Source organism: Phyllostomus hastatus, unplaced genomic scaffold (genome assembly GCF_019186645.2).
Source record: "Phyllostomus hastatus isolate PE091 unplaced genomic scaffold, TTU_PhHast_1.1 phas_contig_36, whole genome shotgun sequence".
Lineage (NCBI taxonomy): Eukaryota > Metazoa > Chordata > Mammalia > Chiroptera > Phyllostomidae > Phyllostomus > Phyllostomus hastatus.
Window position 1 is genome coordinate 3,664,314 of NW_025333862.1, and position 134,800 is coordinate 3,799,113.

The 134,800-nt window shown below is 43.9% G+C and overlaps 2 protein-coding genes and 1 non-coding gene across 9 annotated transcripts; all 3 read left to right on the top strand.

The window, feature by feature from the left end:
- Positions 1-322: 322 nt before the first annotated feature.
- ATP2B4 (ATPase plasma membrane Ca2+ transporting 4) lies at positions 323-100,565 on the top strand. Of its 5 annotated transcripts, none has more exons than XM_045841324.1 (22): positions 323-903; positions 45,861-46,505; positions 62,413-62,610; positions 63,200-63,457; positions 63,922-64,047; positions 64,509-64,634; positions 65,778-65,813; positions 67,357-67,518; positions 70,582-70,796; positions 71,143-71,385; positions 71,980-72,221; positions 73,068-73,299; positions 74,212-74,391; positions 75,119-75,206; positions 75,944-76,050; positions 82,834-83,025; positions 83,477-83,690; positions 84,225-84,436; positions 85,356-85,463; positions 87,310-87,486; positions 90,797-90,904; positions 96,038-100,565. In XM_045841324.1, the coding sequence occupies exons 2-22, from the start codon at positions 46,313-46,315 to the stop codon at positions 96,350-96,352; spliced, it is 3,732 nt and encodes a 1,243-aa protein (XP_045697280.1). In that variant the 5' UTR covers positions 323-903; positions 45,861-46,312; the 3' UTR covers positions 96,353-100,565. The 5 variants fall into 5 exon arrangements, with proteins under 5 accessions (XP_045697280.1, XP_045697278.1, XP_045697277.1 ...); XM_045841321.1 differs by having other exon boundaries at positions 324-903; positions 90,797-90,977; positions 96,038-96,210; XM_045841322.1 differs by lacking the exon at positions 65,778-65,813 and having other exon boundaries at positions 90,797-90,977; positions 96,038-96,210.
- Positions 100,566-102,712: 2,147 nt separating this feature from the next.
- Positions 102,713-102,836, top strand: LOC123820694. The gene has a single exon (XR_006786008.1). It is a non-coding gene; the product is annotated as a small nucleolar RNA SNORA31 (small nucleolar RNA).
- Positions 102,837-108,785: 5,949 nt separating this feature from the next.
- On the top strand, positions 108,786-120,122 carry LAX1 (lymphocyte transmembrane adaptor 1). 3 transcript variants are annotated; one of them, XM_045841342.1, is made up of 6 exons: positions 108,786-109,023; positions 110,549-110,737; positions 113,211-113,320; positions 113,706-113,816; positions 114,382-114,467; positions 116,423-120,122. In XM_045841342.1, exons 2-6 carry the CDS (start codon positions 110,649-110,651, stop codon positions 117,227-117,229), a joined length of 1,203 nt encoding a protein of 400 aa, XP_045697298.1. In that variant the 5' UTR covers positions 108,786-109,023; positions 110,549-110,648; the 3' UTR covers positions 117,230-120,122. The 3 variants fall into 3 exon arrangements, with proteins under 3 accessions (XP_045697298.1, XP_045697299.1, XP_045697300.1); XM_045841343.1 differs by having other exon boundaries at positions 116,450-120,122; XM_045841344.1 differs by lacking the exons at positions 108,786-109,023; positions 113,211-113,320 and having other exon boundaries at positions 110,664-110,737.
- The last annotated feature ends 14,678 nt before the right edge of the window (positions 120,123-134,800 follow it).

Consider the following 134,800-nt stretch of genomic DNA (forward strand, 5'->3'; position numbering starts at 1 on the left):
GTACTAAGACGTGTGTACAAGCGAAGCGTGTTCACGTGTGTGCATCCCAAGCGATTCCTTCTCCACTGAGTCCTCTATTCAGAGGGTGAAAAGAATTGGTACAAGTTTCCACAGACACCTCGGTTTCTGGTTCCTGTGTCTAAGTGAGTAAGAGGTTGAGAGGCCCTTAAGAGCTGCAGGAAGCCAACCGCCTGCAGAAGCTTCCTTTTTTCCCTCCACCCATCAACGGTTGAAGACTGCTACCCACATCCACTCCCCACCTCCACCCCCCACCTTACTTTCCTTTCAACAAGTGAGAGAGCGAAGGCGAAGAGGAAACCCGAGAGGAGAAAGGATTCCTCCCCTTTCTTTCCCCCATTCCCCCTTAAGAGGATCAGGACGCAGCCGCAGCTCACATTGGGCCACCTTAAAGGAGGAGTGCCGCTCTGGCCTCCCGCCAAGTCCCACCCGCTTCCAGCTCTTGCTCCACCCCGCACTGCTGGGGAGAGCTGGCGAGCTGGTGTCTGTCCGAGTTGGCTGTAGCTGTTGCCATGACAAGCATTTTCTTAAGAGAGCTCTGCTGTTGAGACCATCCAAAACTGGGGATTGAGGGGGGAGGCACGAACTTCCTGGGGAACCATCCTTCCGAGGAAAGCGAGACCAGAGACACCCGCCCAGACCCCCTGCATTATTTTCTTCCCGGAACCTGAGAGGTCCTTCCCATTGGGAGGGCCGGGGGAGGAGACCCGGCCCACTCCCCGGTTGTAGCAGGGGAAAAAAAAAGGCAAGAAAGCAAAGCCAGCATCTCTCGCGTGCTGCTACTTTGGGGAGACCAGTGGGTGGTCACCCCCACCCTACCCTGTCCATGGAAACCCGGAGGGAGATTCCTGCTTGGAGAAGCCTGGATCTTTGCTAGAAAGAGAGGTAGGCTTGCAAAGAGAATGAATTGATGCGCGATTTGCAAACTTTGTTTTTCCTTTCCTCTCAATGGGTTCTGAAAGTCCATGAATTTTCTCTTCCTGGCATATTTCTTGCTGTTGGATCCGGCGAGGGGTTTGCACAGATTTGTCAAATACTGTGTTTCTTTCTTAGACTCAGTTCTGAGAAATCATATAATCAAACAAGTGACTTGTTTTTCTTTTCCTAGTTTCTGTCATTCCTGGGCTGTGGGGGTAGGGAAATGGGGGGACTGTCTTTGGACACTCAAATTGAGCTTTTGGAACAAGCATTTCATTGCCCCCATCCGCTCCTGCCCTCCCTCTTGGCTTGGGAATGAGACGATGAATGGAAAACTTGCAAAAATATTTTCCGCGTCTGTTCCCTTTCTCGAAAGCCCCAAAGAGAGATGGGGGGAAAAAAAAAGAAAGAAAGAAAGAAAAAGAAAGAACCGAATAAGAAACCTTAAAGAAGGAGGGTCTGTTGTGGGGCTGGGAAATGGGCTCACTGTGGGGTGGGAGGGTGGAAGTAGGAGTTGAGAGTGAAGAAGGGGAGTGCACAGCTTACATTTCTTTGGCTTTGTAGAGAAACCTCAGCAGTTTCTCTCTGCCACTTGCAAAACATCCTCAGATTTTCACGTCTATAATTAGCCGTGGAAAAAGCTGAGAGTTCCTTGTGCCGCTGTTGTTTGAGCGTGTGCGAAGTGTCCAGAACCAACTGTGTGAGTGTCTGTGGTAGCACCACCCCATGTAGCTCTGGTCCCAAAGGAAAGAAGGGGTGAAGGTGGAAAGTTTGCAATTTGAAGGCTGGTGACAGTGGGGCTTGTGAGTGCTTTAGCCCTTGGGGTTGGTCGCAGGCAACCGTGGGAAGAGTGTCTCTGAGTGTCTCGGGGCTGAAGAGGGAGAAATTAAGGCTGGATTGTTCCTCCCGCACCCGCCGCCCCCCTCCACACACGATCACTCCCATTCTTGGCTCGCTTTTGAGGTAGAGGAGGCCGGCTGGCATCCTCCCCAAGCGAGTCCGGGCGCACTCCTCCATCTCAGTGACCGACTCGCCGCTCTTAGCTGGGTGTGGAGGACGCCAGAGGGGCCAGCCGCATCCTGGGAGCTAGTGGGCACTCTGGTGGCCTGAGGCAACTCTCCAGGGCATTCCTGCCGGACTTACAATAACTTGCAGACCCGTGGTCGGCGCCGGCTGGCTTAGGGAGGAGGGATGTCAGAAGAAGAAATTCGCGGGCCCTCCTCTAAAGCCGCAGGGGGGGAGGGGAAGTGAAATCCCATTCTACAGCGCCACCTCCTCCTCTGGGTGGAGATCCTCGGCTCTTAAGGTCCTTCCCTCCCTCGTTGAGCCCCTCCCAGAGCTGCCCCTTATGCTCTTCCTGGGTGGAGGTGCCCCTCCAGCCCCCTCAGCCCCAGACCCTCTTTACGTGGAAGAAGGGAAGAGAGCAGAGTCTTCTTTGGCTAGGCCAGGCCGTGCAGAGGGACCCAGCGGTCAGGAGGGACTGACTGGATGCGGGGAGGTATATGTGTAGGCGGAGGTCTGGAAGAGGTGGTGGCTCTGATGGCTAGTGAGCTATAGGATCCCACGTTCGCTCAGGGTGGTGGCATGGGGAGCTAGCTCTGGGAGGGGGTCCTGGACCTTGAAGCCGACACATTTGTAGGGGTCAGGCCAGGGGGAGAGGAAGCACCTGCCCCCTGCCCCAGCTGGTTTGGTTGGAGGAGTGGTAAAGCGAGGGCTTAGAAACTGGAAAGAAGGAAGCAAATGACTTGGAAGAGAGCTTAATTGGGGGCCTCGGTCTTCATTTTGAGGTGTTGGATGGTTGACCTGATTGCACCCCTAAGCTCTTCCCTCCTTCCCTCCCTCCCTCTCTCCCTGTATTCTGATCTAGAAGGGAATGAGGACCTTTCTAGGTGGGCGGGGGACCCAAGATAAGATCGAGTCCTTGTTCTCCAGGAGGGGGGTGGGGATCCATTTCTTTACTCCTGCTCTGGAGCCCCATCCTCCCTGCCACCATCTTGCCGAGGTACACCGCTTCTCGTCCGCAACGCCCCCCCGCCCCAAACACACGCGCGCCCTTCCTTCTAGGCGCATTATCCCACCCTTCCTGCAGCCCACCTTCCTATTTTCAGTGCTCTGACTAGAAATAGAGTCCGGTAGGTTTGGGGAGGGTTCTCTATTTATCGTGCACTGAGGCGCCAGCTCCGCGGCCTCCAGCCTTCCCTCGGTCTGGGGGCTGCGAAGCTGGACCCCGTGGCTGCGACCCCGTGGCCCCTCCCGCGTGCGCTCTGCGCCAGCTTGCGCCGCCGACGCTCCCCGCGCGCCTCTGCTGCTCTGAGCCGACTAAGGAGCCTCCGTTTCTCCCCTTCCAGTGTCCACCTCCCAGGCTAAATTCAAGGTCAAGTCGAAGGAGCACAGCTCGTTTAGCCTCCAGGATTCCCCGCACCTATCACAGTGCCCAAGACGTAAAAAACGCTTGGTCAGTGTTTGCTGGAAGAAGGAAGTGGCATTCGGGGGGAGCCTGGGATTCACGTCATCCAGGCTAATGCTTCCACAGTAATAGTGGGAGGGAGTGGCTGAGTCAGACTTGTCAGATCTCTATGGTACCAAAAGAAAGTCAAAACGGGAGGGTCCAGTGAGGGGCAGAAAAGTAAAACAGTTAAGAGTTTGCCCTAGTTGTGAGTGCTGGAAGGAGATGGGAGTGTGAAGTCCCTGAGCAAGGGTATTGGGGAGCCTTCGTTTTCCGCACCCTCACAGCCTGAAGGGTCTTCAGAGGAAGAGAGGACTGGCCAACCCAGCACTGACCCAGCTGCCACCTGTCAGCAATTGAAACATTCCATAGGGAACTGCCTTGTATTCAAGAATTTAGCTTCTCTCAGTCACCCCCATGGGCCTTTTTCTCTTTTATTCTATGCTCCTGGTCTTGGGCCCAGCACCCAAAGACATGGATGGATAAGCTGTGTTCATCTAGGGTATTCTAGTCCACCAAGCTTTGGAGGAAGGAAAGGAAGGTGTTCATTCTTGGTCTCCAGAACATTAATTAAAAAGGATGTTTGGCTAAGGATGACCCAGGTGTTTGATTTGACCTTGAAGAGGAATGAATGCCTTACCTTGCACCTCACTGCCTTCCCTGGAGGAACTCTTCAGTTCCCTGCTCCTCGGACATGCATTGATCCCTGTCGTTCCCACTTGGTATTTGGTGGGCAGGGGTGAGGAGAAGAGAGGGTTGAGAAAGGCAGGGCCTCTGGGTCATGAGGAAGCAGAACACCTGGGCCTCCTCAAACTGGGACAGCATCCTTTCCCCACTCGTTTCCCCTTTCTGTAGAACCGGTCATAGCAATAAAGCAGGCACTGGGACTGGAGTCCAAGAGACTTGTGTGGAATGTTTTGTACTCTGCTTCCTCTCCCAGCATCTCTCTTTGTCTCCTTTTTCCTCTTTTCCTTGTATGAGCCATTTTTGTTCCACTGACTTAATTTCCTCTGCACATGTTAAAACAGAAATCACAGGGACTTTGGACTTCTGCCTCCACTCTACACCCGTCCTGTGTGTTCAGCCCACATGAAGGTGGGTTGAGAAGGGAAGCCAGGCAGGATCTAGTTAGATAGAACCAGAGCCCTGGTCAGGAGAGGAGCTGTTGGGGGGATAGTGAAGAGGCCAAAGGAGAGAAAAGAGGTGAGAAGATAGGTGCCATGTGGCAAGAGTCCCCTGCCCTCTTTTGCCTTTCCTCATTCTAGTTCCTGTCTGCCTAAAGTCTTCAGCCTCATCACTTCTCTGTGCTCTGGTTTTGCAAGTGAAGTAAAGAAATTCAGGGAGATGAACTGGAATGGAATCGAGAGACCTTCACTCTTGCCTTCTTGTCAGATCTCTAGGGCAGAGGGCTTGGGATAATGTCTTATTGGTGAGGAGGCAAAGACTCTCAGGCTGGCCCAGACAAACTCTCAGAGCACCTCACAGCAAGATCCACCTAGATTGTGAAATCAATGCCAGGAGTGCAAACCAGTACAGTCCCTAAGGAGAGGAGATTCTAGCAAAACAGCATATGCATTCACCCAGCAGTGGTGTGGCTCAACTTCTAGGAAATTATCCAGAAAAATGCACAATTGCAAACACAAAAAGACATATGCAGGAGGTGATTGATTCCCTGAGGTATATTTATAACAGGAAAGGGGATCATTGGACACTACCCAATGCCCATTCTTAATCGACTGGTTGAGTGAACATCCATACATCCATACATCCATATAATTGAGTGCTATGAGGCCAAAAATAATGAATAGGAGCCCTATGAACTTATGACATCATTTCTGGGATATGTTATTAAATGGAAAATGCAAGATTCAAAAGATTGCATGTAACATACTACCTTTGGGTGGAGAAAGCAGGAGAAATAATACTGTTTACAGACGTGTGCATGTGTGTGTGCACTGCACACACAGGTGGGATAAACCAAAAATTAATTAAAATGGTTACCTATAGAGGGTGGGTAGGAACAGGGTAGAGGAGGTAGGAATGGGAGTAAAACTTTACTGATTATATCTTTTCAGGCAGTTTTGATTTTTGAAGCAGGTAAATATTTTACATAATCACTAGTGAAATTAGATGCAAAAGAAAGAGAAAAGAAAAGCAAACCCTTAAGTGAACCATAGCAGAGACAATGAACCTAACTGTATCAACTTGATTCTTCTACAAGAAAAGAATTAAGTCAAGTAATTTTTTAGTTTAATGTCCTGACTCTGTATTCTTAGTGGAATATATTGGGTTGGCTAAAATGTCCATTTAGTTTTCTCTGTAAAATACACATTTTTCATTTTTACCAATAACTTTATTGATTTGTGTATTTTGAGTATGTCAGCTCTCTGCCACTATTGGCTTCCAATGAGTAGAGGCCGGGGGTGCTGCTAAATATCTTCCAGTGCATAAGACAGCTTCACAGCAAAGAATTATTTGGCCAAAATGTCGATAGGATCAAGAAACTTCACAAACCACTTTTAACACGTTTGACCTGTCACAGTACCTTCTCCATACACTGCACAAATCTGTTTTTGTGTTTCAGTCACATTTTTACCTTCCTAGAAATAATTGTAATATGCCAAAAACACATATATTCTTTCATCTTCAATATTAAAATGGCTGCACAAAAATTCACTAATTTTGATAAGACTTTTTTAATGCACGTTGATATGACCACTGTCACAATACAATTAACAAAATTATTTCAAAAGAAGTTAAGGACAACTAAGCACTACTAGAGCCATTGTAAGGAAAAAACTAAATGAACTTTTTGGCCAACCCAATATATTCAAAGAATTAAAAGAACTGAAAAAAATCTTGAACTTTCCTTGTAGGTCTGTTACTGGTCATGGTATTGGTGTCATAAATTGTAAACTTTTATTTGTTATAGGGATAGATCAAATGAGTAACTATGTTGATATTACTGGAAATCTGGGTTTCACTATGGAAGAAGAGAGACAAAAATATGAAATGGGGAAAGGTAAAGAAGAACCCTGCATTTCTTTATGTTTCTCCAAAAACACTGTTCACTGGAAGGGTCTGGAGGCAGTGCTACATAGTAGCATTGAACACACCTCATGCCCAAGTTTTCATTTCCAAGCACCATTTCCCACTACAAGAAAGGAGTGCTCTTTGGATAAATGGCTGATTCCTTGTCTAGGACTGGGAAACTACAAGTGAGTCATGTTATGCCAGAAAGCTAGAGCATGCTTGTGACAAAAGGACATAGGCATTGGCTTAAAGGGGCTGTCTCTTACTGCGTAAATTTGCAACACATTCAGCATCTAAAAGAACAGTAACAGATTGTAAGACACTGAATAAAAGATTTCATGAGCCCATTCTGACAGTTAAAATAGATCAGAGAGGAAAAACTCTTAAAAACAAATGTGAGCTAATGAAATGTAGAAGCAATGACAGAATTTTAAATTTACCTGTTTGCAACCCCCAATATAATAGCTGATTCAGGTTACGCTTACTAATGGTTGCTAAGACCACTGGGTGAAAGGTTGGTCTCAGTGTATCACTTCGTGGATTACTTACTCCTTACAAAAGGAAAAACCTGTCCTTATACCATGAAAAGTCAGCACTGTCCACCTTCACCAAATAACCAGACAGCACTGTAACAGGGTGCATCCAAGAGGGGGGTGCCAAATAAAGATTTGGAATGGGGTCCAGAACTCAAGGTGTCCAGGAAATATTAGAAAAAATATATAGGATGTCTTCCCCCCTCCCCCGCTACAGGTATGAGTTGGGGGAAGGGACACACGAAGCAGGAACACGCAGAGCTATTATGTTACAGCAACAGCTTTGCAGCTAACCTCTGGCATGGTCATTTAGCATATCTATAACCTTTAACTGGTTTCATAGATATGTTAAATAGCTGTGGCCATGCTTAGAGCCAGGGGGATGGAAGTGACTTCCACCCAAGTTGTAACTGGGGGGACAGCTCCCCCTGGTTACAGCACCTGCACCTGCTCAAGAGCTTGGAGAAGATTGGCTCCATGACATGAGGCCACACCTGCCCAGACTTACGATGGCAGCCCAGTAAACCTGGAATAATACAGGAATGCTGGCAGTTGTAACTGATTGTAGGAGGAGTTGAAAATGGGGGTGTAGAGGAAGGCTGGCATGGGGATTTAAATCCAGACTCAGCAGTCATGTGAGGGGAGAACCACGAGGCTTTGGCAGAGTGGGGACCACCCCCCCACCCCCCACAGCTTTGGCGAGAGTGAGGACCACGTGGCTTTTAGGATGCTCCCTTTTGCCACATGGCTTAGGAAGCAGGAGAAACTTTGCCTGGAAGAAAAGGGGTGAAAGGACTCTTGCTGGTGGGCCATGAGAAGGTGCCACATGGCTTTGGATTAACTGGAGATCCTGGCAGCGACACAGCTGATGGTGCTGGGAGCCCAAATCACAGACTTCTACTTCTTTTCCTGAGATACGGTACCCCAGATTAGGGCAGAGGGAGAAGGAAGGACTGTGTGCATCTGCGGGTATTCTAAAAGACTTTAATATTTTAATGAAGACATTGGGTCACTACTTTAAGTCTGTATAGCTCTAAATAAACATTTCCTTTTCTTTTCACAAATCTCTGGTATTGAGAGACATCTTTCCTCTGGCGGCGGTCATAGCCAATCTAGTGGGGGGTCCTTTTGGTAATAATATATAGTACCCCTCCTTGACCCTTTTCTGTAACAACATTAGTGGGACCACCTGGTGTTAGTTCCTCTTGATTTGCTCTAAGAATTTCAGCCACATCACCCATGTTCTTGTCAAAAAAAATTTATCCTGAATTTCATTATAAGGAGACAAAAGACAAATCTAGAATGTGAGCCATTCTACGTGACACCTGACTGAGACTTCAGAAAAGTGGACGTTATAAAAACATATTAACATTGTGTTCTGAGGAGAAGGGTGAGGAGGCAAAAACCAGTCTAGATTTATGAAACTTCCCCTGCCTGGTGTTGCTCAGTGGATTGAGCACTGGCCTACAAACCAAAGGGTCACTGGTTCTGTTCCCAGTCAGGCACATGCCTGGGTTGCAGGCCAGGTGCCCAGTAAGTAGTGCATGAGAGCCAACCACACATTGATGTATCTCTCCCTCCCTTCCCCTCTGTCTACAAATAAATAAATAAAATCTTTAAAATAAAAAAATAATAAACTAAAGAGACAAATACATTGTCTCTTTGTATAATACATTGTATTATAGTCAAATACAATGCATAAATCTTAATTGAATCCTGGGTCACACACACATAAAGACATCCTGGGGGACAACTGGGAAATTTTTCACATAGATAATAGGTGATATGTAATTATTGTTATTTTTTTAAGGTATGATAGTGGTAACGATGATGGTTTTGTAGGAGAATGTCTTTATTCTTGGAGATTATGCAGAAGTATTAGGGACAAAGTGTCTGCAAGTGATTTTCAAATGGTTCAGCAAAAGAAGTATGTGTTCATGTGTGTGTGTGTGTGTGTGTGTGTGTGTATACACATCAAGAGAGGGCATACAAAAGGTTAACAATTGGTGAATCTGTGTGAAGGATCCGAGTTGCTTATTGTACTGTTTTTTCAGTGTTTCAGGTTTGAAACTTTTCCTAATACTAAGTTGGAAGAGAAGTCAATACAGGGAGGATTCCCAGTTTCCTCCCACTCACCTTCCAAACTCCTGGCCAACTAAGCTCCCTAGTCACCACCGAGCACACACAAGGGATCTGACAGTGTACTTCCCTCAGAGAGTCTTCCTTCTCACCCTCAGATAGGAAGCAGTGGGGCACACTGGGTGGGCCAGCTGTGACCCTGGGCGGGCCAGCTGTGACCCTGGGCAGCCGGTGGGAGCAGCCATTCCCCTTAGTGAGGAAGCCTAGGGACAGAGGGCTTCCAGGATCACTCACCTACCTTTTGAGTAGGTATCTCACAAGGAATCCACCAGTATCCTGGAGACATCTTTTCTGAATCCTATAATTGGGTGATGCTGAGAGAACCTGGCTGTGCTTGCCCTGAGCTTTCAAGCCTGGGCTAAGCCAGGCCTAAAGCTGCCTAGAAAAGGCAACCCCTCACCCCAACTTCACCCACCTCCCAGCAGGGACAGCATACCAGCTATACTGTCAATGACCCAGATCACTGGGAATCGCCAACTGCCACCCCCAGCCTAGCTCTGGAGAGAGATCAGGTTTCCAGTACTAATCATCTCTCTCTCTCTCTCTCTCTCTCTCTCTCTCTCTCTCTCTCTCTCTCTCTCTCTCTCTCCCTCCTCCCCCCACCACCCCTCCCCCTAAACCCTGGAGCCAGGCCTAGCGTGACTCAGGCTCTTTTCTTGTAGGAGAGGGCTATTGATCCTTCAGTCAATTCTCCTTCTGTCTTGCTAGGGAGCCTGAAAGCGTGGGAGTCAGGAAGTTGGGAGGGGGCAGACAGGGAGGAGTTTGTTCTCCTGTTGCTGCCAGGCCTGCCAGAAGAGCATGGGACTGGGAGTCAGAAAACTGGTGATCTGGGCTGTTACGTGACCTTGACAAGCCAGTGATGTCTGTGGGCCTTCATCTCCCCCCGTAAAATGAAGAGGAGATTAGACAAACAGGCATTTCTGATTTGAGACTCTCCTTTTCTACAAAGAGGCTAAACTCTCAATGCTCAAACCAAACCCTTTTTATCACAGACTCTACCACAATCTAACAGCCTGTAGCGAAGTTCCATCTTTCTAGCCAGGATGATGAAGGAGACCTGAAAGTTTCTGCCTTATGGGTAGCTGCCTTTGAGTTTTGAGGGTAGGACATGTTATAAGATTCCCCATCTCACCTTCCTGGAATTTCAGTTAAGAATTACCTACTTGCCCTGGCCAATGTGGCTCAGTTGGTTGGTGCATCCTCCCATACACCAAAAGGTTGTGGGTTTGACTCCTAGTCAGGGCACATAACTAGGCTGCAGGTTCGATTCCCAGTTGGGGCACATATGGGAAGGTAACCAATAGATGTTTTCTCTCTCTCTCTCCTTGCCCCTTTCTTTCTCTAAAAGCAATAAACATTTTTTTAAAGTGCCTACTCAACACCTTCCAAGACCACAGCTCTGTAATGTTCTAAGCCAGAAACTAAGAAAGATTGGCTAGAAATACAGAGATCCAAGCCTTCAGGGTGTTTACTATCTTCTATGGAACATGATCCCCAGATAGTTACTAGGTCCAACCATACGAAATTGCCAATATGCAACTACTTTTGACCTACAATATGATTAGACACTAGAAATCACGGACCACAGTCAATACTATGGGATGGAGAGATGAGGTTTTCATCTGAAATGTGGGTTGGGTTTGGAGACGTTTGGGTAAGCTGCCAGCTGCTAGGCCAGGCTGCCTTCCCTCTCAATCCAGACTTTTGGCTCTGGAGGTAGACATTGGCTGAGCCTTTGTCCAGACTCTGGTTGGGATTCTAGCATTAGCCTTTCTGGTGACTGGCCAAGGCTGCTGCCCCTGGGTAGAGAGGAGAGTGCTGTCCATTTGTAGTCCACTGTCCCTATGCCCTGAATGCCCTGCTTCATATCTTGGGAACTGAGGATGGAGGAATGTAAGAAAGGAGGAAATAGAAAATATTCATCGTCTTCCCCCTGTCTAGTGGCAGACAAGAACAGGGATACATCCTTGAAGCCTCATCTGGCACAGGGACACATGATGCTGGGAGCTGAAGGAGTGTTAGTGGGAATGTGGAGACCAGAATTTGGCAGGGCTTACCTGGAAATTATCCTTGGAGGAGATGCTTGCCAAACAGGATATGAATGAGGAGAGAGGACAGATTTGATGGAGGATGGAAGAGAGGACGGGGGAGAGGAGGTGGGTTGGGAGGAAGGGCTGTGCTACTGCATCTGGTTGAGGACACTGAGCATCATGGAGAGTCAGATACTCTGGCAGGTGAGGGAGGCTGTCATCCCCCAACTCCCACCTTCACCCTCACCCCAACCCCCCACTGGACCACTTCCAGTCTTTATCTGAGCAGGATGGCATCTGGCCTCAGCAGCAGCCTACTTCCTGCCTGCTCTCCTGGTGGTCATCAACTGTTAGGATGATTTCTCAATGTTTCTTCCCTGCTGTCTGTACTATACCTTTCTTTGTGGGAAGTACTCGCAGGACATTGTTAGGATGCTAGAATAGGTACAGCTGGCATCCAAACTTCCAGGGGATTTCTGACCTTGGTACCGAGAAGGTCAGTCCCCAGACTTTGGGGTGGGTAAGGGGAGGGGGCAGCTCATTTTATTGAGCCAGAGCATTTGAGATGGATAGAGTTGGAGAAATGGCCCAATTTTCCTCTTTTGCAAGTGAGAGAACTGAAACCTAGAAAGTTGCACAAGGATACCAGACTAGTTTATTAAGCCCAAGACAGAGCGCTAGAGCCCCAGTCTCCCCACTCCAGGTCTGTGAGTGGGTCCCTGACCCCATCAGTGTATCACTATGACCCAGATCAAGGACAGAGCTCCTCAGCCCCCAGTTTCTCAACCTGTATAATGGGGAAAACCATTCCAGCCCCTGCAAGGATGTGTGGCATGCTGAGGTCATGTGCTAGAAGCACTTCAGAAGAAAGATGCTAGAAACCATAAAAGCTCTGCACCAGGATTGTTGCTGCTATTATTAACAGTTAAGGTAATTAGCACTAGAGAAAATGCAAAGGAGAAACACTCTTGGCACCACCCTCATTACTGTGAAGCTCCTAATGGAACTGCATTTCTTCTCTTGGTCTTCTGCAGCCCCTCCCAGACAGGGGCCCTGAGCTGGGACAACCAGAGTAATTGAGAGAGAGCAGAAGTCCTGGAAAGGGATGGCAGAGCATTCCTCCTGCCTGGGCATCCCTGCCCCTGCCCTTTTCTCCAGGTGTGGCCATTCTGAAAGGTCAGAGAAAGTGTGGAAGGGAAGCATTCTAACCAACTTCTTCCTCAGCAGCTGACTGAACCTGAGTGACTATGGAGCTCTGATTTGGGGGCTAAGAGTCAGGGGAGTGGGGTCACTGTAATGCAACAACACAGGCTCATTTTATTGCCGAGCCAATCTGTCATTCATTCACTCTTTCATTTGCTCATTCAACAAACAGTGAAGTGGGCACAAACTGTATGCCAGGTATTATGTTAGGATTTGGGGAGAAGCAGGGTCCAGGAGGTAGGGAGTGGCTAAGAACCACCTACTTAACAGCTCAAGGAGGTGTATCCTGAGCCTAGGGGTGCACAGCAAACCCTGATTTCGTCAGTGTTCTAGAGAGCTTGCATTTGTGTCCCTGGAGGCCACTTTAACCCCTGACTTCAGGAATATAAAGCCTTGACTCCAGGGATAATTGGGCTGGGAGGGACCTTGCAGACTATTACAGGGTGCCAGTGGGTTACCGAAGAACTGCGGCCTGATGGTGAGGGACTTGCCCTTGTCCTTTGCCAGAGCAAGCCTTCTCTTGGGCCAGAGCTTGGTGCTGAAGCTGAATGTTCATCCAGCCTGCTATATCCTGTCCTTGGGGTGGCATCCCAGTGTTAACCTGACTTTGCCACCCCCCTGCTTGTGTTCTAGGGCCCCTGAGTCTGTTGAATGCCCAGAAGGCATCTGAATAGAAACCTTGGGATGAACAGATAAACTTATGGAGACACCGTCCAGTTTCTCTTTTAATCCTTACTTCTCATTTTAGCCCCTTCACCCTACTTTCCAGAGGCCATGTAGTATAACAGGATAAAAGGGTGGATTTAGTTTTGGTTGGTACATATTACACATACTTTTATTGAGCCTCAATTTTCCCATCTATAAAATCTATGTAATAACACCTATCATTATCTACCCTGTAGAGTGTCATGATGGACAAATTAGACCTGGGAGGTGACAGCATTGAATGAACGCTAAAGTGTTAGATCTATGTGCTAGCCTTCTCATTTCAGTCTCTTCTCTTCACTGCCCAGCCTCAGGACCTCACTCTCTACTCCAGATCCTACTCTTACTATGTCTTCCCTCCTCACCTAGATCAAGACCTAAAATAATGCTTGTTGTATCTTAAATAATAATAACTATAAGCAATAGTCTAAGCTAACTAACATTCATTAATTATGTTCTAGGTAGTAAACTTGGATTTCTCATTTAATATTCTCAGCAAGTAATAAAGCCTATATTAGTATTGTCTTCATTTTACAAATCCATAAAGGTATTCATAAAACGTAGGGCTGAGGCCCTACCCTCCTCCAGCCTATATGTGGATTTCCTCTTTGCATTGCTAAGTGACTGACTGGTTAACAAGAACAGGGAGAGATTCAACAGCATTTATTGAATGTCGACTAAATGCCAGCTGCTTTCAAATTATGTCACAACAACCACCTTCTGAAATAGGTACAGGATTTGCCTTAGAGATTATCTGGTTGTAAGAACAGAAACCCACTCAAAGAAGCAAAAGTAAAAGGGGCTTTACTGGAAGGCTACAGAGAAATATCATAGAACCTAGTGGTGGGAAGCACAGCCCCTGTGTGGACTGTACCTTCTCTCTGGAGCCACAGCACTGTCTTCATTGCTTCCTTGTCCACATGTGCACCGCCCGTGGTGGGTAACCAAGCAGCAGGTTCAGTCTCCAAGTCTATATGACCTTCCCATTTACCTCTCCAGAGTAAATTAACTCAGTCTCTCAGCCCAAATGCCAGGAAATGCTGATTCCAGCTAGGTCCAGTGTGCACCCCTGCTAATTGTCTATGGCCTGCTGGAGGGGGTGGGGACTAATCAAACACGACCGCCTCAGCCTATCCCTTCCTTGACCTTAGATGGATTCCAATCCAAGTATGCTCCTTATCCCACCTGACTATCGCTAGGACAGCATGGAGATGATGCTCTGGTGGCAGCCCAGAAATAAGAGGCCATGTGAATAGTCCCAGAATATGTGGGTTTGGGTGGACCTGGAAAAATAGATTACCATTTGGAACCCTGCTGCATGCCAGGCATTTTATATACATTATCTTTAATGCTTACAATATCCTGCAATTATTGTCTCTGTTTTGTAGATAAGAAAGCTAACACTCAGGGAGTTAAGTAGCTTGCCCAGAGGTCATCTGGCTGCTTAAAGTTGGTTATTTGACCCAGGCCTTCTCTGATACTAAGATCAATGCCCTTTCTTTAAATAAAAATAAAAAGTATTTTTGCTTTGATTCTGCTGGAATGTATGTTCCATGAAGGCAAGGATCTTAGTCTTTTTGTTCACCGATATCGTCCAGGCACCTGTAACAGTACCTGACACCTGACACATAGTAAGTATTCAATGAAACATTTCTGAGTGGGTTTTGCTTTGGTATCTTCTGCATTCCTGTGCTTCCCATGGTAAAAGGAAAAAAAGTAATAGTCCAGGTCTTGGGAAAAGAGCCATTGAAATATGCTAGGATAACCCTCTGGGTGTGTCTCCTATCCTACTCAGCTCGCACAGTCAACATTGATGGGGGACATGAGTAACAGTCCCTCAATATAGATGAGTCTAAAGGAAGTATGGCTCTAGATCCCTGTCTGCATATCAGACATTCAGCCCTGTGAGGGGAGCCAGTGAAAGGAGAGATCCCTAACACTGAATCATCCACTTACTAAGATGGAAATAGGATGCCAAGGTCCTCTGTTGCTGGAAAAAAGAACGCTAATTGCCACTGGATTTTCAGCCCCAGGGTCAGAGTTTATCAAGTCCTGAATTTGTTCTGGTGCCATTTCCTATAGCAATTCCCTGTGTCCTCAGTCACCCAGGCAGCCTTCCCAATCCCAGCAGCATGGTATTGTATAGGAGCATACACTTGGGAGAATCAGTGGAATTGGGTTCAAATATGTCTGGCCAGCTCTGTGACCCTTGACAAATCATTTACCTTGTAGACTCAATTTTCTCTGGAAAAAGAGGATAATACATGAATATCGAGGGTGATACATGTTCCAAGGGCATGGCCCATAGTAGGTGTTCGTTGAATTTTAATTTTTCCTCTTCCATACCTTCACTTCTCTTTTCCTTCTCTATGGACCTTGGCACGATCCTGCCCACTTACTCTCTGCTAACCTTTGGCTCACTGCATTTATAAAAGGGTTATATTCCATTATTCTCCTGTAACAGAAAGGCCCAGAAGCCCCAGCCTGCAGCAACTTTCCACCAAAGGGCCTGCAGAGGCCAGCTGGGGGCTTCATCATTTCCACATGTTAGGTTATCCTCCCAGTTCCAGTTCTGGGATTACGCTTGATATTTGTGCAACAGGAGTTCTGGCAAAATAAGGCAGAGTGGCAGGTGCAGAGCTACAGTCACCTCACCTTGTCTGCTCTTGCCCTGCATTCCTTCCACAGGCGTAGATGTTGTAAGAGCTACTGCTAGGGAGTTTCTTGTTGATGGAGGAAACCAGAGTGGGTGACTGTGCTCTACTTGCTTATAGAAGCTGTGGCCCGAGGATGTGATCGTGATTTGGTCCCCCAGAGAAGCCACCAACTGCAAGTGTAATTGAACAGGCCACTTGATAAACAGGACAGTCCTAGCTTGGAACCTCCTCTCTCCCCAGCACACACCCACACAGAAATTTTAGGGACAGCTTGGCTGATGGAATGCATGCACCGGAACTTGCCTTTCCTGAGCGAGAAGGTGCTTGGCATTGAGTGGCTGGGTTGGGTCCCTGTTCTTGCTCCTACTTCCGACCCAGCACCTAAGTGCTCAAGGCTCTCTTGGCATGGGGGAAATTCTCCAGCCCCCTCTGAGTTTCTCAGGGATGGCATCCAGTGATGAAAGGTGCTTTCAGAGGAAGTGAGGATACGACCATTAGCTGAGAGCTCATGTGAGCAGCATGATTGCCTAAGGCAGCATGGTTGATAAGGATGCATCAGCTAGTGAATTCTGACTCTAGCCTTAGCTGAGCCTATTCACAGCATGTGAGCTACTGGAAAGAAGTGGTCATTCTTTGTCATCTCTGCATACCCAGTGTTTAGCATAGTCTTTGGTTCTTAGAGTGGTCATCCATAAATGTTGGATGGATAGATGAATAACTGAATAAACAGAGAGCAATTTTTCTTTAGAGTCAAGAGCACAGCAAAGTTTACCTTCTTTCCCAAGGTCACCATCCCTGCTTGTCACTCCATCACCTCATGCCTGAATACTTTCAAAGGCACCCTAATGACAAGCAGAGAGGAATGAGCTTTAGATTAGAAGGCAGTGGACCTGGAATTTGAACCATTTATCACTTTTGGGAAATCACTGAACCTTCCTGAGCTTGTTCGTGTTCAAAGTGAATACTTTGGCCAAAATGTAATTCAAGGACATTTCAACTCTCAACTTCTCTGCTTCCTCCTACCCAAACAACCCTGCAGATTAATTATTGTTGGTTACCAAAATTTAAAAGTAAGATTTCACATAGAAATCCGAATTTCTTGCTTCTTCTCCAAAACCAGAAGCCCTGACAATAGTGGCCTGCCCTGTTTTCCATGGCAGTGGTTAGCAGGAACTGAGTAACTGCTGCTCCATGCAAACAAGTGTGTACTTTTAGTTTGCCACAGTTTCCTCTTCTCCCTGTCACATAATGCTCAGCCTGCTTTGCTTGTTTTTGTGCCTGCTTGGTCTCAGTAGGCATTTGAATTTGCAAACCAAGAATGGAAGAAATAAAACAAGGATGAAGGCAAGGGCACTTCAGACAAGGTGACAGCCCTGGGAAATAGCTCTCTTCTCTACTCAGCTTAGGTGGCAGAGGCTTGGGGATCTTCCTGGGAAGCTGGTAACTGGGTTGTGAAAAGACACAGTAGCCAGTGCCCCAAGAGACTTTGCTTAAGGACTTGGCCTCCCGAAACTCTTGAGCCCCTTGACTGAGGCAGCTGTGTCCCCTTCACCTATCTCCTCCTCCTTGGACCATTCTGGTAGCTTGGGAGACGCCCTGGGCCCTCCTCTGTATAACTTTATGGCCACCGCTGGGAGGTGGGGAGGAGGGCTAGGGCTCCATTGTAGAACTTTGGCAATGGTGGCTATTCTCCTTTCACTTCTTTCTTTTGTCCAACCTCCACTAGTGTCCTTGGCACAAAACAGGTCAGGCTGTTCGAAGGGCAAATTGCTTAAGTACAGGGTGAGTTGACCCAAGGTCCCAGCTCTATTCAGATGGGTGAGGTGCACATTCTCCTGCTAACTTACTTGGCTCATCTCATGGCACCTGTTGATATAAACAGCTGTACTTTGAAGCTCCCCAGGGCTAGCCATCCCAAAATCTCTTGTCTCACTGGGAGCTAACTGTGCCCAGTTTGAGTCAGGGCTGTTTCCCACTCAGCTCCTCAGTCATCCTCTCTGAGCCCTGGTGCAACTCTGCCTCTCTATTGCCCTCACTAGGTGAAACATCCCTGCTTACCCCTTCACAGAACATTTTCTTGTACTTTCTGGTTTGTATACTTTCTTAAGCTTGTTTTTTATAGTTTTATCAATTACTCTGAGGTCTGATATAGTCCTGTGTTTTTTTCTTTTAAAAGCTTCTATATTTTCTTTCATCAGCCTTTCATTACTCACAGATGTCTCTCCTCACCTGACACCCTTCCCTTGTAATAGTTCCCTTTTCATATAGACATTGACATCTGAACTCCAGTTTACATTGTGTTGATTCAGTTTTTTAATCTTTTTTAATTTTTAAAAAATTTGTTCAATTACAGTTTACATTCAATATTATTTTGTATTAGTTTCAGGTGTACAACATAGTGGTTTGACATCATGTACTTTACAAAGCATTCCCCCTGATATTTTCATGACCTACCTGGAACCATACATAGTTATTACACTATTATTGACGATATTTACTATGCTCTACTTTACATCCCCATGACTATTTTGTAACTGCCCATCTCAAGCCCTTCACCTTTTTCACCCAGTCCTCTAATTCCCTTCCCCTCTGCCAGTCATCAGTCTGTTCCCTGTATCAATGAGTCTGTTTCTGTTTTATTTGTTCATTTATTTTGTTCTTTAGATTCCACATATAAGTGAAATCATATGGTATTTGTCTTTCTCTGACTGACTTATTTCACTTAGCATAATATCCTCTAGGTCCATCTATGTTGTCACAATTCATTATGATGATTCTTGTCCTGGTCACTTTCAGAGACATGACATGACTTTTGGTGTTTTCCTAGTGTTCCGTAATCCAAATGGTGGATTTTGAGCAAAACAGGTCTTCAGCTATTTTAAGGATATTTACTTTCTTTTTTTCCAGAATATAAAGCAATAATAAAGATACTTAACATTTATTGAGCACTTATTATATATCAGGCACCATGCCAAATGCTAAAATTCCATGACCTCATTTCCTCCTCAGGACAACTCTATAAAGAAAGTGCCATTCCTCATCTTTTCCAGAGAAGAAACTGAGGTTCAGAAAGATAACATATTTTATCCAAGGTTCCACAGCTACTAAGTGGGGGCTGTGGAATTCAAACCAAGTCTTTCAAATTCCAGAGTCTGAACTCTGTATTGCTGCCATACAAGATCATTCTAGAAAGTTTGGAAAATTCAGAAAAGCATAAAAGAAAAAATAAGATTTCCACAAGTCCAGGATAACTGTCAACATTTTGGTGTATTCTGTTATTCTTTTATATGTGTAGGTGAGTATATACATTTTTTTAACAAAATTGGGAACACATTGAATGTTGAATTTTTTATTCAAATTTTTTCCTACCCAATACTATATCATGAGTATTTTCTTACAAGTCAGCCCAAACATGGTCATGGAATCTAATCATGGCAGGCACCCAGGGGTGAAAGGTCTCTGTGATTTTAGAAGGGAAATAATGATACTGATGCCTGCAGCCTTTGCCTTGAAAGGAGACAGTCTGGAGCTAGCCTGGGTGGAGCACCAGCATCTGCATGTGGAGTAAGGAGATCAGAGAAGGGAAAGTGCTTGGAGCTCTTGAATTGCCTTTGAGAAGTTCCTTCCCTTCCTTTGGATCCCACATGTAGGTGCAGGCCAACTTGTGTTTGAAGTGAGAGTTAAAAATGCAAAGCAGCTTTTACACAGGCTCATTTAAGGACCAGGCTTTCTGCAAGAAGTGAACACTCCAAATTCATCCTCCTATAAACCTGTGAGTAGAATTACTCATGAAAGTCAGAGAGACTGGCTCCTCTTGCTCGGTCTGTACTCTTACACTGGCCTCTGGTTGGAGAGAAACAGGAAGCTTTCCTGCCTTTGTTCTCTGAAATGTATATGTGTGAAAGAGGCTCAGTATATGTTATCTGTGTATATTTTGTAAGAAAAGATACTTTTTAAAAAATCATCTAAGAATAAAGCAGGGAGGGGAAGAGAGAAGGAATTAGAAAGACCAGCAAGCAGGCTGTCACCACTCATTAGATAATCAGCAAATGTAGGACTCAGGGCAAAGACAGAGTCTAGTGTATATGACAGGGACAGAGAGTCCCTGTGCTTGTGGTAGATGACTGAACACCCTTAGGATGTTTTGGAATGATATCCTGAGGTGCCAGCCTCTTAGAGGTTGTACCAATCAGTTCTTATCAATTTGAGAGTGAGTCCTGGTGGCCTCCATGGCAGATACAGGTTTGTCCAAAGAATGTTGGTACATCTTCAATGCAGGCTCAATGGCTGGGACACGAAGTCTTGGGTTTATTCATGAGCTGGACCACCTCTCTGTGTGACATAGGGAAGCCTGCCACCACTCTGTGCCCGTAGCCTGTCCCCTGACCCACAGAAAGGTTTCACCCCTGCACTTTCATCCTTCGTAGGGAGGTTTCACCCCTGTACCTTCCTCTTTCCTAAGCTATCTTAGGGAGATAGTTGAGAAAAATGCTTTGGGTTCTTTTATGAATATAGAGTATTCTTCATTATTACACTGGTTACTGTAGAAGCTCCTGAGACAACACAAGAAGAGAACAGTGTTGTTGCACGTGTCATTGAATGTTCAACTTCAGCATTGTCAGTCTTTAAAATGCCAGATAATATAATCTTGACTACCTTTGTGGGTGTTTACAAGAATCACATGGGGTAATGGATATGAAAGTGCTTTGTATACCCTAGGGTACCTACAAATCTATAGATTGTGATATGTGAAGATTATTGAATGGGGAAAGCCCCTGTTGACTCTGCTTACTCCTCTGAGGTTTGGAAAGCCATTTCTCGAGCTCATGTAAAATTTTAGCCCTCTTTGTTTTGTGGGATGGGTTCTTTCCATACTGTAAATGGGAGGGTAAGTTCCACGAAGTACGAATGACTTTCTCAAAGTGGGTAAAAGATTTGGGAGTCTCAAGGCATTGGAAGGAGCCCATTAATTGAATTCTTAACCATGCTACTAGCTAACACTGTGACCTTGTGCACGCCCCTTAGCCTCTGAGCCTCATATTCCTCATTTGTTTCGAGCCACAAAGGATTGATTATTCTAGGGGGAGCATATGGAATCTAAATGGAAGTATTTTGAGAAATTAAAACATATATGAAAAGACATTGTTAGAACTCAGAGGTGTTCCTAAGGATGTTGAGGTTTGGGTTCTCCACAAGTTTTTGATGACAACTGGAAGCCCTAGAATCTCATTTTTTCAGAATTGGGAGGAGCCATATTCAACACCTTCAATATTACAGACCAAAAGGAAAAATGAGGCCAAGGAAACTGTATCATTTCTCACACGCTACCCTGACCAGGTCACATCTTCTACTCTAGGGGTCAAGTTCCCCAAGGTGCAAGTGGGGTGCCCTCCAGTTGACCTTGCTCATCCCAGTGCTGCTGAGTGAGGACTAATGAGATCATTCAGTCTGTGCATGTTGTAACATCTTGTAATAAATCATCTCAGATCCCCCAGGTGTAAACAGTGTCTTTCATGCTAACATCCCAGAATCACCCCAGTTTTTGTCCGTCTCCAATCATCCACATTTATGAAGTATGCTTGCCCAGCAAAGTGTGAGGCAACTCCCAGTGGCAGCTTAGGGACTGAGCGCTCTGAAGGAAACTGTGGAAATGTGGCGTAGCCTCTGAAACCCCAGGATTTTTTTGCTCTTGAAGTGTTTAGGGAGGCCAGGTGTAGGACGGGTGTGAGAATTGGGCGGGTTCCCTGCTCCCCCCCACCCCCGAAGCTAAAAAGTGATGGTTTCTCCCCGGGGTGTGGCGCGGTGTGGCGCAGAGAAGGACTAGGGTCCTGGGGGAGGGAGAGGCTGCTGGGCTGGCTGAGTCACTGACTCCCAGTGAGCCAACACCGAGTGGCCGGTTGGAGCCACCACCTTTTTTGGCTTCAGTGCAGAGCCAGCCTTCGGAAGGACTGAAGATTTGTTGCCCCAGCTGCTCCGGGGCTGTGGGCTAAGGGTTGGGTGGGGTGTAGGGACTTCTTGAGGGCAAGAGGCTACCTCTCCTGGCCCCCCTCCTTGTGAGGCCGGAGCTCCCAGTGTCAGTGGGCTGGTGTGGGCTTTAGAACTCAGGAAGTATCGTTGGAAAGAGGTTTGGGTTCTCCACAAGGTGTTGTACTCGGTCTGGATCCTAGAGGAGAAGGGCACTCACGCCTGTGCCCCCGGTTGCTAATGCTTAGAGTCTCCCTTAATAGTGAAATGTGATGCCACTCTTCTGCCTCCTTCCACCCCCAAAGCTGGAGACCAAGCCACCCCTTCTCTTCCCACCTTCTTTGTGTGCCCCTCCCGGCTTATGGCTCTGGCTCACAGGTTCCTAGAGGAATTATGCACACTGGCCCGCCCACCCCGCTTCCTTTTACTCCCACTACTTCCACCTCACCCTCGAAAATGAGAATTTCTAAATAGCCCTGGCTGGTAGTTGAGTTGGTTATAGAGTGTCTGTTGTCTCCGTATATGCCAAGGTTGCCATGTTCGATCCTGGATCAGGACACGTACAAGAATCAACAGATGAATGAATAAATAGAACAACAAATTGATGTGGAACAACAAATTGATGTTTCTCTTCCTTCCTCTTTAAAAATTTAAAATATGAATTCTAGCCCTGGCTGCCCATGTGGTTCAGTTAGTTGGAGCATGGTCCCTTAGAAGGGAAGGTCGCTGGTTCCATTCCCAGACACAGCACATACCCAGGTTGCTGTTCCATTCCCGTGGGTGTGGGCAGAAGGCAACCAGTCGGTGTTTCTCTCTCTCTCTCTCTCTCTCTCTCTCTCTCTCTCTCTAAAAAGCAATGAAAAAAAAAGGCCTCAGGTGAGGATAATAATAATTTCTAAATAGAAGACATATTCTTATTAAACTGATGTGGTCAATACAGTTTATTGACTATGTTGTTAAGTGACAATTTTGGACCCTGAAGTTGCTAACTTGGCAGATCCATGGCTCTCTTTGATCATGTAAGTTAAAAAGTGTTGCAGCAGAAATAGTGGAAACCTTTCTTTCTGCTCCCGCCTCTCTCATCTCTAGCTTTATCTCTTTCTTCCCTTTTCTTTATTTCTCAAGTGCATAATTTATATATTTAATAACCCAGTGAAGACAGCTGAACCCACTACCCAAGCCAAAAACGAGATCGCTACTATAACTTACATCCACCTATGTGCCCTGTCTATCCTGTCTTCCACCCCATCACCTATCCCAACCATTATCCTGAATTTTGTGATTATCATTCTTTTGATAAACATATGTATCTAAACAAATATTTTATTTAGTTTTGCTTTATATTCTGCATTAAAAATATATATTAAAGTTTTCTGAGACTTGCTTATTTTCACGCAATATTATAATACTAGGATTTATTCCTCTTGAGTGTAGCTGTAGTTCATTTCATTTTCACTGCTATATAATATTTCATTGGTGAAGCTAGCACCATTTTTCACCATTTTGAAGAGCATTCCTGTTCATGTCTCCTGATGCACATGTGCAAATGTTTCCTGGGTATAGAGCTCAGAAGGGAATTGGTAGGTCTTAGTATATGAATATTCAAATTTATACAATAACGACCAGTTCTTTCCCAACACATTTGTAGTAGCTTTCCCCTACCAGTGAAGTATAAGAGATACTGCTGATCCATGCCCTCTCAAGTACTAGGTATTGACAGACTTCTTCATTTTTACCAGTTAAATGATGTAGTATCTCTTAGTGATCTTGATTTGCATTTCTCTGGTTACCAATGAAGTCGAGCCGCAAAAATAACATTCCACAGATCAGACACACAAAAATAGCACATATTAGAGTGGTTGTGCCATGGCTGGTGTGGCTCAGTGGATTGAGTGCCTGCCAGTTGCAAACCAAGGGGTTGACGATTCCATTCCCAGTCAGGGCACATGCCTGGGTTGCATACCAGGTCCCCAGTAGGGGGTGTGTGAAAGGCAACCACACATTGATGTTTCTCTCCCTTTCACCTCTCTCTAAAAATAAATAAATTTTTTTAAAAAATAAGATGGTTGTGTATGGAAAAAATAAGGTGGTTGTGTATGGAAAAATCTTAAATATATTCAATATGTTAAAAGAAATAAGGGTATTAAAAGAATTACGAAGGGAAACAAACCTCAATTGATGAGATTACTAGAAATGAAAAAAAAATACAGAGAATGTTTAGAAATGAAAAAAAAAAAACCACAGGAGGAAATTGAAATTTCAATAAAAAGGTTAAAATTGTATAATTACAGATGAAAAATTAGCAAATTGGAAGATATTTCTAGAGAAATTATATAGAACATGAAAGAGATGAAGACAGAAAATATAGAAGAGGAATAGAAAATAGAGGAGTTGGCAAATTTGTTGCCAGAAAAGGCCAGATAGTAAATATTTTAAGTTTCTGGCCCATATAGTCTCTGTCATTACCACTCAACTCTCCTGTTGTAGTGGGAAAGCAGCCATAGCAACATGTAAATAAATGGGTGTGGCTGGGTGCTAATAAAACTGTATTTACAAAACCAGACAGCATGCTGTCTAGACTTGGCCCGTGTGTTATACAGTTTGCCCACTTTTGGAATAGAGTAAAAAGATCCTAATATATTTAGGATCTTTTTTAATTAATGTTATAGAAGAAGATAATACAGGGAATAGGGGTATGACAATATTGAAGAAGCAATGGTCAAGAATTGATTAAATACAATTATTATATTTATGAGACCTAATGAATCCCACTCGGGAGAAATATACTTCACCCCTAGACATATCATAATGAAACTACAGAACACCAAGGACAAATAATTTCAAAGTAAACCCAACAAGTAAATAGCATTCAAGAGAATTACAATTAGTTTGACAACTGATTTCTCAACCTCAACGATAAAAGCCAGAAGATTGTGGACTGAGACAATCGTCAAAGGGCCGAGACAATAACTGCTAACACAGAATTCTACTATCAGTGAAAATCTTTCAAGAATGAGGGAAAAATTAAGGCCCTTTGCAAACCAACAAAGAGGTTTCCACTAAAACAGCTTCTAAAAAAAGTAGTTCAAGAAGAAACATTACCTAAAGGAAAGGCCTAAGATTCAAGTAGGAATGATAAGCAAAGGAAATTTGTAAACACGATGCTAAATCTAATAATAGCAAAGAAAATGATAACAATGTCTAACATAGAGGTAAAATAAACCTATAATTAAAACCCATAGTAACAATAGCATATAAATGAGAAAGTGAATAATTGGAGTTTAAGTGTTCTATGGTCCTAGTATTGTTTGGGAAGAAGTTAAAGATATTGATTATCAGAAATTTTGACATTAAATATACATGTTAAGTTTCTAGGCTAATACTAAAAAACTAGGAAGAAAATGGAAAGAGAAGCAAAGGAATATGAATGAAGACAATAGGAAATGTAGCAGTTAAAAAAATTAAGGCTGTGATATAGAAGAAAATAAATATTACCATTTATTGAGTAGCTACTATGTTATTTTGAATCATTAATGTTCATAATTTCATGTAACGAAGGTAAGAGTGTCAGGATGCAGTAGGCATAAAATTAAAGTTTCATTATTCCTGGACTGTTGCGCATAGAAGAAGGTCTGGAACTGGAGTTCTTAGAAACAGCATGGTGAAAAGAAAAGCATCAGACAGCAAAAGTATGAAACTCACCTCTCTACTTAGAAACTTTGTGTGGTATTGAGTACAATTTGCCCCTCAGTTTTCTCATCTGTGAAAGTAAGTCGGAGTGCTCAATACTTAATAATGTTCATTAAATGCCAGATGCTTGCTAAATGGTAGATGTTATTGGTAGAGAACTTTTTCAAAGTCATAGAGCTTAGATTCCAATTCAGGTAATTGAAATTGAACCAAAGTTACTTGCTCTTCTACGTCATGGTATATTTGTCCTCTGTTCTCTAAGGCAGAAGTGTCACGTAATAGCTGAAAATGTAAGTTCTAGAATCAGGCAGACCTGCGTTCATGGCTCAGCTTGACTACCAGCTAACCCTACGACTTTGGGCCTCAGTTTCTTCAATTGTTGAAAGGGGACAAAAGTAGCTATCACAAAAGGTAGTTGTAAGATTGCAAGAATGCATGCCAATCACTTTGGTGGTGGAAATCACAAATTAAGTCCCAGCTTAATACAGCCATGCCTCAGGGATATTGTGGGTTCAGTTCCAGACCACCATGAAAAAAAGTGAGTCAATCTTTTTGCTGGTGGAGGGTCTTGCCTTCAACTTGTAAAAAATGTAGCATCAGTGAGGCACAATAAAATGAGGTATGCCTGTATAAGAAAGAATAAGAGCTAATGAGTAGGCTCTTAGGCAACCGTTAGAAGAAATGGTTTCTATCATTGGAAAGAGATTAGTCTAGATGACCTTCATTCTCTTCTAACCTTGAGATGATCTTTTCTTCCTTAAATAAGAGCAAGGGAAATTTAGCTATAATTCCTCACTCACATTCTGGCTGATGAGCAGGTCACCAGTGGCTCCAGACCCTACAGGTGAAATGGGCTGGTTGATAGCATTAAATAATAAGCACAATAATAATATTTGAATGTTTTACAATGTGGCAGTACTGTGTGCATTTACATGGATTAATTATTTCAGAATCTCCTGAAATATTTTAAATGGGGATGCTATGGTTATTCCCTGTTATCATTGCCAAAACTAAAGAGCAGAGACATTGGCTAACTTTCCCAAGGTCAAACAGGTAGTGATAGTGGATCTGGGACTTGGGTCCACCTACCCACAGGGCCTGTGCTCTGCACTTTAAGAGGTAAGCTGGTCCCTGAGAAAAAGTTTCTTGTTTCTGGAAAGCACCTTCAAGCCAATCTTATGGTACAAGTGTGACCTTTGTCAAACTCAGGTTTGGATTCTGGTTCTACTTTTTACTGTGTGGCTCAAGAAGAGGTATTTAGTCAGTTTTCTTTTCTACAAAATGGGGACAGTATTATCCATTTCACATTATATGGATATACTGCATTTTTTGGACTATAAGACACATTTCCCCCGCCCCCAATTTGGGCAGAAAAGGGTGTGTGTCTTGTATTCTGAATGTAGCTTACCTGGCTGGGGGTGGGCAGTGGTTTATATGCTATTTATGTTATTAAATATTTTACCACATTTTTTGCTTCAAAAATTTTTTCTCTATTTTCCTCTTCTAAAACCTGGGTGCATCTTATGGTCCATTGCGTCTTACGGTTCGAAAAATTCGGTACCACATTTTGTTTATCAATTTCCCAAGTTTGTTGGGAGAACCAAATGAAATAATATGAAGTATTCAAAGAGACTGGAGACACTGTATTTCCATTGTGAATCAGGAAGACCTCAGCTGCACCAGCTCTAAGCAGATGCCTCTGTGCTCTGAGCTGCTGATGGGTGACTTTCAGAGAGTGAGTAACAGAAAGCTGACTTTTCCCCTGCTCCTTAAAAAGAGGACTGGTCCATTGCCCCCCATGCACTTCCAACTCCTGTCATAGAGCATGGTCTTTAGGAGCCCCACCTGTTTCCCCTTCCCTTGGCTTTTCCAAGTCCTGGGCATGTCAGAGATCACTGTGCCTCCACCTCCAATACCAACATGGTCCTGAGCTCCTGGTGACAGTGGTGGCTATGCCCACAGTTCTGAATTTAGTCTGCTGTTCCCTTCACCTTTTTATCTGTACCAGCACTATTCTATTCACTTTCCTGTTTTCTTCTGTTTAAAAATATTTTTATGGTGGTAAATGGCATTAATTACATTCACATCATTGTGCTACCATCACTACTGTCCATTTACAAAATTTTTTCATCTTCCCAAATAGAAACTCTGTACCCATTAAACAATAACCCCACCCAAGCCCCTTTCCCCCCAGTCCCTGACAACCTCCACTCTATTTCCAGTCCTTATGAATGGGTGCCTAGAATAGGCACTTCATATAAATAGAATCATACAATATTGATCCTTTTGTTTCTGACTTGTTTTATTTAGTATAATGTTTTATTTTTTATTAAGTTTTTCTTTTTTAATTTTTATTGAATTTATTGGGATGACATTGGTTAATAATTGCATAATGTTTTTAAGTTTCACCCATGTTGTAGCATGTATCAGAATCTCATTCCTTTTTGAGACTGAATATTATTTTATTGTATGGATATGCCACATTTTGTCTATCAACTCATCTGTTGATGGATGCTCTCTTTTCTTTAATGAAACTTTGAGCTATCAATATTTACAGTAATATGGAGAGAACAGCCTACTTTTTAAAAAGATTTTATTTATTTATCTTTAGAGAGGGGAGAAAGTGGGAGAGAAGCATCTTTATGAGAGAAACATTGATCAGGTGCCTCTCACATGCCCCCCACCAGGGATCTAGCCAGCCACCCAGGCATGTGCCCTGACAGAAAATCAAACCTGAGACCTTTTGGTTTTCCAGACAACGCCCAACCAACTGAGCCACACCTGTCAGGGACAGCCTACTCTTTCCTTGAAGCAGGAAATAGGAGAGTCACCTTTCTAGGTGGTGGGGACTTGCTCTCATTGTGTGGTTTACAAAGTCTGCTCTGAAGCCTCTTCTAGGATGTCACCATTCCAAAGGTCTCTCTTTCAGCAGGTGACACCACCTGGACCTGGAAGTGCTAGTTGGAAAGGAGAGAAGGGATTGTTTGGGGCTCCAATCTCTCCTTTGCCTGCCTTCCTGAGGACAGAGCCTAATATTGACTGCCAGGAGTGCTCTGTTTTCAGTACTGTAGGCAAAAGGTCTAGAGACTAGAGCAGCTTTTGTTTTACCTATTTATAGTTCTGAGTTTTTTCTTGTTTTGTTTTATGTATTCCTTCTTGTCAACTCTGTCATTTCTGGTCTGCTTGGCTTCGACACCCTTCAGTATTTCTGTATCTACTCCACTATAATCATAGGGCTTCCTAATTCAGGCATGTCCTGTGTACTTTATTTAGACTCTGTGTCTGGGAGTTCCCGGAGGGGAAGGGCCCCCTTCCTTCCTTCCTTTCTCTGAATCTTCCTACATCCTTTTTTGTTCTCCTTTCTCTGTTTGTTTTGTACCCCTCAAAGCCAGGAATTGCATAGCCTCTATCTCGGCTACAGTCTGTACCCTCAAGGAGTCCAGGGCCTGTAAGGATGACACACACTGCATTATACACACCCTCAGAGTGTGTCACCGTTGCCTCTGAGAGGAAGTAGGAAAACCCATGTCAATAGTCTGAGCTCATCAGGACAGGAATCCTTCGGCTCCAAAGTCCTGGGTTGGGCCTAAAATTCTCTGACTATTTTATGCAGGCTGCTCTCTTGCTCTCTTATTCCTGTTTCTCTTGACTTTCTTGGTAGGACCTTGGAGCATGTAGTATATCTTAGCTTTTTTTAGGCTCTTTATGCAGTTGCATGGCCTTAACTGAGTCATATCACCTTAAGACCATGTGTTATAAAATCTGCGGGTGGAATAATGTCATCAGTTCTGTCTGTCTTAAAATTCTGTCCCAAAGATAACACATCAGAGTGCTTTGAAACTGTGACACATTGCCCGGATGTGAGTTCTTACCACAACCTTCTTCTTCTTTTTTTTTTTTTTTAATTTAATTAATTTATTTATTTAGAGAGAGGAGAAGACAGGAAGAAAGAATGGGAGAGAAAGAGAGAAACATCAATCAGTTGTCTCTTGCTCATGACCCAACTGGGGGCCAGGCCCACAACCCAGGCATGTGCCTTGGCTGGGAATCAGACCAGTAAACTTTTGCTTTGCAGAATGACACCCAACCATCTGAGCCACGCCGGCCAGGGCCACGACTTTCTTTGATGCTCATGAACTTTTCTGCTTTTCTTTCTTACCAATTCCACTTAAGAGGGAACCTCAGGACAGGTTCCCCAGATATGGATGCAAAAGGTAGAGATGCTGGAGAAGTCCGTGAATGGTAGTACCAACGTCTACCTGGTACATAGAGCCCAGGATGCAGACCAGGCCCAGAAAGCATAGGAACAAAGGGGCCAGAGGCACTGGGAGCCCTGACAAAGGGTAGCCTCCCTTTGTTTCCATTGTTCAATTGCTTTTTAATGCAGTTAATCTTCATCTAAGGTCCCTGGGCCTTTATACCCAAAAGACATAATAATCCTTTCAACTTCTGTGTGAGGTAGGTACTCTCCTTATCTCTATTTTTCTTTTTTCTTTTTTTTTTTAAGATTTTATTTATTTATTTTAGAGAGATGGGGAAGGGAGAGAGAAAGAGAGGGAGTGAAACATCAATGTATGGTTGCCTCTAGCACACCCCATACCGGGGATATGGCCTGTAACCCAGGCATGTGCCCTGACTGGGAATCAAACCAGCAATGCTTTGGTTCGCAGGCCTGTGCTCAATCCACTAAGCTACACCAGCCAGGCTTGTCTCTGTTTTTCAGATAATGGAATTAAGGCCCAGGAAGAATAGATTTAGAGGGCCTTGTGCTGAGGGGAAGGCATGTGTAGTGCTACTTGGGAAAAGCTGTGGTAGAAGAGCCTGTAAGCTGTGAGGAGCAAGAGCTTGGCCAACACTGGGCAATCTGACCCCCAGACAGAGCTCCAAGCTGCCTGGGCCCACAAGTCTGGCATCTTCAGCCTTTCTGGTGCATCCCCTAGTCAAACTGGATTCACTTTTGGTTTTCTTCTTAGAGATTTCTCAGGGTCTGTGACCCAAGGCAGTGTGCCACATTGACAGTTAATTGCACCTGCTAACCCATAAGGCAGCATATAAAGACAGTAGAAAGATGTCCCCTTCAGATGAATACAGCCTAATGGTTCACAGCCTATCCAGCAACACTTAGGGTGTTTCATCTTCCAACAACCTCCTCACTTAGTGCCCATGTTCAGGACACACTCTACACATGTGTAGAGCAGCTCTGGGAAGCCCTAAGAAAGTTCTCCTTGACTCAGGGTACAATGGCCTGAGCCCATTCTGGGGAGGCCCAGGCTATGAGTGAGTTCTCTCGCAGCAGCTTGATGGCTACAACTGGCCCTGGTGGTGTCGTGTCATATGCACACAGGTGATCGTGTTCTTCATTTGATACCTAATACAGATTACTTTGCATCATCGGCATCTGCCTATATCCTGCTTTCCAGTCTATATTCTACATCTTTTTGTCCCAGTGCCCAGCACAGTGTTTGACTCATAGATGCTTCACTGTAGAATATAATACAATGTAAAATTTTATTAGACTTTCCCCAAAGTTCCCTGAATGGCTATGATTCTGGGATGCAGTTGGCAGGAGAAGTGGGGTATCTGATTCCTGAAAAAGCCAGGAACTTACTAGCTAGTGTGATTACTAGTGATGAACTGGTGATTAGGTCTGGCCTGCCTTTTAGCTTGTGGTCATTTGACCCCTGGTCCCCTCTGCTTTGAAAAAGATAGCAGGGTATACATGATACTGACCCTACAATGGGTCAGCAACAGTCGCTGCTTCTGGGAGCCAAGTTGGCACCAGCTCTGGAGGAGGAGGAGGCATTGTACAATGCAGAAGGCTGCCCAGGAGTATGAAAGGGGACTCCTTAGCCAGGTGGCTCTGCTCAGCTAACAGCTCCTGCTGGGAGAACATGGTAGCATTTTGGCTCCTGACACTGTTCCGCCCATCTGGCTCCTTTAGAACTAGAATTGAAGACTCCTGACCAGAGGACCTGGGAAGGTGGTACACTGCTGCTAGTTTAGGGAGTGGACAGTGGTGTGGGTCTCAGTTCTGGGCAACAGCACCTATACACATCACTTCTGGGGATAGTTATCTCCCCAGTTTTCTTGCAGGCAGAATTCAAAGACTTTGGAGTACCTTGCCTTTCTCAAAGCAGCTCATTTAGCCTCCGGTTTCTCTGCCTCCTACGTTAGCTCGGTTGAGCTATCTGATAGAGGGAAGTGCTCATTTTCCTATTTACTTCCTAGGTTTATCTCACCCCCTACTAGTGCCGTTTCATTCTATAAATGGGATATTCCACCCTGGCCTCTCCAGGAAGAATTGGAACTGTCAGGAGTGCCCATTTTCTTTCCTCTGTAACCTTCTGTGACCCTCTCATTTTACCATATTCCCCTCCTGTCTTGGCTCTTGAAACTATTCCCATAGGAAGAAGAAGGTAGTTCATCCTCCCACCCCTTTTCAGGGCCAAACCTCTGTTTGTTATCTTGGAAACCATGGCAACACAGTCTAAGAGGCCACTTCTACCATCTTGGAAGTTAATGTTGCAAAGCCTTGTGCTTCTCGCTACGAGCTCTCTAGAACTTTTTTCCAAAGGGGCACAGGAGCCTCTGATTTTTCAGATCTGCTATAAGCAGGACGTTTTAAACTAACCAACCCCTAGATAATTCTTTTACGAGTGGGTTAGGAATGGGAGCAATGTTCTCTGTAGGACCTGAAGTATGACTATAGTAACATTAGCTAGAAGTCTGGAAGAGTATTCTGGAATGTGGTCTACACTTATGTGTGTGTGTGTGTTCTTTTTGTCTTTCCCCTTCTCACACTCAATTACTCAGAAGACTGGTGTTGGAGGTGGTTATCTTTCAGCTTACACTAACTTTTTTCTGCTTTTTCTTCCCCTTGACATGTTTGTCCTTCTTGCTTGGGTGCTACCTTTTAAAGCTCCAAGCTGGGAATCCAGGCAGATGGGATGATTAACTGCAGGAGCCCAGTAGACAAATTCCACAGCCTTAGACGGCAAAGTTTCCATAGCCTCACTGCTGTGGGACTTCCCCCACAAAGGAGTTCTCTTTCTTGAGCTGGCTATTGGAGGAGGGAGAGGGGAGAGCAGGCTGGTGTGTCCTTGGCTACTCTGGATTTGACTGCTTGCAGATGGGAGAGTTCAGTGTCTGAAACCCTGAAGGGAGGGCACTGCCCCCGTCCCCCCTCTCAGAAAAGGTATATTCTCTGGGTGATGGAGATCTTACTGATTTCCACCAGCTGGCCAGTGTGTGTGAGACTGGAGAAGCTGGGAAGAGTGCTCCTGCAGACTTTTGTGTATAAAAGCAAATGTGAGACAAATAGTGTGAGATGCCTACTAAGGTCTTGCTCTGCTGGGTTAGGGTGCCTTTTGCTGCTATTCCTCCTCTTGTCCCTTCTTTGAGTCCTTAAATTTATGCATAGCAGTGGGGAGACCTGAAAGAAGGCAGCTGTGTCACCAGGGTGTTCAAGCTAGCCTCCCTATGCCTTCTTCCTACCCAAGCTTTACCAGCTCAGAGTAGAATTGAGGTGTGACAGTAGTACCATCTTGTAGCTTGTAGTTAGGAAGAGCTAGCTTATCGTGCTCAATTCTTGAATTTCCAATTTGTATGGGAGCATTTAAAGGAGCCAGAGTCAGACTGTAGTCCTAAGTGCCTTTTGTATTTATCAAATATCCCAGCCCCTTCCTATTCATCAGACCACTTCCCTATTTATGATGGATTGGAAACTTTGCTGAGCATACTAAATCCTGACTTTAGTTTTTAATTCATAGGAATACTGTCATATCCTTCCTTTTCCTCCATCTCTGTTAGGGCTCCTCATTTCTGAGTCCATTAGCAATTTGCCTCTGCTTCCAGCATAGTTAGATGCTACATATTTGACTTAGCCAGGCAAGCTTCAGGTAGATTTGAGAAAGTTCAGATTGCCTCATAGAGTTTGTCTTGTGTGCCTTTGGCCCATCATCCAAGACCCCTAGCCATGGCAGCCCCACAAGTGCCTGACTTGCTTCTTAACATATTTATATTCCTTCCACTATTTGAGCCAGTGTGGACTAAACAGGGCTGACTGGTTTCAGAAATTACCCAGGTAAGGAGAATGGAATTCCATTCAAGTATACTATCTCTGGAGAGGTGTAAAAGAGAAAATAAGAGAGATTTGGAGATTGAGGTAGGTAGTGGGGGAGAGATAGAGAAATAGATGTTTAGATAGAGAATAGAAGTAGAGAGGAAGACAGGGAGAGATAGGGAAAAGGATATGTATAGGTCTGAAAAACAAAGTGAGAAGTTTGGGAATGAGGTATACAGAGAAAAATGAGGAGGTGGAAAGAGTTTGGTACTAGATATTTTTCCCATGATTTCTGGCAGCTCAGTACTTCAGAAATAATCTAGAAAACATCCTTTCTTGCCACTTCCTACAGAACTCCCCACCACCACCATCACCACAGTCCTCCTCCCCTGTCTTTTCTCAGAGGCTCTGCAGTGGTGTTTAAAATGCTGTATGTGGGAGTTTAGAATCAAATAGGTGTTGAGAGAACTTAAAATCTTTATGTTTCCTTTTGCATCTCCATAGAGAGTGGACGATTTGCACAGTGATAGCTGGTCTCCCTTCTGCCTATACCAGAAAAGCCCTGCACTATGTCCTGGAGAATAAGTGAAATATGCCTTCAGTCCATTCAGTCTACCAACTCCAGGGCCCAAAGAGAGAGGGGGTGGAGAGGGGGCAAGTGCTGAAAGAGTGTTTCCGGGGACTTACAGATAACTGATTCTCTCTGGAGATGGCCAGAGAAAGATGGCTCATTCATTAACGCCGCATGTTAGGTCAGGCACTGGGGCAGAGATTGGGATAGAGAGGTAATACAACCTTTCTGTTCACTTAGAAGAATACACAATACCTTCCACTTTCTCTTCCCTGTGACTTCCATCAATGATGGCCAGCTGAGGTTGAGCCACCTTTATCTTCTGCCCTTTGTCTCTTTTAACAATGGGCCCTGTGCCCATCACCATGGATCCTGAACCCTTGAGTAAATAGATATTCTTTCTAGCCCATGGTTTTTGGAAATTTACTCTACTTTGGTGGCTCTGAAGCATGTCTTTGTCTTTTTATATATTCCCAAGTAATGGCCACACAGCTTGAGTTAATACCCTAAGGCTCACTGACACACCAACAAACAGACACACTGGTGTCTGGGGCACTAGCTCACCTGTGGTGCTTTCCTACTGGCTTCCTTCCAGCTGTCCAGGATGGTGTCCATACTGAACCCTTTCCTCATCCTCTCCCATCTCCTTTCTGCAGAACAGGGGGATGCTGGCGACAGTTGGTTTGACAGGTTTAGAAACCATGCCTGCTTTGCTCTTTTGACCTCCAGGTGCTGCCAAGACTGATTTCTTTCCCAAGTTCTGATTTTCCCAGCAAGACTTTGTCAGCTAACCATTGCTGTCAGCTAGGACTTTCACTGCTCCAAGGGCAGTAGAGGGTGCTTCCCTGATGGAAGCGGCAGCAGCCACCCCATACCCCTGCCTTCTTTCCTCCCCGTGGGGTTTATTCTCAGTGATACCCTATCAGAGCTGTGGTGGCATCTAACAGGCATTTGGTTATTATCTCAGATGGAAGGAGTCAGAACAGTCTGTGGGATTTTCTCTTCTTACCACTGCCCTAACTTTACTTTTATCTGATTAATGTGCCCATCTACAGTTGGGATGGGGGGTGGAGTTCTCCTCCTAAAGGCATACCAATTCAAAGGAACTGGAATAAAGTGGAGAAAGAGAGATGATAAAATCCTGCATCATCTTTTGTATTCCAACTGACTGTTTCTGGAAGGTGATTCTTTTTCTCTTACTTAGATGTCCGTTAGTGATTGACAGCCTATAGCATATTTATCAAAGTCAGTATACACTTTCAGCTTAGTTGTGTGTGTGACTCCAATGGCAATTTCTGATCACTCTCTACCTCCTCTGCCAAAAACTTTTCCCCAGTGCCTGGGGCCCTGGAGACATATGTGTCCCAGGAGGAATCAGCCTCACTTTAGATCATTCTTCAGAATCTGAATCTTGAATGCTGACTCCTTGGTGCTGGTTAAAATTGTAAATCTTGTTGTGCAGAACCTCACTAAGGAGTGACAACAGGATGAGAGTTCTCTGTACAAGTGGAAGGAAAACATGGTCCTGTCACAGGCACCACTGGAGGTCATTCCCTTCAGCCCTCCAGCAGGGAGTGGCCAGGCTCCACGCTGGGCAGCACTGCATGCACGGGACTGGGGAACTCTGCTTTGAGGCTCTCTTCCCATGACCCCTGGTGGAATCCTCAGTATCTTCATCCTGATGACATTGGCAGCCAGTGGGGGATGGTGGAGAGGGGTAGGGGTGTGAAGAATGCTGCTGGCTGGAGCCTGGCTTTGATAGGAAGAATACCCAGTGGTTTTGTCTTCTGTCAATAATGTAAGTGGTGTAGAAATAAGAAGACCCTGAGTTTTGACTTTTCTGCATGATGAGCTGAGACAGAGGTACGTATGCACCAGAAGCTCTACCTTCCCTTCTTTAAAGGAACTCACCCTCTCAGCCGTGCTCCTCACTTCAGGCTTCTCCTTGCTGGCTCAAGTCCTGAGCTGTATTTTCTGGCTCTATTCTTTTTGTTCCTGAGAAAATTGTGATGGCTCTTTTTTATTTTTATTTTTTAAGCTCTTTTAGGGGGCTGGGAAAGGAAAACTTTAAAATAATAAAAAACAGACCACTCTGCCATTACAGGCACATAAATAGCTGCACCGTGGCCAGGCTGCACACTCACTTTGCCATAGCAACCTAAACCGAGTGTTTACAGCAGCTTGTCACCAACTGCAAAACAGCAGCTGCTGCTGCCCGCCAGCTGCGTCCTTGCACTGCCTTGCGCCCCCTCAGAGCAGTGGGCAGATGCCCCCCACATAGAGGTTTTATAGGAGGTCATGAGCCAGCCCTTCTAGAGGGCCTTGGGGGTGGCAGGGAAAAGGCAGCCTGGGTCTGGATGTGCCATGGAGCAGTAATGCCTGGGGAGCCTGAAGTGAGTGGTGGGTGTCCTTTGTTCTCTCATTTTCCTCCTCCAGCTCTCATCTCCTGCAGGCCGGGGAAACAGGAGTGCAGGGGGTGCTTAATGCCACCTGAGTCAGAAGGGGGTCTGGGTGTTTCCCTGACCCTGATGAGGGAACTCATTTTAACTTTCTGAATAAACCTTGGCTTCTGCTACAGCCTGCCCAGGGAACACTGTTTTCTCACAGGAGAGGGGCTTCCCTTGGGATGGTCAGGGGTCTCTCTGGGGGAGGGAACTGCCCTGAGATAAAGGGAAGCAGAGCATCCTGGGAGGGCCAGAAGAGGGAGAGGGGAAAGCAGGAGATAGAAGACAAGACCCTCAATGTACCTCGCCTGTCGGCCTAGCTGTGGGGCAGTCTTTGGACTGGACCCTATTCAAAGCCTTAAAGTGAGTTAGCCTTATCTTGTTGGAAGTTGTCATGACATTGTTTGCAGAGATGCTTCATAACTTCTGCAGTGTTAGACAGTGTCATCCTCAGACCAGCAGTGTCAGCATCTTCTTGTTTGGGAACTTGTTAGAAATTGTCAGGCCCCACCCTAGGACTCCTAGTGCAGAAACTCTGGGAGTTGGCCCAGCAATAGGCTTTAACCAGCCCTCCTGGGATCATAGTGCACACTCAAGTTTGAAAGCCACTGCTCTGAAGCACCATACAAGTGCAAGGGAGTGTGATCTGTCTACTTTCTCAAGCCCCAGGCTGACTTGTGGCTCCTGTCTGTGCAGTGAGTGAACCAGCAAGAGTGGAACTAGGGTAGCAAGGTGACCGGTTACTAGGGAGTGCTCCCAGCTCTCTTTCCTGGTAAACACCCTCTTCTCAGCATGGAGTTCTTGCCCATTTGCCTGAAACTTCCTGAAAACAGCTGGGTTGAGAAAAGACTGGGATAGGCAAAGTGTGTGGTTCTCTGTACTCCCTACAGGTGAACTATCACAGAGGGGAGGAAGGTAATGGTGCTGGCCAGATGTGATGTCTAGTGTGTGGCACTCCGACTAGCGTCTGGGCCACACAGGAATGTTATTTTGCTTCCTCTCTTTCTGAGCCCCTAGAGAAAGAGCAGCTGCCCACAGTAATTCCTTTTGGTGGATGAGATGTGGCCTCCTCAGTCTGTGGCCAGGCAGCTTTCTCCTTACTCCTGAGAGCTCCAACAGAACCTAAGCCCTGGGAGCAAAAAGATCCTGACCCAGTAGCCAAGGGAGACTGACCTCCCTCTTCCTCTCCCTCTCCATGAGCATGGCATGATTTTGCTGAAATTTGTTTCCAAAAATAACTCAGGATCCAATCCAGCTCCTAAAAAGCCCTTTGTTCCCTTGGAACCAAAATGTGGAACAACCACAGCAGCCCCAAGAAAGGCAATCTGTGTTGCCCAAGAGTGAACATACTAGATATTTGAATGTTACTGCTCAAGGCCTGCCTCCTGTCTGCTAGCCTAGTAGCTTCCTGTCCCAGGTCCAAGGAGCTGCACCTTACTTAGCGTGAAAGACAGAACTTGGCTAACTCATATCCTGAGCATTTCCCACAATAAGAGGGGAGGGATCAAGAGAAGCTGCCAGCACCACTTTAATCAAACAACAGACCTTCTTGATGGCACTGTCACTGCCACCTGAAATCAGCTCTGTCCTCCTTAACTGAAGGAAATGGTCGGTATTTCTGTTTCATCCTCTACAGGTTTTTTTTTTAAACTCTAGCTTGCTGTGAACACCCCCACACTCCTGAGTCACAGGAGGCCATAGAGGTGACCTGGGACAGTATGACTCAGATTAGTATTTGGAAAAGGGTACATTCCCCATGGCTTTGGGGCTGAGAGACTGCCCTTTCTCATCTTGATATATTGATGCTATTTTGGGAATGGAGGTGGGAGGGGGAGGGAAGGAGGCATTGCCCTCTGAGGCATATTCCTGGTTTGGTTTCCTGATCCATGCCATGCAGCTTCTTGCCTTCATCTTGATCAACAGGCTAGGCGATCAGGAACAGACTGGCAACCTTGGTTCAATTCTTGGTATCACTCTTTTGAGAATTTTTATGCTATCTATGGGCCCTACCTTCTCCCTGCCCCCTGAAGCCATCTGGACAGAACTGATAAGTTTTGTCTTCATTGTCATAACATACCTTAGACCATACAACTCCTCCAGGTCTAAAAAGTTTCAGCCTCATGGTGTGTTTTATTTTATTCTTTTAGACCTCAGGTGTAGAGTGAGTACTGAGTTGAGCAGTAATGGACTTATGACCCACTATTATTAGCTTATGCCCATTCCTGTATGCTCAGTGTTTCCCCATACTCCATGTCCATTCCCTTTCTTGCTTTTGAGCAGCATTCTAATATATCTTTTTGTTTAAATATGTCCCTTAAAATGTATAGAATTACTTTATCCCTGGCTGGTGTACCTCAGTGGATTGAACATGGGCCTGTGAACCAAAGGGTCACTGGTTCTATTCCCAGTCATGGCACATGCTTGGGTTTCAGGCCAGGTCCCCAGTTTGGGGTACTCGAGAAGCAACCACATGTTGATGTTTCTCTCCCTCCCTTTCTTCTCCCCTCCCCCTCTCTCTAAAAATAAATTAATTAAATCTTTTGAAAAATGTATAGAATTACTTTAGATGCCTGTGTTTTTAATTTGTGTAAAAGCTGTTACAGCACCTTTCCCCTGCCCCCCACTAAGCACTGTTTTTAAGATCACCAATATTGTCTTGCATATCTCTAATCTGTGTTTCTAACTATTGTGTAATATCCCCTGTTATCTAGCTTATTCATCTCTGGGAGAGGAGATCCCAGCTTGCCTTCAGTTCCCTGTCATCACAAACAATGTTCCACGGAACATCCTTGCACATGTCCCCTTCTGGACCTGCGTCAGAATTTCTCTGGGAGATGCACCCTGGAGTAGATGACTGGTTCCAGGGTATGCATTGGCTTAGCTTGCCCAGGAAGTACCAGGTGGCTCTGGGGAGAAGGGATAAATTCTGGGTCCCTGAGACCCAGAGGTTGAAAGTGACACATTTTTTCCAGACAGATGCTTCAGTTTTGGTACTACATTTCTGACGCTGAATTAAAAACACTGTCAGGGTAGCAGACTTAGGGAGGGGCAGGGTAAGTGCCACATGTGCACGTGTGTTTGCTGTGCTCGAGCCCCACCTCCTAATCAGGAAGTGGTGTTCTCTCTTTAGGAAGGGCTGAGAATTAGCGTAAGGTTCCAGGCCCACAGGCCCCAGTGTGATGTCCTGTGGTCAGTGCAGAGGCCTGGTTTTGGTGCCTCACCCCTCACTGGGCTTCCTGGCATGGGCCTGGTAGCTGCTGATGGTAACAGGTGATGCTGCTCAGCACCTGAACTTTAGCCAATGTGTTCTGTCTCTGACCTTCTTCCCACATGCCTCTGTAGAACCTCAGTAGATTGAAGGGGAGGGTACATGCTCAGGTCTGCTTCTGCAAGCCAGCAGGCATTAGAGGAACAACGAGGGCAGGCAGGCATGGGGAAGCAAGGAAGACCTGGGACCACAGTGAGGATGGCTACCAATCCTGAGTGGTGGGAATTAGCAAGGGTGGGCTAGAATCTGGGTCATGGAAGTAAGGGCTGTAATGAGGAGGGAGCAGAGCAGCCTCTGTGTGGAGTTTGGACCTTCTGAGAGAAGGGCCAGCTAGGGCGGGGTGGAGATGGGGTTGTTTCAGACTCTGCAGCCTGCTCATTGAGAAACTTGCAGCTTTCTTGACAGGGTGTGGCCCTGAGAAGCACAGGAGTATCTGAGAGAAGGAGTAAAGCTTAAGACCCTGGAGGTGCTGGCACAGGAAATGCCCCTCCTGGAGAAAGGAGAGAATCTAGAGCAGGATCCCTCTGAGCTTCTTCCAAGTCACTACGAGTTGCAAGGCCCAGGGTATGAGATGATAGAGTGGAAGAACCCCTGAACCCCACTCCTGGGATCTCCAAGTGCGAATTGGATATGCTTGGAATCATGCCAGTCAGAGCCAACTATATTCTGGCTGGGGAGATACTATATGTGTTGGATTGGGAATGAGCCAGGGAGTTTACCCCTGATAAGCACTGGATCTATCCCTACACCTTCCCAGCAAGTACAAAGAAGTTAAGGAAGTGCTTCCCTGACCTGTTACAGGGGCAAGGGGCAGATAGGTTTATGTGGATCTTCTCATCAAGCTCTAGGAAGTGAATCCATAGCTTTGTTCCCATTTCCCTAGTGTCCTTGTACTTGAGGCAGGGAGGCTTTGAGTCCAGACAAGGGCACACATCCTGGCTTTCTGGATCTGTATTTCCCTATTTCCCTGCTATGAAACTGGGTGCCCTCCTTAAAGGGTTGTTGGTGAGGATCCAGTGAAACAATGGATGTCATAATGATAATATGTACTGTGTATGGACCAGCCACTACATAGCCACTATGCTAAGCACTATATAATAGTACGTGTGTGTATTTGTGTGTGTATGTGCATATATATACATATATGATTTTTCTCTAATTTTCACATAAAGTACCTAATGCATGGTACCTGGCTCATTGCAGGTGCTCAATGGATATTATTTCCTTCCCTTCCCAACCCCACCTGGGATGAGGAAGGGAGCATCTGGATCAAAGAAAAGAGAACAGGTTTTGCTTTGGAGGGCTGGGGGTGTGGCCTTGAAGCAGATTTCATATTTCAGTCTGGTGCATTCTAACGGGGGCGGGGGACAGCAGGAGGACAGCCTGCCTTCCCATCCCTCTCCACTGCACCCCTGGTCATCCCATCTTCATCCTCAGGACCCGCACAGTAGTGATGCTGGCACTCCAAGCATCTCAAGTGCCACCACTGCCTTGCTCCTGAGCATAAGCCCTCAGCCCAGTGAGCAGAGCAGGGGAGGGCAGGGAACAACAGTCTGCTCTATTGAGCAGCGCTGCCTGCAGCCCAGAGGCCAGAGTTGAGTGTAGGTGCTTATTATTATTCCAAACAGGTCTGGCTGCAGTGCTGCCCTAGCCCCTGGCCCCTCCTGTTTCCTTTTTCCCACCTCCACTCATACTGCATTTCTCAGGCACTCATACTGCATTTGATAGGCGCCTTTGGCACGGGAGACTCCGGGGTGGGTTCCTTTCAGAACCTGGTAATGCCCTACTCTATGCCCTACAGAGGATTTACCTTTCTTCCTCGCATTCTGGAGATCTCTCTCTTCTTTAGCACCCTGGGAAATTTTCCTATAGTAAGGGAGGACAAAATTGGACAAAATTGGAGGAAACAGAGCATCTGACTATTGCTTATGATTTGGTGGCTTAAGCCATGGCGTTCTTGTCCCAAGCAGGTCCTCTTTTCTGGAACTTGCTAATGAGCCTAGCTGTGGACTGACTTATCAGGAAGTATGGGGTGTTTACTTCTCAGGAATGTATGGGAACAGGAGGTAGGTTCTATTTTATCCTCACCGCCTGGGATATCATGGAGGTGATTCTGAAAGAGAAAGAGCAAGGATAAGAGTGAGCATTACCTTTAAATGAAAATGGGTATTTTCTGTGCCCAAGAATTTCTAAGTATATTTGTTACTCTATTCCCCACACCCTTTTTGCCACACAACTAATTGGCAATAAAGCAAATTTGCCATAAAAGATAAAATAATGAAAAATAAAAGGACATTAAAAAGGATATAATGAAACATGAAAAATTAAGAACAAAATTTAAAAGACTTTATTGAGAAAAATGGAAATACGTGTCTTTCATTCATAAGAATATACTTTGTTGTTGTCGTTGTTGTTATTGTTGATTTGTCTCCTTGTTAGGCCTGGCACTTTTTCTGCTAAAATTGCTTCTTCCTTTATTAAGAGTGGTATCCATTTGCACAACCTGGTAAACTTTTGGTTTTGATGAGTGGAAGGGCTGACTGTTCATTGAAGGCTTTGCAAACTGATCTGTGATCATTTCCTGGTAGAGTGTACAATCTGGTGGTACATGGAGCTTCATAATGTGCTTTACAGGTAGTCACTATCATCTATTATTTTAAGACTGCCATGTCTACTCATCACTGTACATTGTGAGGGCTGAGGTTTATGTAATATAAGAATTGGCATAACTACAAGAACTTCATCCATGAAGAAATGAAACCAAACTGACAACTCACTTAAATGCATGAAGTCTGCCAAACGTAAACCAAACTGTCTTCTAGTGATTTGATCTTTTATGGCAAAATTGCCTTATGGCTAATTTTTTTAGTTGTGTGTCAAAAATTCTTGCACCAAAGATGTACACAGGGAAGCTACCAGCACAACCCCAGAAATGCCTGCATTTTAAAGGACCTCTTATGTGCTTGTCAGAAAATGAGGAGGTTCAGACTCAGGGAAGGAGTAAAGTATAACAAACAAAAACACCAGGCAGTCAGGGTCACTGACTTGCCAAAGACCAAATCCTTTTTTATCTCCTTGGACCTCAGTGTCTTCATCTATAAGGGGGAGAGGAGGACACACAGCTGCCCTACCTAGAATTGATGTGACAGTGCTTTCATGTGTCATTACAAATTATAGAACACGTTACAGGACTTTAGGAGGAAAACAAATTAAAATGATTTTATGATCATGTATGATTTCTTGGCCCTGCAGGAAGGGATGAGAGACTTCACTCATCCACCCTGTCATCCCTTAAGCTGGCAAAATGCTAGAAACAGGGAATGAGAACATATCTTACCCAGAATGCTCGGAGCCAAATGATTAATTCTGACGTGACAAGAGGTGTTACCTCCCAGGCGTCTGAGCGCACTGTGTCTTGAGGTGGAGGTAGCATGAACACTTACAGATTATTCTTTGCCAGTTGCCTAATAAGGTTAGGGGCTAGACAAGCTCAGCAATTGCAGTGAGCTCATATTCTAAGAGCTCAGAAAGAAATATGGGCACCTGCTACACCTCTGAATCCTGGAAGAACTTCCATGGAGAAATAAACTGGGCTCCCAGCTAAGCACTGCCCCTTTGACTCTATGCCAGCAACGTAAGTGTTTGACCTCTTGAGTATGTGTCTCTAGAGCAAATTGAAGCAGACAACAAACCTCATTTTTCCCCACATGCCCCATGTGTTCTAATCTTAAGTGACTTTTTCTCATTGGTTGCCTATGTTAAGGCACAAAAAGGAAGAAGCTCTCCTCTTTGATATCTTGAGGAGAGATTCAAAGTAAGGAATTTCTGACTTAGACTGTTCCTTCTTCTCTAGACATCCAAGGATATATACCCTAATGGTTATACCTACCTAATGGTTATTGCTAGTGAAGCATTGTTGGAATTTTCCAGTCTCCCTCTGGACAGGAAGGATGGAGAGACACATGGAATTTATTGCCCTTCTGCTTAAATGACTAGATAACAAAGTTCATTAAGATCAATTCAGCTTTCTTCTATTACTTGAGTATCCTATACTAGATACTAGGCATCTTTCATTTAAGATTTCCAAGCACAGTTTCTATCTATAATCCCATTCCTTCATCACTTTTTTAGGATGGTGTGAAAAGGTATGGATGATTCTTCCCCCAGGTTAAGGTGGAAGAAGGAACAGAGCCATAAGAAGGCTAAGTGAGTTGCCCCAAAGGGTGCCTGGGAAGATGGTAAATCTGGTTCTAAGGCTGCTACTGATTATTCAATTAAAAAATTTAGCTGAATGCCCACCCTGTGCAGGCTCTCCTGTAGGCACTGGGGTAAAGTAGTGAACAAGATAAGTAAAATCCTTGCCTTCATGGAACAAACATTGTAGTGGGTGGAGACAACGAAAATAAAATGGGATTTTCAGTTTAGCACTCTATCGGCGCTATTCTCAATATCCTCTTGAAAGCTTGAGTTCCTCATAATAATCAACATGGGCTTCTTGCTACTATAGGCCTTCCCACTGCTTCAGAACAAGTTCCAAGGAGAGGCTGAACTGGAGGGAAAATTCTGTGGTACTGTTACCTCTACACCAGTCTGAATGAAAGGAACTGGACACAGGGCCTCAGGTTCTTTCCAGACCTCCTTGTTCCCCAGGATTCTCTGATGACATCTAAAGAGAAAAGGGGTGTGATATTTAAAAAATAATAACAACAAAAAACCCTGCTTGCTTAACTCTTTGTAGGTCAAAGTAACTCTAAAAATCTGACAGAAGGAGGCAGCAAAAGGCCCACTGGGAGAGGGGGGTCTGTTATCACCTCTATCCCAAGGGATCCTGCTGAGAACAGAATTGATTGGAATCAGCAGAATTTTTGGCCACCTGGGATTTTTGAAAAAATAATTGATGAAAGAGTCAAGTCCCTGATAGTTCTTATGCTTCTTTCTTCACCTTCTAGAAGTGATGGTGTCCTCTATTTATTAGAGAGAGGCTGACTAGAGCTCCTTCTTGCTACTCTCTGGTAACTGAACTGAAATCAACAGGGACTGTTTAGCCAAGGCTGGGGCTCCGGGGTTCTGGTTCAGGAAGAGCCCTTTCACATTTCAGCAGGTCCTTCATGACACGCTGAAGCTGAGAGCAGGGCTCATGATAAGCCCTCTTTCCGCCTTCAGCCTCCATATCCTCACCTACACATAGCTCTGCTCCTCCTCCCAGGCATCATGTGTGAGAGCTAACACATGCCTTTCTGAGGGGCATGCTGATTGGAGAACCTCTGGGGCCCACTCATGCAGAGGCAAACTTTGCTTTCCTGCTAACCAACTATGTTCCACTAGGGCTTTTTTGGCCCTAGGCTCTATCTGAATCAAAAGCTGCCCTATCCCTGCCACCCCAGAGAAACTTTAACTCTCTTGGGCTTCAAACTCACTCTTTCCTCCTCAGACGTCCTTCTGCCTCCCTATGTAAAAAGGTTCCACCCTGTTTCACCAACTGCCAGAATATTTTCCTCTCCTTTTCTCAAATGCGTTTTGGAGGAGGGTGGAGCTTAGCTCCAACACCTGAACTCCCATGCCTAATCTGTTGACAACTGCAGCGAGCTGCAGAATTTCCATACAGCTGGAGGCTGAGTTGTCTGTGGAGCCTCAGAGGATTTGGGCATCTTGCATCAGTTTGTCCTCCCGCTTTGTAAATGTATGTGTTGGGAGTAGGGAAGGGTATGGAGCATGGGGGAGAGTGGCAGACTAGCAGGCCATCCTCTGGAGCACTCGTGTCTGGACTCCTTTTCTGACCTCTTCTCACCTATTAGAAGTGAGATCAAAATGAAAGGATTCTGTAGTGGGACCCCCAAATAGACAGGGAGAATATCAGAGTCATGAATGGTCATAACCTTGTATTTCCAAGTTTCTGAAGTTGTGGGCTTTGTGTTGCTTGGTCTGGGAGAGATAAGATATGAAGACCAGGGTGTATCTGAAATTACATCCTTGCATTGGACTCCTGGGGCCTCTGAGAGAAGAAAGGGACTCTCTGGAATTAGTTTACTCAGCTCAGGATTCTGCTATCAGTTCAGGTCAGGCACCAACTGTCACCTCTACCCTTGTGCTGGAAGGAGTATCTCTTGCCTTTGCAGGTTCTGGTTCACCATGGCTACTCTAATTGTTTCTTTTTGTCTGTCTTTGAATCTTTATTTCAGAGATCCAGTTGTCATTGGTATCCAGAGAGCCCTCCTCATCCTCCTGCTGCTTCTCTACCACTGCAGTTGCTGTTTGTTGCTAAGGTTGCCTCCATGGTAACGTGCACATCCTGTTTACACCTCCATCTGGGCAAGTTGGTCTAAGCTAGGAACCTACCTACCCGGGACAACCACTGCCATCACCACCTGGGGACACCAATCATCGTGACACGTGGTCCGGCTTCCACTCAGTTCCCCCATCCTCTTCCTTTTCTTGCTGCCAACCTTCATAAAGAAACAGGATCTGGGCTAAGGCTCTGAAGCTTATTGCACAAGATATAGTCAATCTGTTTTCTAACTGGGTTCCCACAGAAGCAAGAAGTAGGAAGAAGGCAGAGAAGCAACACATCCTGATCAGTTGAAGGGAAACTTCACATTTTCTCTAACTGAGGGGCTTGGGAACAGCAGGCAAAATGACAAGCCAAACAGAACATGCCTCGCCGGCCAACTCGATGGTTGAGAGCCATGAAGGGGACTTTGGCTGCTCAGTAATGGACCTAAGGAAGCTCATGGAGCTGCGTTCAACTGATGCAATCAACCAGATCAACGTCCACTATGGAGGTGTACTGAATCTCTGCCGAAGGCTGAAAACCAACCCTGTGGAAGGTAAAGGCCATATCAGGAGTGGGGAATTGGAGGAAGGTGGCTAGTGTTAAAAAATACTGTTTTTCCAGCTTCTAAAGGATACTGGTATATCTACGCCTAGTGGGGAAAGTATAGTATATGAAGCACTAAAAGGAGGTGAGGCCATAGGGAGCCATTTTCCCCCCCAGACATGATGTCTGGGGAGTGTGGTATTCTCTGGAAATCATTCTTTCCTCCTTTTCCTGTATCCATGCACAGAAACGAGGGTATTTATCTCTATTTTGGAAATAGTTATGTTAGAGATGCTTTCATCATTAAATAATTACCAAGTCTCTTATTCTGTGTCTGTCTTTGATAGCAGCAGTTTAACATAATTCTTCCCGTGCTGATCTTACAGTGTGATTGGGGAGGATAGGCACAACAAAAAAATGAGTAAGTCTTTCTACCTGATGTAGCATTTCTCTAACATGTACACTTTGTACCCACCAAATTTTTTAATTACTCCTGATTCCTATCATGGAATTATTGATGATTTTTTCAAGCATGCCTGATGTACTTTTAATATAGGTCTTCTTAATCTATACTTTAAAAAAATTGAAAAAATACAGCTTTATGCTTACGTGGCTCAGCCCAGTTGCCCAGTGAGCCATGATAATATGAAATTTTGCCCCATCAACATGGAGAGAGGACAAAAATGAACCATGCTTTCTTCATTTTTGCCTGGTTTCAGCATCTGTGTTACAGGTTCTTGTTAATCCTAATGGTCAGTCAGGCCATGGTTATATAGAATGAGATGGAGCAAAGATCTTATCTTTAGAAGCCTTCAGCCTCTCGAGGTACACTATTTATGACCCATCCATGGAAGCTGCATCGTATTTCTTAACAGTTCTAAGGGTTCTTTGGGGTTTCTATTTTATTTTTTATTTATTTATTTTTAGAGAGAGGGGAAAGGAGGTAGAAAGAGAGAGAGAGAAATATCGATGTGTGAGAGAAACATCAATCTATTGTGCCCCAACTGGGGTGACTGAACCCACAACCCACGCATATACCCCAACTGAGAATCGAATCATGACCTTTCGCTTTGCAGAATGATGTCCAACCAACTGAGCCACACTAATGAGAGCCTTTAAGGTTTTTTTAAAAGTGAGGGGGAGAGATTTTTATCTAGATAACTGTTCATTGCCCGAGCCTTGCTTTCTTTGCAGTCTGAGAGAGCTGCTGTACATGTTTTCTTCTAGAATTCAGTTTCCTGTCTTACAGGCTTTGATTCAAATATTAGCTCTACTATATACTAGTTGAGTATCATTAAACAGTTTACTCGGCCTCTCTGAGTCTTGTTTCTTTGAGAGTTATTGGGATTAAATACTATAATGTATGTACTGTAATCAAGTATAAATGGGGATTCAATACATTAGTTGCCTTGGATTAAAATGGAGCCCACAAGTCTGAAGATATTTGCAACCACTGTCTACTTCCCCCATTCACCTCTCAAGGTCAAAAAGAGATCTGGTCAAGATGGCAGAGCTTAGTTACTTTCATGTGGCTCAGTCTTTGCCTTCTGGCTGGTCCCTAATAACAGCTCTTTGGCACTGCCTACTTCTTGTCAGCTAAATTTCTTTATTTGGCCACTCTTGTGGTAATATTGACCTTAAAGAGAGACTATTCCTATTAGGTTTTTACTGAGATAATGCACCCATTAGAATTGAGACAGGATTTTTCTTTTTCCCTTTCTATCCTGTTCTTGATCCCTTTGGTCAGCTGTTTCTCTCAGAAAGTGAAACTCAGGAGTTCAAATAAGCTCCTAATAAGAGGATTCAAGCCCTGGCTGGCGTATTCAGTGGATTGAGCATGGGCTGCGAACCAAAGTGTCGCAGGTTCGATTCCCAGTCAGGGTACGTGCTTGGGTTGCAGGCCATGACCCCCAGCAACCGCACATTGATGTTTCTCTCTCTCTATCTCCCTTCCTTCCTTCTCTAAAAAAAATAAATAAATAAAATCTTAAAAAAAAAAAAAGAATCCTGAATTCCTAGTCCCTGGCTGGGAATTCCTAGTCTTTGGCTGGCGTAGCTCAGTGGATGGAGTGCAGGCTGCGAACGAAAGTGTCGCAGGTTCAATTCCCAACCAGGGTACATGCCTGGGTTGCAGGCCATAACCCCCAGCAACCACACATTGATGTTTCTCTCTCTCTATCTCCCTCCCTTCCGTCTCTAAAAATAAATAAATAAAATCTTTAAAAAAAAAAAAAGAGGATTCAGATTTCTTCCCAAATTTCCCAATTCTTTGTCATAACTGCTGCTGTTTACTTTCTGGTTCCTAGAGAGTTTCTGTTCCCGAAGGCCAACATGTGTTCTACTTTAATCTGAACTTCAGGTATCACATGTTACAGATGTGGTTAATGCTCTGAGATTCTCCCCCAGTCCAATTTCAGACTGAGAGTTGAAAGCCTCCCTTTCAGATAGCAGGTGCCTCTGTTGCCACAGACCCTGGTCATGCCTAGATCACCGCACCTCCACCATTGGCACAGTTGTCCACTGCCATTCTCCCGCTTCTTAGATCACAAATATGTATCTTGATTTGTTTCAGTGTAAGACTTATCATGGTGCTGGTCCTTCAGCTGGGGAGTTAGGGTGTCAGAAAACAACTCTTCCATGAGTAATTTTTAGCTCCCCAACGCCAACAATGACCTCCTCATGTGCGAGGGGTGGGACAAGACACCAGCTATGACACAGGAGTCTCTCCTTAGACAAGGATGAGATGCTGAGCTGTTTAGTTGGGCAGGCCAAGAAAAGAGCATCAGCATCAGGTGCCCCACTGAGCTGATGCTAGAAAAAGCCAGTCTATTCACAGAAGACCACACTGAGGTGCCTGATAGCCTAGCATAGTTTTGTCACCTGTGGGAGGTTCCTGTGGGCTAATAATAAGAATAAAGAAATTTACTTGAAATTTGCTTGAATTCTGTTGGTTGGAAACCAAGATGAGATAAGATTGGAAAGATTAATTGCTAGAGTATGACCCTTCTCCTTTATTTTTTGTTGGTTGACAGCACTTAAGTATAGATGGACAGTATTTTTAAAACCATGTCTACTACTAACATGGGACCTTACAGAACTTGGAGTTTATAACATTTCTGTCAAAAACATGTTTTTATTTTTTTAATCTTCTTTCTAGTTTACATTCCATATTATTTTGTGTTAGTTTCAGGTGTACAGCATAGTGGTTAGATAGTCCAATACTTTACAAACTGTTCCTCCTGATATTTTCAGTACCCATCTGGCACCATATATATCATTGCAATATTATTGACTATATTCCCTATGCTGTACTTTACATCCTCAGGACTATTTTGTAACTATCCATTAGTACTTTTTAAGCCCTTCACCCAGTCCCCCAGCCTATCCCCTACTCTGGCAACCAACTGGTTCTCTATATCTATGAATCTGTTTCAGTTTTATTCATTTATTTCACGCTTTGGATTCCACCTATGAGTGAAATCATGATATTTGTGTTTCTCTGACTGATTTATTTCACTTAGCATAATACCCTCCACATCACTGCAAATAGTAACATTTCATCCTTTTTTCTGGCTGAGTAATATTCTATTGTATATATGTACCACAGCTTTTTTGTTCACTCATTTGTTGATGGACACTTGGATTGCTTCTCTATCTTGACTAAGGTAAATAACACTGCAATGAACATAGGGGTCATGTGTTCTTTCACATTACTGTTTTGGGTTTCTTGGGATATATGCCCAGAAGAGGAATCTCTAAGTCATAAGGCAATTCCCTTATGGGGAATCCCTTATAAGGCAATCCCTAGGTCATAAGGCATTTTTAATTTTTTGAGGAACCTCCATACTGTTTTCCACAGTGGCTGCACCAGTCTGCATTCCCACCAACATTGCACTAGGGTTCCCTTTTGTTTTCTCCTCATCTTCACCAACACTTGTTTTTTGTTGATTTAGTAATGATAGCCACTCTGACACGTGCAAGAGGACATAGCATTGTGGTTTTCATTTGTGTTTCTCTGATGATTAGTGACACTGAGTATCTTTTCTTCTGTCTGTTGGCAATCTCTATGCCCTCTTTGGAGAAGTGTCTATTCAGGTCCTCTGCTCATTTTTTAATTGGATTGTTTGGTTTTTTGGTGTTGAGTTGTATGACTTCTTTACAAACTTTGGATATTAACCCCTTATTGGATGTATCACTGGGGGAATGTCTTCTGTCATTCCGTAGGTTGTCTTTTCATCTTGCTGATGGTTTCCTTTGCTGTAAAAAAACTTTAGTTTGATATATTCCCATTTGTTTATTTTTTTTATTTTGTTTCCCTTGCTTGAGGTGACATATCAGAAAAATATCACTAAGAGAAATGTCAGAGAGTCTACCACCTATGTTTTCTTCTAATATGTATGCTTTCTTCTTTTATGGTTTCAGGTCTTACATTTAAGTCTTTAATTCATTTTGAATTTATTGTATATGATGTGAAAAGAAGGTCTAGTTTCACTTTTTGCATTTATCTGTCCAGTTTTCCCAACACCATTTATTGAATAGACTGTCTTTTCCCCACTGTATGTTCTTGCCTCCTCTGTCAAATATAAATTGACCATTATAAGAGTGAGTTTATGTCTGGGCTCTCTATTCTGTTTCATTGATCTGTATGTCTGTTTTTATGCTAGTACCATGATGTTTTTTCATTACTGTAGCCTTGTAGTATAGTTTGATATCAGGTAATATAATACCTCCATATTGGTTCTTCTTTCTCAAGATTTCTGTGGCTATTTGGAGTCTTTTGTTGTTTCATATAAATTTTTGGATTATTTGTTCTAGTTCTGTGTAAACGCCATTGGTATTTTGATAGGAATTGTGTTGAATCTGTAGGTTTCTTTGAGTAATATGGACATTTTAATGTTAATTCTTCCTATCCATGAGCATGGTATATGCTTCCATTTATTGTATCTTCTTCAATTCCTTTTTTCAGTGTCTTATCATTTTCAGAGTATAGATCTTTACCTCGTTGGTTAAATTTATTCATAAGGTTGTTGTTTTTTTTTTTTTTGAGACAGTTGTAACTGAGATCATTTTCTTAGTTTCTGTTTGTAATAGTTTATTATTGATGTATAAAGATGCAATTGATATCTGAATATTTACTTTGTATCCTTCTACTTTACTGAATTCATTTACCAGTCTGTTAGTTTTTTGGTGGAATATTTAGGGTTCTCCATATAAAGTATCATGTCATCTGCAAATAATGACAGTTTTACTTCTTTCCCAATTTGGATTCCTTTTATTTCTTCTTCTTGTCTGATTGCTGTGGCTAGGACTTTCAGTACTGTGTTGAATAAGAGTGGTGAAAGTAAACATCCTTCAGGGGAGAGTAGAGGGAATTTCAGGGGACATTGGGAAGGGTTCACGGGAACAAACTTAAAGGACACATGGTCAAAAACTAGGGGGAGGGTGGTAATGGGAGGGAAGTAGGGAGGGGTGGGAGGGGGGGCTGGACTGGGAGTAAAAAGGAGAAAACTGTATTTGAACAATGATTAAAATAAAATAAAATAAAATAAAATAAAATAAAAAGAAAGCAAACATCCTTGCCTTTTTCCTGATCTTAAGGGAAATCCATTTGTTTTTCCCCATTGAATATGACACTCACTGTATATTTTTCATATGTGGCCTTTATGATGTTGAGGTTTGTTCCTTCTTTCCCCCATTTGGTGAGAGTTTTTTTTATCATAAATGGGTACTGGATTTTGTCAGATGCTTTTTCTGCATCTGTTGATATGATACATGATTTTTTATTCTTCATTTTGTTTATGTGGTATATCATGTTAATTGACTTTCAGATATTATACCAGCCTTGTATCTCAGGAATAAATACCATTTGATCATGATGTGTGATCTTTCTAATGTATTGCTGAATTTAGTTTGCTAATATTTTATTGAGGTTTTTGCATATATGTTCAGCAATATTGGCCTATAATTTTTTTCTTTGTAGTGTCTTTATCTGGTTTTGAAGTTAAGATAATGCTGACCGTATAAAATGAACTTGGGAGTCTTCCTTACTCTTGAATTTTTTGGAATAATTTCAGAAGGGTTGATGTTAGTTCATCTTTGAATGTTTGGCAAAATTCACCTGTAAAGCCATCCAGGCCAGGACTTTTGTGCTTTGGGAGTTTTTTGATTACTACTTCGATTTCTACTTCGATTTCATAATCAGTCTGTTCAGATTTTGTGTTTCTTCTTGATTTGGTTTTAAAAGATTGTATATTTCTAGGAATTTATCCTTTCTTCCAGATTGTCCAAGCTGTTGGCATGTAATTGTTCATAATATTTTCTTATAATCTTTTGTATTTCTGTGGTATCAGTTGTTACTTCTTTTTCCTAACATGGCTTTATTATTGCAGACTTACACCATTCCAGAGGCAGATGAGACTTAATTTTAATTCTTTTTCTCCCTTTGTCTCTCTCTCTTTGTGTTTTAACAGGCCAAAAGGTTTAAATTATTTGCCTAAACCCTTACCACAGTGTAGAACACAATGGACTATTTCATGTTTTCTGACTCATAGTCCTTTAATGCTCTGCTGCTCCATGCTAGACCAGCAACAGGGAATCTCAAAGCATGGATAATTTAAGCTTGTTTGTATTTGTCAACATAAGAACATCCAAACCTGTAGAGAATTTTTAGTAGAGTTTACTCGAGCCAAACTGATGATGTGCCTAGAAGCAAGACCTCAGATGCTCTCGACAGAGAATGGCAGCTTTGCAGCTTCTTTTATACATTTGGAATTAAGGAGGGAACATAGGAAGATTGCATGAAGGTGAAAGAAAGCAAGGCAGGGAAATTTCTGGGAATGGATTACAGAATGTATCAATTCTTCTTTCCCCATAGAATTTTTGCATATTGGTCCTCAGCTGTGCTGCCCTTTTTAGGAGAAAAAAAGATGTTTTATAAGGAGCAGCCAACAATAAGGAGAAGGTCTATGCCCTGACCTGAAAAGGGCAGAGAAGGGAAGCCTTAAGTAAGGAATAAATCATTTATCTGTGGGCTTTGTTCAGAAATGTAAACGCTATTCCTGTTAAATTTGGATCTAGGAGAATGTTGGTGGGAATTCTATTTCATATTGCCTCTGTACCCTGCTCCTTCTTATCTCCTCTGCAGAGCTGTGAGTGTGACAGTCAGATACAGAGGGCTTTCAATGCCCTTACAACCACATTCAACAACAATTTAATATCTAGCAGGTGCTCGACACAATGGTGAGCACAACAGGCACAGTTCTTCCTTCCATAGAGCTTAGGCTACAAGAAAATACACAGAAATTAATGCAATTTCTGAAATGTTGTCATAGTGCTATGGTGGATGTTGTGGGAGCACCAAGTATGGGGACCTAGGCCGAAGGGATTGCAGTGGATGGGAGGACGCTTGGAAGTTTGAGATAAGAATCCTGTACCATCTGCTTGCCTAGGGTATCTCTTGCCTGGCTATACTCTATAATTGTGGGGGGAGAATGAACTTTCCTCTACCCTCATAGTTCTGTCTGGTCTGATAATCAAATAGAGATGAGAAAGATTAGCAAGAGAAAACAGCCAAATCTAATATATACACATGTATGGAAACCCCACATGCATACTGTGTCTGGGTACCCCGCATACACGAGAGAGTCAGAGACCCCACATGCAGGAGAGGTTCAGAGATAGAAAGGAGGATTGAGGTATGTGAGAGCTGGGGATCAGGAAGGGTGCCTTGGGGGTTTCAAAGGGTGTTACAGGATAATAATAAGAACAAATATTTAGTAAATAAAAGTTTGTTCTGCATATGAGTAGGTCAAAATGTTATCTCCCGTAAGCTCTTATTTATAAGGGAGGCTCCTAATTCAAGTTATTCTAGCAGTTAAAGGGAGGGGCAGAAGTTTCTCTTGAGCCTGAAGCTAAAACTGCCTTTAGCTCAGAACAATCCATATACTACAGAAGCACATCTTTGGGTGGCTTGTTCTGAACCGCATATAATTGCTACCACTTACTGAATGTTCCTGGCAGAAGGTGTGAGCATCTTTGCCTTGCATAGTCACTGAGCATCTACTAGGTTTAGGGAGCTGAGATTCTCTGGGGAATAAATGCCAGGGGGGAAAGAATCTGCTTTAAGACAGTCAGCCCAACCCTGGCTGGTATAGCTCAGTGGGTTGAGTGCGGGCTACAAACCAAAGCATCGCAGGTTCGATTCCTAGTCAGGGCACACGCCTGGGTCGCAGGCCATGGCCCCCAGCAACCACACATTGATGTTTCTCTCTCTCTCTCTTTTTCTCCCTCCCTTCCCTCTCTAAAAATAAATAAGTAAAATCTTTTTTTAAAAAAGTAAGCAAAATGAGCAAATTTGTTTAAAAAAAAAAGTCAGCCCAAGTTATAATTTTGGTTCATTAACTGCAGGATTTAAGTTAATATCGCCTCCATCTTAAGATTTTTGAGGTTTAACTGTTACCATGTTTTCTGAGGTCAGCAGCCTATTCTACCAAGAATTGTTCATTTTTCCACAAACTGGGACATACCGAGATTGGGCTGTTTATCACTGTGGCAGACTGAAATTTCTAATAGAATTGTCTAGTAGATTGAACACATAGCCACAATAAATGTTCACCTACAACACTACTGTATTAGTACTTCTAACACTAATATTACTTACCTAATAAGATATGCAAGAAATAAAAATGTATGAAGTAATAGGAAAAGTCCTAGTATTTTTCCATGCATCAACAGATGGATGCACACCCCCTACTTAGAGATCACTGCTTTAGAGAATGTTAGTGTTAATGGGGAATGTACAGGAACTGGACGAGTGAATATGGGATGGAATGGGTATGAGAAGATGGGCAGCTGGCTTCTTTGAGATGTTCCTCCCTATCTCTGGTTTAGAATATACATTTTATGAGTGCATCAGATTTAGGATAGAAGCACAGCAGAACTTCCTCTCTTTCCTCATACCTACTGCCCCATAGCCATCACCTTGAACCCTTGTCCCAGTTATACTAAGATGCCAAATAAATTATCCTAAAAACAATTTATGTGGGCATGACTGCAGAGATTGACAATCTTCAGAGGTCACACTTTGGGCAGATATGTTAGCCCTGGTTCAAGATGTCAGAGAGAGTCCTGACCCGTGTGGCTCACAGCTGGGCAGTGGGTTTGATCCCAATCGATGTTTCTCTCTCATATCAATTTCTCTCTTCCTCTTTTCCTCCCTCCCTTTCCCTCTCTCTAAAAAATAAATAAATAAATTTTTTTAAAAAAAGATGTGAGAGAGACTCAAAAGAATATCTCGGAAAGAGGGGTCAGGGTGGAGGTGGACAGACCAGCTCAAACAGCCAGAAAGCAGCTATGCCATGATATGAGTAGTTCAGGCAAGTCCAGTAGCTTCATAAAAGAAATATTTAGTACTTGGTAGAGGAGTAGGAAAGGTTTTCACAAAACCTAGGGGAAGCAGCATGCACAGCCATATGGTAGATGATTGAGAAAAACAGGAGAGTAAAAATGCCCTCCCCTTTGTCCCTCCTCCCCCAGCTGGGAGTGCTCTGCCTGGTTTGAGTTACTACTGCCTAGGGAGGAATTAGGCCAACAGTGCATGACAGCTGTGGGCCTTCTCTTGCTAGCCCAACCCCACGCTCTGTGAATTCTTTTCTACCCAGCCCCTCCTTGCCCACAGCTGGACTTCTGGGTTAGCTGGCATAATGCTACCAGGCAGGGGACAGAGAAATCTTGTTGGGGACAGTGGTTAAATCATTCTGAACCTGAACACCCACCCTCATCTCTCCTCTTCCACCAGGCCTGGAAGTCTCTGTGCTGCATTCCTTTGGCAGCTCTGCAGAAACTGTTGCAACCTTTGTTTTGATTTGAACCTTCTTGTTGCTGTCTTACATTGAACCATCAGCTGCGGGTGGGAAGAAAGATGGCATTCATTCCCTCTTTTACCCAGGCACTGCCGTAGGCCCTGGAAGTGGGGCTTTCACTCGTTTTATTGAGCTTTGAGGTGTGAGCACTGGGGAGTGTGACCCGATGGAAGCAAGAGCACACAGAATGGGAGAAGAGGGCTGAGGAGGGCCCTTGGGGAGCTCACTCTTCTCTGTCACAGAGTTGGAGTGCTCAAAACAGGCATAGAGCAGGCGACCAGGTAAGCGGAGTATTTCCTAAGGAAGTGCCCACCTCAGTGGATGTTTTGGAAGAGAATGAGGGCACTCTTCTCTAAGCCTGCCATCCTTTTGCTATGACCTGGAGGGGATTACTCTGTCTCTAGGGGCTGGAAGCCCAGAGGATAGAGAACACATCCCCACCCTGTGGGTGTGTTAATTGGAGAAGCTGAAAGTATGGAAACTTCTGGTTGGCCACAGGAGAGGCTGGCTAAAGCCTCTAGGGTTCTATACAGATTTGAAGCTATCTCCCGTAGTCCCCTAATCCAGAGCTTTTAAGGAAGGGCTTGAAAGGTATTCTGAAGTCTATTCTTTTCATGTATCAGAGAGGACTGCTTTCAGATTGACCCAGAGGAACCTGCCCCTTGTACTTTCTGTGTGGGAGAAGATTCGGCTGTCTCTTTGGCAAGGTGTCATAACTCAGACAGCTGGGAAGTCCCTCAGGAGGCCCAGCCTAGCCCCACCCTTTCTGAGGCTGAGCTGGTTCTGATAAGGGTGCCTCTGCGAACAGTCCTGGGCCTCCGGGGGAGACTGGCCCTGGCCCTTCCCTCCTGGAGCCCGGCCACTGAGGGCTGGGCTGCAGCTTCCCCTCCCTAGCCCCAGGTCCCAGCACAGACTCACAGCAGACACAGATTTTCCACTGCTGCTCATTCCATCTCCCGCCAGCCTGGGCAGGGACAATGTCACTCCCCAGCGTGGGGTGGGGGCGATGACTTCACAGACTGACATTCTTGTCTCCTCTCCCAACTCATGTGTTCAGTCTGACTCTTAGGGCCAGAAGCACTCCTGTTTGGGTGGAGCTTTCTCATGTTCTTGGGAACAAGGTTTCTTTTTCTTGATGTTATTTGTAGGAGAAACCCTTTTCCTATGTTTGTAGGGTTCCCTTCCCCTCTCCAAGAAGCTGTGTATTTGAGAAACAACTGCTGAGATCAGGGACTAAAACCCTTTCTGGGCTGGACGAGTATGAATATGCAATTACAGCTGCTGAAATCAGGCTCTGGGAGCTTCTCAGGGGCAGGAAGAATTGGAATGGAAAGCCCAGAATCAGGGATTGGCCCAGCTCCCAGTCCCACATGGCTTTCTATGCCATGCCACATGCCCGAGAGAGGATTCCCAAGGCTACTGTGCTAACAGCGCAACCTGCCCCTCCCTGCCATGGGGCATGCTGGGAACTGGGACAGCCACATGGCTTCTTAAGGTAGCTATTGAAGAACTTAAAATGACTTAAGGTGGAACAGACAGATGAGAGAAAATGGCAAAAAGGAAATGTGTGACTTTGAGGGCATCTAGGTAAGAGCAAGGCCTGACATTTTGTTTTGTTTTGTTTTTTTCCATAATGTGTCTTGTTTCATTTGCTTGGGTTCAAAAAAGGCCAGAATGAACCTTTTATTGAATACAAAATGTATAGGTTGGACTCTGACAAACCTGGTGTCACCATCCCTGAGTACAGAACTATTTCACCCCAATTGTAACCGTGGGAACAGGGCTGATTTGCTTAGAGGTGCAGAGGAAAGCACCACATTGCCCTGCGGTAAAGAAAGTGAGGTGCCAACCCTTCCTGTTTGCCTGGGACTGAGGAGGCATTCTTGGGGGCATGCTCAGGAGGCAGGAGTTTCATTGCTAAAACCTGGAAAGTCCCAGGCAAACCGAGACAGGTTAGTCACACTAGAAGGAAGCCTCAGCTGTGTGCAGTTGCCTCTGTCCTCCAGCCCCACCACGCACAGGTTGGCATCCAGTCTCTTCCCGTGGAGTGATATAGCCTCTGTCACATACTAGGCTTGAGTCGTTACATAACCTCTCCAGGACTTAGTTTGCTTATACCTAAAATGAGGTTAATCATAGCTACCACATGGGGTTTATAATGTTTGCATGAGAAGACACAAACGTGCCTAGCGAAGCGTCTGGCACAAAATAATCAATTAAATGTTAGCAAACTTATTTACTACTCATTGATTCAGCTCATTTAACAAATTTGTATGCGTACCATGTGCCAGGCACTGCTGTAGACCTAAAAAACAAAGACAAAAATTCTGCCCTGGTGAAGGGGGCTAGACAAGCAATAAATGAATACATTCTATTATATATAAGGAGATAAGACCCTTGGAGGGAACAATTAAGCATGGTGAGGGGGGTGGGGAGTCCTGGGGCAGAGAAGGCATAATGGTAAATGCAATGGGCAGGGTAGGCTTCACTAAGAAGGTGACTTTTGTACAATGAAGATTAAGGAAAAAATAAATTTTAGAGATTAGAACATTCATAAATCAAACACACACACACAAAGGAAGGTGACTTTTGTACAGAGACCTGAAGGAGATGAGAGAATGAACGCTACCTAGTGAAAACAAATCTGAGCGAAGAGAACAGGCACCCCAAAATAGACGCATGTCTAGTGCATTCAGAGACTGGTAGGAAGGCTAGCTTGGTTGGGGCTTTGGTGACCAAGGGAAAAATTGTAGGAGTTAAGGATTGAGGGGACTGGGAACTCCTGAGGGGCCTTTGTAGTGATCGTAAAGGCTTCAGTGTCCAGTTTCACTCCAAGTAAAAGCCACCAGAGGATTCTTGGTGGATAAGAGTCATGACTTGGGTTTGAAGGATATCATTCCGGCTACTCTGTTGAAGACAGTGAAAACAGAAAAGCAAGGAGACCAGTTAGAAGACAGTTGTTAACAATCCAGGCAAGAGATGATAGACCAGGCTGGTAGCAGAGGAAAAGGAGAAATGAGTCCTCACTAAATGGATATAGTGGATGAGAGAGAGAGAGAAAGGAGTCATAAAGATGATTACAAGGGGTTAATATGAGAACTGAGAAGGGCAGGGCTACCTCAGATGGGGTGCTTTCAGCTACACTTTGCTGTGGTGATAGTTGCTGTTGTGGTTGTTGACCTTTATTAAGCTATTGTGATGTTCCTTGTGATGATCTCTGATACCAGATGTCAGGGTTTGCCTTCATAGTCATGTACTCTCCCTCTTGATAAGAAGGAAATCGCCTCTTCTCCCCTTTGGACTGTGAATCCTGCTTCTTTGAGGAGCATCCCAAGTACATTGGCAAGTTCTCAGAACTGCTGTTCCCTCCAGCAAACCTGGCCCTCCAGCACAGAAGTCCCCACTTGGCACAGCCTTGCTGTCTAGGGTCCCTGGGGAGAAAGAACCAGCAAGGCCCTGCCCCCTGGCAACTCTGCCTCTGCCTGCCCGGGGATCAAGATGCCCTGCCCAGGAGCCAGGAACACTCCTTTCCCAGGCCCTTGCTCTCCTTTCCTGCAGGGAAGCTGACTTCTTCTCAGAGCGATAGAGGCAGAAGCTTCCAGGAAGCTGCCCGACTTGCTTCTTTTCTTTCCTTTTTTGTTTTATTTTTCAAAGATTTCATTTATTTAATTTTAGAGGGGAGGGGAGGGAGAAAGAGAGGAAGAGAAACATCAATGTGAAACATCAGTGTGTGGTTGTCTCTTGCACATACCCCCTACTGGGGACCTGGCCCGCAGCCCAGGCATATTCCCTGACTAGGAATTGAACCAGCAACCCTTTGGGTCACAGGCCAGCACTCAATCCACTTAGCCACACCAGCCAGGGAATTTCTTTTTAATAAAGAGAGACCATTATTTTTATTTTTAAGATTATATTAGTTTTTACAGAGACAGGAAGGGAGGGACAGAGAGAGGGAAAGAAACATTGATGTATGAAAGACACTGATCATTGATCAGTTGCCTCTCACATGCCGCCAACTGGGGACCTGGCCCACAACTCAGGCATGTGCCCTGACTGGTAGTCAAACTGGCAACCTTTCAGTTTGCAGGCACACTCAGTTCACCGAGCCAGTCAGTCCACTGAGCCACACCAGCCAGGTCTCAACTTGCTTCTAATGCTTTGGCCAAACCCTGCCCCCCTGAGAAGCTCAGCTGTGCCACTCATCTGGGGGCCAGGGTAGTGCAGATGGGCACTAGGGGGTAGGAGGCTGGGGATGTGAACATCAGGCACCACTTCCCCCACCAGCTCTGTTTTACTCTCCTGTACACTACCAAGTGGAGTGTTCACCAATCCCAGACACTCCTCACTTTACCTCACTTTATGTCCACACAGGATCCCAGACACATGAGTATCTTATGTACCTCTCCTGGTGGGGTTTTTTTTTAGGGTAGGGAAGTGGAGGCTTCCCAGACCCTGTAAACACTCCCTTGCGTACTTATTTTCCCATTTTCAAAATCTTTTTTTTTTTTTTTGGTCTGAATGCCTTCCTTAAATCTAACCCACATCTTGCCTGTTGCTATTTAAGATAACACTTTTGGGTCCTATTCAGTGGAGATGGAGAATAGGTATCTGTCCTCATGCTGCACCCCCAGCCTCCTGCAGTGGAATACCCTGCATGTTGACTGAAGTCTAAAGGAGTCAGTCCTCTGGCATAAGTGTCTCCATTTTCTCCTTGCAGCATCCTGTCATCTCCTTTTCTTTGCACTCTTTGAAGCTCCAGTGTCTGATTCTAACCCTCCTCATCTGCTGACCTTTTTTCATGAAGAAAAGGTTGCCCTATCCTGCCTGTGGGGAAACTATCAAACAGTGCAGCCAATAACTTCAAGTGCCGAGAAGGGGCTAATTTGCTGTTGTGTGTAAACAACTTGAAAAAAAGCATGCCCTGGCTGGTGTGGCTCAGTGGATTGAGTGCCGGCCTGTGAACCAAAGGATCATTGGTTCGATTCCCAGTCAGGACACATACCTGGGGCCACCCATTAGCGTCTCTCTCCCTCTCTTTCTCCCACCCTTCCCCTCTCTCTAAAAATAAACAAATAAAATCTTTTTTAAAAAATGTCTTTTTTAAAAAATGACAGCAATTAAAATTTAGAATTTCCCTACTTCCCTTAAAGTGTAAACCCCTGGAACCCAGAACTGGTCCGGAAAGGTACTGGGAATATTTCTGTTTTGCCTCTGGGAACATGGCTAGGACATGTGTGCACGTTTACAGGTATGTAAGCATATGTGTGTTAGTGGAAGCATGCTAGTAATCAAGGACAGTGTACCATCCAACTTTGTGGCTCCACCCTTATTTTGTTCTCTTTTTATTCAACCTGAATAGTAGCACTTCTCTTAATACCTAGCATTTCTCTAAGTACATAGTACTTAATAGAATAGTAGCATCTCTTAGTAGTGTGTGTTTGTTCCTGTGTGTGTGTGACAGAAAGTGAGGGCTATGTATACTCAAAGCGGGTGCCCAGAGTTGGAGCCTCAGAGTCCCTTTTCTGTTGATCTCCTAAAGCTGCTGGAACTTGGAATCAGGACAACTGGTGGGGCTGTGTCTCCTCGCCTTCTAGTGCATGACCTTGAGCAGAGAGCTTGTTCTTTCTGGCTGTTGAGCGTGAGTCAGTGGGCAGACTCTCATTTTAAATCATCACCAGCATTTCCATGTTAATGTGAGAGAAAAGGACTGTGAGTCCCAGGAAACATCTCAATATTTGTGTTCTTATAACTGGAGCCTGGTGCATACCCAATGATCAAGAGATGAAGTTTTAGGTCTAGGTTAGCTTTCCCTGGACACTAAGAAGAGTGAGTGGCCTCTGTGCCCAACTTGTCTCAGTTTGCCCATTTTTAGACTAAAAGTTTCATACCCTCTGAGTCCTGGGCCAATTGAGGTAGTAGGTCACCCTACTGGATCTCATACTTGGGCAGAGCAGAAAGCAAGGGGTCTTTTTTTTAAGGGGTCTTTTCACTGTCTTCCTCTATCATTCTCTTCCCCATTTTTCTCACTCGTTCTTCCCACTCCTCTCTCCTTTTCAGGTCTCTCTGGGAACCCAGCAGATCTGGAAAGACGTAAACAAGTGTTTGGAATGAACTTAATCCCCCCTAAAAAGCCCAAGACCTTCTTAGAATTAGTGTGGGAAGCCCTTCAAGATGTCACGCTCATCATCCTGGAGATCGCAGCCATCATCTCCCTGGTTCTGTCCTTCTATCGGCCTCCTGGTGAAGAAAATGAACGTGAGTGTCTTGAATAGCCCAGCAGGACTCTGATCTGGTTCTTTCCACCAGCACCAAAAAGCACATTGTGGTGGAGGTTGACTTTATAGCAGGAAAGTTTTCCCCCATTACTCAGGGTGGGTCTCTAAAGGAAACCAACAAGTAGCTAAGAACGGATTCTTTTAATCCATTCTGATTCCAGGACGTTTTTCCCTTTCTCCCATCAAATCCTTACTCAGAATGTCACAAACCTTTACCCTCCCCCAACCAACAAAACCCAGCTTCTCAAGGTGCCCAACACTAATATTAATGGCATTTGTGGATGTTGAGAATCATAAATTCTGTACATGTGGCTTGCCTACAGTTTGCATTGACATGTTTTGTGCTGTTTGGTCATTTGCTTCTTTGGGGTTAACATAAATAATTACATGGTGATGAGATGATGCCCAATCCTGCTGTCCTCCAGTATCCTCAGAGGGTAGCTCTTTTACCCAAAAGTTTTATTTTTTACTATTCTTTTTCTCTGACTTGCCATTTTGGGGGATTGCAGAAGCACTACCCCCAATTTCATTGTCAGCAAAAGTCCCTTTCTTCCCTTTCCCTGGGCTAGAGTGTGGTCTGCCTGTAAGTAGCCCAGAAGATGAAGGGGAGTCAGAAGCCGGCTGGATTGAGGGGGCAGCCATTCTGTTCTCGGTGATCATCGTGGTGCTGGTGACGGCCTTCAATGATTGGAGCAAAGAAAAGCAGTTCCGAGGGCTGCAGAACCGGATTGAAAAGGAACAGAAATTCTCCATTATTCGAAATGGTCACATCATCCAGCTCCCTGTGGCTGAAATCGTGGTTGGTGATATCGCCCAAATAAAATATGGTGAGAGCTCTGGGTTTCTCTTACACTTGTCACCCTCCCTACTTAAGGGCCAGGTCCTTTGGCTCAAGGGGGCTAAGAATTGCTAAGGATCCAAAAAGAGATGATCGCTAATTGTGTTAGCCTCTAAGTTAGTGTTTAAAGAGGTTGTGTGAAGAAATTCAAAGAAAGAAAGAACTGAAACTCTCCCAAAAGATTTTCAGACTTGTGTGTCTTCAGGTTAAAAGTATATACTATTCGGGCTACGGGATGCTGTTTGGGGGATCAATAATTGCCTGAAATCATAAAACCTAGAAAGTAGTCTTGTTCCAGGTAGTCAGAGCTGAAGTTGTCTTTCAAAGGCTCTCTAACTATTGCCTCTAGCTGTGTGTGCAGATGGGGTTCTGAGATGGGATTGGATGGTTCCCCCCTCCTCCAGGATCTTATCCCCCCTCTTTCCCTCTTGCCCCTTCCCCTCTGTGCACTAGGTGACCTGCTGCCTGCAGATGGGATCCTGATCCAGGGGAATGATCTCAAGATTGACGAGAGCTCTCTGACTGGGGAATCGGACCATGTCAAGAAGTCCCTGGAGAGAGACCCCATGTTGCTCTCAGGTATGGCTTTCAGCCACCTCCGTTTCCATTCTGCCTCCTCCCACAAGCCAGGTCACAGAGACCTGATCCAGACCTGCTGTCTCTCCCGGCCCTGCTGCATCTCCTTCCCCTGGGTTCAGCTGGAGCAATGGCATATTAGTAGGTTAAGTACAAGGATGTAAGATAACCTAAAAGAAGTTCTTTATGAAGCAAGTGCTGTAGGGGACTTGGAAGGGCTGTGCTGGAAGGGGGTGGGTGGTGGGAGTAGGAGCCGTGCCCTAAAGTAGACACATTTATCTCCTTTTCCTCCAATTTACTTGTTCTATTTTAAATGGTCCTGTTGACCTTTTTCTTCTATCTGCTGAGTGTATCATTATCCACAGGGGTGGAAGGAAGCCTCTGTTTTACATCAGAGCATGGCGAGGTGTGATGTTCACATCCCTGTGAACAACACTCCTCTCATCCCCTCCTTTCTCATACAGGGACCCATGTCATGGAAGGCTCTGGCCGGATGCTGGTGACTGCTGTGGGTGTCAACTCCCAGACTGGGATCATCTTTACTCTTTTGGGGGCCAGTGAGGGAGAAGAGGAGGAGAAGAAGAAGAAAGGTAAGGGGTATTTGGAGTGAGATTCTCTTCCCACCTGTCCCCATGGACACACTGGGAAACCAGGGAGCGGATCTGGATGAAAGACTGCTGGATGAAGTGTGCACATATCCACGCCCCTTGCCGAGATAACGATGTCACCCTGGGTCTCCAGCATTCTCTGATGAAAACCAGATTCTGGCTCTAGACTCCCAAATCAGGTTGCATTTGAGCCTCCATCCCTGTGCCTGCCGGTGGGTTGTAAAGAGGTGAGTTATAAAGTGAGCTGGCTAGACCCTCGGGCCACAGATGCCCTCTGTGCAGTCCTCCGATCCCATCCCTTTCTTCCTCAAACATGTTGGGGGGGGTGGGGCTGGGCCAAATGAACCATGAAGGTCAAGGGAAAACTGGCCAGGAGATGAAACTGGATTCCTGCTGGAACCACGGGCTGTCAGTGGAAGAGAGACCAGCAAGGAGAATGAGCAAAACAGGTGAAGTCTACTGTGGAGTTAGTCCTGTCTTGGCCATTCACTTGTTCCTAAAGGAAGAAAAAAACAGAAGGTAAATAAGAAAAAGACAGTACAGCCAAATGTACAACTTTTGGTAAGCATTCCTTCTTTCTTTGAAGGAAAGAAGGACTTACCACTTGGATGGAGGACTATCTTGGGCTGTTTAGTGCAGGGCAGTTTTTGAAAAGGAAACAGAACACACTCCCTCAGGAACTAGACTGTTTGTCTCTGCAGCTACCTGCAGCTGAATGAGGAAGAGGCTGGCCTGGTGCTGGCAAACTGACATGGAGACACCCTGCAGGACCTTTGCCGTTAGGCAGAAATGGTTCAAACCTCTTGCTTCCTAACCCCTACCCCATTCCTCCAGGTGAGGTAACTCACATCAGTAGCAGCCATGTTCTAGGAGAAGGCAGCTCAGGTGCGGATGTGCACTTACCTGCATGAGCGCCTGCTCCAGTCCCATGGCTTCCTAAGACCCCCTAGTGAGTGAGGAGGGATATAAGCAGAGATGTGAGCTTGCTTCACATTCCCTTCCCTGCAGCTCAGCCCCTTTGCTGTTGCCCTTTTGGGCTCTGAGCAGGACCAACAAACTGGATATCGGATCTCTTAATAGTCACTTTGGGTCTCCACCCCACTTTTTTCTTTCTTGTTCAAACAGGTAAAAAACAAGGAGTCCCTGAAAATCGCAACAAAGGTAACCTGTCCACCCACTCATTTACCATCTCTACCTGACTACACTCTAACCAGACTTTTCCAGGCCATCTGCCTTCTCCCTTTTCCTCACCATAAATCTGTTACCTGCTGTTGTGGCCCTGATGCCTCATCCTGAGGAAGGTGCAGAGATTTGGGGGTGGTCTCAAGGTTCCAGTCCAAATCTAAGACAGGACAACAGCACCCTCTGCTGTTGGCTCGAGGTTCCTCATGTCAGGGTTTTTCAGGCAAGTGTGGGATTGGTCTCTTCTTCCCAGGGTGCTGACCTCTTTCGCCTCATTGCCCTAGGCCAGATTTAAACACCAATGGTCATCAGCTTCTGGGTTGGAAGACTTCAGGATCCCCTGGTGGAGGTCATTGGGGTAGGCAGTCCCTGCACCCTCCTCTTGCTAGCTTCCTCATCGGTGTTCTCTTCTGGTCTGGAATCCTTCTCTGCTAGTCTTGGGTGCTTGGAGAGAGCCTTTTATCTGTGCCTCTCTTCCCACCTCTTCCTTTGTTCTTGCCACAGTCTGTTCTTTTCCCCCTGATCTGATGTGTGTTTCTTTTTCGGTGGCTGTGCTGACATCCCGTCCCTGTCTTGTTTGTGAGTCTGATAGCAGACACAGTACCTCAGGAAGGGCATCCTAAGCAAAGGGGCCAAGCCCAAGCTCTGCAGCAATGAGGCTGGCGAGGGGAGGGAACCAGAGAGAACCGCTGTCCTCAGACAGCTCCTGGAAATTTGTTTCCTCTGTCACCCACATCATAGTAGTCTTGAAAAATAAAGTCATCACATCAGAGAACCAGGGCTGCACAGAAATAATTCTTTAATTTTAGGTCTCTTTAACTTCTTTTAAAAAGAGAAATGGATTTATATGTCTGTCTTTGTCCATTTTTCTCTTATTCCCGGGATCCCTCACAGCAGCTTCTTCCCTCTCCCCCAGAAGACTAACTCCAGGTCCCACTCTGTACCGCCCTACCTTTGTCACGGATTTCCATCCCCTGTTGTTCAACTGATATAAGAAGGAACTGGAAAACACCCTGTGTTTGGGGTCTGTGTTTCTTCCCTGGCAGTCTATACATAGAGAGAGATGAACCTTTGAACAGAGTAGACTAGGACCATTTTGCTCTAGAAACATCTGCCAGCCTTCTCCTTCAGCCCTTTTCTGTAATAAAGGTTCACTATTGTAAGCACTAAATTCCAGGAAGGATGGTTGTTGGTAATAGTGATTATGGCATGACTAATCCTCTTTAGAATAAACCTGTCTTGGGGCTCTGAGCTGGCACCAGGAAGCTGCACCATCTGAGGAAATCCATACCTAGAAGCACCCTCATTTTATCTCCAGTTGATAGAATATCATCCCATGGGCCCTAATAGAGGGTCGAAGGCAAGCACCCTATCTGGCATGGGGTGAGAGTGGTCAGGACTGATGTCAGGGGTCCAAGGTGAATCCAGGAAGAAGATAGAATGGTGTTTTGGTTTCCTCCTGTCCACTGCTCAGTGCTACTACCTGGCCTGTTCACCCATCCTATTTGTGTGTACACCCTAGCAAAGACTCAGGATGGAGTGGCGCTGGAAATCCAGCCACTCAACAGCCAGGAGGGGATCGACAATGAGGAAAAGGAGAAAAAAGTGGCCAAGCTACCCAAGAAGGAGAAGTCGGTGCTACAGGGGAAGCTGACACGCTTGGCTGTTCAGATTGGGAAAGCTGGTGAGTAAGGTGGAACCTTCTGGTTGTCGTGGTTATCAAGGCTGTCCCAGATTCCTTTCTCCACACCACCCAGGTCTGACGGAGGAAGCTCAGACTTCTTAGTGGCTAGTTCAGTCTAGGAAGCCAGTTCTGCCTCTGCCACCTGTTGGCCACTCCCTAGACTTTCAGAAAGAAGTGTTTTCCTGTATGTAAGAGTTAAAGGCCTTGAGGTCTCTTTCATCCAAACAAATGGGAAGTTAAGAACTTATATCACATGGGAAATTTACATTACCAAAAAAGGAGACCTTACCTATCACATGTATGGGCTTGTAAATTCCTTAAGGGCAGAGAAGGCTGCTATTTTTCGGAGGTAGTTCCCTAGCAGAGTAGTAGCATCAGTCCAGGCACAGAGCTGTAAATTCAAAATAAGGACTAGAGAGAAAAGGGAGACAGTGACTACAAATGCTGTTTTCAAAAGAGAGGTTATTAAAAGCACTGGTGTATCATGGGAGGAAGTGGCTTCTCCATCACTTGCTGCCACATCCTCTGTTGTCTACATTCTTTCAGTGGTGGTGTGGGGTGAGGGTTAGGAGGAGGGAACAAAAGGAAGATTGCTGAAGGCAGCAGACATATCCATCTAGATACATTCTTGTGCCACTATTTAATTATTGGGTTGGCAAAAAAGTTCTTTTGTTTTTTTCTAAAAGTGGCTCTAGTAACGTTTACGACAAGTAAGCACTTTAACTTCATTCGAAACAATTTTGTTAGATTGTATTGTGACAGCTGTCATATCAGAGTGCATTTAAACACTTATCAAAATTGCTGAATTTTTATGTAGCCATTTTAATATTAAAGATGGAAGGAAATATGCAATATTTTTGGCATATTATGCTTTATTAATTCAAGAAAGGTAAAAAAGCACAACTGGAACACAAAGATTTCTGCAGCGTATGGAGAAGGTGCTGTGACTGATCGAATGTGCCAAAAGCGGTTTGGGAAGTTCTGTGCCAGAGATTCATCTGTGGACAGTGCTCCACGCTCCGGTAGTCAGTTGAAGTTGATAGCGATCAAATCAAGACATTAATTGAGGACAGGCAATGTTATACCATACAGGAGATAGCCGACACACTCAAAATATCCAAATCAATAAAGTTGGTAAAATGAAAAATATGTTTTTTATTTTACGGAAAAAATTATACAGGCTTCTTGGCTAACCCAATACTTCCTGGCTCCGCCCTTCTGTTCACTACAATCCTAGTCTAGCCCAGTACATCTCTGTATAGAGCTCACCAACTATAGAACTCTTGTTAAAGCACAGTGTCTGATTCAGGAGTTCTGGGGCAGGGCCTGAAAGCCTGCGCTTCTAACAAGCCCCAGGTGAGGCCAGAACCGCTGACCCACTAAGCACCCACTGAGTGGCTAGAATTTGTGCTATCCACTACCATAGCCCCTAACTATGTTTAGCTGTTTCTATTTAAAGTAAAATTAAATACAATTAAACATTCAGTTCTTCAGTTCACATTAGCCTTATTTTGAGTAGTCAATGATGACATGTGGCTAGTGGCTACCATACTAGACAGTGTAAATAGAGACCATGTTAAGCATCATAGGGAGTTGTTAAGACAATGTTTGTCTAGCCTATTCATTTGGTTTCTTTACCCAGCTAATTTTGATGACTGTGAAATCTTTTGAATATAAACTATACATGGATAAGATGAACTGCAGGTGTGGGATCAAGTTATTGAGCCTGGCACACAGGTTTGAAACATTAAATAGATCCCACCTAGTCCCTCCTATTGTCCTCCTAATCCTGTGTTGTTCTGTAAGAAGCACTAGCCTCCTGATGGTTTGTCTCCTCTGTTGTTTTATTTTACATTTTAAGCTAGCCCAGGACTAAGGTGAGGCAAATAAGGTGCCTTGTGCCACCCTCAGAGTGATGCTTCTTTCAGTTATGTACCCCAGGGACCTTGTTTGCCTCACCTTAGCCCTGAGCCTGGTGAAGCAAAGTGCAAACAAATCCTCTCTTATGATTCTCATTGGTCACCGCTCACCTTGCTCCTGAGAAAAGAGAAGACCCAAACCAGACTGTGGTTTAACCAGAGCTCTTCCCTGATATTGTGCCACAGATATAGGTACCTCTGCCCAGGTACTGATCCCAGGGCAATTGGAGCCCCTAGACCAGTTGTTTACAGACCTTGAGAAGATTCTTCCATTTACCTTAGTGTATAGGTTGACCAGCTGGCCCAGTTTGCTAGGGACTTTATTAATTTTACAACTGAAAGTTTTAAGGGGGGTTCTTTTCCTCCTGAGTTCTCCCACATGCCAGGAAACTGCTCAGTCTGCAAACCAGGATGGTTGATCCCCCTACCAGTGTGCCATACGAAAAACTTCTCTGTGCCTTCAGTTCCTCAGAAAAGGGGCTAATAATAACTACTCTTACAGGGTTCTTGCGAGGATTATTAACTAATTAGTTTTTGTAAAGTGCTTGCCTGGCCCAGGAAGCACTATATAAATATGTGCTATTATTGTTACCTTTTGTCTATGGAATGTCAGGAGAAAGGTTAAGAGGCACTATCCTGGGCATTTGTCTTGTAGGTGCTATGCTAACACCATAAGGCCATTGCTATGCATAAGCTGCAAGTTGCCTGGCATTCATTCACAGGCTTCTATAGGAGAAGTCCACATTGATAAACTACTAGGAAACAGGCAAATATGGTCATTGCATTGTGAACTATGGAAAGAGGATAGGTCTGAAATACAATCGTAGAATGCTATTGCAGAACACTAGACCAGCCAGCCCCCTTATTTTTGCATGAGGAAACAGGTCTGGAGAGGGTCAAAAATTAGTAAGTAGTCCAAAGCCACAAGTCAACTTAGTGCAGTGCTAAAACTAGAACCTGTGTCTTTTCCCCAACACTATCATGTGCAAGCAACAAAGAATGGGTAGGGGATATTAGCATGACTTCCTGGAGGTAGCGGTTTTAAAAATTGGTGGCAAAGGTGGCAACTTACACTGATCTGTCTCTGGCTGGGGACATAGGAGTGCCCTAGAACCAGGGTTCATGTGATTTGTTTCCTGTTCAGGCCTGATCATGTCTGCTATCACCGTTCTCATCCTGATTCTGTACTTTGTGATTGACAACTTCGTGATAAAGCGTAAACCATGGCTAGCTGAGTGCACCCCCATCTACATCCAGTACTTTGTCAAGTTCTTCATCATCGGTATCACTGTACTGGTGGTGGCTGTGCCAGAGGGGCTGCCACTGGCTGTCACCATTTCACTGGCCTACTCTGTGAAGGTAAGACTAGAACAATACTTTCTCCTCCTTTAGGACAGAGGTGGGATGGGGGAGTGCCATGAAGCTTTTAATGAAAGGACAGGCTGTCTATCCTCTGTGGACTCTGGATGGCACCTCATAAGAGCACAGATCCCTGGCCCTGTGGAAGGACCATTGTGATAGTTGCATCAGGGTTTAAATGACCCAGTAGAAGAATGTAAAGAGGATTCACAAGAATAGTATCCTGCATTTTTGTGTGGGACAAGAGATTGAAATGTGGAGAGAGGTTGGCTAGGAAATGGTCTTTGACCTATATTGGGGGAACTCAGTTGGTCCCCTCTCAAGTCTTTTGTTTTGTCCTCTATAGAAAATGATGAAAGACAATAACCTGGTACGGCACCTGGACGCTTGTGAGACAATGGGCAATGCCACAGCCATTTGCTCTGACAAGACAGGCACATTGACCATGAACCGCATGACTGTGGTACAAGCTTATATTGGAGATACCCATTACCATCAGCTCCCAAGTCCCGATGCCCTTGTGCCCACAGTCCTGGACCTTATTGTCAATGGCATTTCTATCAACAGTGCCTATACCTCCAAGATCCTGGTAAGCTCTTCCTTTACCTGGACACTTAGAATGGGCAGTTAGAGGGAACATTAATGCTCTCTGAGACAGTGCATCTTTTTTTGTTCATTCTGCTTGAACTGCCATCCCACATTACATTTCCCACTCTTAAGTGGACATGTTTAGGCTGAAACTAGGTAATAATCTAAGGGAGGGGTCTGGGGGGTGACAGTAGGAACCTATGGCTGTGAAACTACCCTCCAACTACCACATAAAGGCAGCTATCTCCAGGGAGAGAACTCATGCTGATAGCACCATTGGGCTTATTAGGAGTAAAAAAGAACTCACTTTCCAGAAACTGGAGAGGTTATTAGAATAAGATCTGCTTAGGGTGAGACACCAGCACCAATCCCAGGGCAAACTAAAAACCCTGAAAGCCCTGGATGGCTCAGGGACCACCATTGACCACTGTCTGCCTACCCTGAAAAAAAACAAATGCCATCCTCCCTGTGCATCCCCACCCCAGGCTCTGTGTATGTATGTGAGAGTTTTAAGGGGAATTCTTTCCTTCCGGAGTTCGCTCCCTACCTAGGAAAAGCATCTTATTCAATATTGTCTTGTCTGTTTTTCTCTCAGCCTCCAGAGAAGGAGGGAGGCCTGCCACGGCAGGTGGGCAACAAGACAGAGTGTGCCCTGTTGGGCTTTGTCACAGACCTGAAGCAGGACTACCATGCAGTGCGCAGTGAGGTGCCGGAGGAGAAGCTCTATAAGGTGTACACCTTCAACTCGGTGCGCAAGTCCATGAGCACAGTCATCCAGAAGCCCAGTGGTGGCTACCGCATGTACAGCAAGGGCGCCTCTGAGATCATTTTGCGCAAGTGAGCACTCCTTCCACCCTCCTTCCCTTCAAGATCCTCCCTCTGGAAAGTCTAGATCATACGCTCTATGCTGGACTCACTGATGCACGAGCCTCCTGGTATCTGAGTGTTTACTTAGGCCAAGCATTGCTTTTAAGTGCATTAGGTGGCTCATTTTATTTAACTCTCAGAGTTCAGTGAGATAGATGCTATTACCACCTCTTTTTTTACAAATGATTTAAAAAGAATACAGTGAGTTAAGTAACTTGCTCAAGGTGATACAGCTAATAGTGGCACAGCCAGAATTCAGACCTATGCCATGCAAACTCCCACTTCCTAATCTGAAAACAGATAGTAACACCCACCCATCCCACAGGGTTACCATAATTAAATGAGTCAATGTATGCAAACACCTTGTACATAGCAAGTACTAGAAATATGAGTTCTCTGTTCCCTTTTCCTTCTTATTCTCAATTCTAATCACAGGGAAGTTGCATAACGTAATCAAAGTGGCTAGACTACCCATGGGTCATTAACAGTTCTACATGGGTAGAACTGTAACAGATCTGTATGTGTATAGGACCAGTAACTGAATTAACCAGTACCTCAGCTTGGCTCTAGCCATCTTCTATCAATAAATACATTCTTGTTGAGCACACCCTATCCACTAAGCACTATGCCAGATACTGGGGACACAATCTACCTACCTGCCACTTGACCTTGGAAAATTGGACCCAGCAGGGTGATGGCTAGAGATTTCTGGCCATGGAACAGTATCTTTAGAAGTAGTGCAGAGCTGCTGGAATGTCTAGAAAAGTCTGTAGGGGGTGGAAGGGAATGCTGCTTTCTGACTGTGCACCTCCCCAGGTGTAATCGAATCCTGGACAAGGAAGGAGAAGCAGTACCATTCAAGAATAAGGACCGAGATGAGATGGTGCACACTGTCATTGAGCCCATGGCCTGTGAGGGACTCCGGACTATCTGCTTAGCTTATCGTGATTTCAATGATGTAGAGCCCCTGTGGGACAATGAGAATGAAATCCTCACTGAACTGACCTGTATCGCAGTGGTGGGCATTGAGGACCCTGTGCGCCCAGAGGTGAGGCTTTGGCTTGGAGAAAGGGTAAGAACACATCAATGGAAGTCTTCCAGCAGCCCCTGACCCACATGCAGGCCCAGTAGGACCTATTAGGAAACTACCAGGAGTCATGGGAACCAGGATATTGGTTCTCCTTCTAGTTGTGACCCACACAAGTTACCTAACTGCTTCTCACAAGGATAGCTGTTTCTGTGCTTCCAGCTTCACAGAACTGCTGCAGATTGCTGCACTGATAGAAGGTACCATTCCCACATTAATGCTGTGTGCAGTGAGAAGCATACATTCCACTGGGCTTATCATCTGGTTCTTAAGAATAGTCAGGAGGCTGACGTAATCATGGCACCAGCTTTGCTTCTAGCTGCCTCCTTTCAATTAACACATTTTTGTGGATTCCCCCACCCCCAGAATAGCCAAACACTCTTCTGGACACTAGAGCCTTAAAAAAGTCCCTGCTTCTAAGAAGTTCAAACAGATGGACTGTTAACTGTCAAGGCCCAAAAGCAAGAAAGGGTGTCAAGTGTTTGGGGAAACTACAGAGAACTGATATGGTTGAAACGTGGGCCAAGGAGGTGGAGACTGGTAAAAACTTCTGTTAGAAAAGAAGGCAGTGGCCAAATCTCAAAAGTTCATATGCGTCCTGCTAAGGAGTCTAGACTATAAGTAGCAAAGTAAGTTTCACACCTGGCTCCTGAAGCCCATTTCCCCTTCAACTCAGGCTACAATGAGGCAAATTCCAATGTGACTGTTATGGGTATGACAGAAGTGAGGTGGCACCGAGCAATGTAAAAATGACCTGTACCCCATGGCACTCTGCTAGGGTGCCTCTCCCACAACAAGGGCACCACTGACCAGGTGCTACTTACCAGTGTCACCACCCCAGCTCCTCCTCTCCTCTTGCCTCACCCTCCACAGGTACCAGAAGCTATCGCCAAATGCAAAAGAGCTGGCATTACTGTTAGAATGGTGACAGGAGACAACATCAACACAGCCCGGGCCATTGCCACCAAGTGTGGCATTGTGACACCTGGGGATGACTTCCTGTGCTTGGAAGGCAAAGAATTCAACCGACTCATCCGCAATGAGAAGGGCGAGGTGGGTCCTGGGTGAGAGGACCAGGGCCTCACTTGACAAAGGAAGGGCTGGGTCTAGTGTAAGTCATCTGAGACAAATGGGGAAAAGGGAGTGGTTTTTAAACTAAAATCTACTCATAGTGAAACGTCCCTTCCACCAATGCTGCTCAGGTGGTAAAACTGAGATCTTTCTTAGCATGATCTTCATTCACAAGCTAGCTTTTGAGACAGTGTCACTAACTTTTCACATCTTTCCGTTTTTGGTTTTTTTTTTTCAGTCATGGGATGGTTTTGTACTGACTTCCCTTGGCCTCGTTTCTCCTGTGTCACTGCCCTGTGACTAGAGGTGGCACAGGTTTGTAAGAGGATGTGGTCTACCTGTAGAGCAGACCAAAGCTTCCTGGTCTATCTAGAAATCAAACCTAAGACCTCAGAAGCATCACTTTATCACCTGAGCCAACAGCTAACCCTGGCTTACCTCCTGGCAAGGGTCTAAGAAATAGGGGATCAGCTCCCAGGTAGGGAACTGGGAGGAGAGAGAACACAAGCAGGGCCTGAATGGTCACCATCAGTGAATCTGCCCTTGAAGACTGAGTCAGCTGCTGCTTCTGCACTGGAGACCAGGCTCACACTCCCCCTGGACCATGGACTATCAGGTCTTCCGGCAGCTTGGAGTGTATGGAAAAGGAAGGTTTTCCTGGATGGCTGTTCTGAGCTTGACTGACCCGGGTATGGTCTGGTATTGGCAGGTAGAGCAAGAAAAGCTGGACAAGATTTGGCCTAAGCTTCGAGTCCTGGCGCGATCTTCCCCTACTGACAAGCATACACTGGTGAAAGGTGAGGTCAGCTCCTGATTAGGTGACTGTGGTAGAGGAAGACAGGCTGTGGCAGGGACAGATAAAAAATTTCAGCCAAAGCAACTTTCCTATCCTGAATAGGGGGGTTCTAGGAGAACTCTCTGGCTCATGGGGAGAATATGCAGTTGAGCAGACAGCTGAGACCCTGGGGAAGTTGTATAGTAAAGTCGTTTTTAAACATTATCATACAGGTTGGGGCAAAAATAGGTTTACAGTTATTCATATGGAAAACAATACAATAATTAATAAATAATAATACAAAAATAAACTGTTTTGTCTACTCACAATTGTGAACCTACTTTTGCTCCACCCTGTGTCTTGTTTGCCAGTGATACTATGAACTATACAGGGCAGGTTAAACTATTTTCATTTTGCAAATGAGGACATCTGAGGCTGAAAAGACAAGTGACATGTCCAAATTGCCCACCTGGTAAGTAGAAGTGGTATAGTTTAACCCCAGATCTCTGCCTTCGAGTCATTTGGTGCTTTTGTACCACATAATAGCTGTCTCAGGGCACCAGGCAGACTTTCTTTACTCAGAATACTACCCATAAAACAAGGCACTGCCCTTGGAGAATAGTACAGAACTTCCAGCATAGGGGGAAAGAAGGCAATAGGAAGGCAGGTGATGACAGGGATCAGGGAAGAAGACTGGGGTTTGCCAAATAGCCTCAAGTGGCATGTATGGACTGACTGATGTGTGTCTGTTTGTCCCAGGCATCATTGATAGCACTGTTGGGGAGCAGCGCCAGGTGGTGGCTGTCACTGGTGATGGCACAAATGATGGGCCGGCCCTGAAGAAAGCGGATGTCGGTTTTGCCATGGTAAGCCTCTCGGCACAGTGTCTCTGTCCGACTGGAAGCTGCCTTCTCCATCAGGAAGCCAGACTGGCTTCCTGAACCTTCACATCCCAAGTTGTACTCTTTTCTCTGACTCCATCTCTCCTACCTACCTAGTCAGTGCTAATGTGTATAAATGGGGAACCATCAAGTATGAAAAACAGACAGCACAGGCAGGGGAATCAGGAAGTATCATTACCCAGGAAAGCAAGACCAACTTAAATTTGCCCGTGAACATGGTAATGTTATCTACCTAGGCACACTGTAGGCAATTCATGTTCCATTGGGAATACGTACTCTGTGGCCAGCACTGTTCATCACTCTGCTTCTTATTTTCAAGGCTTGGAACATCAGAATCACTTGGAAAGTTCACTTAAAGTCACATATTCCAAGGTTCCACAGTTGGCTACCTTGATTCAGTGATGTCTGGGGTGGGTCCCAGAAATATTTGGGTCTTAACAGGCACACTTGTTGATTCTGATGTTCAGGGACATGTAGAAGCCCCCAGATTACAAAGTACATCTTTACCCTCAAGTAGTTTATGACTATAAGCCTCCCCAATATATTGAACTGTTCGTGATTTTTAAGCAGTGGAGATTCAAGAAGTAATCTGTCTTTAGGGTGCTCTGTTTAACAACCAAAAAAAAAAAAAAACCAACCAGTGTTTATGCTAGGAAATTTCAAGAATATAGAAAAGTAGAAAGAAGTTTAATCAATCCATATGTACCTGTCACCCAGCATCAGCTATCAACATTTGGCTACTCTCGTTTCACTGCCCCTTCACTCCCTCCGCCCCCCACCACTGCTGCATTTCCTCCATCTCAGGCTGAATTATTCTGAAACAAATCATGTCACTTCATCCAAAAAAAATGTCAGTATGTGTCTCAGAAAGTTAAATATGTATCAATAAAATATATTTAAAAGAATTTTCATACTTCATGTCATAAAAAATTGCTTCCTTAGTATCATCAAACATCGAATCAGTTCACATATCCTCAGTTGCTTCGTAAATGTGGTTTTTAATAATTTGTCCAAATAAGATCCATACAGTACAACTATTTAATATGTTTCTTAAATATCTTTATCTACAGCAGTAATTCTTAAAGTATACTCTTCCTTCCAGCTATACTTGGAAACCTATAGAAATACAGACTCTTGGGCCCCACCTCAGATCTGGTGAATCAGAAAGCTTAGAGTTGGGCCCAGCAGTCTGTTTCAATAGGACCTCTGTGATTCTGATATGTTTGAGAACCTCTGATCCCATAGGGTCCCTGTGTTGAGTCCCCAAGACCACCCTTGACATTTGTGGGCTCACTAGAAGGACTCATGGGATCCATAGAGTATAGGTGTACTCATGGCTAAAGTTGAGTACATTGGTACAGTAAGGGTATAATAAGGGGGAAATTTACCGGCACAGCTTGGAGGGATCCACATGCAGGCCTCTTTATGTTCTCTCCCATGGTAAGGGGTCACACAGAGCATGCTCTCCCCCAGCAACCAAAATGCGGCAACACAGCCCATCAGAGATTTGTTACCCAAGGTATTTACTGGGGTTGCCCATACAGGTCCTTCCTGCCTGGCACATACTGTGATTTTAGATTCCCAGAAGGAAAGCAGGTGTTCAGAAACCATATTGTTTGGGCACAGTCTAGGCACAGTGAACCACGAAAATTATATTTCAGTCAAGTTTTGACTGGGAGCATTCTGTGAACCAAGTTTCCAGATGCCAACCGAACAAACAGACCTTTCTAAGGATAGCAGTCTCAGGCCTGCTATGTTAACTGTTTTCTGCACAGTCCCCTCCCATCTTTTTTTCCTAGCTATTTAGTTTTGAAGGAACCAGATTGTTTGTCTACATAGACTACCTCACAGCATGGGTTTTGTTGATTATAGCTCTGTAGTGTACTTTAACATGTCCTTTTGTTCCTTGAATTTCCTATACACTAGTAATTAGTTGTACAAGCAATCAGCTTCTAGCTCTGTAGGGGCTACAAAATGATGTTCTGGTTTTTGTTTTTGTTTTGTTTTGTTTTACTTATTAACTTGAATATTCTCTAAAAAGAAATGTCCTCTCCCCTCATCAATTCTTTGGTTACTCTGCAGTTCAGTTTCTACATGAAAGGTCAGGTTAAATGCTTGATTCTTTTCCTTTATTCACCAGTTTTCAAAATATTGAGTTGAAAATTCAAAAGGTGACCGATGAATTTTAGATCCTCCAAAGGTGACCGATGAATTTTTTTCTAAATATTATTATGAACTCTGAATTTAAGCATATAAGATACGCTTCAATCCACTGCCCATATTATTGTTTTGATGTTCACATTGAGCCATAATGAGCCTCCTCAACCCTGCTGAGTTCTTTTTTTAAAACTATATTGATTGTGCTATTATCATTGTCCCATTTTTTTCTCCCCTTTATTCCCCTCCGCCCTGCACCTCCCCTCCCACCAACATTCTTCTTAGTTCATGTCCATGGGTCATACATATAAGTTCTTTGGCTTCTCCATTTCCAGTACTATTCTTAACCTCCCCCTGTCTATTTTCTACCTACCATTTATGTTATTCCTTGTACCTTTTCCCTCATCCTCTCCCCTCCCCGCTCCCAATGATAACCCTCCATGTGATCTCTGTATTTGTGATTCTGTTCCTATTCTAGTTGTTTGCTTAGTTTGTTTTTTGTTTTTGTCCTTTAGATTCAGTTGTTGATAGTCATGCTTTGTCATTTTACTATTCATAGTTTTGATGTTCTTTTTTCTTAGATTAAATCCCTTTAACCTTTCATATAATAAGGGCTTAGTGATTATGAACTTTTTTAACTTGACCTTATCTGAGAAGCACTATATCTGCCTTTCCATTCTAAATGATAGCTTTGCTGGATAGAGTCATCTTGAATGTAGGTCCTTGCCTTTCATGACTTGGACTACATCTTTCTAGCTCCTTCTGGCCTGTAAGGTTTCTTTTGAGAAATCAGCTGATAGTCTAATGGGCACTCCTTTATAGGTAACTCTCTCCTTTTGTCTTGCTGCTTTTAAGATTCTTTCCTTATCTTTCATCTTGGGTAATATAATTATGATGTGCCTTGGTGTGTGCTTCCTTGGGTCCAACTTCTTTGGGACTCTCTGAACTTCCTGGACTTCCTGGAAGTCTATTTCTTTTGCCAGATTGGGGAATTTCTCCTTCATTATTTGTTCAGATAAGTTTTACATTTCTTGCTCTTCCTCTTCTTCTTCTGGCACCCATGTGATTCACATGTTGGAACATTTGAAGTTGTCCCGGAGGTTGCTAAGCCTCTCCCCATTTTTTTGAATTTTTGTTTCTACATTATGTTCTGGTTGTATGTTTATTTCTTCTGCTCAGAATTGTTGATTTGAGTCCCAGTTTCTTTCCCTTCACTATTGGTTGTCTGTATATTTTTCTTCATTTCACTTTGCATAGCCTTCACTTTTTCCTCTATTGTTTGACCATACTAAACCATTTCTGTGAGCATCCTGATTACCAGTGTTTTTGAACTCTGCATCTGATAGGTTGGCTATCTCTTCATCACTTAGTTCTTTTTCTGGAGTTTTGATCTGTTCTCTTATTTGGGCCATTTTTCTTTGTCTCAGCACACCTGTTACATAATAAGGGGTAGAGGCTTAGGTGTTCACCAGGACAGGAAAACCAAGGTTGATGCACTGTGGCACTTTATGCGAGGAGGAGTCCAGCCGGCTTTCAGTCACTTCCCCCCTACCTACAAGCAAATTGGGCCTTTCTGATGCTGATTCCTAGGTGGGTGGTTTTGTGTACATTCTAGGACCTTGTGAGTCTCTCCAATGAACTCTATTGTGAGGCTGGGAGTTTCTCCTGCCACTGCAACCCATACAGGTTTTTACAATCAGAGGTTTTAAGGCTTTATTTCCCCACATTGGAACCCTGAGTTGTGCAGTCTGTCTCGCTCCCCAGTTGTTCCTGTCAGTTTATCTGCACACGAATATGGGACCACCGGCCAGCAGCCTTGCCCGTCCCGCTCCTCCACCTTGCGGTGCATCCTGCCTACTCGGCTGTCTGTCTCTGCCCTTCCTATGGGTCTGAATGAATGTTTCTTTTTTAACTCCTTGGTTGTCGGACTTCCATACAGTTTGATTTTCTGGCAGTGCTGGTACTTTTTGTTTTTAAATTTGTTGTTGTCCTTTTTTTGGTTGTACAAGGAGGCAAAGTTTACCTACCTACACCTCCATCTTGGCTGGACCAGAGCCCTGCTAAATTCATTTGATACAAACTCAGCTGTCTCTAATAAGCTTCCTTGGTTTCTTATATGATAAGTTATTCCAGAATCATCATGTATATTTCTTGACCTAGACCTGGAATCATCCATTTCTCAAAGGAGTCTTGGTTCATTTTTGTGAGAAATGGTATTTAGAGATCACAATCTGAATATTGGGATGATCCATTCTACTGAGTAAATCATTGTTCCTAGACCTTATCACTGGTCAAAGCTAGGAAATATGTCTCACATGTTTCTTTTGTGTTTCTGTGTTTTAAAATAAAATACTTTGCCCTGACCAGTGTGGCTCATTTGGTTGGGCATCATCCTGTAAAGTGAAAGGTTGCCAGTTCAACTCCCAATCAGGGCACATGTCTTGGTTGTGGGTTTGGTCCCCAGTCGGGGTGCATGCAGGAGACAGCTGATCAGAGTTTCTCTCTCACATGGATGTTTCTCTCCCTCTCTTTCTTCCTCCCTTCCTCTCTCTCAAAAAAAAAAAACCTGAATAAACCTTTAAAAATAAAATAAAATTCTTCATGAATTCATATTGGTATTTGCAATTCAAATTTAGAGTTCTAGAACTTTAACTTCCTAATTTTAACTTCCCTGATTTAATATTTATATCTCTTAAGCTGAAAATTTTTATTCCTAAGGACATTAACATAATTATTTGCTTCATTTGCTAAAACATATATAATAGTCTCAAAAGAGCAACAATAATACTATTATTCTACTAAAAACAGTTAAAAGGTTTTTTTGTAGTTTTGCCCCACAGGTATATTCTACTAAGGATGTGCCATCAACTTACTGTGTTTTTAAAAAGTCATTTGGGACTTTTCTTTGTGTGTTTGTGCTACCAACTGGTTACACCAGTTCACTTATGTCATGTTGCTTTCCAATTTAGAGATTGCTTTTTAAACTCAATTTTTTTATACTTGTATAAAGTAGTTATATAGCTCTAAAGCCAAATATAGATAACAAGATTCATTCATAGAAATCTAGCTTCTATTCCTATCACCTCCACTCTGTTGCCTCCCTTATAACCCCACAGGTAACTTAGTTCTTTACTTTTTGGTTTACCCTTCTGTTTGCTCCTATAAAATAAATTAAATAAGTAATATATTTATATCTCACCTCTTAGATAAGTGATACTTATCTATAGTCTGTCTATTCTTATCTATACACATACTACGCACTCTTTTTTCCATCTTGTTTTCTTCACTTTACATAACTTGGAGATTATTTCATGGTAGTAGTGTACAGAGATATTCTCCTTTCTTTTCCTCCTTTTTTTACAGTGCACAATACAGCATATTTGAATGTATTGGAGAACTTTTTGATGGGGCAACTGAATCATATAGTCTAACAAATATTTAGTGCTATCTGGATAGGAAAGTAGTACTACGAGGTAAAGAGAAACAGTACTATACTAATGCAAGCCAAATTAACAAATAAGCTCCCTCGTGGGTTACAGAAGCCCAAGACATGGAATAGAAATATGGGCTGAGGATGTTAGGGACAGCTTTGCAAAGCGAGTAGAGCTTAATTGAATAGAACATTACGGATAGGTAGGATTTAAGTAGATGGTAAACAGGATGTTCCAGACTTGGGGAAATGGTGTTAGTAGAAATCTAGGCTCTAAAAGTGAATGAGAGATTCTGGGAATTGTGAATAAACCAATGGGTATTGAGCAGAAAGCTATATGAGAGCAGGTTGGAAAATGAATCCAGGTACACTTATTGAGGGCTCTGACTGCCGGACCAGCAAGTTCACTGTTTCCAAAGCACGGATTTCAACCCCTGACATGTGTATTCAGAATCCTTCAGTAGTTTCCCAGTGGCAAGATTTTGGACAAGGATCATACTTCCGAGATGTGCCACCAGGCTACTTCTCCTACTTAAAGTTGGGGGAAACGAGGACTTAAATGAGATACTGGCAGTGGCAAACAAAGTTTTAAAATTTGGAGGTAGAATCCCTGGCTGGTATAGCTCAGTGGATTGAGTGCGGGCTATGAACCAAAGTGTCGCAGGTTCGATTCCCAGTCAGGGCACATCCCTGGGTTGCAGGCTATGACCCCCAGCAACCCCACATTGGTGTTTCTCTCTCTCTCTCTCTCTCTAAAAATAAATAAAATTAAATCTTAAAAAAAATTTTGGAGGTAGAATAGATAGGACTTATTCCCTATCTTTTAATTTGTTTCTAAGGTTGTAATATAGGAGGGAAGAGAGAAAGGAGTATCAAACATAACTGTAATTTGCAGTCTGGGTTCAAGGGTAAGGTGGTAGCATGAAGCCACAGCCCTCTTTTCTGTAAAATGACAAGGATACATTTTCCCTTCATTTTCTTTGGGAAAGAAAATAACTTAAAATACATGGTTTAGTCTTCAGTATTTGTGTGGTTAGTGAGCCCTCTAGTGTTCAACCTAGTTTGGAAGCTTCTTGGAGGTCAACAGATGGCATCTCAGTTCAGAATGCTGGGAAACTCTACTTTATCCAGTTCCTGTTTCCTTCCCCTTCCTACCTCAGGGTATTGCAGGCACAGATGTGGCCAAGGAGGCATCAGACATCATCCTAACAGATGACAACTTTACCAGCATTGTGAAGGCAGTGATGTGGGGACGAAATGTCTATGACAGCATCTCCAAGTTCCTGCAATTCCAGCTCACGGTCAATGTGGTGGCAGTGATCGTGGCCTTCACCGGAGCCTGCATCACTCAGGTGAAGGGATTGTGCATGGAGAGGGGCTGAAATGGAAGAGATAAGGCAAGGGCTAAGAAATGTGGAGAATGGGCAATAGTATGTCTACTGAGGAGTAAGGACAGTTTCCCAGTGCTCTTGGGGCAGGAGTTAGCTCTACTAGATCCACTCTCTTTATACGTTTAATTTAGCACTGATATCTCCGCCACTGTGATGAGCACTTCACATGTATTACCTCTGTTCCTCAAAAACAACCTTGCAGCATATGTATTATCCTCATTTTACAAGTGAGGAACCCAAGGTTCAAAGAAGTTAAGTATCTTTCTCAAGGTCACTCAGCTAATAAGTGGCCAGTACCAAAATCTAGATGGATAACAGAAACTATGCCATCTTGAGGACAAGGGTGAGGCTGATGAGTGAGGTGAGGTGGTTTCCAAGGAAAGCTGAAAAGACGGGTTCTTCTTCCCACCAGGACTCCCCATTGAAAGCTGTGCAGATGCTGTGGGTTAATCTAATCATGGACACGTTTGCCTCATTGGCCTTGGCCACAGAGCCTCCCACAGAGTCTCTATTAAAGCGTCGTCCCTATGGCCGAAATAAGCCTCTGATCTCACGGACTATGATGAAGAACATCTTGGGCCATGCAGTCTATCAGCTCACAGTCATCTTTTTCCTTGTCTTTGCCGGTGAGCTGAGGGTGGGGATTGGGTCAGGTGGTGGCTGGGGTGCTGAATGGTGATGGGACAGAGAATGGCCAAAGGACAGAAGGCAGGAAGGGAGCAAGCTAAGCTCAAGACTAGTAGGAACAGCAGCTTCACTCCCTGACTATGCCCTCTATTCTCACTGCAGGGCCTGCTATGCTAGGTTATGTACTTCTGTTAAGAATTTCAGTTCTTATTGATTATAAAATGAAAGCTGGGGTGATGTAATAGTGACACTGAGATTCAAACCTATGTCTGCCTGACTCTGATGCACGTAGTTTTACCACCATGCTGCACTACAGGAAAGCACATAGCAATGGAGCAAACTGAGAGGGTCAGATATGTTGAGCTCGGGGCTAACATTTAAAATATTTAATAATTAGCATAGCTCAGGTACTGACCAATTTGAATGGACACCAACCATCAGCGGCCAGTGTGGCCACAACAATGTGTTCTGACTCAACTTGAGTGCTCCTTGAGATCACACTTACCTTCCGGTGCTTCCCCTTTCTCCACCAGGTGAGAAATTCTTTGACATTGATAGTGGGAGGAATGCACCTCTACATTCCCCACCCAGCCAGCACTACACCATTATTTTCAACACTTTTGTGCTGATGCAGCTCTTCAATGAAATCAACTCACGCAAGATCCACGGAGAGAGGAATGTCTTTTCAGGCATCTTACGCAACCTCATCTTTTGTTGTGTGGTTTTGGGCACATTCATCAGCCAGGTGAGATTCTAGCTTGAGCTGGGGTAGGAAGTCTGGTGTGATACAGGTCAGAAACTGGCAGCCAGGGTTTCCTAAGTACCTAGGAAAAGGAGTGAGGAAGTCATGGGGAATCGGGCAGTGGAACTTCTGGGTCAAGTGCTCCAGTACAAGGCACATGTCAGTAGCGAATAAAATGAGACTTGTGGAATCCTCTCATTATCTTTCTAAACACAGAAACCTCTCAAAGTGACCACGAGGAGGGTCACTGTCTTCAGTCCCCTTTCCACACCTCCTGTGAGCAGGCATTACGTGTGCACGCACGTGCTATATGGTCTGTCTTGGGAGAAAATGCTGTGCAGTTCTGAGAGAAAGAGAAGAGATGGGAGGGTCCACATGTGCTTGACAGATGAACCTGGCTTGGGCTCCATAGGGACTGGGGTCAAGAGAGTCGCTGCCCTGGTGGTAAGAGGATTGGGCCCTTCTTTCCTGCCCTGGTCAGAGGTACACTTAAACCTGTGTAGATACAAGAGATTGTGAGCTCACCCTATAACAAATGAGCTCCTGCCTCACCCCTCAGCTGATATCCCTCTTATTGCCCCCATCCTCAGTTCCTCTTCTCCATCACTGTGCCTAATCTTTGTCCCCACTGGCTTTATTCACAAGAAGCCTCTAGCTCCCCCTGCTCCTCCAGCTCTTACATTAATACACTGATTTTCATAGTAACTGTCTGTCTCCCTGTCAGAGTGCTTAAAGACTGTTTGTGTCTGTCTCCCCTTTTCTCCTTCCGGATTTTTTCTTTCTCCTTTCCCAACAAGCACGTCAGGACTTAGACCACAAGGATCCTTGGGTAAGGGGTTATGTGGCTCTGATGGCCTTGGCTGGAGGGCTACCTACCTATTACTCACCTTTCTAACAGCAGGCTACCCCTTCTCTGTTCTAGATTTTCATCGTGGAATTTGGGGGTAAACCCTTCAGTTGTACGAGGCTCACCGTGTCCCAGTGGTTTTGGTGTCTCTTCATTGGTATTGGAGAACTGCTGTGGGGCCAGGTGAGTAACCACTCTGGGGGAAGGTGTGGCCCACCCTCCACCTGCATTCGCACTGCCTGCAGACCTCTTCTCCTTTCCTCCCCACCCCTCAGGTTTTTAAGAGTTTTCCATCATGTAGGATCCCGGGGTAGAATGATCAAAGCCCACCATTTTAGAGGCTTCAGATTTCTTCTCTAATCAGGCCTGGAAGCAAGCAAATCCCTTAGCTTCTCTGAGATGGGAATGGAAATTTTCAATGAAATTTTGCTTAAAATAATAATATAATAATATAATAATAATAATAAAATAAAGATCTTAGAGGTAGAAGAGTTTACAAAGTGTATGGTATGTCTTCATTCTAAAGAAACTGCATTCTGGGCCCTGGCTACTCTGCTGATACAGCTGAGGACTTCCCTGCCTCTTCTGTTTCTCACCACGGCCTTCCCTGGGTTGAATGCCTGACTCTCACCTAAATCCAGGGTCACAAGATCTCTAGAAAAGCAGTATAGCACATGGCTCAGAGCATGGGTGTTGGATTGCCTGCCTGAGTTTGAATTCCAGCTCTCCTTTTTACAAGGTGAACTTCAAACAAGTTTCTTAACCACTCTGTGCCTTAGTCTCCTCAACTTAGGATAACTGGGTCATTATTAATTGTTGTCAATCAGCAAATCAGTTACTGTACAGAAATGACTTAGAACAATATCTGCTACCAGTAAGTACTCAAATAAATGTTAGCTGTTAATATTATAGTAATATCCCAGGTCTGGTAAGAGTTTCACTCCTTTCCCAGTACCACTTTGCAAGTCCCCTGCTTTGCTCTAAGTGACCCTGAAGGTTCCTCCCCAGGGCTACAGACATTCCCCCAGAGACCTGCTAGTTGTTTCTTTTGTACCTCCCTAATTAAGTACTGTCCCACTTACTAACCCAAGTCCCTCCCCCCTGTTCTGCTTGCTGAAGTTTGTTTACCAGTGGGTCCCTAAACCAGCTTACCGTAGGGTGATGCTTGGTTGTTTCATCTACTGTTTGAAACTCTCCTCTGAGTCTAGTCTCACATGTGACTATGTAGCCTTGATGAGAAGTGACAGACAGCCTTCCTTCTATATCACAGTAGCTCCTTCCAACACGTGAAAGCACAACTTTGACATTCTTCCTATTTCAAAACACTTGGGTCCATGTTGGACCACCCGCACAGCCCCTTTCCCATCTGAGCCCTGTCTGCTCCTCCTTGTGTGTAAAGCAGAGCTGATTAACAAGTGATGAGCTCACCGAGTAATTTATTTTGAATTGCAAGCCTACCCTACTGCTCCATGGCTTCTGGTAATACTCATATGTCCTTTCTCCCATGGCCTGTCCCACTTACTTCCTCACCACAAGCCCAAAAAGACTTTTAATATCCTTTCAATACAGTTTTATAACACAGGAATTGCCTTGCATGTAGTAACTAAAAAGAGGCTCATTCTTTTCCAACACTGTTTCTTCCCCTTACTCAAACACATGTAATGTGACCATCCTATCCCCAGATGTGCTTTCCCCCTCAACCTTGTCTCTACCCCTTCCTACTATGTACCATGCATCAGAGTTCTTCTCTGAAAGGACATATGGCAAAATGGGAAGGAAGAGAATGAAGCATAACTAGGCAGATGACTGGTTGAATACTAGAATACAAGTCCTCTTTGGATGTCCATACATACAGAAAACCTTCTTGGGGTCCTGGCCCTTGGTGAATGATGCTTGAATGAACTCCTGCTTCTCCCGCTATTCCTCCAGTGGGATGGGTCACAGGCCAAAGATCCTGACCCATGTAAGTTGAATGACAGCTCTTCTCACCCTCATTCTGGTGTTTCCCTTTTGTTGTACCTGTTCTCAGATAATCTCCACAATACCTACCCAATCCCTGAAGTTCCTGAAGGAGGCTGGGCATGGCATTACCAAAGAGGAGATCACCAAGGATGCAGAAGGGCTAGACGAGATTGACCATGCAGAGATGGAGCTACGCCGAGGCCAGATCCTCTGGTTCCGGGGCCTGAACCGTATCCAGACTCAGGTACTCAGATAGTAGCCCAGCCTTATTGTGGGAGAAGAAATCTCCCCATTTTGGGAAGTTTGGGGAGGGCAGCAGCTCTTGGTGGCCAACATCTCTTCCCTCCAAGGCCTGCTACTAATGGGCAGCCCCAGTTCCCTAGCTTGAGGACATACGGGGCAGAGGCAGTTGCGTGAGCCCCTCTGAGAGGAGCATAGTTATAGGGTCTAGAGCATAGTCGTTTAGCTTTGGGTTGGTACTAAAGCCCATTGCAAGCTCCCTGCATGAGGTGTCTTATAAGCACTAGACCTAACCCAGAGTAGGAAAAGTTCAGAGTCTTTCCCTACCCTCCAGAAAGAAGGAGTTAGATAATATCACTATGCCAGTTGCCCAGCAGACACTTAATGGACAATCTCAAGCTGCGTTAGGGTAATGTAGATGTTAGCTGGGAGTATCTTTGTAAAAGAAACTTAACCTTTTACATCTTCCCCACTTGAAATTTAAGATCATGGTGGGGAATCCAATGGCTAAGGATGTATAAATGACAATAGTCTCTCGATGCTTGAGTGTCTTTTGCAGGATTCAGACTTGCTTCCCAAAAAGGAAGCTCTAATTTCTTCAAACTTTTTTTTTCTTGCAATTTCTGAAATGGGAGAGAAGCTGCTCCTGATGCTGTTACATCCCCTACCTGTAGTTTCCCCTCTTTCCGTGCAACTGTATCTACCTTCTCCTGGGTGAATGGGCTGCTCTAGCCATTGAGAATCCTATCCCTCTCCCTGTTTTTGCCCCATATACCTCTATCGTGTTAGTCCTGAAATTCCCCACCTCAAGAAACTTTAATTCCCAAGATCTGAAGGGTGCTGTCCAGAGAACAGGCCTCTGTACTGACTGGCTAAAGATCCGGAAATAAGTTTCACTCTCAAATTAGCCTTGCAGATATTTAGAAAGTTCGCTAGTCAAGCCCATCTCCTCTCCTTAGTGCAAAGAGAAGAGAGATGCATTGGGTATTCTAAACTAAATGCCTGCTGAGCCCTTGCTTCCCATAGTCCAGACAACAGATGGAAGTGGGAAAGAGGGGCCAGGTAGGAAGACACTGGAACTCCTTTCCCCTCTCTCATGTTCCTCCTGCCAGAGAGGAAGTTCCCTAGGACCTGTAAATACTGCCTCAGGACATCCAGAGCCAACCCCCCAACCTGCCCCCATACAATTCCTCTAATACCTCCCCGCCTCCCCCTACTCTGCAGCCTGCTGAGCCCGTCCAGCAATGGCCTCATGTGCCCAGAGAACCGGGCACCTTTGGCTCCTGTCACTAAGGTCCCAGTGCTTTCCTTCAGGTCTGCTGTTTTCAAAATAACCTGTCTTCTTTTCTTCCCTTTAGGATCCTCTGCCCCCTCTTCTACTACATGATTTCTTTCCCAGACAGGACTCCCTCATGCCAGTGTCTCCTAGCTCCCAGCCAATCTTCTATCCTGGGGGCTTGAGATTCATGGATCTTCCTTCTCCTCCACTACCAATTTTCACTCCCTCGACTATGTAGTTTCATTGCCAACATAGCTTTAAAAGTACTACCTTTCCTTCTTGGAAGATGAGGTATTTGGGCCAGAATGACCTTAAAGCCCTGAACTTAGGCCACAAAGGCAACCTGTTAAAGATGCCACAATAACTAAATCCGTGCCATTGCAGAATGTACCTGACTCTGTAAGCAGACCAGGCTGACTGCCAACCTGCACCCAGACACCTGAAGCTCTGTCCTGGCAAAACTCTTCAGCCTCAGCAGTGTCCTAACAAAATCCCCTGCTATCTGATTCCTGATCTTTATTGTCATTCTCATCGCAACACTTAGGGTGGGAGATGTTGCCAAGCAATCTCCTGGTCCTGGTCTCTTTAGTTGGGAAGAGCTAAAAGCACTAGAAAGCAGAAGTTTGGGAAACAAGTGCTAGAATCTTGGGAAGGTGAGCCCGGGATCCAGTTTCACTGTGGAAGTTGAGACCTCATAACCCTAATAAGCACTGAGGAAGATATCTCTACAGCTCTTTCTTCCATGTGTCTGAACCCACCCGACATGCAAACCCTTTCCTCCTACAGGATTAGTTTCCTCTGTCCCTTGGACCTGAAAACTGTATAATGTGATGAGGGGTAGTGTTTTAGCTCAGAATCCAGAAACTATTTCTAAACATTTCATGGCTTCTTGGGAAGCTTTATAAGTAAGAATAAGTGGCTCACAAGGTGCCTGCTTTCCCACCTTCTCTCCTGGGGAAATGAAGTCAGATGAGTGGAATTAGCACCTTCCCTGCATTCCTGGGAGATTGCCCATTGCTATTAAGCATGTGGGCATTTTCAAGATGATTCAATCAGATTCTGAAGGATAAAGGAATTCCTTGACTCCCTCCTTGTTACTTAAGGGTCAGGGATCAAGGTGGTAGGTTTGACTGAGGAGGCCCCGCACCCAGACCATTTTTGGAAGACAAATGGCATGAATGACCTCAGGCTCAGAGGAGGAGGGCCCTGGAGACCAGAGACCACTGTGCAGGGCTAGAATGGATGCTGGTCACCACCCACCAACTGTCAACTCTTTCTGCCCCTCCTCAGTCTGACTGCTGAGCTATTGTCAGCATTTCTGCCAGACATTTCCAGATCTCCAATGCATTAATGCAGCTAGTGGCATTCTCTCTTAGGAGCCTGGCCATTGGATCCCTGAGCTCCATTCTAGGTCCCTGTCCACCTCATCCCAAGGAGAGAATGTCTCAGAGAAGAAACCCAGAAGAGGGTGAGCCCAGCAATTTGTGGTTAGGAACCTTTACACTGTGGTCACCTATGTATGGGCTACTACATGCCTCTGTTTTTGCTTTAAACACATGAGTTATTTTCCTGAAAAAAAATGTAAAAATCAGGTAGCTGATTTAATTAGTGTTAGAGGTTCCTGGGCCTCAAAATTTAGTAATATATACTTTACCTTCTATCTTAAGTTGCATGCACTATCTGCGAGGCATCATAGGATGTGGAAGTCCTATTAAAGTTTAGATAGTTTGGGGCACTAGCACACCTAAAATGACCTCCATCCACTGAAAGGGTAGAGCAGACTGGATTCTAGCTGGGTATTTGGACTCTGTGGCCAATTGTTTCTTAAATGAAGTGTGATGTACGATGGACACGTTTCCCCCTGTTCCTTACCAGTGCTTTGTGTGTGAGGGAATCTCTCTGGCTTTCCACCTCCTGTCCCCTTTTCCCAGCTCCTTCCTTTCCCCTTTCCAAACCCCCTAGGACTTTCCCTTCTTCTTTCTTCACCTCTCTCTGACTGTGGAACAAAGCTATTTCACTCTCTGATTCTTTGCAGATCGACGTAATTAACACATTCCAGACTGGAGCCTCTTTTCAGGGAGTCCTAAAGCGACAGACCATGGGTCAACACCATGATGTAAAACATGTTCCTAGCTCATCCTATGTAACAGTTGCACCAGTCAAATCTCCCCCCACCACTTCTGTTGCTGCTGCTGTTCCATCTCCTACTCTGGGCAGTGAGTGATGGTCTATTATGATGCATGATTTGCTATAATGACCACAAGAAAGCATGTGGCATCCACTGTACTCAACCATGGTTATCTTTTCCTTTCGGTTTTCCCTTTGATCTTTGACTTCAGGGAAGAAAAATGGGACAAAAAGCCCACTCCAAAATTAGGCTACGTGCCATTTTATTTTGTTTTATTTTATTTATTTATTTATGTATTTATAATGTTGAAAAGCTATTAAATCATACTATTTTAAAGACCTGTTTTCTAATTGTTCCGTTGCATTACTTGTTTCTTCCTTGAGTTTTTGTTTTGTTCTACTTTTTTTTTTTGTTTTTTGCTTTGTTTGGATATGTTGTTGTTTCTCTCCTCTCCTGCTCCTTAAGCTAGATGTAAGGTTAAGCCAAATGGAAATACAGAAACTCTCTTCATTTCGGGGCAAGATTGAGATCTCCCAAGAAAGGTATGAAGGAAGCTATTGTTCCCATGTTTTGTTTTATTTTTTTACCAGTTGACCTTTCATAATTGAGCCAGTATCGAACTTGACCACTAATAATAGTCCTTTTGGTGACTGCTCTATTTTTAGCTGGCAGTATTGGCATAATAGTTATAGCTGAATATGAAGAAACAAAAGTATTCAACTCAAATGCACAGGGCTATGTAGCCCTGTTGTTTTATTTTTCAGGGACTTTAAACCAAATTCTAGTTTAAGAGTCAATTAATTCACATCTGGGTAGGAGAAATATATAAAAAGATCACAGTAACTTATTTTTCACCCTGGCTGGTGTGGCTTAGTGGGTTAAGGACCAGCCTCAGCCTGTGGACCAAAAGGTTGCTAGTTCAATTCCCAGTCAGGGCACATCCCTGGGTTGCAGGCCAGGTCCCTAGTTGGTGACGTGCAAGAGGCAACTGATTGATGTTTCTCTCCCTCTCTTTCTCCCTCCCTTCCCTTCTCTCTAAAAAATAAGTTAATTCTTTTTTCTTGCTTCTCCTTTCCTTTAGGGATAAAATAGAAAAATAGAAGCAGGAAGTTTGAAAACCATTGCCTCACCAGTAGCAAACCCTTCATATCTTATTTTGCACACAAAATTCTAGGAACCCCTTTTTCAGCCAGCCTGTCCATTGGAACTCTGTCTACACTCAGCCTGAGATCTGCTGTTCCCATTAGTAGATTATTGGATTCTTGTTAATGCTTATGGCTTCCTATTCCTGGTCATTTTACCTTTTCCAAATGGGATACAGAGAGGAGAGAGAAGTCTGTTTGCTGATAGTGCCATTACAGTATTTGGTGGGAAAGGAATCGCTCTGTATTAAGTATACTGTTGGCTTAAATTTCTGAGTGTTTGTCTCTCTCTCCCGCCCAAGCCCCTCTTCCAGCCCAGGGATGGGGGGTGAAGAAAGAACAGTTGCACTGTCAGGAGTTCACATGGCTGTGAGCTGCATTGGTTGACCAGGCTTAGATTATTTGTTGTCTTTTTAACTAACTGCAAGTGTTCTCATGTGAGGTATTGAGGATATTTATATAGATATATATTAGTTTAGGCACAAAGGCAGTCAAAGAACTAAATGTCTTACCCTGCAAATATCTAAGAGCCTTTAGCTCTAATGCTCCCATATTTCTCTCTTATTTCCATTTTCTTCAACTTTTGCCATGTTCTTCTAACTAATTTGCGTTCTTTTTTTTAATCCTGCCTTTATGTTAGGAAGGGTTAGTGTCAGATATCTCAGTGATTTGCAGGTGGAAGGCACTAAGCAGAAGACAGCCCACTGAGCTCTTGCAGAGTTGTTGGTAGAGGGCGTGCTGCACACCATCAAGACTGAAAATTGGTCAGGGGAGACAGACCATACCTGCTCATTCTCCAGCTCCTTCTTCCTTGGAGGTCCTAGAAGTTAATATCCATACATTTTAAAACCTCCTTTCTCATTTCAGATCTCCAAATGAATTCAATTATTTATCTAACCTTCAGTAGGTAAATCTCTAACATTTCCCTCTATAGGAAAGCCCTTATCTCTTTTCTTCCCCTGGTTTCTGAAAAGCAAGCAGAAAATTACAGAATACCAGCTGAGGAAATGGAGTCTTCATCTGCCCACTCATTAAGCTACAGAGAGTGGCCCTTTGCACTCATGCCTAACCCAAGGTCTAGCCTGTTGGGGATCCTGAGTCATGAGGAAGATTTGCCCTTTAATCAGCCACTTCACCAGTAGACCTGGGGCTGCAGAAGAGACATTCCCCAGGGTTGTCATTCAGAGATGATGAGCAGGGAAGGAAGGGCGGATTAGCTGAGTGGAGAGAGACTAAAGCTTTCACAGCACCCACCTCACTAGCTGTGTCTTGTTTCCCATACACCGCTCATGTACCACGCAGCATGCATCAGGAAGGGAAGAGAACCTGGGCTGGACTGGTGATGGTGTGTTTGTGCTTGTTTATCGGCATGTGTCATATACTCTCTGAGGCCAGTGTTGAACTTGAGGAGCATTCTGGCACAACCCCATGCCCTCTATCCCCTCACCTTTCTTTCCACCTGCCAAGCCACCAGATGGTACTCCCTAGCTTTCTGACTCCACTTCACTTGAACTTCCCTTGCAGGTAACTGGTTTCCCTTTAGATTCCAGAAGTCCTGCAGTCGAGCCAGATGGCCGTTGCTTGCTCCCCTAAAGAAGAAATTTTCCCTATTTTTTTCCATCGACCCATCACCAATTCACTTTTATCTCCCTTATTGTTTACCTGTAACAGTGTTATGATCACCCCAACTTTTCCTCTAGGTTAGAGGAAAAGCCAGTGAACAGGGCTCCAGACCCCCACTACAACCCCAGTTTTTAAAAATCTGTTTTCTATATTGAACTTCATATCATTGTTTTTATAAAGTATTCAATGCTTAAAACAATAGAAGCAGGAACTTTTAAAATCATTGATATCAAAGATGATCAACTGGTGTTATAAATGTACCTGTTCACCTGCAGCACTTGTTAGAAATTTTGAGATCTCAAAAGAAGGTGAAAAAGTATAAGCTATGTTATCACTCCTGCTGGGGATGGTATGGCTTTGAACCCATCTCTTGACCAGGGCCAAGAGAGAAGGCATTGAATTTGGGTTTACTTAAACCAAGTTGCCTTGCTCTAAGTTTGGTGTAGATGAGTTAAAACTTAGGACTTCCTGAAGACCAGATGAAGCCTCTATTCCATGTAACCTCACCTAGATAGGGATCAAAGGAACATGATCAGTAAAATTCACCTAGATGGTCAGTAAGAATCACAGAAGGAGGGAAAAGTAGGTCCTTACTTTCTGTTCAGCATGGTGAATATGTGCCAAAGTTCCCTGATTCTTCATGGCTGAGGTGTTGAACTGATTCTATTGAGTGGCAAAGAGTCCTTACCCTCTGGGCTCTGAGCACCCTCGGTCCTGGGTGGGTCTGCCAGGTTGTCACAGAGTAAGAAAAGATAAGGAAAGCCTAGCCAGCAGAGACACAACTTCAATGAACCTTCTTTGCACATTACTTTTGAAAGTTCTCTACAATGATAGGAAGTACTGGAAGAGATGATCCAACCAAGTGATTTGCCTCTTCGTATGTTCTGCTGTCTCCACATTCTTCTCCAGGAACATATTCTTTGGTTAAACAGCAGAGGGATGTAAAAGGTGCCCTACCCCAACACTTCTCATTCCTCTATCCCACTCCCCACCTCAACAGTTCTTCCTATATTACTCCCATTTCTTTTCCAATGGAAATATTTTTGACCAAGACCAGAATCAGCCACCTCTCAACAACGAAAATCTCACAAATGCTTTCTTTTCCCCTGTCCTCACTCTCCAATCTCCTGGGATACAACTTTCTCCACCAACCTCAATTCTACTCAACCATGTTCTAAATCATCCCTCAGAGAGACCTGCAGCTCAGAAAAGCAGGCTGCCAAAGCAGGTGCCTATGGGTAAGGCAAAGGCTGGTCACAGGGATTGTGGTCCGTTTTTTCCCTTTCTCTGAATTGCCTGAACCCTCTATTTTTGTGCAGTAAAACAAAGACTAACATGGGACACTGCATGTCCCTTTCCTTGCCCAATAAAACTACAAATTGTTGCCTTTCCTTCATCTTCATACACCCCATCAGAAAAGCCACTTGTTTGTAGCACTGTCCTCTGGATTGGGTGTTTTTTGTCCTGGTCCCATCCTTTTCCTTCTCCACGTAAGGTCATGCTTCTCTCTATGATTTAGAAACAGCTGGGGGAAGCTGTGAGACTGGGCAGAGTTGCCATGTATCAGAGACATGGACATGCCTTTGAGTATGAAAGCCAGGTCTTCTCTCAGTAGTCAGGAGGAAGGCGTCTTTTGATATCTTCGATACTTGTATTTCATCCACATCCTCCAGGGGAGGGACAGAAGGAAGGGGGCAGGGTGGAGGTTGTGGGATATAAATATATGCATGTCTCCTGATGAAAGAGCAATTATTCAATTGGAGAATATGAGATTTAGTTTCTTGCATGCTGCTGACACAAATGAAGATTGGTTTGTCTGCCTTGCTGCATTATATTTATGGCCACTTATCACCCAGAGTGTATTGTGTCCAGATTGGTACGTGTTTGGCTATTTGAGGGTTTTAAACAGATAACTAAACTTCAATGTATAATTTTTCCATTCTACATTCACAGAATGTTTGGCTTCTACACAAAAATCCACATGTCTAAATAATCTTTTAAATTTGGCTGTTCATTTGCACCTAGTTCCAATATCTGTGCCCTCTGTTCAAAAGAACTAATGAATCCTTTTGTTTTCTGTTTTGTTTTGAGTGGATTGTTTGGGAATGCTAACTTTGCTTTGGGTTTTCTATTTTTTTAAAGCAGCTTTTGAAACATCTTAGTTGTTTGTCATTACTCACCTCACCCCACCCAATGCTTGAAATTTGAGCCACGTAAATGTTTTTAGTGTTCCACGATCTGTTTCATGTATGGTTTTTGTTGTTGATCAGTAATGTTTTATAGTTTGGGTTTGGTTTCTCTCCTCAAACCACCAGTTTCTTGTTCTACTGGCCAATTCTCATCTCTGTATTTTCTCATCCTTCTTTTCCTTCCCCTGGTATAGATCAAAGTGGTCAAAGCATTCCATAGTTCCCTCCATGAAAGCATCCAGAAACCTAGCAGCCAACACTCCATCCACAACTTCATGACCCACCCTGAATTCACCATAGATGAGGAGGTGCCACGAACACCACTCCTGGATGAGCAAGAGGAGAAAAATCTTGAAAAGGTTTCCAAGCCTGGGACTAGGGTGCTCCTGTTGGATGGGGAGGTCACCCCGTACGCCAACAAAAACAACAATGCGGTGGATTGCAGCCAGGTGCAAATTGTTGCCTCCCACTCGGACAGCCCTCTGCACAGCCTGGAGACATCAGTTTGAACTTTATTCTCTGACTCCCATTCCTGCTTTCCCTATTTCCTGTTCATCTCTCCCATCTATAAGATGATCATGGGACTTTTCACTGTCATGTCAGTTGCTCTCAAGTATGTGTGAGCCCCACCTGTCCATGAAGAAGAGAACAGACCTACAAGGATTTCAACTTACACTTGAGTTGGGGTTTGTAGTGGGACCCTGTCAAATCCTAGGCAGTTAGTGAAGTAGAATCTACTCCTTGGCTATATCAGTTGTCATTTTTAAAGAAGTGATATGATCCTCTTGGCATCCACCCCAACCTGAATTCTCCCCCAGCATTCATACGTGTGTTGCCATCCCCTGACTTCTGGATTTTACCCTATGAGTCTGTACCATTTATAACCTCTAGAGAGACAAATACTCTCAAATGAAATGTGTGGGAAGCAGGAATGGAATGTATGGAATTAGCCTATAGAGTGATTGTTTTTAAAATCATTTTCCCATTTTGAAAACTTATACCTAAAGCCCTCTAGCTCTTTCCACCCTTCCAGTCAAACTTCCCCAAGGTCTTTTGACTGTTGTCTTCTTTACTTTCACTTTTTTCTTTTTTTAAGTTGTGATGATTAAGAAAGTGGAAAAAACCTGGATGAATTGAGTCAGCTTTGACCATTCTCTCTTCTGGTCCCAGCAGACCCCTTGATTTAGTTTTAGAGGCAGACAAGTTTTCTTTGCTAACAGGGTCTTTTGAAGCTATTGAGAACTGGTAAGAATGTACTCCTACTGTTACCAGGTTATTTACTTCTAAACTTGTCAAGTATGTGTGGTTCCTAAGTACAAGAGAGATCGACCTTGACTATGAAGCTTGCGTATGTGTGGTATGTCATTTTTACTATAACTCTGAGATTTCTCCTATTCCTAAAGTGGCAGCAAATGAAATCTATTGAGAATGACCCTGTCTCCTAACTGAACTTAGATATCAAGGACCAGAAGCTGGCAAGTCTAGGACAAGACAGACCAGCAAAGCCAACTCCTGTAGGATCTTTGGAGTGACCACTACTGTTTTCAAAGCCATCTGGCAAGGCTCCTCCAGGGCAGGACCTAGTTGTTGGAAGATTGAGTGTTGAAAAGCCTTGGGAGCGGCCAAAGGGCCATTCTAGCAGGACCTGAGAAACCAAAAACCTTGAGCTTAGATAGCTGGGTATCAGCTTTGACATTCCCTTCAGTTGTTTAATCCTACTCTTTGCTACATCTCCTAATTTGTCCAGTCTCTGAAAAGGTTCCAACCTTTCTCAAATATTCTGATTTTGAAAATATGGATCCAAAGTGGGAGGCTCCAGTGACATTTTGCTGACATAAAGGAACAAAAGACACCCTAAAAAATCTCTCCATCCTCTCTTCCTTTCTCTCACATGCCCCACACAAGCCCCCCTACAGAACGTGCTCACCTGCTGCACAGTAAAGCTCTGTGCCTTCTTTCCCTGAACACTGCCCAAAGTATCCCTTTCACCTGCCTCTCAGGAGCTGGGGACTTCTCTAGGAGATTTTTTTAAGTGTATCTTAATGGGACAAGGTGGAGCCACATTTGCAGCAGCTCCATTTTTATCACTGCTGATGTTGATTTATGCTCTTCTGTGCAGGGGTTTGCTCATGTCTGCCAATTCCCTCCTCCCACTGAAGCCTGCCCCTCTTTGCAGAGTGATGGGAGCAGGGAGAAGGGGCTTGAGGGTATTATGAAGTGCCAAATGTCCATTTGTGAGAGTTAGAGCACCCAAACCTATCCCCTCCAACCTTTTCTTCTGGATGCCGCCTCCCTCACCCTTTCACCTGAGCTGTCCAAGGTAGAAAGAGGGAAGAAAACAGTGCTCCCTGGACACCCCCACTGCCACAGAATCCACCACGTTGGGCTTTGGTTTCATGAAGGTGACATGTGTCAGTGATCTTTGCCCCGTCTGAAACACCCATGGGGGAGGACAAACAGCTCACACAAGGTGTTAGGTGTTCACATGTATATTTATTAAGTACATTGGAAGATTTAGTTCTGCCAAGTCTTTTATTACCTCAGATCAGTTTGAAAAACAAGCCAATAACAAACTTTGGAGGCTATTTTACCATTCCTGCTCCCAAAAGACTCTCATGGTGCCTGACAGGCTCCTCCTGAGAGTTTGTGTCTACTTTTAAAGTCAACGGTTTTTTATGTATTCTAGTTTCCATAGTAGGAGAGAAAATATAGAAATATTATGCAAAAATATATAGTTTTCTTTAGATCCGAAACTGGTATTTTTTGAGTCAGCCATATGCATTTTGTTTAAAGGATTTAAAAATAAAGTGCTGTCATGTAACCCTGTGGAGGGAGCCCATAACCAGCTATTTAACATGACAGTTGACTTAGTGTATTTGTAATTGGTTCAAAACCAATGCACCATAATTCCTTTCTCCAAACAGCCATCTTTATACTTAGGGGAAAATTTTGTTGGGTTCTAGACTTTTTTAATATACATTTTGTTGATATGGAATTGAATGAGTTTAAGTGTTTATGTGCCTATGTTTTTTTACATGTTTTTTTCTATTCAGTTTCAGTAATCCAGCTGGCAGTGAGTAAATATGGCATAAGTTAATAAAGCTTTCCCCCAAAATGGTGCTTTGGATTTGAAAAGGAACTGATGGGGAGAAGGGGGAACTATTAACCTAGACTGCTCTCTTGATAAGTCTAGAAAAATGGACAGTATGCTGGATGGGAAGGAAAACATCCAGCAAGAAGGCAGAGCCAGCAGAAGTGAGCGTATGCCCCCGTGAAGGTGGGTGCCAGGCTCTCTAGTAACAGGTGACTAAGGTCAGGGGCCTTGGTTGGATTTTGTTTCTTGAGGAATAGCTGGCAGAGTGGTACCCAAGACATGAACATCTCTTGGGCTACAAGGATACTCTGATTTGGGGTTTGCATTTTTTTACCTCCAGCAGGAGGTTCTTTCACCTCCTGTTGCCTCTGGGGTTTTCCATTAGTGAGGTTTTATGCAAGGATCTGAGCTGAGACATCTTCTCCTTCCCTAGAAAGGTGTTGTGCAATGTATAAAATGGAGAATAGAGTTCTAAGTGAAAAAAAAAAAAAAAAACAGGCTGATTCTAGCCCCAGCTGATCGTCTTAGGGCTAGATCCTTCCCATAGGTGCCCTCTGACCTCTGAAATGACTCACATCCCTGAAAGTTGTAGAGAGACCAACCTAGAAATTCCTCTGGCACTTGTGTGTGTTCTTTGGGTTTAGCTTTCTTTTGCCCCTTGAGCTTCAGAGGGGAGCATTTGCACTTAAATCTGAGTGATTACCTCACTGCCAAAACCCAGAGGGGCGTGGCAAGCTCACATGTGCCCTGAAACCCCAGAGGCAGAGCTTCCTTTCTTTCCGGCTTCCTTGCCTATCAATTGAAGCAGCCCATGATACCATCACAAAGTACACACTTCTCACTTTGCCTAACAAGGGACCACCCCACTGCAACGGTGGGGGTGAGGCATTTGGAAATGCCTGCTATTCTTAAGCCATTCCAGCCCCTTCCTCAGAATAGACCAGAGAGCCTTCCATTGAGCTCAGTGCCAGTCTTTTTTGCCTTCCCAGCCCTGCTATCAGGCCTGCTGTCCCATTTCCTCTTGCTTAAGAGGTGGAGGGAAGTGAGCTCCCCATGGCTGAACTAGCCTTTGGTTCATGTTTCCTCCCCATATGTATATATATGCCATATGTGACTATGCCATATATATGTGCCAACAAATCTAACTATGTTGTTTTTTTCAAATCAGCACGCAGATAGGAGATCTGAGTTTCTTTTATATTTTTTTTCGAGTAACTAGTATAGTAAACACTGGTTTTTTGTATAAGAAAAAAACAAAACAAAAGATAGGCCACTGTGGTCTGCATGATATCAGTAAGCAAACGGTGATATCAAATCAGTGTGCACCCCAGTGTGTGTTGCCATAATTTGCTGTTCAGCCTAACAGTGCACCCAATCTGTATTTGCATTTTGATATTATTTAAGCTCTCTGTACAATGTTTTGCATGTATTTATATGGTTCTTAGGGAAAAAATGCTATAAACTGACAAATCTGAAATTCAAATATGTTGTTCCACTGAGACAGGAAGAAGAGGAGTTTTAAAAGATGGAAAAAAGGGATAATTTTTTTGGAACCAATAAAGTTTGTTGCTAATGAGCAGAATCAGTACTGCCGTGCACTGAGAATAAAAGCCCACGCCCACTCGTAATTGTGCTGTCCTCCGTGTGTCTCCACTTCTGGATGATGTCACTGGTTGTTGAGGTTGGGAAAGGGTCTGTGATGGCCATGTTGGGAACTCCACCAGAGCAAGCCCAGAACTTGCCTTATTCGTGGACCCTGACTCACTTTTCTGTCACCGTTGCCCTCGGTGACTCGTGGCCCTGGTTGTCAGCTCTGTCCCCTTGTGGTACAAGCTTTGTTCTGCCCTCTTTGGTTAGAATCTACAACCAGGGAACTGTGAAGCTGACACTTCTGAAAAACAACCCACTTGGAAGGATAAGAAAGAGGTGGAGTCTTTCTTTTTATTTTCCATTGTAGGTTCCCTCCCAAATACCCTTGCCAAAAAGGGATGCAAAACACACACATACCCACCCGCCTCTAGAGTCCTTTCTGAAGTATGGCCCTATACGTCACCCTCGTCTTTGTTGGGCCCTAGGTCTGTGCCTCTCTGTGCCAGACAGGATCTTAAGGACCCACACCTCCTACCCCAGTGTGCAGTAAGGCACAAAGAAGAGTGAACTTCAAAGTTGCTATCTGGCAGGGACCAATGTCTCCTAAGATAATTGGTTTAATGGAGTATAAAAGCCAGCTCGGCTCCATGGGCCTGGGTTACTAATGGAAAAGCCCACACTCTTTTCTTTTTCCCCACCCCCAGTTCTAGAAATGAATCATTTCTTTGCCCCCAGCCTTTAATGGTTTGTGAGCCTCCCCTTTCTCAGCCACTATATATATCCTGTCCCTACGGTCACTGGGTCTGTTTGTCACTCTCTATCAAGACTGATTGGTTCCCTCCCAAACACACAACCAGGCCAACTCTGAATTACTCTGGTAAATCCAAAAATGACTGTGTGCCAGTGAGCTGGTTACCAGCTTCTGACCCGGGTCTGTTACGGCATGGTTTTCACGTCACTGCAAGCAGGAAGGAGAATGAAAATGGATGTCCTTCACCAGGAAATAATAATTGAAACCTTGTAAGTAAAACATGCAAACATGTCACTCTTTCTGTGTGGCTCATGTCCCCAACATGAACCTAAGCCATGAGAGGTAATTTCCTGCTAAGTTCACTGACTATAATACTTTTAGTTTTGAAAGGTAGTAGCTTCTGGGTTCTGGGTTTTCCTGTACCCTGATGTGGAACTAAGCACAAGTCTCTATGTCTCTGAGCCTTGTTTGAGACACCTCCCTGTTCTCAGAAGACACACACAGAACAGAGCAGTCTCTGAATGCCCCAACCCCCACGCTATCTCCAGAGAAGCTGGTGTTAAACCAGAATGCCACGTCATGCTTATTTACAAAGAGAACTTACATGATCCACATATTAGAAAAGCCAAATTACAGCCAGAAGTTTGACTTTAGTTTATAAAATTTGAGCAAAGGGAAACACCTGGACTGTCTAAGTGGCCAGCCCCATCACACTCAAAGCCAGATACACCCGCTTCTGCTGAGGTAGCCCGGCCCCCAAGTTCAGGTTGAGGCACCAGGGGGTTTCTCTGATGTCCCCTGTAGTGGAGGTCACATAGACAGACCACCCTTCAAACAGCACAGCCAATTAGGTTAAGTTTCCTTGCTGTGCTAGACCCAGGAATGCTACGTTAAAACACTGATTTGGGTTTTATAGCTCCCAATCTTCCTGTGCTGGCCTTATTTAAAGCAAATGTGCGTGGAAACTACTTGAAAGAGGAAGTGAGGCTGGGGAGGGAAGGGCTAGGAACTAGTGATTGCCCCCAGCCATCTGCCAAAGGGAGAACAAAACCCCAAGATAAGAATTCCCACATCTTCCGTGCCAAATCTTTGAACTGCAACTGCTGCTGATGAGGGAGGAGAAAGGGCTTCGAATGATTTTGTGCTCACCCTCTAGTGAAGGATCTAAAGACAGAAAAATTAGAGAACTGGAGTACGACTGTGGTGTGTGGCAGCCTAGGAGGCAGGAGGCACGTGTCCTGAGCCCCACCCTATCTCTTGATTTTCCGTCTCCACAAGGAGACGGTCACATAACGTAGAAGATTTTCAGACTGCACTTTGAAGATCTGAAAGCTTTCCTCAGAGTTGCCTCAGAGCCCACAGGTGTTCAACAAAAATGGCTTTTTAAAAAATGTATTTGGCTTTCACGTTAGCTATAGCTTTATTTTAAAAATATTGCATCCACTGATAGACCTTGAACAATCTAACTGTTCTTTTGGTTTGCACTAGGATGCAAAAGAAAAAAATCCCTGCACTTTCTGTCTTTGTGGCAGCCCAGATTGAATAGGGGACTACATCTGCGGCAAAATAAAGTAAATAAATAACAATAGAAATATTAAGAGCCCTGGCTGGTGTGGCTCAGTTGGTTGGAGTGTTGTCCCATAAACTGAAAGGTTATGATTTCAATCCTTAGGGCACATGCCTAGGTTGCTGGTTTGATCCCCTGTAGGGGCACTTATGAAAGGCAACGGATCAGTGTTCTCACATTAATGTTTCTCCCCCTCTCTAAAATCAATAAGCAAGTCCTTGAGTGAGGGTTAAAAATAATACTAATAAGTCCTGGCTTGTGTGGCTCGGTGGATTGAGCGCCAGCCTGTGAACCACGTTCCCAGTCAGGGCACAGGCCTGGGTTGCAGGCCAGGTCGGGCCCTCAGTAGGGGCACGTGAGAAGCAACCACACATTAATGTTTCTCTCCCTCTCTTTCTCCTTCCCTTCCCCCTCTCTAAAAATAAATAAAATATTTAAAATAATAATAACAATAGCACTGTGAACTAGTAATCTCTGAAATGCTATGATTCTAATGAAGAAATCGAATAATCAGTGCTGAAATGATACAACCTGGGGTGACAATGTAACAAAGTTGTGTGATTAAATACGCAAAGAAACCGAACTTGGATCCTATATCAATGTGTCTCATCATAATTCTCAATGTACATACAAATAATATAGAGTACAATTTAGTAATTATAGGTCAGCCTGCTGAGATTATCATCAAGCTAACTCTGCTTTGGAACTTACTGCAGCAGTTTGGGAATGCAGAGATCTAAGCCACTGGAATGGCATAAAATTAGAATAGAGAAGCAAGATACCTCACTCGAGCTATGGGAGAAAGAGCTAGCCTGGAAATTAGAAGTCCTATGCTGTAATCCTCACCCTGCTGCTTAGCTGCTGTGTGACCTAAGGTTTCTCCAACTCCTAGCACTTTCCATTCTTGCTCTAGTGTCTAAAGTTGCTACACAAAGCTACAGTATATTTGTTCTGAAATATTTTTTATTGACTTTGTCAGGCATGGTCTCTTGTCCTATGATCTGTACAATTTTATTCATTAAGACTTTCTTCAGCCCTGGCTGGCGTAGCTCAGTGGATTGAGCGCTGGCTGTGAACCAGGCATTACGGGTTTGATTCCCAGTCAGGGCACATGCCTGGGTTGCAGGCCATGACCCCCAGCAACTGCACATTGATGTTCCTCTCTCTCTCTCTTTCTCTCTCCCTTCCCTCTCTAAAAATAAATAAATAAAATCTTTAAAAAAAGACACATTCTTTGGTGATATTTAAAAAAAAGACTTTCTTCAAAGAACTAAATTAACTTGATGTGGAAAGTACAGCTATATATAGTAGTGATGCTGCAATAAAGCTATCTTATTTTTTTTTTAAGTAAAAAGTGGTGTTGATCCTGGTTGAAAAAAAAAAAGCATCTCTAGACTGGGCTTTACCATGTTAGGCATATAGCATGACGAGATAAAGTGACTACCTATTCTAAAGTAAGGCATCCTTCAGCTTTTGTGTGTATTTTTTAAAGAATAAATATAATCATCCCTACAAAAAAATAACCATCAGAGAATGTCTAAAAGCGTTTCTCTTTCATTGGTTACTCCCAGGGGGTGTAGCATTACTGTGTGTGCATTAGCACAATAGCATACAGCATACCCAGACATGTGCAGGCAGGCTTCACTTAAGCTCAGCCACTTAAACCTGCAACAAAGACAAATTACTCCACAGCCCTGAAAGTACAAGAAATCTGTTTTTGTTTCTTTTCTAAATCAAATCAAATGTAGCACCAAACTGACTAGCACTCACCGAGATCTATGATATATTGCTTGCCACTGTAGCTTGTTAGGAACACCTAGTTAATGAAATGATTGAAATAATATTCTATTCACTCGCATGAGAAGAGAACACAGAAAGCCATCTTGACCTGTGTCTTCCCTGATCCAGTCCCATGGCTTGTCTGGTCCAGTCCCCAGGTCCTTTGCCCTAGGCACCTCTTCTGACATGCATTGTGCCGGGACCACCCACCTTGCTCCCTCTGCTGGGAGTTCACCTCCCTCCTGCCAGAGCCCCTGGGTCAGAACCTCTGCGTGTGTGGGCTGGTGAGGGACCCCTGCAGATAGAGAGAAGCCTTGATTGAGTTGTGCGCAGGCATTTGGTTATCAGCCCTGCCTGGGCTCTGCAGCTGCTGGGACTCTAGGGAAGCCTGCCAAATGCAGAACTCCAGAAGGCCGGAACAGGGCTGCTCTGCCCTGCTCCCAGACTTGAGGAGAGGATTCTCTCACCTTGTCAGCAATGCCAGGCCAACAGAGGCTTAGCCTGAGTGGGAAACAGAAGCCATCCCCTGACTCCTGTCTTGTTTCCAGATTCTCCTCCCTCTGCCCAAGGCCCTTGAGTGAAGCAGGGACAGGGAGCAGAGAAGTGAGGAACATTTCTGTAGTTTCCAAACCTCTGTCCTAACCCTGCTTTCTCGCAACTTTAACTTCAGAGAAAGGTATTTGCTGGCTCTGTTCTCTCAGACTAGTCTGGACTGGAGAAGGCCTCCAGGAGGCCCAAATGCATGGGGAGGGTGGGGGTTTCCCCACCAGCAAGGCTCCTGCTGTAATTTTGCTGGTGGTTTCAGCTTCCAAACCTTCTAAAACCAAGCCTGGCTGGAGTTCTTTCACCTGGGGCAATTTGGGAATTTTTTTTTTTTACTCAGAAATAAAAAAGCCATTGTTAACTCCTCCTAAGGGCAAAAGAAACCAGCACTGGAGCTCAGGGTGTCCTTCCTACAGAGGGTAAGGAGGATGAGCAAAGCTTGCCTTCTTCCTTTGGCTGATGAGTGCCTAGAGGAAGAAGACTAGACATGGATTCCTTGCTCAATATTGTAACAGGGTGCAACCAAGAGGGGGGACCCCAAATAAGGATTTGAAATGGGGTCCAGATACCGCAAGGTATCCAGGAAATATTAGGATGTCCTCACCCCGCTCCACACAGGTGTGGGTTGGGGAAAGAGACAAATGGAGCAGGGACATTGAGAGCTGTTTTGCATAGCAACAGCTTTGCAGCTAACCTCTGGTGTGGTCATTTAACACATCTATAACCTTTAACTGGTTACATAGATATGGTAAATAGCTGTGGCCATGCTCTGAGCCAGGGGAATAGAAGTAACTTCCCCACCAAGATCTAACTGGGGAGCAGGTCCCCCAAGTTACAGCACCTGCGTGAGAGCTTGGAGGGACTCAGCAGCCATAGGAGAGAGGACCACGCAGCTGGGACCCTGGCAGGGAGAGAACCACTCAGTCTTTAGCAGAGTGGGGACTCCCGCAGCCCTCTGAGAGAGAAGAACCATGCAGCTTTAGCAGAGAACCACCACACGGCTTTGGCAGAGTGGAGACTCCCGAGGCCATTGTGCAGAGAAGATCACGCCGCTGTGGCAATAGAAGGGAGAACCTCGAGGCTTTGCCAGAGTGGGGACCCCCGCAGCTTTGGAAGGGGGAACCACCACCTGGCTTTAGCAGAGATCCCGGCGACATAGCTGATGGTTCCGGAAACCGAGGGAGCTTACCAGCCAAGACGGATTACTGAGAAGAACCGGGGGCTGCCCGAGCCATGGACTTCTATTTCTTTTCCTGAGATACGGTACCCCAGACTGGGCAAAGGGGGAAGGAAGGACTGTGTGTGTTTGTGGGTGTTTTAAGGGACTTTGGGATTTTGATGAAGACATTAGGTCACTACTTTAAGTTTGTATAGCATTAAATAAACATTTCTTTTCCTTTTCACGAATCTCTGGCATTGAGAGACATCTTTCCTCTGGTGGCAGACATAACGAACCCAGGGGGCTCCTTTCGGGTAATAGTATATTGCCCTCGGCTGCCTTTGGCCCCCCTCTTTGTTCGGTAACAATATCTCACCCTTTACACACTTGGGTCATAAATTCACAGCAGCAACAATCACCTCCAAGGGAACTTCTCAGAGGGCCCAGTTAACTCATGGTCAGGCACCATGCCAAATGCCAGAGCTGCAGTAAACAAAACAGTTCTTGCCCAGAAGGGGTTCAAAATCTACTAGGGTAGACAGACATTTCAAAAATGAATCCTTGCAGCTGAGAATCCTTACTGTGCGTCGGACACAGTAAGGCAAGAACCCAGTTCTCAGGGGGAGAAGGCTTCCCAGAGGTGGTGACACTAAGGGCACTTTTTAAAAAATAACAATTTTACTTATTTTTAATAAAAACAACACTTGATCCTTGTAATAATTCAAGCAATAAGTGTCCAAAAAAAGTATCAAAATACCTCAAGCCCAAAACCCAGAAATAACCAGTATAAACTCTTAAAATGTGACTCTATTGGAATTTTACTAGCAAAAAAAGAAACTGCTATTATAATGAAGAAATTTGTCATTCAAAGGCCCCGAGTACAAAAGTGACAATGAGCTGGGTCTGCCTGGAATGCAGAGTCCTGCAAGAGGGTGGCCAGCCAAGGTTGACCCACTGCATGAGGACAGGGACCACGATGTCTGTTTTATGTGCAAAGCCAGTGTGCAATGTCATGTGATGGGAGACGTCCCATAAATGTGTGCTTAAAGAATAAAGTAGCAGCCTGGTGGGTGTTGGTCTGTTGGTGGGAACATCATCCTGTAGACCAAAAGCTTACTTTCAGGTTTGATTCATGGTCAGGGAACATACACAGGCTGTGGGTTCGATCCCTGGTCAGGACACCTACAAGAAGGCAACCAATCGAGTTTATTTATCACATTGATGTTTCTCTCCCTCTCTCCCTCTCTCCCTCTTCCCCTCTCTCTCCTTCCCTCTCTCTCTAAAAAGCAATGAAAAAATGTCCTCAGGTGAGGATTAAAACAAAGAAAAAAGAATAAAGTAGCACACAGGAGGTAGGTAGGCTAAGAATCAAGAGAGGAAGGCAAAGGGGCCAGTCCATTAAATGCTATATAAAGGAGTAACCCTAATGCATTTCGAGATAATAATATACTAGCAGCCCGCATTTAATGAGCTCTTGCATATGCCAAATGCAAGGCCAGGCATTTTTCATTGTAAGTCCAATTAACTCACAAGTTTTATCTAAGTACTATTATTATTGTCATTTTACACCCTAAAAATATGAGAGGACCTGCCCGAGATCATCCAAGTAGTAATTTAAGATCTTAATTCACGGTGATGCTCAACAAAGTGCTCTGTCTTTCCAAAGAGGATTCCTAGAGGTTTTTGGTGTTAGCTACTCATTAAGTTAATGTGTAGCCCCTCCCCCTCAAGAGGCTTTGCTCACTTGGGTGCATAAGCTCTATTTAAAACACGCCTTAATACTATTAGAGAACAAAATTCAACTGAGGCAATGTGAAGATCTAATTGGCTTTATTAAGCGATTCATGCACCAGGCAGCATCCCATCTAGCAGATGGAAGGGTGCTCTAAGGAGCTGTACAAAATGAAAGGGTTTTTTTTTTTAATAGGAAGGTAGGTGGGGCAGGGGAGTTATTAGCCCAAAAAAGGATTACTTTTAAACCAGAACGTCTTCTTTTGGAAAGACAAGGGTCTTTCATCACGCACATTGTTTCTTTTCCTTTGGGGGTGGGGACAGAGGTAGACCACGTGACAGGCTACCGTAGAGGTGCTTGGCCAGACAATTCCTGACTGGTTCATTAAGATATTTCTCGGAGAAGTTGAAACCAATTCAATTAAATTAAGTCTAACTTTGATATCATGGGCTTTAGCTCATGTACCTTGGGGAGGGAAAGAAGAGCAGAGTAAAAGGGCGCAGCCAGACCTTGGGAATCTGAGCTGTGTCTTCGGCCTGGGAACCTCCTTTGAGGGGGCTGTTTCCCCTCAGTGTGAGGCAAGAGAGAATCAGAAGATCAGAGACAAGATTAGTCTGACTCAAGCAGCCTGAGTAGATAAGAGATAGTCACATGCAAGAGGAAGTTCTTCAAAAAATGTGTTTTTTTTTTAAGTAGTAGTCAGGGTTCTAAGGTTTGGTTCTATCTGCCAGTCCTGTGTCCTGTGTATCATCTTTCAACTTGCTGGTTTACAACGGTCCCCTCTGGGTGTCAGTAGCTCAGGACAGGCCTGGGGAGCCTCTCTTCCAATAGTCCCAGCCACAAACTGGACCCATGGATCTTTTTCCCGTGAGGAGTCCTCATTCTTACTAAGCCCTGATCCAAAGGAAAAGTGAACAGAGACCCAGATTTCAGCTCTAGAACCAGCTGCCTCTGCTTTTTGCCAGGTAAGGTTACTAGGGGGAGGGGTGACAGTGAGGAGCTGGAATGGTGGGACTGGGGAGAGCCATAGGGGCCCCCTGGGGGCCTGTGAGAGCACCCATAGAGCAGGGGCTGACAGCTCCAGAAGAGATGGGAGAGAGGCATGGTGATGGGGCCTTGGCTGCCTTCCTTGCCATTTACCTGAGAATCTATTTCCTTGTGGAGAGTGAAGTCAGAGGCTCTTCTTCACACCTGCAAAATAGTCTCAGTGACCCCTTCTCTCTGGACTGTCCTAAGCTGCAAACAGAGTCTTGGGAAATTGGTAAGAGGAAGAGGGTAAGAGAGTTAGAAACACTTCTGGAACAATCCTCAAACTTTGGGACTCTTTAGATAGGCAAATGAGATAAACTATTTGGTTTCTGAGACTGGTGTGCAGAAAGCAGGACTGGATCCATCTTCTCCAGAAGAGCCCCAGAGAGGAAAAGCACTGAGGGCAAGCCTTTAGCGGGTGGGAGAAGAGGGAGGGTAGAAACGGCCTCCAGGGTTCCAGCTAACCCAGCTTCAGCTCATTCTGGGGTAATACCCAGAACAGAGGTTCTCAAAATATTGAAACGCAGGTTAGCTCCATCAAAATCACATGGGCAACATTTATGATGACGACTTTTCTACCCTCTGTCCACGATTCAGCATCAAGTATCAGAGATCTGCATTTGTATCTAAAAAGCACCCTCCAGTACTCCTTAGACCTGCTTAAAAAGAAATCATAAACCTGGAGGCTTATAAAACACTAATGCCTCAGAAACCCAGGGCGAACAATCACAAATGTCCTGCCACCTTGCCCCTCGTTAATGCCACTCCCCACGGAGCACAGCGCACCTGGCTGATCCAGGGAGCAGTGGTGCAGTCATGTTTTCTTCTATGTTATGAAGAGCTGAGCAGCATTTCCTGTGCCCCGTGCTTCATTAGCACATTGGTGGTGCTGCTTCCTGTCATTGAGTCTCTGTTTCCATTCTCTTTGCTTTGGGGGTTGGGGAAGACGAGCTTCCCACAGAGCCTCTCTGGCCTCTTGGCAGTTTCCACCTCTGAGCTCCTGACACTTCCACCAGAAGGCAGAGATATGGCTTCCACCTGAATCACTGCTCGGGAGCCCCACACCCAGGCAAGCTCTGCCCTCCTGCAGTGGGCATTGTAGCCACATCCAGGTAGAACCAAATCTATTGGTTTTGTAGTTGGGGTCAACTCAGCCTGACATTTCAGGGGTAGATACAAAGTAAGGAGTTTGTTGGGGGAAAGAAAATTCTAGAAGGAAAGATTGGAAGTTTAAAAACCAACAGACGTTTTTGTCTCTGCGTGAAGGACTTTGGTGAATAAAGATTTAAGAAGAAGAAATTTTGAGAGTAAAATGTTCTGCATGAGGGAGTGTTTGGAAGACTTGGAGACCAGGAGGGTTTCTGTCATTCTTACTACGAGAAAAAAAATGGGGGGTGGTTCCTACCACAAAGGGTTATATGTAAAATACAAACTAGTTTTGCCTTTTCTCTTGGGAGTCAGCAGCTTAGGAAAATCCAGAAGAAGTGGCAGCCATGCTGGCTAGCTGACGGTGATTAGAGGCTTACGAGGAGAGGCCAAAGCCCAAGAAGTTCCTGTGTCAATGGATGTCATTACCCCAACTCTTTCTCAAATCAGAGGGAGGACTTCGGAGCCTGGCACTCTGCAGGTAACTCCCGGCAGGCTGGACAGGTGAGTGGCTCTGGGTGGTGACCTGCACCCTTCCCCGAATTACAGAGGGCCCTGGTCTACAGTGGAAGGTTGCCACCCCTCACAACCAGGTTCAGGTCCACTGAGACCATCAGACTTTAGGCTCAGAGATGTTTGCTCAGAACTGCTCAAAGGAAAGGAATAGATGTTGAGGAGAAAAAGGACAGGAAAAGATGTGACAATACAGGATTTTCTTAGAGCTAGCTGCCTGGCCTGGTTGGATTTCTCACCTCTCTCTGGCCTTGATCTCTGTCCTCAATCTTTCCTATCTCAAGTGCCTCCACTTGCTCCTCAGAAAAGTACTAGGTCCCACAATGATGAAAACAAAAGGCCCGCTTTTTCCAAAGATATGTTTTTAGGTCCTAAAAACTTGCTATGAATGAAAAATGTAATTGTGGATATGATAAAGGGATGTCTTTAGGACATAAAATCTCATAGGACTAATTGCCAGTATCAATGCATGCTCTATCTTTACTTTCAATATCTTCCCAACTAAATTAGAAGTCCATCAGCCGTCAAAACTTTAGGAACACTGGTATAATACCTTTCAGTGCTATAATAACAGTACAAGTCAATAATAATAATTTAAAATCAAAATCACTGTACTTTGGGAAATAAATGTTATTACCATGACAAGCACATGCCACTTGCTGATGGACAGGGGCACTGATGGGGAATGAATTCATAAAGTCAGAATCCTGGATTTCCACTCCCTCCAAAGAAAGCAGTTTTTGTATTTATTCATTTGTTTATGAATTCACTCATTCACTTAACAAATATTTATCAGGCCCTTACTATTCCAGGTACTGGATGAACATAATAGACAAGTCCATGACTTCCTGGAGTTTATACTCAAATGGTGGAGTCAGATATAAACAGATAAACAAATGAACATACAATATAATGTCAGTCATAAACCCTATGAAGGAAACCCAGAGCAGAGTAAGGGAACTAAGAATAAGATGTAGTCAGGGAAGACCTGTTTGAGGAGGTGACATTTCAGAAGAGTCCTGAGTTAGACGAGGAACTGAACCATGCAGATACCTGGGAGAGAGCAGAAGGTCTGAGATAAGACTGTGCTTTGCATTCTTTGCATAGCAAGGAATCCTGGCAGTCAAAGTCAGAGGGAAAGTGGTAGGAAAGGAAGTAGGAGGTAGGAAGAGGCCAGAACATAAGGTGACATGAGGTCCTGACTGGATTGGGACTATGGATGTTACCCCAGGTGTGATAAGTCATGGAGGGGCGCAATCTGATTTACTGTTTAGAGGATCATGCTGGCTCATGTGTGAAGACAGTATGTTGGGGATGAGAGTGAAAGCAAGAAGACCCATTAGGAAGGTTATTGCAAAGGCTGATGTGGAACACACAGCGACTTAGGCCAGGTGGTGTCAGTGGAGGGCTGAGAGGTAACTAGGTTTGGGATAGATGCCCAGCATTGAACAACAGAATTTGCTGGTTGAGTAGGAATGGGACATGAAGGAAAGAGAGCAGTCAGGGATGATTTTAGATGGAACTGCTAGGTGATGGGAAACACCAGAGGAGGAGCAGGCTTATGGGAGGAGAACAGGAGTTATTTCAGAGAGATTTGGTTTGAGATAACTGTGGAAATCTTGTGGAAATGCCCAGTACAAGGTTGGATAAACAAGACGAGAACTCAGGAGAACAAAAACCTTCCCTGGTAGATGACCTGGTTTCTAATATTTGGGGGTGTGCCAGGTGTGCTAGTAAGTCCTTCTGTAACCTCAAATGGCTGCTTGCTGTTAAAACAGGCAACAAAGAGCGCTAACCCCATCCCAGCCAGGAAACTGCAACTGGCATGGAACTTGCTCACTGCATTTGTGTTGGTTAAATTCCACAGCACAGAGTGTTGCTCAGAGACCAGCTTCACAAGTTGGGGCTGTGAAGATCACTCAAGAGTACACAAGGTGGACTCTGTCACAGCTGCCACTCCCTAATTGTAAATTGGGTAATCCTTTCCTTTTTGAAAGACAGGGAGCCTAGGTCTGGAACAAGGGGAAGCAAGGGAAGATGAACTTGCTTTTCCAAGTTTGGAGGCCAATGCGATGCAGTGAAAAGAGCATGCCCTTTGGGCCCAAACATTCCATCTTTGATCCTTCCCACCTGTGCAATGTTTGCTATGTTACTTTACCTGAGTCTAAATCTCAGGTTCTGGGGCCACAGAGAGAGAGACAGGATTGTTGTAAAGATTAAATAAGTTTCACTTTCAAAATCCTGGCATCCAATAAGCATTCACACTGGAGAGTTCCTTCCCCTGTATCCACTTTCCCTCTGTCCATGAAGAGATGACCCTCTCTTACCACACAGCCCACCCCAGCTTGGCCTTTCTTCACCAGGCTCCCATGGCAAATCCTCAGGCTCTAACTCCCGAGGGAAGCATCTTCTCCAGCCTCTCCATCCTCCCTGGCTGGGGCATGACACTCAGTTTTCCTCACAGAGATAAAGACCAGAGCAGCAGCATCATTTCTGGGTTTGCGGGGCTCCTCACCATCCTCCTAGTCATCGCAGTTCTCTGCATCCTGTGGAACTGGAATAAACGGAAGAAGCGTGAGTCCCCTGTTTGTCAAAGTTCAGACAGGCTATGGCCAATAATCTAGCCTGGCATTTTAAGCCCAGTTTCTTCTCCGGGAATAAACTACTGCACCAAGGAGTCCTCCATTCTTCTCTGACATACTGGTTCTTGTCTCCCTCAAGATCTTAAGCTGTGGCTCCAGAAGGCTGAGTGCTGATTGGAGTTCTGTTTTGAAAGTCTTTGTACATTTATCTAGTACCCCTGGGCACTTGTTTTCTCTTTCTGCAGTTGAGTTCCCTGTTCCTAGAGCTCCAATGGAATTTGTCAAGTCTGAACTTTTTATGATGCAGGGTGCTGGTGGGGAACACTTTCAGGGACCGTGCCATCCCCAAGAACCCCCTCTCTCTCACTGCCACGCAGGGCGAGATCCTAACCTGCGAGTTACCAACATGTTCTTGCTGACTCTGCTTCGATCCAGACGACGAGCCAAAAATATTTATGACCTCTTGCCCCGGACTCAAGAAGAACTAGGTAGGTTCCTCTTTCTAATCAATAGAATCAAGACATATGGGACTTCTACCCCCAAAATGCAACTCTTGCCACCTGGAAGCAACTTTCTCTAAACTTCCAGAACTTTCTGCCCTTCAGTCAGGAAGCATGGTGAATAATGGGATAGATAAACTTTAAGATGCAAGTCCAGTGGGAAGCCTAGAAAGCTCTAAAAAGGGAGCAGGGGGTTGTCTGGGTTTGGGATTTGGTTTTTTCCTGATGTTAAGGTAGCAGAGGACAGATGGGTATGTCCAGGGATGGAGAAGGCCTTCCCAAGGAGAACATGTCTGCCAGTATTACAGGCAGGAAGGGTTCATACCAGGAGCTTCCCTCCCAATCCCCTACCCCTGTGCTAGTGTTCTCTGGTATTATAGGGCTGAGGAGGCCTCCAGGTCTCAGACTGCATCATCCTTATAGCTTTTACCCTCTCACCAGAGAACACCAGCCTCCAAGCACCAGACACCCACTTCACCCTCTATGCAGGGAGAGTGCAGGCTGAAGCTAGGGCTGGCTAACTCACATCAGAATTTGTTCTCTGTCCTTTCAGGGAGACATCAGTCAAGGAGTATCCGTATTTTCAGTATTGAGAGCCTCCGCTCCAGAAACTCTGACAGCCCTCATTCTGGGCATGTGGTAAGAGTCACACAAAATGACCAGCCCTTTGGGGGAAAATTACTTGTCTGTGGCAGGACTCAGGTGAAAGAGTTGTAGGTCTCAGATCTTGTGTCACTGCAAACAAACAGCATGTCCGTTGGCACTCATCCTTACAGCCCTGTTAATAAATCAGAAGACCAGCCTCAGGACCTCCCTACTAACCATGGAGAAAATTTAAATTAAGAAAGATATGAGCAAGTGCTTGGGATTTTAAGAAGGGCACCAGGGACCTGGCTGGTGTGGCTCAGTTGGTTAGAACATTCGACTCTAGGTCAGGGCACATACCTAGGTTGTAGGTCCAATACTCTGAGGACGCACAGAAGACAACCAATCAATGTTTCTCTCACATCAATGTTTCTCTCTCTTTTCTTCTCTCCCTCTTCTCTCTCTAAAATCAATGAAAAAAATGTCCTTGGGTTGGGGTGAAAAAGAAGAAGAAGAAGGAGAAGAAGAAGAAGAAGAAGAAGAAGAAGGGCATCAGGGCAGGAGTCCTCCAGGATAGTATGTTAGAATTGCAATGAGTCCTTTTAGCAAAGGACATGATGCTTATTCAAATCAGTATGGTCCTCTTCAAAGCAATTGCCTCAGGAGGGTCACAGATATTCCAGCATTGCTATTGGTGCTCAAAACAGACTTAAAACCCTGCTTTAGGAATTACTTCTGGGGCTTGTGTCAAATTATTTTAATTATACTCAACAGCAGAAATAGTCATAGGTCATTGAGCACTATAGCTGGAGTAGGAAGTGTTTGATCAGAAGGGGACTCCTTTGAGGTTACAGAGAGAGTATTACAACTGGTAACAATAGCCTCACATGCCTTCTGCTATGGCTCTGATGGTAGCCCCCATGAAGTACCCCCCCAGCTAGGGCAGAGGCACAGGGACAACTGAGGGACTGCTTCACTTGTTAAAGAACCAGTCGCTTTGGTTTTATGATCATCTTGAGTAAATGCAGTCCTGCTGCTGACGGTGATTCTGTTGTTTCCCAGCCTCTCTTGACCATGTGGCAACCTCCCTGTCGCCACCTTTGCTACCTCCTCCTTGTGCATGTCCCATCTTTGGACTTCACTGACACATGGCAGGGAAAAGAAAAGTCCTCCGCCAAGTCTACTTGCAGGACTTGGTGGGTCCTGAGGGAGTTCTGCATATAGAGCTTGGATCCCAAACTGACTTCAGTCCACAAATAAAATACAGTTAGCTTAGACTCTGTAGTGTTTGAAGAACATTTGAGCCAGTTGCCAACATTTAAAAATCTAAAAGCTTTCACATTAAAGTCCAGGTGGCCCGCTTTTCTTGAAAATTCAGAAGTTCTGGAAATATTAGACAAGCATCCCTAATGGCCATAGTCAGCTGCCTCTTTAATAATAACAACAAACATTTTAGTGTTTTCTCTGTGCCAGGAGCAATTCTAAACACTTCACATGTAGTAACCCATTTACTTCTCACAGAAACTTTAAAATATAGGTATTATAATTATTCCCATTTTATAAGTTATGAAACTAAAGCACAGAGAATTTAGGTAACTTTCCCAGACTCAGAACAGAGTGGTGAGGCCAGGATTTTCGCCCTGGGTCTGAGCCTGTCTTTACCTTTATGCTCAATGCTCTACTACCCTTCAGTGTGCTCGGAGGTGGCAGGCTCTCTCCAGTTTACAACATTTCCCTCCACTCACCATTGAAACCCCACATCGTAGCCAAAAAACAGTTTCAATTTATCATCACATTTACACAGTTGCTTTCCCTAAATTCTGCCCATTTTGTTCATACTTTCCTACCATCTAAAGCCCTGCATTGGGAGACCCCTGATTAAGAGCTATTCTCCACAATGGAGAACTGAGTGAAGGAACAATCAGTTAACAGTCCTGGGTGGGAAGAAGAAAGGCTTTGTCTATGTTTCTTCTTCTATCCTGTCACTGGCCTTCTCTTCTTGCTCATAGCCCTCTCAAGCAGGCAATGTCTTCCAGGAGCACAGAGCCCAGACTCACACTGTGCGAATCTATGACAATGCCAGCTGGCCCCAGATGTGTGGGAACCTCACTCCCTCAGCACACTACGTCAACATCAGAGCACCTGGAGACCACCCAAGCATCTCTTCAGAGGACTCAAGAGATTATGTCAATGTCCCCACAGCAGAAGAGATTGCTGAAACTCTAGCTTCTCCCAACAACCCCCCTGGGAACCTCTTTATCCTTCCAGTTGCCCCAGAGCTGGAACTTACTGAGGAAGGAGACAAGGGCTGTGCCAATGTCAGTGACAGCACTAGTTTTTGGTCTCTGGGAACTGAGAATAATGATCCACTCAGTGATGAGGAAGGTTCTTCTCAGACCTCAAATGACTATGTCAACATGGCAGAGTTGGATCTTAGGGCCATCCAGAGGAAGCAGCCCCAGGTGTCTTTTCAGTACTGCAGAGATTATGAAAATGTCCCACCACCAGATCCCAATGGAAGCCAGTGTCAGGAAGAAGAAGTGACAACCTCAAACACAAACCATGAAGAGGGCAGGACAGACGATGAAGGGACCCACATCCAATTTGTCATGCAATCAAGGAGGTTCCTGGATTTAGGGGATTATGTGATTTATCAGCCATCTGCACAGACTGAGGACAGTCAGGTGAAACATGAAGAAGAGGTGTCAGATGAGGACTCTAATGACTACGACACTGTGCTTGTTGTCAAGTCGGGAGGCGGGGACTCTGGGGAAGAACCAGACACACAGACACATGGCTCCTTCCTGATTAATTAAGACCCACCCACCCATCCAGCTGGAAAGCCACACATAGTCTAGCCTGAGGGATGAGGGGAAGACCCTTGACCATCCTCGTTTCCGTGGATTCATTTGGTTAGGCTAAAAAGAGGCTGAGAAGGAGTAGGGAGTTAAGTGGCTCACAAAAGCAGAGGTTTGGGAAAGCCACAAAAAAATTCTTTTCAAATAGGGTACCATTATCTCTCATACCAACCTAAGAATGTTTCCTAAAACTGCTTTTTATGACTATTAACAGATGAGAAAGAAAGAGAGAACTTGAGTGCACAGTGGAAATATAAAGTAGTCTAAAATTATTATCTTCACTAATACTAGCAGGCTTCAAAGCAAAAATTCAGATTATTTTGTAATCCAGGCAGAGGCCAATAGGAAGAGAGAAGTCAGAGTAGGGGAGGGGGCCAGTTTCCACTTTAAAATGAGGATGGACAACTAAAGCTGGAGATGTGGAACAATAGGAACTCTCACTCACTGCTGATGGGATTGCAAAGCATGAGATTCAGTTTGGAAAACTATTTGGCAATTTCTCTAAATATACACTTATATTACATAGCCATTTCACTATTAGGTATTTACACAAGTGAATTGAAAACTTGTCTTCACACACACAAACCATACAAGACTATTTATAGTAGCTTTATTCACATTTGTCAAAACCTAAAAATAACTCAGATGTCTTTCAACAAGTGAATGGGTAAACTGCAGTATATTTATACAATGACTATCTATACCCAACAGTAAAAAAGAAATGAACTGTCGATTCATGCAACAACATGGACAAATCTTAAATGCATTTTTCTAAGTGAAAGAAGCTAGACCTAAACCTCTACCTACTGTATGACTCCATTTATATGACATCTGGAAAAGGCAAAGCTATAGGGACAAAGAACAGATTAATGGTTGGCAAGTCTGAGGAAAGGGGACAGGGAGTTCACTACCAAGAAATGTTTGGGGTAATGGAGCTGTTCTGTATGGTACTGTGATGGTGCACACATACTCTATGCATATGTCAAAATGTAAAAAAAAAAAACTGTATAGCATACAGAGTACTTTTATTACATGCAAATTAAAAATATTAACCAGGCTGTCAGGGGAACACATGCTGAAATGCATATTGTGATACATGGGTCTAACTGTCTTACAACTATATGACATAACTTCAGTGAAGAGAAAGAGCTGCCCTAATTAACTTTGGAAAATAATGTTTTTACTTGCAACTAAGATGAAGACACAAAGAACTCTAGGAAAACACTGCACTCTAGTTGGTAAATTTGTATTTCACAGGAGTGTAGGTTAGCTATTCTGAAACTACTTGAAGTGTATACTAAAGTTAAACAAGTAAGTAAATAAGTATATTACAGATGAGGAGCCACAGGTTTCTTACTGTCAGAGAAAGAAGTAACAAATAAGCAAGTAGCAAAGGCTCCAGTTAACTTTGTGGTGCTGGATTAAAGTTGGCAGTACAGTTTGAACTCATATTCATATATATATGAATAGATACAAAAATCAATATAGATGTGTATATACATAGGTGAATATTCATACATTTCTTAGCTTTGCCACTAGAGGGCATAGATGGTATGACTCCCCAATAGCAATGAACACACTTAGCGCTCAGAACTTGGCTTCTAAATATCATCCTCCAGTAAACGGAACCAGAGCTCCTTGGAGAAAGGACTATTTCTAGGGCTGGGGCAAAGAAAACTAAAGGAGAGTGGTAAGAAAAGATGAGAGCATGTTCAAAGGAGCTAACTGAAAGAGCTCCCTAATGCAAAGCTAGAACAGTTTGAGAAATAAAAATAAGTAATTATAAAATAAATTTATAACCCAAAGAATAAAAGAAATATCCATAATTGATATCCATACCAATAGTCAAATAGACAAAGTGAGAAAAAAGGATCAGTCTTCCTTACAGATAAATCACAAACAATAAATGCAGAAGAAATGAATGAAAAAGAAAACCACCATCAAGACCACAAAATAATTGCTGTGGGTAAGTCTGGATGAATGTTAAAATTAGTGGGTGACACTTTAGGGAGAAATAAGATAGTTTCATATCCTCAAAGACTCTTCCCCAAAATACTGACTACTGTAATGATTTTAACACACATGTCCACAAATTATTTGATACTCCCCCTGGAACTTAATTCCCCTCTCTTTCAGTGTGGGCTGGATCTAGTGACTATTTTCTAACAAACAGAATCTAAAATGGGGGGGAAAAGTAAATTGAGAGTGGAGAAACTTGGCAGACACCATCTAGACCACATGATCAAGGATAACTCACTGGTAATAAGTCATTTTGCTATATGATTGAGGAAAAGGATACTTCATCTCTATGGTATTTTCTAAAATCTAAAATCCATTCTTATCATGAGAAAAAAAACAGAAAACCCAAATTGTATAACATCCTACAAATACCAGAGCAGAGCTCTTAAAGGTGCCATGAAACACAAAACAGTTGAGAAACTGTCAGATGGAGGATGCTGATGAGAAAGGATACCTGATGAGGATACCTGATGAGAAAGTAGAGCATGGCACCTGGATTTACATCCTGGGGCAGAAAAAGAATATTAGCAGGAAAAAAATTATGAAATTCCAAAAAAGCTATATCTTAGTTACCAGTAGTATATTAATGTGAGTTTTTTTAATTTTGAGGAATATGCCATGGTATGGAAGATGTTAACATTGGGGGAAGGGGGGGAAGGGTATACAGGAACTCTACTGTCTTTGCAACTCTTCTATAAATGATTTCTAAATAATAATTTTAAAGCATGGATAAAACTGGGAGTAAAGGCAAAAGGATCATCCCACTTAAATAAGTGTGCCTTTGTTTCTTATTTGGCAAAATGGCTGTAATATAAAGCACATGCTGGTGTAATACTTCTGGGTGTTTGTTTTCCGAATTGTTTGGCTAGCATATACGCTCAGACTCCCCTATCAATCTGCATCCTTTTGCTTGCTGCATCATTAAGTCAAGCATATTTTGACTTAAATAGAGTTAAGTCCTTTGCATTCACCTTGGCTCTCAGCACAGGGACCAAGATAAAGGTAGTTATTGATAATCGTTGATTGATGATGTGGGTTCAGGACACCTACTTATACCATAAAATGTCAAGGAAAGTTTTTCTGTTGTTCAGGAATCAAGACTGAAGCCTAAAGCTGAGTAGTAAAGGTATGAAACAGCCCACATTCTGAGGTCAGAGTGCCACCAGCTGTCAGGAGTCAGCCAGTTCCCCTCAGGGCTTACTGAGGTTGGGAAAATTAGTTATACTTGATACTGCTCTCCCCTGTGCTTCATCCTTGCTCCATGGGAGAGGACTGAGAGTGACAGAGGCTAGCTGCTGAGAAGTGTCATGGTCAGGAAGAGAGGTTATTTCCTCCTTCACCGCCCACATGTTCCCTGGGTTGTAACCTCCTTCTGCAGAGTGATTGATGCCCCAGAAAAAGGAGGAAGAAGAGAACATTGCCAGAACTGAAAGCAGTTCTGGAGCAGCAGCTGGCCACCCATTCCTGGGCGTGGCACAATAAGAGTGTCGCCCTGGGATAGCGATGGCCTGGGCCATCTTGTTGACACCACCTCAACAAGGTATCAAGTATGGGCCTCAAGGACAAATCTAAGGAGGCCCTACAAGCACTTACATGGGTCCTATAAACTGAACATTTGTGTGCCCCCAAAATTCATTATGCTGAAACCTAATCCCAATATGATGATATTTAGAGGTGGGGCTTTGAGAGGTGATTAGGTCATGACTGTGGGACCTTCATGAATGCGGTTAGTGCCCTAATAAAGGTGGCCTCAGAGAGCCCCCTCACCTCCTACTATGCGTGGACACAGCCAGAAGACAGCTGTCCATGAGTCAGGAAGTGGGCTCTCACCAGACACCAAACCTGCTGGCACCTTGAGGTTGGACTTCCCAGCTTCCAGAACTGTGAGAAATAAATTTTTGTTGTTTAAGTCACCCAGTCTGTGTTTTGTTTTGTTTTTTTGTTACAGTAGCATGAATGGACTAAAATAGTGGGATAAAGACAAATTATTCCAGGAGCTACTTCTCCCACACCTCATGACTATTGTGGGTAGATTTCATCAGCACTCTCCGATTCACCCCACAAGTGGCCGGCATTTAAATTCCTACCAAATAGGGTGCCATGTCAATCTGGTATTGATGGCCAAGGAAGCAACAACAAGCACATAGAGAGGATGATAATCTCACCCGGTCAAGTAAGGAGGGATTTGTATCAGATGCAAGAAGAAAAATTTGAACAAAACTGAGTTTTTAAGTATTAGCATGAGAGAATTTCTTATAACCAAAAGGGAATGAAAAATTATGGGATCAAAATAAGTTGTTAAGAAAGGTGTCACCCAATAGGAAAGAGAGGTTCAAACTACCACAGTGGGGGGGCAAGTCACATTTATACCTCAATAAGCCAGTTACACTTATATATATTCTCCCATTGAGAATGATTAATAAATTATAATTGCCTCATATTAGATAGTTAACTGTTCTGTTTATTTCTTGTTCTGAGACTTTTTACAAATGAGTGGATGAAAGACTTTCTATTAAATTATAATTCTTTCTTTCCCTTTATAGTTTCATTTTCTCACATCAGTTGCCAGGAAATTTGGAGTTAAACTGAATGCCCAACTGCAGTAATGATCCAATCACATATGCCTGATAATGCTAAATATGAGAAAATTTGTTCAAAATTAGGATGAGAAAATAGATATAAAGATAACTAAGAAATTATGATTTCTTAATTACTTAAATATAGTGAATTAAATACTCAAACTTACATTATATAGATTGTGACCTCATTCAGAATACTGTTCAGATTTTATTTATTTGTTTTTAGAGAGAAGGGAAGGGAGGGAGAAAGAGAGGGAGAGAAACATCAATGTGTGGTTGCCTCTTGCACACCCTAGTAGGCTAGGAGGACCTGGCCTGCAACCCAAGCAGGTGCCCTAGACTGGGAATCGAACTGGAGACCCTTTGGTTCGCAGGCCAGCACTCAATCCACTGAGCCACACCAGCCAGGGCCCCATAGTTTCTTCTCCTTTCAGTCTTCCCTTACTCTCAATAAGTGGAAGGTGGAATGTGTTGGTAAAATGTACATGGATCAAGAAGTGGAGGTAAAAATTCTGGTCACTAGGTGTAACATGGGGCATTCCCACATCACCAAGCAATTCTCCAGCACTGCTGGGTGTCCTACAACTCAATTCTGACATCATCTACCCATAGAAAGCATCAAATTACACAGGTTACATGCTCAGTCCCGCAAGACTGCCCTCCATTTCAGATGCCAATTTCAAGTCCCCATTGCCACTTGTGCTTCCGGCCAACCAGCTTGGTTCTCAGGACCCTATCCTTGGGTTTGATTAATTTGAAAGCAGCTCATATGACTCAGGAAACCAGTTTCCTCACTAAATTACTGATTCATTACAAAGGGTATTAAAGGATATGAATCAACAGCCAAATAAAGCTCCAAGTGAAGGAGCTTCTGTCCTAATGGTAAAAGCACTCTTGTTCACCAAACCAGAAGTTCTTTGGATCCTATTCTTTTGGGTAGTAAGGGGACCTTATTACATAAGCATGATTGACTATTAAACCATTGGCTACTGCCAATAGATTGAACATCCAGCCCCTCTTCTCTCCCTGGAGGCCAGTGGGGTGGGACTAAAAGTTGCAAACCACTAGTCATTGATTCTCTGGCAGTTGCTCCCCTCTTTAAGAGTGATCCAAAAGTCACCATCAACGTAACAAAAGGTACCTTTGTCAACCTTTGTCACTCTCATCACTTAGAAAATTCAGAGGGTTCTAGGAACTCTGTGCCAGAAATAGGGACAAAGACCAAATATATATTCCTGGCTGGTGTGGCTCAGTGGATTGAGTGCTGGCCTGTGAACCAAAGATTCACCAGTTTGATTCTCAGTCTAGGGCACATGCCTGGGTTTCAGGCCAGGTCCCCAGTAGGGGGCACACAAAGAGGCAACCACACATTGATGTTTCTCTCCCTCTCTTTCTCCCACCCTTTCCCTCTCTCTAAAAATAAATAAGTAAAATCTTTTAAAAGATACCAAATATATAGTATTTCTTCTTATAAATCACAATATCACAGGAGTAAAAACAATTGGGATATTTTGTGCAGTCTTTCCACTGTCCTGGTAAGAATGAAATATAATTAACTCTTGTTATTCATAGTAGTTATAGTCTAGAAAGTCACCATAAATACTGAATTAGTGGATACTACTGAACCACACTGTTCCTAAGGGAAAGAAACAATTAGGTTTCTTCGAACTTTGGTCACAATATTTTCATTAACTGATCAATACATAACCTTGTGTGTGTTTTGGTTTAAAGACACCTTATTTAACATGTATTATTAATTCATTAACATTGGAACTCACAGCCAACTGCACTGTAACTCACATCTAAGTCAGGCTTATCTAGCACACATATTTTCTCCATAAAACACATCTTACAGCCTTATTGCCCTTTGAACAGTAGACAGCACTTCAGCACTACATTTAGGGATCATTTGAAACAGTGAAATCACCGACAAAACCCACAAAAATAAAGACAATGTGCCACTAAATAGACTGCAAGAAAAACACTTGTTCACAGTTTGAGAGCTGAAATGAGAAGGCAGGATTTTGTCTTGTTCAACCCTATGTAGGGGAACGTGGGTGTTGGCTGTTGAACTTTTTCTTGCTCTGCACATGTGCACATCCATGAATAACCAAAAGTGCCAAGAGTATTGATTTTGAGGTTACTAATAAATTTTAGCTATAAGTAGGTAAATTTACAAACACAGTACTACAAATAATGAAGATCAACTGTATAAATGTACCAGCTACAAAATAAAAATTGCAAATTTGGTGATTCCACATATGAGTTAAATGCTGATATATTTGCATTTAAATTGGCATTACACAATATAAATATAAATGGTAAAATTCATGTTAACAATTTAAAATTCTAACTTAGAATGGCACTAAATAGTAAGGAGCACCATTAGAAGTCAAGAGAACAGAAGAAAGGGAAAATTTTTATATTTCAGAACTTCTAACAGTACATTTTACTTAATTTTTGAACAAGGGGTCTCACCCTTCACTTTCATTGGGTCCCACAAATTATGTAGCTGACACTATTCCCACAGGCACTCTTTCTTGTCCTCAGGGTCATGTGCTTACCAGAATCTCTTCACAGGAATATGAGACCTTTCATTTCCCCATTCCAGCTACAGAGAACACATCCCTTCTCCTAAGAAATGTGGCTCTTTCAGTGTTCACTCTCCCCCAACACATGATGCTCAAGGTTTCAGTTTTGCAGTCCTAAGTGTCAGCTGGATAGACAGTAAATGACCATGTCCACTTATTAGCATGGGTGGACTCCTGGAGGGAAAGACAGACCCTAGTCCAAAGGTCAAAAGGACAAGGATACTTCCATCAGTATTTCCATTTTGCTGTTCTACCAGTGCGAGATATAGACCTCTAGTTGGTCCTTTCTATTACTCAATCTATTGAAATAATAAAATCTAAAACTATGGAAGTGTAACAGGGTGCAGCCAAGGGGGGGGGCAAATAGGGATTTGAAATGGGGTCCAGAACTCAAGGTGTTCAGGAAATATTAGGATGTCCTCACCACCCCCACCCCCGCCCCCGCAAAAGGTGTGGGTTGGGGGAAGGGACAAATGGAGCAGGGCCATTGAGAGCTGTTTTGCATAGCAACAGCTTTGCAGCTACCCTCTGATGTGGTCATTTAACATATCTATAACCTTTAACTGGTTACAAAGATATGTTAAATAGCTGTAGCCATGCTCTGAACCAGGGGAATGGAAGTAACTTCCCCACCAAGACGTAACTGGGGGCAGGTTCCCTGAGTTACAGTGCCTGTGTGGAAGCTTGAAGAAGATTGGCTCCATGACATGGGGCTACACCTGCCCAGATCCTTGATGGCAGCCCACTAAAGCTGGAAGGATATAGGAGTGTTGGCAAGTGTGGTCAGTTGTGGGAGGAGTTGGAAATGGCGCTGCAGAGGAAGATTGGCACGGGGATTTAAACCCAGACTTGGCAGCCATTGGAGGGAGAACCACGCGGCTTTGCCAGAGTGGGGACCCCTACAGCTTTAGAAGAAGGAACCACCATCCAGCTTTAGCAGAGATCCCAGCGACACAGCTGATGGTTCCGGGAACCGAGAGAGGCCTACCACCCAAGATGGATTACTGGGAAGAACTGGGGGGCTACCTGAGCTGCAGACTTCTATTTCTTTTCCTGAGATACGGTACCCCAGACTGGGCAAAGGGGGAAGGAAGGACTGTGTGTGTTTGTGGGTATTTTAAGGGACTTTGGGATTTTGATGAAGACATTAGGTCACTACTTTAATTTTGTATAGCATTAAATAAACATTTCCTTTCCTTTTCACGAATCTCTGGTATTGAGAGATGTCTTTCCTCTGGCGGCGGACATAACAAAGTTGGGGGGCTCCTTTCAGTAATAGTATATCACCCTTTGGCCCCCCCAGTGTCCCCTTGTGTTAGGTAACAGAAGCTTCAAAAAGAGACAAGGAGGAAAGTTTTATAATCTCAGACTGGTAAAGGTCTTTCTAAACATGAACCCAAACCTCAAAAGCTATAAAGAAAAAAAAAAAAGACTGATGAATTGAACTACTATATTAGTTATCTGTTGCCACAACAAACTTCATGGCTTAAAACAATATACATTTATGATCTTACAGTTCTACACAACAGAAGTTTGAAATAGGTCTCACAGGACTCAAACCCAGGTGTCATCAGGGATGCAATTCCTTCAGGAGGTTCCAGGGAAGAGCTGTTTCTTTTCCTTTTCTAACTTCTAGAGGCCAGCTGCATCCCTTGGGTCCTCCGATCTGTCTTCAGAGCACCCACTCCACCCTCTGCTGCTGTCATCTGCCTCCTTTTCTGATTCTAATTTTCTTGTCTTCTTCTGATGAAGATGCTTGTGATTACATTGGGCTCACCTAGATAATCCAAAATAATCTCCTTTTCTCAAAACCCTTAATGTCATCACACTGCAGAGCCCTTTTTACCATGAAAGGTAACACATTCATAGGTTCCAGGGATTACGACTTGAACACATTGGGGTGCGGCATTATTTTTTCTACCACAACTATTACTGTTTCTGATGATAGATGAACCTGATAATATCTCAAGCCTGTTATAACATTCAGAGAAGTAAAAAGATGTGCACACACAGGCACACACAAACATCTGGGTTTCAAAAGAGAAATGAGACATAGGAAGGATGTTGCTAGGTCTGATACTTTGATGGTCTCCTGATAAAGCGATTTAGATAGATTATGTATGAGATGTGGTACTGATTTAAGGGTGGTGCTTCCTTTCCTGGAAGTCACAGCAAACATCAAAGCAGAAAGCAGCCATAGAGAGCCAACAATGCCCTGCACGATGCCAGGCAGACACATCAGGGAAGGTTTCCACTTGGCCAAATTTGCAAGATCCCTAGGTAACTTGTTCTCAGATGCTGAGGATCTCTGAGGATCTCAGAGCTCAGGTTTAGCTCAGGTGTTCTGGAGAACACTGACTCTCTAGAAGAAGAGAAAACCCATTTTTGATAATCCCAGATCAAGACATAATTCTCCAAGTGTGTTCTAATCTTGCAGAATCTCATGTGAAAAGAATATGTGTTCATCCTTGGCTTGTGTGGCTCAGTGGATGGAGCACTGGCCTGAAAACCAAACAGTCACTGGTTCAATTCTCAGCCAGGGCACATGCCTAGGTTGCAAGCCAGGTCCCCAGTTAGGGGCAGGCATGAGGCAACTGATTGATGTATCCCTTGCACATTGATGTTTCTCTACCTCTTTCTCCTTCCCCTCCTCTGTCTCTGAAAAGTGAATAAATAAAACCTTTTTTTAAAAAAGATGCTATGACTCTAAGAATGCTTTGTCCTTTAAAAAAAAACAATGTGTATTCAACTACTGTTGAGTGGAATGCTCTGAAATGTCAAAATAAGTTGGTTGATGTGGAGTTGAGACTTGTTCAATGGTATGACTCGACTGCTACTGGACCTTGGAGCTACATCCAGACCTGAACAGAGATTGGTTCATGTAAACATCCTCAGAAACTGTTTGACCCCTACCCTAAGCCCCACAGCATGCTGGTTCCTGGGACAAGTCATTGCACTGCTCTGGGAAAGCATGTAAGACATTTTCCCCCCTATCTGTGGCAGCTCGTGCTCCAGTGCCCCTCTCCATCCTGTTCTGTTCTATATAATTAGTACCTGCTATGCAGCGCAAAGGGTATCCATATTATCTTGCAGCCACCAAGACATACCATTATGTAAGTTTCCTAAATAGACTTTTGGTATACTTTAGTTGTCAGCCTTTTTCTTTGGTCTCTTGGTCCTGGAGATTTTCCCAACAGTTGACCATGTTGTTCAGGTTATCAGTACTTACTAATTTTCCTTCTTACTCAGTGAGTACAGTCAGCCTTGGTTTTCTAAAGTATCCCATCTTGAACAATTTGTCGATTTGTTTGAGAAACAAATTGTTCACAGAAAAAACATCTCGATTGCTGAACAAACTTTGCTTCTCCCCCTGAGAACTTGTTCATGCTGATAGCTGTTTCGTCATGCCTCCCTCAGGTGACAAACACAAGAGAGATGCACCAGTACAAGTATGATTCAGTTTTTTAACAAATCACTTCTTGAATGGCCTTCTGGATCAAATTAAGTTTGATAACCAAGATTCCACTGTACTGAAATCTTCAAATGTAATTGTGGATCTGTCTAGTTATCCTTTCAGTTCTACCCATTTTGTCTTCAAGTATTTTGAAGCTCTATTATTAGTTGCATGCACATTTAGAATTGTAATGTCTACTTGGTGAATGACTCTTTTGTCATATAAAATATTTTGCCATGTATAATGTGCACCCACATTTTTGGCCCAAACTTTCAGGAAAAAATTTTTCATTTTAATTTTTTAATTCAATTTTTATTTATTTATATTTAGAAACAAAATGGATTATTGTATTCCAGGGTATTATTTTGCATATGGATATTATTATTGGTTTCTAGAGTTACACTGTTAATACATAAACATAAATAAAATAGTAAAAAACATTTATATAGATATAGAATTAGTACAGAATTAGTACAGTATAGTATAGAATTAGATATAGAATTATAGATATAGAATTATATAGATATAGAATTATATAGATATAGAATTAGCATGCCCATGTATAATGTGCATCCTTATTTTTCCCTCAAAAACTTGGGCAAAAAACTGCATATTGTACGTGCCAAAATACAGTAATGTCCCTCTTTATCACTAGTAATGTTCTTTGTTTTGAAATCTGCTGTATCTGCTTTTTTAATATTTTATTTTTAAGTATTTTTATTGATTACGCTATTATAGTTTTCCCAATTTTTCCCCCTTATTCCCGCTCCCCCTGTTCCCCCAACCCTCCGGCATCCTTCCCCCTTAGGTCATGTCCATAACTGCACATATAAGTTGAGTCCTCTACTTCCTATACCATTTTTTATCTCTCCCAATCTATTTTATGCATACTAATTATGCTTCTCCTTCCCTGTACCTCTCCCCACCATTCCTCCCTTCCCTCTCCCCACTGAACTCCCTCTGTGTGATGTCCATTTCTCTGATTCTGTTCCTGTTCTGGTTGTTTTCTTAGTTTTTGTTTTCATTGGTTTTCTTCTCTTTTAGGTTCATTTGTTGAACTTAGGTTCAGTTTGGGTTCAGTTTGTTGTCATTTTATTGTTCATATTTTTTATCTTCTATTTCTTAGGTAAATCCCTTTAACATTTCATATAATAAGGGCTTGCTGATGATGAACTCCTTTAACTTGACCTTATCTGGGAAGCACTTTATCTGCCCTTCCATTCTAAATGAAAGCTTTGCTGGATAGAGCAATCTTGGATGGAGGTCCTTGCTTTTCATGACTTGGAATACTTCCTTCCAGCCCCTCTTGCCTGTAAGATTTCTTTTGAGAAATCAGCTGATAGCCTTGTGGAAACTCCTTTGTTGGTAACTGTCTCCTTACCTCTTGCTTCTTTTAGGATTTTCTCTTTGTCTTTAATCTTGGGTAAATTTTTTTCCTTTTTTTCTTTTTTTTAATTTTTCTTTTAATTGTTGCAGTACAATTTTTTTTATCTTTTACTCATCCCAACCCACCCACCCAACCCTCCCCTCCTCCCTCCCATTTCCACCCGCCCCTAGTTTTTATCCATGTGTCCTTTATACTTGTTCCTGTAAACCCTTCCCCTTTCCCCATGAAATTCCCCTGAAATTTCCTCTCCTCTCCCCTCTGAACTCTGTAAGTCTGTTCTTTATTTTAGTGTCTTTGGTTATATTTTGTTTGTTTCTTTGTTTTGTTGTTTAGGTTCCTGTCAAAGGTGCGATCATATGGTCTTTCACTGCCTGGCTTATTTCGCTTAGCATAATTCTTTCCAGTTGCATCCATGCTGTTGCAAAGGGTAGGAGCTCCTTCTTTCTTTCTGTTGTATAGAATTCCACTGTGTAAATGTACCATAGTTTTTTGATCCATTCATTTACTGATGGGCATCTAGGTTGTTTCCAACACTTGGCTATATAAATTGTGCTGCTATGAATATTGGGGGTGTATAGGTTCTTTTGGATTGGTGTTTCAGGGTTCATAGGATATAATCCTAGCAGTGGAATTGCTGGGTCAAAGGGCAGTTCCATTTTTAGTTTTCTGAGAAAATTTCATACTGTTTTCCATAATGGTTGTACCAGTCTGCAATCCCACCAACAGTGCACTAGGGTCCCCTTTTCACCACAACCTCTCCAACACTTGTTGTTTGTTGCATTGTTTATGATGGCCATTCTGACTGGCCATCTCATTGTGGTATCTCATTGGGGTTTTAATTTGCATCTCTCTGATAGCTAGCGATATTGAGCATCTTTTCATGTGTTTCTGGATCCTCTGTATGTCCTCCTTGGAGAAGTGTCTGTTCAAGTCCTTGGCCCATTTTTTTAATTGGGTTGCTTGTCTTCTTAGAGTGGAGTTATGTAAGTTCTTTATATATTTTGGAGATTAAACCCTTGTCTGAGGTATCATTGGCAAATATGTTTTCCCATACAGTTGGGTCTCTTTTTATTTTAATACTGTTTTCTTTAGCCATGCAGAAGTTTTTATTTTGATGAGATTCCATTTGTTTATTCTTTCCTTTATGTCCCTTGCTCTGGGGGATGTATCAGTAAAAATGTTGCTGCATGAAATATCTGAGATTTTCCTACCTATGTTTTCCTCTAGGACTTTAATGGTGACATGGCTTATATTTAAGTCTTTTATCCACCTTGAATTTATCTTTGTGTAAGGTGTAAGTTGGTGCTCAAGTTTCATTTTTTCGCACATAGCTGTCCAGTTTTCCAACACCATTTGTTGAAGAGACTGTTTTACTCCATTTTATGTTGCTGCCCCCTTTGTCAAATATCAATTGATTGTAGAGACTTGGGCTTATTTCTGGGCTCTGTGTTCTGTTCCATTGGTCCATGTGCCTGTTTTTATGCCAGTACCAGGCTGTTTTGATTTCAGTGGTCTTGTAATACAGTTTGGTATCAGGTATTGTGATCCCTCCTACTTTGCTTTTCTTTCTCAAAATTGCAGCAGCTATTTGGGGTAATTTATGGTTCCATATAAATTGTTGAAGTGTTTGTTCTATGTCTGTGAAATATGCCATTGGTACTTTAATAGGTATTGCATTGAATCTGTAAATAATCTTGGATAACTTAATGATGATGTGCCTTGGTGTGTTCCTCTTTGGGTCCAAGTTCTTTGGGACTCTCTCAGCTTCCTGGACTTTCCGGAAGTCTATTTCCTTTGCCAGATTGGGGAAGTTTGCCTTCATTATTTGTTCATATAAGTTTTTGATTTCTTGCTGTTGTTCTCCTTCTGGCACCCCTATAATTCAGATATTGAAATGTTTCAGGTTGTCCCAGAGAATCCTCAGCCTCTCTTCATTTTTTTGGATTTTTAATTCTTTGTTCTGATCCAGTTGGATGTTTATTTCTTCCTTTTGCTCCAAATCATTGATTTGAGTCCTGATTTCCTTCTTGTCAGTGTTAGTTCCCTGAATATTTTGCTTTATTTCATTTTGTGTATTTTTCATTTGTTCTTTCATTTTTTGACCAAGATCAACCAGCATTTTTATTACCAGGGCTTTAAATTCTCCATCAGATAGGTTGGCAATCTCCTCATCGCTTAGTTCTGAGGTTTTGCTGTGTTCTTTCATTTGGGCCATATTTCTTTGTCTTGGCGCAGCTGATAGGTTATAAGGGGGCAGGGCCTTAGGTATTCACCTGGACAGGGCAACCTTCTTTGCTGTGCTGCCTGTGTGTGAAGGCCAGAGAGGGAACAATGCAACTTGCCCACTCGTCTCTAGCACATTTTCCAACAGACTTTAGCGTCAGACTGGAAGTATCTTTCACCGCAGCAACCCCAGCCGTAGCCCACAGGCAGCTCTGCCTCTCAGTTTTCCCCTTAAGTAGTCCCTCCCATGCTGCTCCACCAAGCTTGGCAGTCAGCCCCACCCATCAGCCACCTCTCCTTGGTTTTCCTCAGTTGGCAAGTGGAATCTGACTTACCAGTCTGGTTGGTCTGGTTTATTTTTTCTTTAATTCCTTGGTCATCAGAGTTCCATGCAGTTTGATTTTCTGGTGATGTTGGTGATCCTCCTTTTGGTTGTGCAAGGAAGCAAAGGGTTTCTACCTACTCCTCCATCTTGGCCAGAACTCTTTATTTGCTTTTTTTTTAAGATTTTTTTTTATTTAGTTGATTTTAGACAGAGGGGAAAGCAGGGAGAAAGAGAGGGAGAGAAAGATCAATGGGTGGTTGCCTCTCATGTGCCCCCTACCAGGGACCTGGCCTACAACCCAGGCATGTGCCCTGACTGGGAATTGAACTGGTGACCCTTTGATTCGCAGGCCAGTGCTCAATTCACAGAGCCACACCAGCCAAAATGTGATTTTTCTGATATTAATATAGCCAATATCCCTTCCTTCCTTCCTCCCTTCTTTCCTTTCTTTCACTTAAAAAATTATTTTGCTTCACTTTTTTAAATAAATTTTTTAAGAATTTTATTTATTTATTTTTAGAGAGGGAAGAGAGAGAGAAAGAGAGAAACATCAATATGCAGTTGCTGGGGGTCATGGCCTGCAACCCAGGCATGTGCCCTGACTGGGAATCGAACCTGCGACACTGGTTTGCAGCCCACGCTCAATCCACTGAGCTATGCCAGCCAGGGATAAAAAAATTATTTTGAAATAATTTTAGACTTACAGAAAAGTTACAACACTCATCAGAGATTTCCCACATATATTTCACCAAACATCTCCTAATGTTAACATCTTGTGTAACTATGATGTAATAATGAAAACTGAGAAATTAGCATTGGTACACTAGTATTAACTTGGCTACAGACTTTATTTGGCATTTACCAGCTTTTTACCACTGTTTTCTTTTCTGTTCCAGGATCCCATATAACAATTAGTTGTGTGTCTCCTTAGTCTCCCCCAGTGGCAGCTTCTCATTCATGCCTTGTCTTTCATGATCTTGACACTTTTGAATAGTACTAGTCAGTTATTTTATTTTACTTTTTTTTTAATCCTCACCTAAGGACATGCTTTATTGATTTGAGAGAGAGAGGAAGGGAGAGAGAGAAGAATCGATAGGAGAGAGAAACATCAATTAGTTGCTTCCTTTATGTGCCCCAACTGGAGATTGAACCTGAAACTTAGGTATGTGTCCTGACCAGGATCTAATCCACAACCTTCTGGAGTACAGGAGGATGCCCCAACCAACTGAGCCACCTGGTCAGGGAGTTAGTCAGTTATTTTGTAAATTATTCCTTGATTTGTCTTTTGTCTTATGTTTTCTCATGATTAGACTGAAGTTATTCATTTTGGAAAGAAAACTGCATAATGTGTCCCCAAAAGTACATTATATTAGCAGGTACATGACATCAATATGTCTTTTTTTTTAATTGTTGTTCAAGTACAGTTTTCTGTCTTTTACTCAATATGTCTTTTTTTTTAAATAGTTTACTTATTTATTTTTAGAGAGAGGGGAAGGGAGGAAGAGAGGGAGAGAAACATCAATGCGTGGTTGTCTCTCAAGTGCCCCCTACTGGGGACCCAGCCTGCAGCCGAGGCATGTGCCCTGACTGGGAATCGAATCGGTAACCCTTTGGTTTGCAGGTCAGCGCTCAATCCACTGAGCTACACCAGCCAGGGCTTCAATATGTCTTATTACTGGTGATTTTTGACTTGGTCACTTAGTGTCTGCAAGGTTTTCTCTACTGTAAAGTGACTTGACTATTTCCCCCTTTTGTAATAAATAAACATCTGAGGGAATATACCTTCAGACTATTCAAATAACCAGTTTCTTCTCAAATTTCATGTTATTAATTTTAGCCTCTGAATTTTGCCTGTACCAATTATTATTGTGGTGATGTAACAATGACTTTCTATTTCCTTCATTCCTTCTCCATTTATTAATTGTACTTTATCTATAAAGAAGAGTTGTCCTTTCTCTTCCATCAGCTTTCTTTTTGATTAGTGTTTGTATGGTACATTCTTTTACATCCTTTTACTTTTAATCTAACTATATCTTTGTTTAAGTGGTATATAGCCTATGTTGTGGTATTTTTTTAAATTACTTATTCAAATAAAGTTCAAATAATGTAAAATCATCCCTTTTAAAGTAAACAATTGGTATTTAACACAATTACAATATTGTGCAGCCATGACATCGTGATCTATTAAAATTCAGATGGTCTCTGCTTTTCAACTGGTATATTTAGACTATCTATACAAGTATGTAATAAATATAATCATTAATATGATTGGATTTAGGGCTATCATATTATCAGTTGTTTCCTGCTTTTCCTTTCTGTTTTTGTTGTTGTTATTGTTGTCATTCCATCTTTCCTGTTTTTCTTTATTATTTGAATTTTTAAGCTTTTTATTTTTTTAAATATTTTATTGATTATGCTATTACAGCTGTCCCATTACCCCCCTCCATCCCCCTCCACCCTGCACACCCTCCCCGGCCCACATTCCCCACCTCTAGTTCATGTCCATGTGTCATAAGTTCTTTAATAAGGGCTTGGTGATGATGAACTCCTTTAACTTGACCTTTTCTGAGAAGCACTTTATCTGCCCTTCCATTCTAAATGAAAGCTTTGCTGAATAGAGCAATCTTGGATGGAGGTCCTTGCCTTTCATGACTTGGAATACTTCCTTCCAGCCCCTTCTTGCCTGTAAGGTAAGTCTCTTGAGAAATCAGCTGACAGTCTGATGGGAACTCCTTTGTAGGTAACTGTCTCTTTATTTCTTGCTGCTTCTAGAATTCTCTCCTTCACTTTTACCTTGGCTAATGTAATTATGATATGCCTTGGTGTGTTCCTCCTTGGGTCCAACTTCTTTAGGACTCTCTGAGCTTCCCGGACTTCCTGGACGTCTATTTCCTTTGCCAGATTGGGGAAGTTCTCCTTTATTACTTGCTCAAATAAGTTTTCCACTTGTT

Bases quoted from the DNA above. Each gene is read 5' to 3' on its own strand.
- ATP2B4 (XM_045841324.1), top strand. From the start codon at position 46,313: ATGACAAGCCAAACAGAACATGCCTCGCCGGCCAACTCGATGGTTGAG. The intron at 75,207-75,943 runs GTGAGGTCAGCT...TGTTTGTCCCAG, and splicing joins CAAGCATACACTGGTGAAAG to GCATCATTGATAGCACTGTT. The intron at 84,437-85,355 runs GTGAGATTCTAG...TCTCTGTTCTAG, and splicing joins TGGGCACATTCATCAGCCAG to ATTTTCATCGTGGAATTTGG.
- LAX1 (XM_045841342.1), top strand. From the start codon at position 110,649: ATGGATGTCATTACCCCAACTCTTTCTCAAATCAGAGGGAGGACTTCG. The intron at 110,738-113,210 runs GTGAGTGGCTCT...TTTTCCTCACAG, and splicing joins ACTCCCGGCAGGCTGGACAG to AGATAAAGACCAGAGCAGCA. The intron at 113,817-114,381 runs GTAGGTTCCTCT...CTGTCCTTTCAG, and splicing joins CCGGACTCAAGAAGAACTAG to GGAGACATCAGTCAAGGAGT.